Source organism: Vanacampus margaritifer, chromosome 3 (genome assembly GCF_051991255.1).
Source record: "Vanacampus margaritifer isolate UIUO_Vmar chromosome 3, RoL_Vmar_1.0, whole genome shotgun sequence".
In the NCBI taxonomy this organism is placed as follows: domain Eukaryota; kingdom Metazoa; phylum Chordata; class Actinopteri; order Syngnathiformes; family Syngnathidae; genus Vanacampus; species Vanacampus margaritifer.
The window spans coordinates 1,669,544-1,811,010 of record NC_135434.1 but is presented as its reverse complement, the minus strand read 5'-3'; the positions used below and the strand labels follow the sequence as shown (position 1 = coordinate 1,811,010).

The following is a 141,467-nucleotide window of genomic DNA, read 5'->3' as shown; positions in this document are numbered from 1 at the left end:
GCTGCTCGGGCTCAGGTTGCCCGAAGAGTCCAAGCGACTCAAGTGAGCCGGACTGTTGGAGAGTGGCGAGTATGTGTTTAATAACATAATCAATACAATGATCTCTATTATTACTATAAATATCAAAGAGGAGCAAATACAGGGAGGAAGGCTGGTAGGATTGGGAACTTCTAATAGAGGGTGGAACGGTTAGGAAGTGTGTTTTTTTCTTCTTAAAAATGGCTGCTTTAATTAAAAATGGCCGACGTCTTTGGTGTCGTCTTTTTGTGCTTCTTGAAACATTTTTTGCGTGCCAACCAAATTTCTGGTAAAATTGGCTAAAATCTCCAATCCCAAAAGGTAGCCTACCCATTTCCTGATAAACAATGCTAAATCAAATTGGATTAGGATTCCCCCCCGGAGCCAAACTTTTTATTTGAAGGACCACTGAAAATAGCCAAGTTTAAGCTAAAATATCCACTTCAAACCAAAAATGTCGGACTTCGGTGTGTCTTTTCAGACATGGCTTCTTAAAACATTTTTTGTGGGTCTACTCATGATAGCCATACCTCCCAAATTTCACGTTGCTATAAGAACATGGTTTCAGTGGCTGAATTCTCAAAACATCCTAAATGCAGACTACGGTATACTTGCTGACAATATTTGAATGTTGGGAGTCAAGCTTTAGAGGTGAAACGTAGCAGACGTCTGCGAGGCTGCTCCGTGACGCCGACGGCTAACGAGGAAAGTGGCGGTGATTTACTTTGTCTTGGCTGCGCTCCAAACAGCCTCTCCCGCCCCTCCTACTATTCCCGTCTGCACCGCCGCGCAGTCATGAATCCATCCCGCCCGCATTGATTCATATAAGAAATTGGCCGCGACTGAGAGCATCGTTCAGGAGGTGCACGTAGGACGAATTACACACACCTCACAAATAAAAAGATCCTCGGCCTCTTCGTCTCTGTCAAGAAAGCTGTAATGCTGTTACGTAGGCGCTAGCTGCTGTAGCTGGACACGGAATGCTGAGCAGTTCCCTGGCAGAGGTTCTCATCTCCACTTTTCATTTGCAAATTGCGTTGACCGCTAGCCCTTTAGCAAAACGTACATGCTAGCCACGAAATTGTCTTCATTGCTCTGTTTGGATGTGTTGCTGGGTTAAAGTAGCGGCTATTTGATAATTTCTCATTTCCATACTGGTATTTATTTATTTATGTATCTCATTATGTTAGCATTAAGCTAGCCGACTTTTCGTTGGAGCAAATTATACAGTTTGGTTGGTTTCTTTATATTGCAGATTTTTCGGGACATTAAAGTATCACCCGCAAAAAATGGAGGTTCACTGTACATTAGTTTATTTGAATGCCAATGTATCGTAACCAGACAACAATGTTTACGAAAACACGTACTATATGTTACGCCTTTAACCTGTCTTCAGTTACATGTTCAGATTTGTTGCAGACTGTAAATTGTCATTGTTTACGAAAAATTTACATTAGCTTCACTAATTACTTTCTTTTATGTTTCCATAAACAGGTATGTTATTTTAGTTTTTTTTTAAGTGACTGTTCTACAATTTTTATAAAAACACATGTACATTGCTTGAAGACTCTGAATTGTTGGTTCAGTACTTTAAAGTTTAACTGGTTCAAGACGTTTGCTACAATTTTCAGTTGAACTTTACAGAGGTCTGGTCTCTCAGCTACTAAGTGCCATGCTAGTTAGTTCATAGCTATAAGGCTAATGTAAAAAAAACAACAACAACAACACAAGGACATCTAACCAAAGGATGGAGTAAGTCAGGAAGAGTAGGAAATGAAACAAAAAAAGAAAGGGAAAGCTAGCATTAGCATGATGACAAGCACTAGCCTTGGAGCAGTTTCGTGTGTCAGGAGGTTCTTCAGAGACTCAGTGTTCATCGGTGTATCCACGCTGGCATCTTCCTCACATGGAATCACTCGTACCTGTGGTTCAGACGAACATTCTGCCAGAGACACTGACTCTGAAGCAAGCCCTGTCTGCGGTGACTCAACTAAGCTGTCGCAGCTTCCGGTTTTGGAAGTCCCACTAGGCCCTTCTGTGTCGCTCTCTGTATCTCCCGAGCCATGGGAGAGCTTGTCCACTTCATCAGCAGGTTTTGGACTTTGGGGCTGTGGTTGGGTAGTGACAACAGATTTGGGAGAATCCGAAGTTCCGAACATTGAACCAAGTTTCACACCAAAAACCGATGATGGTTCTTCCTTTCCTGGTTTCTTCTCATCCTGGAAAATGCCCACTGAGAGACTTTTAAAACCAGAGAAGAGACTACCCTCTGTCTGTGGGGGCTGAGATGGTTTTGCATCCACAGTTGGAGATGTAGAGGATGAGAAGAAGGATCCGATTGATGATGTTCCTTCAGCAGTGATGGATAAAAAGCCAAATTTAGGTGTAGAAGTATTTGGTATTTCAAAGGTGGTTTTAGTCTCGGGTGCAGGGTCTTGGGCTTCAGGAGGAGAAAGTGGCATTCCTTTGTCAGACACCTCAGAGTGTTTCTCATGCTCAAAATTTGTGGGGGGTATGTCAATGTCTTGTTCAGGGGTAGGACTTTCCATGTCATCTTTCTTATCTGTATGTTCCGCTTCCTCTACTGAACCCTTTTCAGGGGTGGTGTCTTCTGTGGCCTTCACAAGTTCTTCAGTTTTCTCAGATGAAGGCTGAGGTTCCTCAGATTTGGTAGCTTCGGGACCCTTGAACATACTGAGAATGTCTCCCGTTAAGGATTCCGGGGCAATGCTACTTGGAAGGCCAAAAAATGAGCTTTTTTGTGGTTGTTGTTGTGTTTTTTGCTGTTGACGAGGAGCAGACGACCCAAAGAGAGAACCAGGTGAGCTTGAGAAGAAGCCACCAACAGTTGCCTGTTTACTAGGTGTGCTAGGCGTATTGGAGAACATAGACATGAAGCCTGAAAACGGAGTGGGCTCAGAGGGCTTCTGAGGTCCCGGTGGTCTGGGCCCGGGCATTCTCGGTGCCCCCATCTGTGGGGGACCTCCTAGTCTTGGTGCTCCCATTCTTTGTCCTTGTGGGACAGGTGGTCGACCTGAGATAGGTCTAGGTATAGGCTGTTGTGGAGGTAAATCAGGACCCAGTGGTGGAGCTTTAATGTGCACTGTATCTGAAGGCATGATTTCTGGTGGGTTTATTTCACGACCTTTATCATCAACTGTTGATGAGACCACTGGAACAGAACTATCAGAGGGTTGGTCTGGTCCAAATTGTGGTTCTATTGAAGGGTCTGTCTTAATTGGTGGCTTTGTAGTCGCTGACGCTTCTAAGGGTGGGAGTGGAGTCATTGGTTCTGTAGTGTGTTTCTCTGCTTTGACTATAGTTGCTTCTTTCACCCCTGTGACTCCCTCATCACCAGGAACATCAGATGATTCACTGGTTGGTTTTTCAGCATCTGCAGCTTGTTCTGTCAGATTTGATTGCTCAATGTAGGGTTCTTTATTTTCAATGGTAATACTTGGGGTTCCTTCGGGTTCATGTGTTTTTCTTAGCTCCGAAATTGGTATGTAATCAATATCAGGTTGCAAATGCTGTACAGGCCTGGCATCTTCATCATCGCAAGTCACAGCTTTAGATTTGTGTGCACCATCTTTCATATCTAATACTAAACAGCTTTTAGCTTCTGTTTCCATCTCTAATTCACTAACTTCTCTGTTGCCTTCTCTACTTGATTGGTTGTCTGATTGTTTGTCCAAAAGCACAATTTCTTTCGTGTGGTATGTGTCACTTTCTGGTAGACTAATACATTTTTGTGCATCTGACCCTATAAAGTCATTTTCAGCACACAATGGAATTTTATCAGGTATGTCTTCTTCTGCTAGTGGAACAGCATTTTCAAAAGTTTGTTTGGTGTCATCTTGGGTTTCTTTACATTCCTTTTCAGTCGAAATGTCATCTGGGTGTGAGAGCGGATGCTTAGGGTCTACATTATCTGTGGTCACGGGAGGGTTTACATCTTCACTTGGGCTAGGCTCCATCTTGAGAGGCTCATTAATTTCTGCAGGTTTTAAGTCTTCACTTGGGCTAGGCTCCATCTTGAGAGGCTCATTAATTTCTGCAGGTTTTAAGTCTTCACTTGGGCTAGGCTCCATCTTGAGAGGCTCATTCATTTCTGCAGGTTTTAAGTCTTCACTTGGGCTAGGCTCCATCTTGAGAGGCTCATTCATATCTGGAGGTTTTGAGTCTTCACTTGGGCTAGGCTCCATCTTGAGAGGCTCATTCATTTCTGGAGGTTTTAGGTCCATACTTGGGCTAGGCTCCATCTTGAGAGACTCTTTCATTTCTGGAGATTTTAAGTCTTCACTTGGGCTGGGCTCCATATTGAGTGGTTCTTTCGTTTCTGGTGATTTTAAGTCCTCACTCGGGCTAGGCTCCATCTGAAAAGCCTCTTTCTTTTCATGGGGTTTTACATCTTCACTTGTACTAGCCTCCTTCCCAACAACAATTGACTGTGGCTCTTTTTTGGACTCCTCCGTGAAAGACATTCCAAACATCCCCAAACCAGTTTTGGTTTTGTTTCCATCAGAGCTCCCTCCAAGAGAAAACATAGAAGAAACTTTGAAACCGCTTTCTGATTCAGGTGTCTGATTCTGCTGGTTTTGTCCACCAAACAACGAGAACAGTCCTTTTCCAGGGGGCTCTGAACCTCTAAGTCCGGTTGGTGCTGTTTGTCCTGCTGCAGACATTCTTGGTCCACTTTGAACCGGGGTAGTGGGACCTCCAAGCTTGGACAACAAGCCTGTACCTGGGCTTTCTTTATTGGAAGAACCTTGGAGAATGCCGCCGAACAAAGCAGAGCCAGCATTAGCTGGAGGAGGACCTCTTGGACTTGGCACCTGCTGGGGTGCAGGTCCACCAAACATGGAAAACAAGGTTTTAGCTGGAGGTTCTTTAGGTGGAGCACCTCTTGATGATACACTTCCAGAAGTTTGGCCTCTTGGTCCGGCTGGTGGACAACTACTGGAGCCACCAAACATTGAGAACAAAGTTTTTCCTTGTGATTCTTGTGTGGTTGAAGAAGGAGATGGTGCTTTGGTTCCAGGGGACGCCGTGATTTTTGACCCACCAAACATGGAAAGCAAACTTTTTGTTTGTGATTCTTGTGGGGTTGAAGAAGGTGATGGTCCTTTGGTTCCAGGGGATGCTGGGGTGTTTGACCCACCAAACATTGAAAGTAAACCTTTTCCTTGTGGTTCTTGCGAAGTTGACGAAAGCAACGGTCCCTTGGTTTCAGGGGGCGCTGAGGTGTTTGACCCACCAAGCATTGAGAGTAGTCCTTTTCCTTGTGGTTCGTGTGGGGTTGACTGAGGTATTGGTCCTTTAGTTTCAGGGGGTGCCGGGGCACTTGACCCACCAAACATTGAAGATAAACCTTTTCCTTGTGGTTGTTGTGAAGTTGAAGAAGGTGACGGTCCTTTGCTTTCAGGAGAAGATGGGGCATTGGACCCACCAAACATTGAGAGTAGACCTTTTCCTTGTGGTTCTTGTAGAATCGACTCGGGTAATGGTCCATTGGTTTCGGGGGACACTGGCGCACTTGACCCACCAAACATTGAGAGTAAACCTGTGCCAGCCGTTTCTTTGGTAGTTGAACCAGGGAGAATACCTCCAAGTATTGATAGTCCAGGCTGGGAAGTAGTCTGCTCTGAGCTTGCAGTAGAGCTACCAAACATGGAAAATAAACTCTTTCCTTGCTCATTGGGCGGTTGATCAAGCTTGACTGCTGGACTATCTTCTTTGGAATCTTCTTTGACAGAACTGACTTGAGAAGCAGCAAGAGGTTGGACTTTTTCAGAGGGTTTTATATCCGATGATGATTCTGTAAATTCACTGAAAGACTCGTCAGGCAATACAATTTCTGAAGGTGTTCTTTTGTCCTCGTTTGGAGGTTCTGGACTTTTTTCTGGTTTGTGGGCTGATGCTGTCAGGTCACTAGATGGCTTATTTTCTTCCAGTTGTGCAATTGGTTTCTCAGTAGGTGGTTCACAAATGGTATTGCTTTCTGCTTTGAGATTAGTTTCTGAGATGAAGGCTTCCGAGAGGGAATGTTCCTCTCCTTGGCTGTGGTCATCTGCATTCAAATCATTTATTGAAGTCTCGGATAAGCATTGTGTCGTCTCTGTGCTGACACATATACCTCCATCATCCAAAGATATATCTTCAATAGCAGGTTCAGAATCCTTCTGACACTCAGAGGGGGTTACAGCAGTTGCAGTTGTATCTTCATCAGCGCTGACTTCTGTGGATTCTTTGAGCTCATCTTCATTCGACTCATCTTCTGGTGAACTTGCAGCTGAGACAAATATATGGGGTAGTCTGACATATTGTGTTGGTACACTGGGATCCATCAGTTTATCAACAGGCGACACGTCTGTAGAATTAATGCCAATGAAGATCGACCTGGGTAGGCTCATTTTATCATGCGATTGGTCTTTTTGAGTACTTAGATTAAGGGATTTTGTGTTGAGTTCTTCTGGCATAGCTTCAGATGAATCTTCAGACAATTTAAGTGAGGCTTCCACTGTAGTGTCTTTATTGAGGGTGACATTTAAAGGTGTGGTGTTGCCTGGTTCGTTTGATGAAGATTCTGAGCTTGGAAGTCTTGATTTGGGGATTTTTTGTGCTAGCTGAACCGTGACACTGGATGATGATGTCATAGATCCTTGATGGGTCAAGCCACCGGATGTGAAAATATCAACTTTGTGATGCGATTCAGAAATGAGTGATGGTAGAGTAGGCAAGTCTTCCTGCGGCGTTGCAGGTTTAGATGGTAAGGTACTAACAACCGATGGCAAGCTCACATCAGCAGAACGTGTAACATGGCCCACAATCTCCATGGTAACTTGAGATTTTTGGTCCACAGGTGTAGACCCAGTTATAGTGGGGTGGGGTGTTACTTCTGCTGGTTTCCCACTGACAAGCTGGGAACCTAGACCACTAAACAACGAAACCAAACCTTTGACAGAAGAGGATCCCGAGTTGGGTGAAGGCATCACTTCCTGTCGTAGTTCCGGTCTAACACCCTGTTCGCCTGTTTGGAGATCAAGTCTAAAACTTTGTTCCCTTGTTTGCTTTAACGGTTCTTGTTTTGAGGCCGTGGACTGTGAGACAAGTGCTGTAGATCCTGGTGCAAACTGAGTAGGACAGGTAGAGGTTGAAAGTACATTTGGTACATGACTTTGGTGCACAGTGAATGGGTATCGTCTTGAGTCGGGCTGTTTTGATAATTGAGGGGGTGTAATTGTCCCTAAAGGTTGAGTGTCCACGGAGTTCAATGAATTGTCTAGTTTTTGTTTTTCAGATACTTGACTAACAACTGACACAGGTGATGATTGACAATTCAAAGGCTGAGAAGTCTTGATAGTTTCTGGGACATGTTGTATCTGGGTCAAGGATGGCTTTTGAAGACTTCCTGTGACACTTTGCGTGGAGTTTTCCTCTAAGCTACCTACAGTCTGCTGCTGGTTGAGAATTTTGGGTTTCGCAGGAACACTTTGGTCTTGTCTTTGCAACATTGTCATCAATGGTAGTGAAGTAACTGAAGGGCTCCTGCAGCTTTCAAGATTGATTTGTGTTATGTTTGAACCTATTTGGTCATGTTTCTTGGCTTCAAAACGTCCTGTACTGGCCTGGTAATATAGGCTATTGGAGGATGTGCCGTCTAGCGTAGCTTGAATATCGGATTTTGGCACAAAGTGAAGTTGTGTTCCTGAAAGGTCAGTCATACCTGGTTGAGAAGTAGTGTGATCATAGAGTGAGTATTTAAAGATTTGTTGAGGGGTGGGAGCTGTTCTGTACTCCTGTTGCTGGTAAAGGCGGCTTTGATACAAAGCAGGTGAGGAAAGATCGTTCACGCTCTCACGTTGACTATCTGCAGTCTTACTTGGAGGATCCACAGTCAGGTCCACTAGACCTTGCAACAACTTCTTCTTTATTTGCCTACCCATTTGTTCTTTTTCTAAAGATTCTATCCTTGCATTGATATTAGCGAAATTTACGGGCAGTGCATCTTCTGTCTCGGTGTAAATACTGGAGATAAGTGTTGCGTTTAGGCTGTCTTTTGCAGAGAAGTCCACAGGTTTGTTTGCTTGCTGGACTTGCTTGTCCATGGAAGACACAAGCTTATTGTTGGATAGCTGACTGTGGAGGGTCTCTGTTGTGTCGTGTCCAGTAAGGGCAACCTTTCTTTGCTGAGATTCATTTAGAGGTGTCTTATGGTATGTAGATTCTATTTCGACTACGAGTGGGAGGCCAACAGAGTCTTTCCTGGCCATTGCTCGTGCACTTGGCTTATTAATGAGTGAAACGGCTTCATGAAGTCCGGATGAAGATTGTGTAGCTTTTATTGGTGTGCTCTCGGCTGGCTTGGGTGACATATCCAGTGGACCTCGCGCGATGGTAATTACTGAAGTGGTATCTCGAGGCATAGCTGGTGATACGGCATCTGAATAATTTAACTGAGGTGGGAGTGAAACTGTACTCTGCCGTTCTTGACACTGAATCCACTCAAAGGATTCTTGAGAAGGAATGTCTTTGACAAGCGCAATGCCGACAGAATTCATTCGAGCCATTTGGCGACTGGTCGGTTTTCCTTTGGTTAAGGAAATTCCTTTGGTCAGAGCGTCGTCCGTTTTTGTGTCGGGTACCGTTTTCAAGCCTGTTGGTTTCGAAGACATGTCAAGCACAGCCTTGATGGAATTGGCAGGTGCTGAGGCTTGCTCAGGGGATTGGTCAAAAGAACGTGACAGAACCCTCTGGTGGGATCTTTGAATATACTCTCTCCTAGCTGACTGTTTTTCATGGTTTTCACGAGAATCTACAGGGAGAGAATGTCCGGAGACTTCTGTCAATTCTCTATATGACAAGTCAAGAGACTCCTGATTACTCAGTCTTGGGTGTTTTCTCTCCTGACTAACTGGTTTTCTCTTTGTCAGTGCAAGTGCTTCAATGGTCAGCTCTGGGTCTTTTGACACAGGTGGAGGTTTTACCATCTTAGCAGACATGTCTTGTATTACTTTGACTGAGTTTGCCGGCAGAGTGGAATGGTTTTCAAGAGACTGATATGAAGTTGATGTAAATGACGCTCTTCTGCATTTGACCTGAATCTGATGTGCCAAACAATCTGCAACTAAGGGCCCACATAGCTGCCTATGAACGTTAAAACGGTAATTCGGTTGCTGTTCTCCAATGTGGACTTGCTCTGGAACAGGGCTCATTTGAGTAGAGGATGATGCAGATGGTACTGATCCAACCTGGGTGAAACATCCCACTTGATTTGTCTCTTTACTTTGCAACTTTGGCTGGGATGTGGTCTTTGCAGACATATCTAGTACAGCTTTGAACAGGTTTTCTGGTGTCGTAATCTCCTGGTTTTCACTAGATGGGTAGTTAGTGGATGTAAACGTTGCTCTTCTGTTGTCAACAAGAGTCTGCTGTGACGACCAGTCGGTAACTAAGGATACTTGCGGTTGCAACTGAACATTTAAAGCGCAATTTGGTTGCTGTTCTTCAATGTGGACTTGCTTCGAAACCGGACTCATTTGAGGAGAAGATGGTATGGACTGTATTGAGTGTGATTTTGCCACCTGGATGAAACAATCCACTTGATTTCTCTCTTTCCTGGCAGAAGATGTTGCATTATTGTGTGCATCTGCAGGTATAGCAGTATTTTTGCACGCTGATGGACTTCGGACATGCATCTGAGGACTGGATGACCGCCCTTCAGGTGTGCAGCGTTTATCAGCAGGAGAGCAGGTGCCCTGTGAGGGTCCCAAATTAGTTGCAGTATCTGGAAAATGCCACTCGACCTCTTTTAACTCCCTCCGTTTTGTAAGATTGACAGCCACATTGTCAGTCAAGACTACATTTTCCTCTGATTCCTCACATGTTTTCAACTTGTGTTTAGAAAAGTCAACAACCTCCAATGTTTGCTTCAAAGTTTCCGTTTGGAGATGTTTTTCAGTTGACAGCTTGTTCTCATTGCTTTTGGAAAAATCCAATACTTTTTCACCCGACCGAGGGCCAGACAATGAGCCAACATAACAGTTCCTGTTGTAAAGTGTGGCTTCATCATTTGCGCAAGGATTCAGGATATGTAACTGCGGTGGTTCTTTGCGGGAATCTTTCAGAATGGCCGCTGGAGGGTCTGCGAAGGGCATTTTGCTAGCATTGTCAACCCCAGAGACTGCAGTCTTAGTGGTTTGTGACGATTCCCTGGGCTTGTCTGCCTGAGATTGCTGCCTTGCCAGTCGAGGTCTCTGAGAACAAGACATTGTGGTCGAAGCAACTGATGCTATTGGTGATGAAGGAGTAGAAGGGACTGGAGTAATATTTGGTGCAGGGGGGAGTTTCCTTTGCATTGGTTGAGGTATCTTTGATACTGATGAAGTCTGGGGAAGGGTCGTGGTGACATTTGAGGACAGCTTGCTAGGTGAGGCAGTTGTTGACGATAGAAGTGGATGAGATTTATTCACATCAGGATCAGCTGACTTGGACAAGTTTGTTCTTGAAACTACAGATCTCGTTTTTTGTTGAGATTGGTCAACAGATGCATCATCCACATGTCCAATCCTAATTTCCGGGATTTGGTTATATTTCTTGGGAGATATTGGCTTGTAGGACTTTGGAGAAGGTGGGTTTGGGGATGTTGGCACGTCTTTCACCCCTTGATTCATCCAATATGGTCCTCCGTGAGCCAGTTTACATGAGTTTACTGTCAGATCGGCAGCTTTCAATGTTGGCTCGTTGTGGCTGTGAAGGTTGTCTGCTGCTCCCACCGTGATCTTTTTCAGTTTATACACTGTGAAATCCACAGGTGCTTCTAATTGTGAGGACAGAGACTCCTGAAACATCTGAGAGAAACTTTCCAAGTTCATGTTCATGATTTTCTCGCCTTTCCGTAGGGCTGAGGTGAGATCCTCCGGAGCGTCCGGGAGCCCTGATCTGGTGTGCAGTTGTTCTGTAAACCAAGGGGCCTTTTCTTCCGGGCAGAGGGGGATTTTAAATCCACACAAGGTTACTTTTTCCTTTTCTTTCTGAGTCAGAATGTTTGCGATGTTTTCTGTAATGTTACTGAGTGTCTGTAGTTCTTCTGGTGCGGCATAAGCATAAAGATGTCTACCAGCTCTGTCGGTTAAAAGAGAATAAATAAAGTCTCCATTGGTGTACACGTAATATCCGCAGTCCCCAGCTTCTGCTGGCCACCAGAGCCCTTGATCCAGCAGCGATAGCCACTGGTGGTACCATTCTGAGTCCTCTAAAAACATTTCATCATCACCGAGCACTGAGGCCACGGCTGATCTGCTTAAATCCACAGCGCCACGAGTTAAATCCACCGGACCTTTTTTGGTGGCAAGTTGTTTCAAAAACTCTGTAGCTGACTTCAAACTAAAGTCATTGATAGTCATATCTTTTAAAGCTGGTGCCTTCTCCGATACATAGTTGAACGTTGTAAGGGACTGACATCGATTTAGTCTGGTCTTTGACTTTTCGCTAGACAGATTTAAACCACTGCCCTGTGTGATCCAGGGTTGGCATTTCCTGCCAAGTTCATCCAAGTGGTCACAGCTGGTCCACGGCATCCTGTTCCTACAGGTCATGTCAAACAAAACTAGGTCTTCATCCGGTTCCAAGAAACGATTTCTGCTCTCAAAAAGTTGGGCGGCAGGATATTTCCACGGATGTGATGGAATGTTAAAATTACCAATATCCATTTCTTTAGGACTCAGCCATGCGTGACTCTGCCACTGGGGCACACTGCCTACAGCAGTCGAAGGTGCTTGGCATTCCTGGTAGACTTCATGAGCTTGAGTGGCAAGAGCCTCAGCAAGTGCGTAGTCATTGAGCTGCTGCCACAGAAGCGCCTCAATGAGACACTGGTGCTCATAAAGCTCTGGCAGAATCACGCCATGCTCCGTGAAGTTGTACAAAATGTCTTTGTAGCCGTACTCTCCTGCTGTTCCGTATAAAAGACGCTCAATTTCCTCAAGGTAACGCTGGGTGGGGGACACCGTGGGAACTTTCAAAACCTGCGGCGGAACTTCTTCTGAGGGTTTGAGACCCACTGAAACTGTAGCAGAAGATGGAACTGCTGCTGTACTTGACGGTGTAGCCTCCTTAGTCTTGGGCAACAAAAGATTACGAAGGCCCTTTTCTGGTTCCTGAGCAGATGCGCTCTTGTCACTGGGGGTGGTTTTAAAAATACTTGACAACAAACCAGGAGATGTGCTACTCGTGCTGGGTGGTTTTGTTTCGCCCTTTATGAGGATGGAGGTTTTTGAGGATGACTCCTCTGTGGAACTGAACAGACCTGAGAGGAAGCCCTTTTGATCTTTTGAATCTTTCTCTCCTACCACATCAGGTGCGGAATGCGTTTCCACTGGTTTTGTTCTCTGAATCTGCGGTCGTCCTTGTCCTGCACGCGATTGTTGCTGTTGCTGCATTGTTTGACGGTTTGCCTGGTCAGCTGATGTTTGCTCCACATTCACAGAAATTTTGTTGAGCAGGCCAGAAAATATCCCACCCGATTCAGATGGGGCTGGACTTTGGCCAGGTTTACCACCCTCAGTTTTGGGTACCTGATGTTCCTGAGGTGCACTCTCACCAGATGCAAGCTTGAGAAAGCCTGAGAGTAAACCTCCACCTTGACTGGATTGATCAGTTGCTGCAGTTTGAGGGCTTTTTCCCAAAGGTTGCTGCTGTGCAGACGGTGTTTGACTTAACAGCCCAGAAAGGAATCCTCCCTGGTTACGAGATGGTCCTACATTTTGCTGAGATCCAGCAGTGTTTGATTTACCGCCCTGTTGAAGGCCCCCATGCGGGGTCGTTTGTTGCGGTGTGTTATCGGTGGTTAATTTACTGAACAGCCCTGACAACAATCCGCCCTGTTGCGGCTCGGCCACAGGGGCAGCAGGTTGTTGGGGTATTTGGCTTTGCCTTCGCAGTGGCTGCCTGTTGGAAGGACTCACAGGTGGTTGCTGCTGCTGTTGCTGGATTTGGGTAGGATGACTTGATGAAAAAAGTCCAGACAAGAAAACACCTTGTTGATTAGGAGGTTGCTGGATTGTTTTAGGCCCTGTCATTTGTTGTTTTTGCTGATCTTGTTTACTACCGGGCGACGTATGAGTTGGCGGGGTTCCCACATCTGCAATTTTGCTAAAAAATCCAGTGAGCATCCCTGCTGGACTACTTGGGGTCTGTTGTGGGGGGATTTGGTTTTGCCTGTGTAAGTTTGGTTTGATGCCTGTCTGCTGAGATGATTGCCGTTCCGGTGTGCCACTTTGTTGCTGGTTCTGTGAATTTTCAGGGGCCGGGTCCTGGCTCCCGATTCCAAAGAGACCAGAGAGGAAGCCACCTTGCTGAGGGGTCGCTGACTGTGGCTGAGATGAGGCAGAGGTAGGTTCTACAATCTTGTTAAAAAGCCCAGACAACATATTTCCTGACTGTTGATTGGCTGACTGTGCAGCTTGGGTTGTTGAAGTCCCTTTCAGTGGCTGTGATGTTGTCACTGTGGTTGTTGGTGGTAGTTTTTGTTGATGATCTGAGGTAACCACTACTTGCTGGTGCAACTTATCAGGGGGAGAACTTTCCAATGAACCAGATCTGATTTCTCCTGACGGAACCCGTGAATGAGGTGTCCCTTGAGGTAAGTTTTGGTCATTTTCAGCCATTTTAGTCATTTCATTTGTTTTGACCTCCTGACTAGGCTGAGTAACAGTTTCTGTGGCTTTTTTTAAGAGCCCAGATAACAGTCCACCAATTGGGGGTTGTGCACCTGCAGCTTGCCCTTGACCAGGTACTTGGCCAGATTGTCTTTGTGGCCCTGTTGCTGGTGGCTGATTTGTAGGAGCCGACATGTTGTCAGAGGCAAATTTTAAGAATCCAGATAAGAGTCCTGCTGATGGTTGAGCCGTAGGGTTCTGTGTTTGAGGTGTAGGTGGAGACGGTGAGGAAAACATCCCTGAAAAGAGTCCTCCTTGTTGAGGCTGACTGCTCCCTCCTTGGCTTTGTTTGGACTCCTCTGTAGGACCAAGTTTCAACAACCCGGACAAAAACCCTTGAGGCTGTGGTTTTTCTGATAGTGATTCTGGTTGATTCTTAGTTTGGACATCATTCTGACTCTGTGGATTGTTGACTGACAATGTTTCTATCCCACCAGCAGATTCCTCTGATTGCTCAGTGTGTGGTTCATTTAGGCCACTAGGTTTAATGAGTGTCACACTAGGAGTCACTGGAGCCTTTGCAGGTTCCTTAGCCGTTTCACTTTGAGTGACTTTGAACAGGTTTGAAAACCAGCCTGTTTCAGTGTTTCCTTTTGGGGTGCTTTCAAGTAGTGCCGTGCGGCTCGGTAAAGGCGTTCTCGAGGGACTTGGCGATGGACTCCTTGGCTGCACACTGGTGTCCTCCCCAGTGGCAAATTTAAGAAACCCAGAGAGAACCCCTCCCTCGGGTTTTGCTTGGTTTGCGGTGGTAGGTTCTTCAGAGGAGAAGAACGGGATCTTGAGCTTGCCGCTTAAAAATGATTCATCTGCCGGTTTGGGGCTTGTTGTGGCGCTTTCAGGAGGATTTGTAGATATCAAACTGGAGAGAGATTTTCTAAAAGGACTGAATAAGCCTGTATCTTCTGGGGTGGTTTCAGGTTTTGGTTCAGGTAACAAGAGAGTTGTTTGCTGAATATCCACAAGTTCACCCGATGATTCTGTCTCTGGAAGAAGCTCTACTGATCCACTTCCTGTGTCTGGAAAGAGCTCAACGGATCCACTCCCAGAATTTGGTCTTGATTGTGCTTGTGAACTATTGTTAGGACTTGGGACTGGGATTTCAGGGTCATTGCTGGTGGCTGATGCACTTTGTTGTTCTGATGCTTGAGGAGAAGGCTCTCTTAATGGGGATGTTTCTCTTGATGGTGGTGTGCTGGAAAACAGCCTCATAGGACTAAGCCTACCCAACACAGATTCTAAACCAGAAGTTATCTGGTTATCACCTTGTGCCTCTGTACTAGTAGAGGTCTGTCTAACTTCAGCTTCCCGAGTAGATTCTGATGTTTGGAAAGGCATCAGAGACTGCAGGGAAAATTTCTTCTCAGTGGGAGGCTCCTGGGAGGCGGGGGGAACGATGGCCACAGGGGGGGACGTGCCACCGCTTTTGGGGATGAAAGAAAGCAGCTTGGAGATGCCAGACTCGGCCCGGGGGAACACTTTGGAGGGTGGCGGGTCAGTGGGCATCACCCCAGAAGTTTCCGTGGCTTCGGGACTATTTTTTGGGATCATGGACAGTAATTTGAAGATACCGGAGTCAGCAGCTGGAGTCTTGGGATGCTCTGAAGCCCCGGCTTCAGTTGTGGTTTTGGATCCTGTAATTGTACTGAACAATGACGTCATGACGTTTTTAACACCCGTTTTGTCCTCAGCTTGGATATCCTTGGCTTTGACATCCTCGGCTTTGACATCCTCGCTTTTACTGTCTTCAGGCGGCACAACTGGCAGCGACGGCAGTTTTCGCCTCACTGATTTCTGAGGCGACTCATAGCTGTTGAGCTCCTCCTCTTTCACAGCCAAGTATTGTGAAACAGAGTCAACCAAGCACTTGAGTTCATCCATCGGGTCAATATAGTCCTCACAGGACTCATCCTCGGGCAACAAGCTAGGGTCTGGACCCATTCCAGATCCTCCAAGGTGAGGTGCATACCTACTAGGGTATTGGTACGACTCATATTCATATGTGACATCCGCCTCGGTAAACATCAGGTCCTCAAGTTCCTCATCCGATCCGAAGGAGTACTGCATTTCATCTGAACCCACGGATCCAAATTCACTCCTGATCCTGGCCGCTTCCCTGGCCGCTTCCTCCTCACGGAACGCCGCGTAGCTGTCTTCCAACGCAGTCTTGGCCCACAACCTGGTCTTGAAGAGCAGACCTTCCCGGTCCACATGCTGCTGGAGGCGTTTGATGGATGGGATGATGTCAATCTCAGGAGGGGATGGCTCATCCTCAAAGCTGCCGGCTTCCCGGTAAACCAAGCGGACATCCCCAGTGCCGAAACCTAGTGGCCGGCGGTGCGCCTTATGGTCTTCGGGGGAGAGGGCATCGCACTCCACTGTCTGGTAGAACCTACTGCTTCTGGACTCATGCGGTGTTGGCGCATCTGTGAGGCGGTAGATGATGCTCTTGTCCTCGTCTTCCCAAATTTTCTGCTCCTGGTCCAAGTAGTCATCCAGGACTCCCGAGTCGGGCACTTTGTACTTGCCTTCCCAGTCCTCTACGCCCATGCCTGAGTCCACCGGGACTATTCTTACGCTGTGCCTGCTGCTTGACCGCCTGGGTGCGAATGCAAAGGAAAAGAAAAAGTGCGACAGCGATAAAGGATGGCGCAAAGAAGAGAAAAAGTGTTAACATGGAAGACAGAAAAGAAAGCACCGAATGAGGAACAAAAACAGTCATGTTAGTTCATCTTTACCTGGAACTCCGTAGGTTTGGGTGCTCCATCTCGAAGCTGTGCAACGAGTCCGAGTCCCGCAAGAGCTGCTGGTGCTGGACCCGGCCCCCGATGGGGTACTGGTGGGCCGATGAGTTGGTCTGTGAGGCATTGTGGTAGCGTGGAGGCGGCACTCGGACACCCGCTTCGCTGTCATGGTCATACATTGCACTGTCATGGTCGTCAAAAGCTGCGACAAAGACAACAACAAGGTACGTAGCACTTTTGTAAAAAAGTCACAATCGCCATCATGTTTTTTCTTTAGAATAATATATAAAAAAAAATTCAAACGTGCTTTTTGTTGTGTGTGTTTTTTTTTTGTCTGATAAAGTTTACATGCATTGCTAAATCAGCCCAACAATTTCTGAGTAAGGATGCAGACTACTGAGACATGGGAGTCAATTTAGAGCAATGCTTCTCTCTAGTGGTGAAAATGTGTATTGCAACTGAACCAATAATTTGAATTGCATGAAGCCAAAATCCAAGCTTGAATTGAACTGATTGAAATCCTAATCCTTGTTAAAACACAAACCCTGGTTTGAAGCCCTAATTTGAATTCTCTGTACGTACTTTGCTGGTCAGTCCATCCAAAATAAGTCCAGTTGCCTGGTGGCCAGCAAGCGGGAAAACCACAAGAACAAGAAAGGTCATTCAGGGAAATAAAGACCACCGATGATGGTGATGATGATGATGATGATGATGACCAAGAAGATATGATGATGATAGTGATGCTTTTTCTTTGGCTTTTTTAGAACGTTTTCTCCAAAAACGGAGCAAGGGAAGAAGAAGATCCACAGGAAGTTTATTCTGTACATTCATCTTATGGGAGACGGTGCTGAACTTCCTTTTCACATGAGCATAACCAAACCTTATTTAAAACCTTTACTCTACCTTTAAAACTCTAGCCCTTCTTTCAAATCCTAACCTTGTTTTGAAACCCTAACTTGAAGCCGTGACCCTTATTTAAAACCCCAATCTTAGTTTGAAACCCTCACCATAAAGCCCTAATTTGAAAGCCAAAGCATGCTTCAAACCCAAATCTTAAAATCAAAAATAATCATCAGACACCAACCAACATCAACATGTAAACAATACATGCATAACTGAGGATGTTTCTAATAAATTGACACTCATGCAAGCATGAATTGCACTGGATCACATGAGGTGGTGTACCTAATGAAGTGGCCGGTGAGCGTGCATGAATTCTGAATATGGATGTGGAAATTGGCTACTCACAGCACTGCGATGGCACGGACGCCAACCGTCCCCTGTGAATGGTGTCGTCATGCGGCGCAAACTGACACAAAAAGTCAGAACTCATATTCATGCTTCAACACGGTGATCATATTGATAACTGTAATGAGCAGTGTCTGCCTGCAGGTGTCAGCAGAATGCACGGAAGGAAAAGTCAACTCACGTCCTGCTCGTCAATGTTCATGTTGTTAATGCGATCCAGTTTGCGAGTCCAATATTGAGCTTCGTCCTCTGGAATGTCTGCAACACAAAACCAACAACAAATATGAACATTATCTTTCGACATTATAATATACAGCATCATGCAACAAGCCTATGTACTGTACAAATACTGTAATACTGTACAACTCACTCACTAAGCCCTAATTTGAAATTGTAAACCTTGCTTGAAATTGTAACTTGAAAACTTAACCCAGGTTTGGAACCCAAATTTCAAACCCTGACAAACTCTAATTTGTGACCTTACTTTAAAGCAGTAACCCTTGTTTAACTCTTTGACTGCCAAAAACGTTATATAACGTTTAGTAAAATCCTATGGAGGAGTGCCAAAGACGTTAAAAGACGTTTTTTTTTTTCAAAACAGAGGTGAAACTAACCATTTTCTATTGTTGATTACTGAAAAACGGAATAAGGTAGAAACAAACTTTTTTTTCTGATGAAAGATGAGAGTCCAATCTTTCATTTGGTAGTATGTGTGTTTCCATAGTCCAAACACATAATTTTCTGTGGACCTTGAAAGATCAGTCAAAATGCTTAAATCGGCTGGCACCCACGGCATCCCTTTTCTGAAAACGTCTGGCAGTCAAAGAGTTAAAAACCCCAACCTGGAAGGACACACAACCCTAATTTGAAACCCTACTTTGAAACCTTGTCTTGAAGCCCTGATTTGAAACCCTACACCTGGCCTGAAACACAAATCTTTGTTTAAAATCCAAATTTAAAATCCCAACTTTATTTTTTCACGCCAAACCTGCCTTGGAACCTTAATTTGAAACCCCAACCCAGGTTTTAAACCCTCAATCAAAACCCTAACATTGACTTGAAATCCCAATTTGAAACCCTAACCCAAGCGCAAAACCTACATTTAGAAGCCTGACTTTGGCTTGAAACCCTATAAAATTGGAACGTCAAATGTGTCTTGAAAGCTAAATGTAAGACTCTAACCAAGGCTTGAATTTGTTTTGTCTGTGTGTGTGTGTTAGATGACTGGAATGGTTCTTTGAACATGTCAGGTTGTCGCGCTTTGTGTCAGCAAAACTGACCAAAAGGCATCTCGAAGCGTGCGTCCAGCAACACTTGATGCGAAGTTGGCTTGGTGGTACCGAAGATCTCGTCTTCCCTCATCAGAACCTCCGAGTCCAGACAAGTCCATTCTCCGGGACCCTCCTGTAACACACGCAACACATTAGAGGAGCGCGCGTGTGTACGCGAGTGCGCCTGTTTGTCTTACCTCGTTGGACTGTCGAATGGCGTCAAGCGGTAGGAGCGCCGTGCCTATCAAAGTGTCCCAAATTAAGCCCTTGTTCCATAATTCTGCCACCAGGCCGGAATCCTGATGACTGATCTCACTGCACAACAAACACAAAAATGAATACGGCGGTACCTCCACTTATAAAACAAAAGCGTTCATGATAACATTCAAATGAAAGACTTTTATGAACATATTTAAGAGGATTTAATTCCTGAAAAAGTAGGCTGATTAAGCAAAACAATATTTTTTTGTGTGTGAAAAATTAACCCTTTCACAGATAGTGGCTACTACAGTGGACAGCTATTAGGACGTTGTTTTCTCCTACTTAGATGAATCTTTGCTATTAGCCACTCCAGTGGACACTAGTGTAGTTTTGACATACACTGCCATCCAGTGGTCAACGTTTGTAAGTGCAAAAAAAAAAAAGAAAGACCCAACAACAAGATGGCCGACAGAATTTCAGATGTGACATACAAGGAAGGAATCAGGGTCATTGCAAGTAAAAAATATATTGGGACATCAAGCAACAAATAAGGAGTAATATAATTGTTAAAATATCCAAATATTGATTTTGTCATTTGAAGAAATTGCGATTGATCATGAGCCCACTAAATTGGACATCATTAGCTGTATTGTGACTACAACTTAGTGTTGCTGTAGCTTTGTTGCTTTTGAAAATACTTGAAATACTAAATCATCATTGTCATTTTTATTATAGCAATATTTTATGGGTCTCAGTCCTCACATGAGAATAAGGATTCTGGTCCTTATGTTTTGTAGCGGTCAGGAGCAGAACATGCTAGCAAAACCTACAGGATAGTCGACCATTTACCATCGGACTCAAGTGGGGATGACGACAGCGGCAGTGCCGGTGATGATGAATGGTTGCCAGAAAAAAAGAAAATTACTGTCTACTTCATAAAAAGTTCATTTTTTGGGGGGTAAATGTTTCTGCAATGCATGTTTGAAATATGTTAATAGTATGTGAACACAATGTTAAAAATCAAACTATTCTTTTCTTACAAAAATATATTCATCAATCGCTCAAATGCACGTTATCCACCCTAGTGGACATGTCACCAACTCCTTGAAACATGTATGTTTCTATTTTTTTTTTTTAAATGAAGGTGATCCGTGTTAGAAACATAATTTTTGTCATCAAATGTTTTGTTTTGAGAAAAAGAAGCATAATATTTATGCCAAAATATAACTTTTTATTCATTGGCGTTCAATTTGGTTGCCCAAAATACAATTTGAGGTTTGAAGACAGAAGCAGCATCCAGGCAGTCTCCTCCTTATTTGCATATTCATGATGTTCATGCCGTCTAACTTTGGTTGTCAGTCATCACAGCTGGTGTGTGTGCGCGTGTGCGTGTACACACAAAACGCGTGCACATTTCCCTGCCTTTTTTTTGGTGTTTGATTGACACATGTCATTTGGAGGGGGCCACTCACAAAAACAGCCCCCGCCAACCGCCGCCCACCCGCCGCTAATGAGACAAGGGCCGCTAATTAGCATGTTAGCACCACTCAGCCACGGGGGGTCCTCGGAGCACAACCACTGGCGTCGCGCCTCGTCAACTTCAATAGGAAGTTGTTTCGACAAAAATCTAAGTTAGCTGCTTCTGTTAGCATTTAGCATCTGTTTTCTACTCACAACATGAAGTCTTGCTCCCAGCACGGCTGGTTGCCGCGCACCGCGATGGTCGTACTCTTCACATTCTGAACCTTTAGTGTCACGTAGGCGTTGAACTTATCTGTAAAGACAAAAGAAGTCACAGAAACACGTTTTAAAAATGAATGATCGGATTTCCTGAGAGCAGGTGTCGTAAACATGGCCCAGGCTGGGCTGGAATTTTACTGCTCGAGTGCCGACTAGAACGAGGAGAAGAGATCATGTCCGGTTCAGTCAACCCAGAACGTTTAATAAACAACAGACATGGAAGGAAGAGTGGACGGAGATGTGCACAGATTAAAATCTCCTACCCGTTCTGAGCACACTCCGCCGAGTCCTTAATACGATTTTCCCTAGTTGACACCAATATTGCTGCTCTAAAGGGGAGGGGGCACACACAGCAGCAACTTTGAAGGATAGGAGTCATTATGCAGATAATAATACAGACGTGTCTTTCTTTGACACTGAAGGTTTCAACAGTCAAAGTTCAACAGTTCATCCGCAAAGTGTTTCAGCCGTTATCTTGGCACACTTCCTGTCCTGCAGCTGCAAGAGCATAAGTCATGTTTTGCAACACTATAAGAGTAAATATGGGATAACTTATGTACGTTTATTCTAACAGATCATATTTGTCTTGTTCTTTTTAAGCAGATGTTTACTACATCATGTGTTGTTTTGTGTCCAAAGACCATAATTCTACTGCTTGAGGACCGACTAGAATGAGAAGACATCATTGTTGTCTTTTGTCTTTTAAGCAAGTTCCCTACTTTATACTTTATTTGGGGTAAATAAAAGCAGGCTTTTTGCCAAACACACAAAAGAGCATGAGCGACTTTTCTGGGAAATTTGGTTAAGGCTTGCCGTTATAGCGAATTGGACGCTAATGCTAAACATAGCTATTCCTGAATGAATTCTGAATGTTGACAAAGCAAAATTTGTGCTAACAATGGATGAGCGGCTCCTTGCTGAACCACAAATCTTCTGCTCCAGTGTTGACTAAACCTATGAGATTAATTTTAGATGATTTAGTTGCACTGCATTAATTGTGTGTCTCCGAGGACCAGAATTCTACTACTCGAGCGCCGACTAGAGCTATGAGAAGAGACAATTTCCCTGTTGTGTGTTCACTGCGCGGAATTCTTGTGACATGCAGAATTAAATGTTAAAGGTTAGTGACAGGCGTGTGAAAGAGTTGATGGCGAATCATCCATCATTCACTTCGCCATTTACACAATCGTGACACATGCTGTTTATTTTTTCCCCTGTTTATATATTTTCTTAATATTCACTTTCCTTCAATGAGCAGCAGGACGTATCCCAGCATGCAGTAGGCCTCTCTAGGGGGTGGGGGGCGGGGGGGGGGGAGCAGCGTGCGTCATTTATGATTAAGAGTGGACCACTTATGAAAATAAATAAGTTATATTTTGGTCACACATGGTTGTGTGCAGCGCGGCCCGCCGAGATGACATTTAGTCGGCGCTCGGTGGGTAGCGAATGCTCTATTACCAGTGATGGGAGCATTGGGAATGGGGGAGAGAATCTTCACATGGTTTCATATTGACTGCATGTAAACGAGTTCTTTAGTGCAAAACCAAATGGCCAACATGACCCGAAAACGGCTGCTTAAAACCAAAATGGCGTTCTTCCCTTTTGTTTTGGGCTTCTTGAGACTTTCTGGTTGGTGCACTCATGATAGGTGCCTACCAAATGTCATGTTAGAACATTTAACTGGCTTCGGGGGCTGAATTTTCAAAACATTCAAAGGATCCCTCAAAATCGGACCCAAAAATGGCTGCTTAAAGTGGAAGTCTTTTCTTGACAATAATATGTTATACGTGACCTCACTAATCAAAACATGACATTCTGATTAATATTACATTTGTGGAAGAAGAGTTAGGAAGCAAAATCCAGCCGTTTTTATCCATCTCAACGGGCGGCCATTTTCCCACTTGCTGTCGACTGAAGATGACATCACAGTTGCGCAGAGCTCTGTCATCGACCAATCACAGCTCACCTGTTTTCTGCAGCTGCGCTGTGATTGGTTGCCACAATTTTTGTAGTTTTTTTTTTTTGTAGCGCTTATGAAATTCTGCCAAATTTCATTTCATTGTGTGGAACTGGCTTCCGGAACTGTATTTTCAAAGTCTCGGAAAACAATAATGGACCTCAAGTTAAGAGCTCAAGTGTCATTGTAAAACTCAGCTGAGATGGCAAGGAAAATCAAAATCAAAATGATTGCCAGACTCATTTAGGGAGTGACACATTTTCCAGGCCAATCATCTCCAGGGACATCCCATCCCGCCTCTGGGATTTGAGCGTCCGCTCCCCCCCGGGTGACCAAACATATCGCTTATTAGCAAAAATCAGATCAAGTTTGCTAAAGTGGAACAGCAGACTGGAAGGCCTCTTTTTCTTCTGTCATGTCTGACCCAACTGCAAAAGCATTTTGAGCGAGGGGACAGAACCAATACCCAAGTCCCTAAAGGACAATTCACAATTCTACTGATCGAGCGCCAACGACAACCGGCTAGAAGACATTCTACAAAAATGACTCTTAATTACTACTTATCCTGCCAATACCCATGAGCAAACGCAGTCTACCAGAAACGAACCACCTTGAGTCACATGCCAAATTCAAACCCTTGGTTAAGGCCAGCGTATTATGGTTAGACAAAGCTAATCAGAATTTGACAGTGGATCAGCGTCAGCTATGTCCAAATGAGGTTGAATGTTCTATTGCTGTCTTAAAGACTCATTCTGCCGGGCCACGATGATACCGCCCGAGTACCGACTACTAGAACTATAAAAGATCACGGTTCTCTTCCTGCAAAGAAAGATGAAAGAGGAAACGAAAACAAAGAGCTCTCACCTGGAAGCCCGTGAAGTTTGGCTTTCTTCACTGTGGAGAAAGAAAAAAAAAAAAGGGGGGGGGGGCAAACGTTAACATCAAGTTGCTGTTAAAATGTTGTCAAACAAACATGATCATTGTGAGACCAAACTTAACTTGTGGCTTCCTAACCAACGGCATCTTTGTGCAGTGCAAATGTGAAATGACATTTAACGTGGAAAAAGTTCATTGGCAATTAAAGCTAAAGTGGTTATCGCACTCAGGCTTCCATGCAAATCCACTTGGACATTTATTCAATCATGGTCGAAAAGTGAAGGACGTGCCGAGAAAACCAAGCAAGAGCAGAGGCGGCAAATCTAGATCCAGAAAGTAAAAAACCCTGCCACGGTTTGGCTTTAGCCCTTATCGCTAATTGTTTTAGTTGTTGTGCTAGCTAGCTCTTTGACTGCCAGACGTTTTCAGAAAAGGGATGCCGTGGGTGCCAGCCGATTTTAAGCATTTTGACTGATCTTTCAAGGTCCATAGAAAATTATGTGTTTGGACTATGGAAACGCACATACTGCCAAAAAAAGATTGGACTCTCATCTTCCATCAGAAAAAAAAGTTTGTTTCTACCTTATTCCTTTCTTCAGTAGTCAACAATAGAAAATGGTTAGTTTCACCTGTTATGAGAAAAAAACGTCTTTTAACGTCTTTGGCACTCCTCCATAGGATTTTACTAAACGTTATTTAACGTTTTTGGCAGTCAAAGAGTTAACTAGCTAGGGAGCTTGTTTACCTGCTAGGGAGCTAGCTAGATAGCACCAGGGGCTAAGACAAACTGTGGCAGGCTTTTGACTTTCTGGACCTGGATTACACTTGTACCTCTAGTTGGCATGCAACCATTAGCCGCAGCTAATCTAATATAATATACAAATTGTAATCGAATCCATAGTATTTCTTTATATAGTGCACATTGTTATTATCATTTGGGGGCCTTGAGTGGCCTGGTGATGGAGTAGTGAGAAATGGGTTTTGCAGCTGGGTAGGAAGGATGGACACATTGGTAGGCTACCGCGCAACAGTAGCTACTAGTAGCTAAAGTAGCGAGGTAGGCAAGATCAGTATGTAGACAGGAAAGTTGGTAGTTGGTAACTAGGTATGGTCAGTTCATCAGTAGGAAATTGTTCAAATGAAATTAAGGTCAGTTGGTAGATGTTAGTAGGTCGGTAAGTGGCCAGGTAAGTAAGCAAATAAATCGTTTGTAGGTGGAGTCGGTGGCAATGCCTACTGGCTGCAGTCGTCAAAGTTGAGTCAGACATCTTCGTGGGCATCAAAGGTCAGCGTGGCTTTGGGCCACGGTGAGATTAGACGGCGGTAGAAGCGGGTCACAAGTGTGCATGTGCTTGCGATTGTGTGACAGCGGGCCAGCGTTTGCAAACAGATAATCCTGACAGGATAATGCCTTAAGCGCCACACTGAGGCTAACGGCAAGCTAACCTAGCATGCTAACAGGCGGACCGCATTAAACCGCAGGACCCGTTTAGCGAAAGTCAACACGGACCCTCTAGACTTTGAAAAAAGGGCTCCAGGTGACGGAGTGGTGCCGTCGCTTGCCTACGATGCAGGTTGGCGTGGGTTCGCTTCCCCGCCTGGGAGACCATGTGTCTATGTAAAAAAAAAAAAAGCTTTGAAAACAAAAAAAAGAGAGGGAATAACCGTAATCTGATCATGAGATGAGTCATGCATGGGATTAAATGGCCAGAGAATTATGATGTCATATTCTTTAATGCGCGCACGCTATGCTAAGCAAGTCATGCAAAGATCGGGCTTTAGCAAAGATAGAAAGACAACATTTGATGGTTGCTGGGTACGTTTTTGACGTCTGCTTACTGGTTGGTCACCACTAAAATATCCACTTTTTTTTTTTTATTATTATCAAGGGTCCTGACAGAGGGTCATACTGGCAGGAATGTATTTTTAGCATCATCATCTTTTGGAAACCAGCTGTCATGAACGCCCTCAAGACCCCTTCATGGTCGTCTGACATCACTGATGACTTTGATGGTCAGGAAGTGGCATTATCATGAGAGGACCGGCCCATGTGAGCTGGACATTCCAACACACACACACACACACACACACACACGCACACACACACACACACACACACAACAGCAGATGGCCAAGGGATTACCCGCTCACCCTGTCCCACCACGCATGAAGCTTACTTCCTTGTTTATTTTATGCTGCTGTGACCTCACTTCCTGTTCTCACCTGCCTCTTCATGGTGGTCACTTCCTATTCTCACCTGCCACTTCCTATTTTAATATATATATATATATATATATAAATTCTTCTGTAGCTGTAAGCAAAAAATTGCATGCATACTTCATTTTTAGTTTACTGTAAACATCATTTTTTGAAGGGTCCCCCAGACGGCGGCCGCTGAGTCTAGTCTGACTCAATGCTACTGGACAAAAGTGATCAACAAGAGAACAAATCAACGTTTTGATCAACAAAGACCATTGGGAAGACAAACTTTATCATCAATCAATAACTTGATAATCCACACAACTAGATATGTGACAAATGACCAATTTGATTATCTGCGTCCTATTGCATTCTGGGAACGGGAATTAATAAGCTTCGGCGTCATCCGGCAGCCCTTTTTCTTTTCGTGTACGTGAAAAGTGAATGTTGTAAATTGTCTCGAAAAGAAAAATGAACAGATAAAAGCAAAAAAACAGACCTGAGAAGCCGAAGGAGGGAAGATCAAGTGTTAAGATGCCGTTCTTCTGGTTTGTCAACATTGGCTATTTTTGTCTCCACGGGGAAACATTTGACACGTTTAAAGCAAGCTATCAATGTCTTTCAGACATTCACTCTGAAAGACGTACAATACACGTTTTATTGATCCAAAACCGGACCCAGCTGCAGTCTCGGCCCCGAACAGACGACAAGTCTTGCAGCGAACCGGCCTCAGGCATCAATCACAGCCAACTGACAAACGAGTTTCCACAGATGAGATGACAAAGCGACAACAACAAAAAAACCGCCGCCGGCTCACTCTGATCTTGCAGACCATTTGAAAAACTTTAGAACCTCAAAAGGGGGCAAATTGGGTCCGATTTCATTAGATTTCAGAGCGTTTTTTCGCATAGGAAATTATTCTCACATGAATTCCCTACATGCTAATTATGTTAGCAAGCGTTTAAAATATGTCTGGTGTTTACGCGTCAATGAAAGTACACGTTTCTTAGTGTGTGTGTGTCTGGGTATTTTCTCAACATTTTTGGTCTTCCTGATATCTGTCATATAACCAGTTTTACTTGTATTTTTAAAACGTAAATGTGTCAATAAGCATGTAGACAAATATTCAACAAAAAAATATTTCCATTTGCATTCACCTGAACAATAAATGATGGTAAACGCCTGAGGACTCTACCGAGGTAATACTTTTAATAGTAAATATAATAGTTATAGCCTATAGTAACACAGAAACGCGTGTCCTCTTTTATGACAACGAAAATCACTACCTCTAAATTGGACAGTTGGACCACCTCAAGCACAATCAGAGTTTTAAACTTGACGTTTACAACTAGCAAATACTAGCACTGCATTGTAACGATTCATTGAAGCAGATGGACGCTCTCACCTCTGACACACAGCAGCGACATCGCAGCGGGAGGTTTTGCGGAGTTCCGCACTTGCTCCTTCACTCACTTGTTGCACGTTCACGCGTTCGAGTCCCGCCACTCAGCCTGGAGTGCACATTGGACTGAGGGGGAAAAAAAGACATTATTCCCGTCTTCTTTGCTGCCGTGTGTCTCGGCTGTTCCAGGTACGGCAGGCTGTCAGTGTGTGTGACGGGCGCGCGCCCACACACGCGCAAACGATTAAAAAGGAGGATCAAATCCGAAGAGCTGGGGCGGCTCTTGTGTTGCGTTTAAGGACGGTGTGCAGAGCTCGAGATTTGGAAAGTCAACTTGTTTCGGCATTTGCATTGTTTTTTATTGTTTTGCTTTACGTTCGTACATAGTCATTAAGATATACTGTATACTTTTTAAATTGTATCAAATGTTGTGTTTGTATTGTTATAAATCCGCACACCCGTGATATAAGACGTGTGGGGTTTATTATTGTTATTATTACAGTATTTACTTGTGGCCATGTAGACTTGCCTCATATGATAATAATAATACGTTGGATAATAATAATAATTATACCAGTGGTCACCAATGTAGATGCCAGCAGGCAACAGGTAGTCCCCAAACGGAAGGGTTACATGAGTAGCACAAGGGGCTGTTCTAAAATTAGCTCGGGCAGAGATTTATATAAAAAAAAAAAACACACACAAAAAAAAACTCATAAGTGTTGCATAGTGATATTTACCTGAGAAACAACCTGATCAGTGTCGTCACATAAATAAATGTCATTAATTATAAATGTATAATAAAGTATGTTTACATTCCTTTTTTTCATTAAAAACAAAAGACTCAAGCAATTATGCCATTGACTGCAAGTATATGATCATCATATAACGCTCCCTCATCAGTGAGCCAGCGCGTGTTTAACACTCCTGTTGTTTACATTGTATTTTACATTTACTGTCATATATCGCCATCTAGTGGCAAAAATCTGAGAATGGCGTCATATCATTGACAACATGGGCGGACACATCACAATGGAACATTCTAGCCGTAATTTTTTTAAAAAATTGAATCTTGTATATTTTAAGTAACGTCTTTTACTTGAAGTTATTATTAATAACGATAATAAAAGGCCATATGGCAATTTGTTAGGGCAACAAGTGGACGTCATGGTGCGGATTAGATCAACCGGTCCAGTCCCCGCGCATGCGCAGTGTGTTTTGTCCGCCAAATCTACAAGAAGCATCTTCGTCGTCTTCTTCCCGCGGGCACACGCACACGCACGCGCGTGAAAACCCAGGACACGGACAGCGACCCTTCCGTTTCACGGACGAGCACCGGGGACAAGGTGAGTGGGGTTTTTTTTTTTTTCATTTATCCTTGCTGTTGTCGTTGTCGGGGTGGAAAGGTAGAAGCAAAGCGGGCGTTCGGGGTGGTTCGGCCCAGAAGGCTTGTCGGCTTCGTACCGAACCGACGACGCCTCTCTCAGCCTCCTCCGTAAACGTCCTTTTGTCCACATTCTTCCATGCTTTCCTCTCGTTTTATCGGACATTTGTCGTGGAAGACGTCGCGTTCGGTTTCTGTTTCTCTGCAGAATTCGGTTCTGTGCTGGCGTACATTTTGTTGTTCCGTTTTTATCGCATTGACACAAAAGAACGTTTGTGCCAGTATCGCCAGTAACGTGATTTGTTACATGTTTTTACGCCTTGTCAATAGATGATTCGACATAAACACACTGTTATCGGTTTATATTTGATTACAGGTTTCGATTAATGACGCACTAGAGGCCCAAAACTCTATTCGATCACATATTGATCCCGGGATGACAGAAACAAACAGCCGTCAAGTTACACGGAAGCAATAAATACCATTTCCTCTATCATCCTTGAAAATAAAAGTCTAATTCAGTTTCTGACGCATTTCCAATATTTTAATAACTATTAGTGACATTAACTATACTATGTGTATTTTACTTTTTTTTATATACATGTAATTAACTACAATTGACTCAGCTTTAAAAACTTTGATTGTTGGGGGTTATTTCGTTTTCTTTTATTTTGAAGTCAGGCCGGACGCGTAGTTACCCACATGTGTGTAAGTGAATCTTGCGGGCGTTTCTTGTGGGACATAAATAGAGGTGTGTGATGTGATGTAGATGTAGGTTAATACCTGCTGATGTGTGTACCTGGACACTTGAGCTGCAGCATTATGTCACTTCCTCGTTATGCAAACTCACCAATGACTACTACAACTAGTTGAACAATGCGACTAGTGAATCTGGGAAATGAGTTGCTTATTTGACCACTGCAACTATTTGAAGTGTGACACTGACCAACGTCACTAGTTGACAATAGTGACCTTGCCCAATCCTAAGAGTGTGAGTAGTTGATGAGAGAGGCTGATCAGTGCAATTAGTTGATGAGCATGACTAGCTGAGTAGAGTGATTGGTTCACCTAGTTGATGAGAGAGTGACCAGTGTGTGCGGTGTGATGAGTGATCATTGTAACTAGTTGATGAGTGTCCAGTCCAACTAATAACTGAGCATGACATGAGAGTGACTAGTCTGACTAAGTGTTATAAGTCAAAAAAAGGGGGGGGGGGGGGGGTGAGACCAGTTCCATTAATTTGTGGCTTGTGGTAGAGCAACCCGAGTGGCTATTCAACGCGTGTCTAGTTGATGTGAAGGTGGCCAGTACGACTTGATGTGTGTGATTAGTTGATGGAGACAGACCAGTGTGAATAGTTTACAAAAGTGACTAGTTAATGAGAGTGACCAGTCCAACTAATTGACTAGTGTGACTAGTTGACAAGAATGACTACCGTGACTAATTGATGAGAATATGATCAGCGTGACTAATCGATAACTGCTGATGGTTGACGGAGTTGCCAGGGCAACTAGTGTAAATAGTTGACAACAGTCCGATGCATGTATTGCAAATAGTTGTGACGTGTATTACTAGTTGTTGTTGGCATGTGTGACTAGTCCCTTTAGGGTGACTAGTTGACTTGCCTGTTAAGCTTGTATTTGTGACTAGTTGTCAACAAGTGTGACCAGTGGAGTAGTGCGACTAGTTCTCGCCGGGTAAAATCAGTTGACATGTGCAGTTCCTAACTGATCACTAGATGATGACAGTTATATGTGTGACTAGTTGACGTGTCATCTGTGCATCATTTCGAGTGACTATCTTTTAAAGATGCTTTTAGTGCCTGCTTGCCTTTTGAAAAATTTCTCCTCACGTTACGTAACTGTCAGTCTGCACTGACCGGATGCGCATACTTTTTTACTTTGTGTGCGTGTCACTATCAGGGTGTGTGTTGATGTCACACACCAAGGCCTGTTGTATGTCTATGAATAGCTTCCTTCAGCTGCAGCATGTTGCCCTGACAACCCCGTTGTCCACTAGTCATAGTCATGTTAACCCAAGATGCTAGCCCATGGCAGCTAGTAACGACGGCGGTCAACCCTTATGTAACCCTTGCTAAGCTAATCTACTTTAGACGCACAATCAGGTTTTGGAACCAAGCCCAAGTCATTTGGGAAATATCCATCCCGGTCATGCGCAAATCGCTGGTTGCGTGTTGTGTGTTGCTAGTTGATGCTAAATACGGCTAGTTGATGAGTGTGATCCTGTGGTGGGTTGGCAAGAGAGATTGGTTGATAAATAGAGTTGACAACAAAATTTGAAATAAATAAGAAAGACAAATTGGTGTGGTCGACTGGTTGTCAAGAGAGACGAGTTAACAAGAAAGAAATGTTGGTATGTGCAACTGGTTGATTAGAAAGATTAGTTGACGAGAGATACTAGTTGACGAGACTAATGAACAAGAACACAATGATTGACAATTTGACATGATAAGAAAGATTTGTTGATGAGTGTGACTGGTTGATGAGAGACTAGTTGACGGAGCAAACTGGTTGACAAGACAGAATAGTTGACAATAGGGACGAGTCGATTTGTGCAACTGGTAGTCAGGAGAGACTAGTTTGGATGACTGGGTGGCAAAAAAGATTTGTTGACAAGTGCAAGCGGTTGATGGGAGGGACTAATTGACAAGGACAACTAGCTGACAAGAGAGACTAGTTGATGAATACAACTAGTTGACGAGATAGACTAGCTAACGTGACAGAAGTTGACATACTGAATAAAACTCGCTGACAGTTGTGCGTGTGTAATTGACATGGGATTAGCTCATGAGTCTGACGAGTTGACACGTATGACTAGTTGTCATGTACAACTACTTAATATTTTCAGCTTGTTGGGGCATCTACTAGTTGGCGTGTATGACTAATTCATGTGTGCGATTTGTTGAGTGTCACTAGCTGTCCCTTGACTTATTTGTGTCTAGTTTACGGGTGGCAGTTAATTGCTTGTTGAGTGTTGCTAGTCAATACGTCGACACAGGGATTGCCAACATTAGCTCAGTATGTATTTTGACATTTAGCATCTGCCTTCTAGCATCTGTTAGCTCTGCATTGGTGCACACCAACTGGGAGTGCTATTCATGGAATCCCTGTGTGGGGCGGGTGGGGTTGACTTGGCCCCCGTCCCACTCTGCTCCTTTTCCTGGAAGTACATCCGCAGTGATGTAAGAGGGACTGTCCTCTAGCAAAGACGAGCCACGTTCTAATCAGACAGACCTAATTGTCAGTAAAGAAGGATCTTATCTGCTTTTTGCTGAGGTTTAATTTATGCATTCGGCTGTTTTGACATTTGCGGCTGCCTGGTTGACTCGCATGAATAATTTAGTCGTGAACTAATAGACATGTTTACCCGTCCAATGATGAGTAATAGTTGAGAAGTTTGACTAGTTGACCTGTACAACTAGTTGATGTGTGTGAGTAGTTGACACTTTTGACTAGTTGTCAAGTGCAACAATTTGACCCATGTGACCTGCGCGATTGTGCTGCGTGAGTAGCTAGTTTACACGGTGAATAGGTAACAAGCGAATTGAGAACTAGAACTAACAAAGAAAACTGGTTGACCTCACCCAATTCATGTGTGGCGACTACTAAATGAATGACTAGATGGCATACAGTATGTGACTAGTTGATGACTACTAGTAGTTGATCTGTGCAACTAGTTGATTTGTGAGACTAGTTATGCCTAACTAGTTAACATTTGAGCCTTGTTGGTAAGGGTTGGGACTAGTTGTCGTGTAAACCAGTTATTGTATGACAAATTTCTGTGTTGCTAGTTGACGTGTCTAAATTGTTGAGTTTGATTCGTTGACCAGTGACACTAGTTCACACATCCAAATGTATGAGAACCTCCGACTTGCTGACGCTTACGACTAGGTGATACAATCCTTCCACTAACTTGTAGTTCCACTAGACGTGCGATTAGTTGATGCCAATGACGCCGTATGTTATTTAGTTCAACTGGTAAGACCAGTATAATAAAAAAAAAACCTACAGACAATTTTTCAATCCTCAAGACTGACCTAATTCGATTCCGTCTTAATCCACTGAAGGTTATTGGCAAAGTTTAAGACTTTTAATCTTTATTTAAAGCATGAATTTGAATCCCTCCATATGGGATTGTCCCTCCACTCAGCACTAAGCAGATACCACAGAAGGATTATTCTTATTATCACAGAGGATTATTAAACGTGTGAGTGCTAATCTGGATTGTTCAGATCGTTTATTATTTGACACGTTTGACTAATTGACTGTCACGACTCGTTGACACGTGAAACTTGTTGAATCTTCGACTAGTGGTGACGAAAATACATTTGAATCTAAAAATAGTAACACATCGTCTTTGTGTCTGCAGATGTCTCATTCTGACTGTGACGTTGTGTACCACTCTGGCCCCGCCCTCGACTGTCCCGGCGCCACCCCTGTGTTGAATCCAGCCTGCCGCCGTTGAACCTGAGCGTCAACGCACCGCACGCTCACCTTAGTCCCAACCGGGCTCCTTCTCAGCCATGGACGGCCCCCCGAAGCTGTCTGGCGAGACCCTCATCGTGCACCACATCCCCCTGGTGCACTGCCAGGTGTCGGGGCGGGGGCAGGGGGTCTGCGGTGTCGAGGCCGGCGCTCTGAAGAGTAATCCGTTTAGTCCCCCGGAGAACTTGGGCTTGAGTCGCACCACCTCCCTTCCCGAGCGGGACGTCCTCCAGAGGGAGGCGCTGCTCTATAGCAGCCTGATCCGGACCGCCGCCCACGCCGGGGGACCAGAGAGGAAGGGCGGCGGCAGCACGGCAAGTGACGACTCCTCGTTCACCTCCAGCATCTCCGACGAGCAACTGGTCGTGGCTCATACGTTACCCCGAGTCAAGTCCAGGAGCCGCCACCCGCTACGTCGGAACCCCTTCCTGATCAAGGCTGACGATGAGGAGTATGAGGACGACGAGGACGAGGACAACCTGAGCGGCTACCACGAGGACTCCTCCTTCCACCTCCACAGCCACGCCGACCCCGTCACACCGGCTTTCCACCTGCACGATCTGGGCATGACCCGAGACTTGGACCCACCAAAGCTGGGGCGGCGGCACGGCAGCAGCGGCTCCAACATGTCGGTGGACTGCGGTGAGCACGAGTGGGAGGACGACGAAGACGGGGATCATCCAATGCCGTGCGGCCGCAGCAGCAAGACGGGATTCTACTCCTCCGGGTCGTCGACCCAACACTGCTCCTGCTGCACCCTGGCCCAGAACGTCTCCCGGGACTTCCCGCAGGACTTCCCGGACACCTTCCCCGACGGCAGCGACTCGTCGTGCAACAGCTCGGATGGCGTGCTGGTCAACTTCAGCACCATCTACAACAAGATGAACAACGGCGTCCCTGAGAAGCCAGGCAACCTGAACAGCCCCGCCAAGTGCCCCCCTTCGGTTGACCAGCGTCACCCAACGGGGGGTGCGTTCTATTTGGACCTGCTCACATCGCCGGTGGAGCCTCCGCTGGCCTTCCCGTTCGGCCGAGAGCCTGCGCTCTCCGGATTCTCCACCTGCTCCTGCTCGGCGGAGCACCAGGCCGCCTTGGAGCTGGACGCCAACTGCAACTCCTACTGTCCGCCGCCCTGTGGGCCCCCAGGTGGGCCCCCAGGTGGGCCGGTGTCCTGCCTGCAGAGTCAGGCGCGCCTGGTGGTGGCCACCCAGAACTACTACAAGCTGGTCACCTGCGATCTGTCGTCCCAGTCTTCGCCCAGCCCCGCCGGATCGTCGGTCCACAGCGGTTCCGAGGAGCACAGCAGGGGTAGCCCCGCCAGCCCCACGCAGCCCAGCGAGTACTTCCTGTTCCGGCAGAGGGCCAACCAGGAAGTGGAAGATGAGGGGCAGGATGAGGAGTCAATGAGGGTGAGTGATTTGACAGTTTAACAAGTTCTTGTTGGATTTTGCATTTCATTAATTTATTTAAATTTTAACTTTGATTCAGACTTTTCAATTTTGATTTCAATTTTTAAAATGAATTTTTTAGACTAAAGCAATTTTTAATTAAAGTTTTAATTCAGGTTTAAATTTTTTGTCTTTATTTTTTATTAAGATTTTAAAACGATTTTTGTGGAGTCTTTGGTTAGATTTTTTTTTTTAAGAGTATTTTATGAAACAAATTTTTATTAGGTCGTTTATATCTTTAATTTAATGACCAAGTTTGATGCTGATTTGATTGTATTTTGTTTGACAGTTTTAATTGAGATTTTGTATTATATTTTTTTAAACGGGAATTTGGATATTGACTCAATTTGTCCATATTTTTTTAATGAATAGTTTTTGTACTTTTTTTTTTTTTAAAGGTATTTTTTAATTTTATAGCTCAATAGATTACCAAACAATGAAAATAACGTCATGGTGTCTGGTTTGTCCGAACCTGCAGTTTCGTAGTTTTAGTATGTTAAGCTAATATTAGCTCACCAGGCTATTTTCTTTTTGTGTTTTTTTAATTTGTTGTTTTACATCTATTTGACGAGCAATAAAACACTATACTACTTTATTACCCCGTCTGTTTTTAAAAGTCTGCTCGTTGTACAAAATGGGCACATAAAATGAGTGGTAGCAAGCCAAGAAAAAGGAATTAACTTCTTCTTTTTCTTCGTGTGCTGTCACATGATGTTTGCCTGTGGATTGTTTTCGACTGATGCATGTGTTTATTTTTACACAATTGGGCAACATCTGCTAAATGTTGGAGTGTGACTCAAAATCGTGCCAAATGAATCATGAAATGAGTCCCGTTTGCCTTCGACGTTCACAATGTGCACGTTTCGACTCTCGTTGCCGCGGCGAAGGCGGACCGTGTGAAGCATCCTGATTGGTGGGCACAAAATGGTCCTGAATGCCGTTGACGTTCTTCTTCCAGCGACACGTGGTGACTAAAGATGGTGATGAAGATGATGAAGACGAGGAGCCGGTGGGCGAGCCCGACGCCGCTCCCGACGCCACTCCCGACGCCGCTCCCGACGCCGCTCCCGACGCCGCTCCCGACGCCGCTCCCGTCCTCCTCCAAGGTCAAGTGTACGTCAACGTGTCGCCCCCGCTGGCCGCCCCGGGGCCCGCCTGCGGCCGGCCGCGGTCCCGCAGCTACGACCGCCACCTGGACAAGTCGCCGGGGCCCCGCTTGGGTTCCCTGGAGCGCATGTTGAGCTGCCCCGTGCGCCTGAGCGAGGGGGGCGGGGCCCTGGCCGTGCAGCCGGCGCCAGCCCCGCCCCGGGTCACGTCCTTCGCCGAGATCGCCCGCAGCAAGCGGCGGCACGGCGGCTCGCCGTCCCTCAAGGCGGATCCCTTCTCCTCCACGGAGTTCTCGCCCGGCCGAGAGGGCGATGCCGCGGCGACGGCGCCCCCCGCAGGTTGTTGCGGCCAAGACGTCACAAGGGAAACCGACGCTGAAGGTTTGTCTTCTGTGCTGCCTTCCTTTCTTCCCTTTTTCTTATCTCCCTTCCAACCTTTATTCTTCCCTTACTTCGCGACTTTGTTCTTTGCTTTCTTTCTTTCCATCTGCTTTTTTTCTTCCTTCCTTCATGTCTTCCTTCCAGGGTCAGGGTTCCTTCCTTCATTCATTCATTCGTTATTCCTTCCCACCCTCTTTTTTCCTTCCCTGCTCCCTGCCATCCTACCTTCCCTTTTAATCCTTCCTTTCTTCTTCCCACATGTCTTCCTTCCTGCTTTTTCCTCCTCCATGGTTTCATACTCTGACTTTTTTCTTCCTTCATTCCTTCCCCATCTTCTTCCCTCTCATTCTTCTGTCCTTCCTTCTTGACTTTTTCCTTTCTTCCTTCTCTTCTTCCCTTTTCTTTCTTCATGTGTTCCTTCTTTCACCTCTTTTGCCTTCCTTTTTTATTCCCTCGGGAGTATCTACATTTCTTTTTTTGTCCTTCTTTCCCTTACTTCCTGACTCTAGAAATCCATCAGGTTGCGAGTAAAAAAAATAATAATAAAGGACTAACTTTTCCTTCTTACTCCCGTCTTGCCTGCCTTCATTTGTTGCGTCTTGTATTTCTGACCTTCTTCCCTATTTGCTTCCTTTGTCCCTCCTGCCTTCCCTCCATCATCACGTCCTTTCTTTCCTTCCTTCTTTCATTCAGACTGTTCTTTCTTCATCCTTCATTCCTTCCCTTTCTTTCTTTGTTCATTGCTTCTCTCCTTCCTTCTTGACTCTTTTCCTTCACGCATTCCTTTCGTCCTCTTTCACACAAAGCTCCTGCAAAGTGTGTAGTGTTTCTTTAAAAGTTGACATCGCCCTCTGGTGGCCAGGCATGCATCTGACTTGTTGCTGTTTTGTGTTGTTGACTTTTTATTCCACGAAACAGAGCTGCAAGAGTAGACAACGTTTTGCACTTTCATACGGCAACCCTGCGTCCCACAATCACGTAATCAGTCAAGGTCTGCATGAATACGCGGGAGATTGAAGGAATTAGGTCAGCGTGTGGAAGCGGCTCTACTTCTTCTTCTTCTTCTTCTTTGCTTCCATCAATGGCGTGGAATGTTAATGAGAGCTCCTCACATGTTTTATTCATCAGGTTTCCCTTCAGTCAGCTGGGCTTTGCTTTTAAAAGCCTGCGGTGGTGCTAATTATGCTAATGGTGCTAGCGTGAAGCCACAAAAAGAAAAAGATGCCTGACAAAAGGAAGTGATGAGTACAAGATGAAGCTGGAGATGGAGAGGGAATGTTTGTAAATGTTTGCACACTGACTGTAACGCTGCGTTTCCGCCACGGCACAATAGCGCCTCCTGTGGCCGACACGCATCATTGAACGCGCGGGTTCTTCACTGTCCTTCTTTCCGACTTTTTTTTTCATTTTTTTAAAATCTTAACACCCTTCCTCTCTGCTGTCTTCCATACATCCTTTCTACCTTACCTCATTTCTGTCTTCCTTCCTTCCTGGCTCTTTTCCTTTTCTTACTCCCTTCTTTTTTTCTTTATTTCCTCGAGCCTTCCTTCTTTTCTTCCTGACTTGCTGCCTTCTTCCATTTCTAATTTTTCACCATGTTCTCAGCATCCTTCCCTTCCGATCTTTACTCCTTTCTCCCTCTTTCTTGTGTTCTTCCTCACGTCCTTCTCTTTCCCTGCCTTCTTTCTTTCTTCTTTTCTGCCTTTCCAATCTTTGTTCCTTCTTTCCATACATCCTTGCTCCCACCACTTTCTCTCCTTCCTACCTTTCTTCTCTCCCTCCTTTTTTTTTTTACCCTTCCTACCTTCTTAACTTTTGTGCCTTCTTTCTTTCCTTCATTTCATCTTCTTTGCCTGTTGAGGTTAGTCCTTCTTTCCTTCATATCTCAATTTTTTCCTTCTTTCCTACTTAGTATTCTTTCTTCTTCCATACCTCCTTTTTTGTTCCTCAATTGCTGCCTTCTTTCCTTTCCTACCATCTTTTGTTCTTACCTCCCTCCGGCCTTCATTTCTTCCTTCCTTTGTCCCTTACCTCCTTCCTTCTATTCATCCCCTCCCGTCTCCCTCTTTTTACCCTTCCTTTTTTCCTAACTTCTTTCCTTCTTTCCTCCTTTCTGTCCACATTCCTGCCTTCGGTTTGCACCTCCTGTTTTTTCCCCTGACTTTCTTCCTTCCATCTTTTACTGACTTCCTTCCTTTCCTCCTCCCTCTGCTCTTACCGTCTCTCTTTCCCCCCCTCCTTTCCTCCTCTCCCTCTTCCGCCCTTCCCACTGCAACTCAATGCCGCCCCCCGGAGGCTGCCGACATCATTGCAGCCATCTCAAGCGATAGCAGCCGGTCGTCCTTTAGACTGACAAACAGCTTGCGCAATGCTGTGAGGCGTCTCACAAACACACACGCACACACGTCGGTGTGTGTGTGTGTGTGTGTGTGTGTGTGTTTGTGTGTGTGTAAGCCTGGCTGTGTATTGAGAGCAGAAGAAATTCTTCTGATGTTGGACGCCAGGTTTGTGTGCCTTTGCGTGTGTGTTTTGAAGTGTGAGCAGTCATGTGGCTAAACGAAGCTAAAATGAGAGCGCGCTTGTGTCAACATTGCTTTAATGCTACTGATTTCAAATGACAACCGTTTGAGTTTGTATTGACAAATGCCCGCCTTCTTCGCTCCACGCGAAAACTGATTTGCTGAGTCGACACGTTTTTCTTTTTTTTAAGACAAGAAAACATTTGTTTACACTCCGATCGCTTCTTCTGTGCTTGCCTTCTTCGCACAGCCGCTTGCTCCACTTGCAAATGTAAATTGGCTAGCTGGGATTTTATTTCCTTTGTGTTTCTTGTTTAAAAAAAATATATGGATTACCTCGAAACTTTCTTTTTTGCCGCTTGCCTGCCTCACACACACCCACTTGCCCAACTCGCAAAAGTAGATTGGCTTAGTAGATTTAATTTAATTTAATTTAATCGACCTTCTTGGTCGAATCTTTCTTCTTCAGCGCTGCCCTCGAGAGGGGGATTGTTTTCTAAACACAACACGGTTGAACGTTCTTGCTTGGACTCGTCACCGCTTGCCTGCCTCATGCACACCTACTTGCTCCACTCGTGAAGCTCATAGTTTTCCTTTTGATGATCTTGCAATCTTATGGCTTTACACCAAACTGTCATCCTTGGACTTCACACCGCTTGGCTGCCTCGCACACACCCACTTGCTTCACTTGAAAACACCCGTTGATGTTATTTGGTTTAAATCAAGTCTGCAGTCCAACCACTCATTTCTGCTCTCCTTAATCCAGGCGGCCCGTCCAGCTGCTCTGACGTCCGTCCAGCCGTGGTCCGCTACAGCAAAGACCAGCGTCCCACCACCCTCCCCATCCAGCCCTTCACCTTCCACCACCAGCTGGCCTCCAAGCCCCCCCAGCCCAAACCTCTGCCCCCCCTGCTGACTGGCTACGTGTCTGGCATGCAGGCCCGCTCCAGCTCCGGCTCCGTCGGAACCGACGAGGACGAGAGCGAGGCCGCCGCAAACGAGCACCACCGGGGCGTCCTAAGCGGAGCCGGCGCTCCCCCCGGGTCGGTCCGGCCGTCGCCGCTCGGGAGTTACTCCCCAGTGCACCTTCAGGGGGGGGCCGCCAGCTCCGGGACCTGCTCCACGTGCACCCCGAGCCCCCTGCCGCCGCCTCACAACAACTCCCGCTGCCCGCTAAGCACAGCGCACGCGGGGGCGCTGCTGCCCCGCACCCCTCCCCCCGCCAAGCTGGGTGTGAAGAGGGGGGTGGTCCCCCCCACCCTGCCACCCGTGCACAGGGACACTCTCAGTCCGCTGGGGTGCGTCAAAACCGGGAGCCTCGTGGAGGGAAGCAAAGCTGTCAGGATGCAGAATGGTAACTTCTTAAAGCTTTCACATCACTTGACTTCATTTTATTACCTCCACCAAGGAGAGTTTTTGTCACGTCTTCTTGCCAAGACTGTGACATAAACATCTTTGCATCAACCCATTGCGAAAAGTCCAATTCAACATATTTATTAGGGGTCTCAAAATGAATCGCGCTAAAGTTGCTTTAACGCCACAAATTTTTTGAACGCGCGATTAATGACCGGCCCTTACTTGGAAAGTCTGTACTTTGGGAATTCACGTCACAACGCCGCAGACACGTCCACGTCAAATTTGAGCAGTAATAATAATGCACAAATTTGTGGCGACGGGGGTCGACTTGAATTTTACAATTTGAAAAATGTGCACAATTTCACAAGTGACTCCATGTTAAAGATGAGATTATTATGAAAAGAAAAATGCACTGAGCTGTCAACAACGTTTTACAAACGCAGTTATGCCATCTAGTGGCGGAAAAATGACCAACACAAATCAATATTACACATTTTAACTCAATGTTGTGAATTATTATCAATGACTAAAAGATGCAGCAATATTTCTATTAATTTTGTTTAATTAATAATGCCGTGACCGTTTTACTGCTTGACTGCACGGCTCCGCCTCCACGCAGCACACGCCGCAGCTTCTTTGGGGAAGGGCGGAGTTTTTCTGACCTCATTTGAAGTCACGTCTTGGTTTGTCAACTGTGGCTTTAAGATGGCGCACCATGAATGAGCCTGACACGGATGCTGCAGTTCCGCTTTGGGCCAGAGGTGGCAGTCGCGAGTAAAAAAGTGACAAACTGCGCAAAGATCCTTTAAAAATAAAAAAAAAAAAACACTTTTATGTTAACAAGACTATGAAAACTTAAAATGTATATTTTATTGTACATTTGGAGCAGATATAAAATTTGAGATTAATCGTGAGTTAACTATTGAAGTCATGCGATTAATTACGAGGAAAAAAATTATAATAATTGAAGCCGACATCCAAACCTCGAAAATGGAACTTTTCCTCTTAACTTCCTTTGGACTTGAAACTTTCCCCTTGTTTTGGTCTTCTTCTGGCGTTCGTCTCTCCTTGTGAAGATCTGATCCTAATTCTTACTTTTCTTTTTCTTCTTCTTGCCCCTGTCACCTTTTCCTCCTCGAACCCCCCCCCCACAGCGCACCACCTTTCCCCGCAGGCCTTGAAGTGGCGGGAATACCGACGGCAGAACCCTCTAGGCGGGGAGAGACTGTCTGTGGCGAGCCCCTCCTCTTCTTCGGATTCTTGGCGTCCTCCCCGACGCAACGTCTTTGATTTCCCTTCGGCTCCCCACAACCGGCCCACGGGACGCCATCATGGTGCGGGGAGGGTCATGTGACCATCTACTTCCTGTTTAGGGCGTGCAATTGTGTGTCTGTTGCGGGGTTATTGTAGTTTTGCAATTTCCGTTACACAGTTCGTTTTTATTTCGTTTTGTTGTTAAATTTAGTTTTGTTATTTAAAAAATGCTTAATTTTAGTTGAGTTTTTTAGCATGTATTACTTTAATAAACACCCTGGTAAAATGAAAAAAGTAACATTTCTTACCTGGCCTTGCATTTTGGTTGAGTTAAATGGAAAAGCAGGCAAAATTGGCGTCTGGGAGGCGGAGCGACGTCATCTGAAGGTGCTTTTCTATTGGCTGGTGGCAGATGACATCACTTCTGTGTGACACACTTTCAAATGTATGGAGGACCAAAATTGCCCAAATTAAAAATAAATGAATACAAATTAAAAATAAAAACAGTATAAAAAATATAGTTAAAAAATTAAATACAAAATTGTAATTTTTTTGTATTTAAATCTTGATTAAAAAAATGATATCCGTTTTTATTTTCACTTTTATTAATTAATTGATTTAGTCATTTCGAATTTTGTCTGTTGAGGTCCTCCATACAAACGTCCTTATTCGGGTTAAATGAATATACTTCAAATCACATTTAAAATCATCCCCAAAGGCTCGTGTATTAAATGAAATTACCAAAGACTAAAACGAAGGACATTTTCGCTTTAATTATAGTTTGAAACTGCATTTTTCGTTTTTATTTCGTTAACGAAATGTTTTTTGGGGATTTGAGTTTGTTGGTTGTTTTCGTGTAACTAAAATAACCTTGGTCTGTTGTTGTTGTCGTTTTGCGTGCGTTCAGCCAATCAAACGCAGCAGAGCTACGGCGACTTCCTGCCGGATTACTTCTCTCTGACCGAGAGGCCGCCGGAGGAGTTTTGTCTTTCCCCGGACGCCTCCACGGCGCCGGCGTCGTCCTTCTCCTCTTCCTCCGCCGCCTCGCAGTCGCACGTCTGCGTTGACATGACGCACAAGAGAGGTGAGATCGAACGCCGCAGGATTCTCCGCGTTGCGCTTTCTCTTCCGTTTGATCCGATCGAGTTGCCGCGTTCTCCTTTGGGCAGGTTTGGTGAAGGCCGTCAACACGGCCGTCGATCTGATCGTGGCTCACTTTGGCACAAGTCGGGACCCCGACGTCAAAGTAAGTCCAACGCTGACGCTTGGGCTGCTCCGTTATCAAGAAAATACGATTATATCGGTAATAATTGAAATCACGATTAGGATGATCATTCATTTTTGTGTACAAAACAAGAAAATGTTAAAAAGTAAAAAATGTCAAGACAAATAAAATTCTTGGAAACACTTTAATTATGCAAGTTCCTTTTGGATGAAACTAAATACATAAAATGTGTTATTTTAAAATAAAATACAATAAAAACTCAACTCAAAACTAGTATTAACTCATTTGCTCGCAAAAACATATAAATATGTTTTAAGTGTCCCAAAGACGTATTTATATGTTTTATGTTTTTTTTTATGCTAGAGCATACAGAAGGCTTTGATGCAGCCTCTCAACTGTAAAGAACGGTTGAAAAAATGGTTGTTATTACAAAAACGGCCAGCAGGTGGCAGCAGAGCAAAATGTTGAAAAAAAACTAAATCACAATTCTAAATAGATTTGTGAATAATGATGAAACTTAGCTATATTCTAATGCTAATTGCTGCAAAACGGAAACAGATACAAATATAGATTTTTTTTCCTGATGAAAGAAGAGACTCTAATATTTGTTTTCCATGTTTTTATAGCAATAGAACAGAATATTCTGTGGACCTTGCAAAATCAGTCAGCCTGGAGCGAAGGTGATTGCTTCAGTAAAAATGGCTGCCAGTCAATAGTTTTTTTGTTTGTTTTTTTTTACAATTATGCTGATAGTGTAATATTTTTAGAATCAATTATCGATTATTCACTCAAATCGACTAATCAGATTCATTTAAATTTTGCATTAAAGTGTATTACAAAAGCATTTTTTTCCACGATTACTCTTTATTAACCAGTGATCGGTCGTTGTTTTCCAAAGTAAAAACAGAAATCAGTCAACAATTACTGTTGATATGCTGAAATCAGAGGATTCGGACCATTTTCAATGAAAAAATGGCTCCAAACAATTACTCGATTATTAAAATAGTTGTCGATTAATTTGACAATCGATTACTTTCCGATTAATCAATTTACTTTGACAGCTCTAATTGTAATTGTGGAGTGTAGTCATTGAAATTGACTTTTTTTTCCCCTCTTCTTTTTTTTTTTCTCCAGGCGAAACTCGGCAACAGCTGGGTGAGTCCCAACGTGGGTCACCTGATCCTCAAGTACTTATGCCCGGCGCTGCGCGAGGTTCTGCAGGACGGCCTGAAGGCCTACGTGCTGGACCTGATCATCGGCCAGCGCCGCTGCCAGCCCTGGAGCCTGGCGGAGGCCTCCACGCAGCTGGGTAAGGACGAGCGGCCGCCGGGCAGTCGTTGAGGGAGAACCCGCAAGCATGTTGGCCTTTTTGTTGCCAGGTCCGTCCACGCGCGTCCTGCACAACCTGCTGACGAAGGTCAGCCAGTTCTCGGAGCTGACGAGCCACAGCATGAGACTCAACGCCTTCATTTTGGGCCTCCTCAAGTAAGTTGTCACTCTCCTCTTGTTTACCGACCGACGCGCATTTTCAGCTTCTTGCGCAACTTTTTATTTTTTTTTTTCAGCCTCAAGTCTTTGGAGTTCTGGTTCAGTCACCTCCTGACACACGAAGGTGAGCTTGCATGTTTGTATACTTGAGAAGAGACCAAAGGCAGAAAGTGGAAGTACCGGATATTTCCGACCATGAAGCACGCCGGGTCATAAAGCGCACGACTGAACCTTGACATTCACTGCCAGCCATTTTACAACATTTTCACATTTTCGATACCCACACAATATCGTGTTCAATAATCATCAAAATCGACCAACTCTCTCACTCTTATAATCAAGAGTGGAAAAAAGTAGTGACTCTAATTTCCTCAATCGATTCCATTTTGATTCACAAGAGTTCAGTTTGAGTCGATTGCGGGGTTTTCAGATTCAATTCACTTCAATCCGATATCTATCGATTAACTCTTTGACTGCCAAAAACGTTAAATAACGTTTAGTAAAATCCTAGGGAGGAGTGCCAAAGACGTTAAAAGACGTTTGTTTCAAAACAGAGGTGAAACTAACCGTTTTCTATTGTTGATTACTCAAAAACGGAATAAGGTAGAAACAAACATTTTTTTCTGATGAAAGATGAGAGTCCAATCTTTCATTTGGTAGTATGTGTGTTTCCATAGTCCAAACACATAATTTTCTGTGGACCTTGAAAGATCATTCAAAATGCTTAAATCGGCTGGCACTGGCGACATCCCGTTTCTGAAAACGTCTGGCAGTCAAAGAGTTAATTTCGGCACATCGATTCTTATTAAATGTCAAGGACATGATAAAAACTCCATAAATACTAAGTAACTTTAGTAATACTAAAGCAAATTTTGCAGAGGCGGTAAATGGTCAAATGTTGTTAACTCATTGACTGGCAGCCATTTTCAATGAAGCAACCCCCTTCGCTCCCGACTATTTTACTGGATTTTGACTGGTTTTGCAAACCACAGAATATCGTGTTCTATTGCTATAAAAACATGGAAGCTACCAAAAGAAAGATTAAGAGTCTTCTTTCATTAGGAAAAAATATATATTTCTGTCTGTTTCCGGTTTGCAGCAATTAGCATTAGAATATAGCTAAGTTTCATCATTATTCACATGGCTTTTTTCAACATGGCTCTGGCTGATCTCTTATACTCTGCTGTCACCTGCTGGCCGTTTTTGTAATAACTACCATTGCTTCAACCATTTTGTGCAGTTCAGAGGCTGCATCAAAGCCTTCTGTATGCTCTAGCATAAAAACACAAAAAATGTATAAATACGTCTTTGGGACACTTAATACATTTAAAATAGAACGGGAAAAAAAATTAGATTCATGGTTTTATGAATCAATGCTTGAAAAAGAAAATTGATTCAATATCGATTATTAAAATTTTTTAAACCCAGCCCTAGAAAAAAGGTAGGTTGCACAAATTGCACATATCGTATTTTATCCTAAATGAGACTGAGGACAGAAAAAGAAAAAAAAAAGACCATTGAAGCAAAGTGGAGAATGAGGAGTACAACTGAGAAATCCGTATCCATCTGAACATAACACACAAACAAACAGCAACAGTGAATGATGGTCTCCTGTTTTGACATATTTTGTCCAAGAGGAGATTTAGGGCTGTAAGAAAAGGGGCTGCTGCAACCAAATGGAGACTGCTGATTAGTAACTGAGCAAACGTGTCGACATGCCTCAGCTGCAGTGTGGCGGCACCGCATGAACAGTGATCCGCAGTCTCCTCTTAGCTGCAGTGGCCCCACATTGCTGTATGGCTGTCATTCCAGACATCATCGCCGCCCACTACAACGCGTGGGGCCTGGTCCCGCTGGCCCAGGGTGCGTGTCAGCAGCTGTTCAGCGAGCTCCTTCTACTGCTGCAGCCCCTCTCGCTCCTCCCCTTCCACCTGGACCTCCTGTTCGAACCCCGGCTCCTGGCGACGGGGCGCGAGCAGCAGAGGCGGCGCAAGGAGCTGCTGTGCTCGGTGGGACAATCCACCACCCGCTCCACCCTGCAGCTGATGAGGGGCTGGGGGGCCGCCGTCGGGGACATGGTAACTGGGAAGGAGAGGTCGGGGCCGAGGCGGGACGGGACCTGCTCCAAGACCGAGGTCCCCAAGACCAGAAGGGCGAGTGTGCCAGTGGGGGGCGGTAATGGGTCCGAGGACGGAGGGACAGCTGACCAGAGGATGAAGGGAGTGGGGCGAGAAAGTGAAGAAAAGGATGCAGGTAAGGAGCCCGTAACGACGGACGACGGGCGCAACCGTCAAGACCGCCAGGCCGGGTGGTGGTACCAGCTCATGCAGTCCTCCCAAGTCTACATCGACCAGTCCGCCGAGGGTTCCAAGTTCGTCAAGACGGACAAGCGCAAGACGTCGGTCGAGCGCCGCCCCCGCCGGCCGTTGCCCGCCAGGGAGGGCGTGGTGGAGGGCGCCGAGTCCGGATCTCGGGGGCGGCCCTCGTGGATGGGAAGCCCGCCAGAGTCGGTCCTCAACCAAGAGGCCACGCCGGCCACGCCGGCCGGCAGTCCGACAACAGAAACCCGGCGGGAGAGCGCCGCCCAGGGGCTGCGTTGGGGACGGCTCTTCGGATCCGCTGTTGGCTCTCCGACCAAGACGGACGGGACGGAACCGAGGGCCAAAGCCCACAAGAGCAGGTACCTTCAAAATAAATCCAAATATGGCGGCTAAGCTAATGGCTAGTTAAGCCTTGGCAGAGGTTTCATATGAACAAAAGTTTGTTGTACTTTTCAGGCCGCCGTCAGGCTGGCTCGGCCTGGACTCGTCCGTTTTGGGCCTGATGGCTCAGACCATCGGCGCCGGGGGCGGGAAGACGGCGGAGCCTGTGGCCGCCAACCCCCCGACTGGGGCACTTTCACCCGACGAGACCCGACCCAGCGAGACGAAACTCTCGACATGGTATGAAGATCATCCCGGCCCATACAGAAATCGCTCTATCCCTTCCCGTCCCGTCGTTTTCGAATCCTCCTCCACTTTGTCGCCATGCAGCCCGAAAACCCCCGGCCAACGGTCGGTACATTTTACACAGTGACCCGGGACAAAGTGCCGTTGTTCTTTTCCCCCCTCAGCGAAGTGCGAGCGCTGTGCCATCACATCGCCACGGAGGCGGGACAGCTCAGCTTCAGCAAGGGCGACGTCCTGCGGGTGCTGAGCAAGGCCCATCCCGATTGGCTGCTCTGTTCCATGGGCGCCGCCCGGGGCCTGGTGCCCATCGTCTACGTCTCGCTCTGCGGCGTGGAGGAGAGCCAGGACGGCGGCGGGCAAGGCCGAGGTGCTGGCGGCTCAAATGCAAGTTCCGGTGACGGTTGCGACGGTTGCGGCGCTTCCGGCCAGTCTTGATCTCAAAAGGCCCTCCGCAGGAAACAGGAAGTGATCGCCGCCATTGACACGTGAGCATGCAAACATCCAAATAACCAAAAACCCAAAGACACTCGCACACCAACTGGACCTGTCGTCATGCCGCCAATATTATTATTATTATTATTGTGAATATTAATACACTGTCAGTCACTTCCATGTGTATGTCTGTGATGTCACAGACTAAGGCTGCTGTACTCTATTTCTCCACTAGAGGACACAGCAGGGATGGGCGTCCAATCGATTGTGCGCTTGTCGATTAATCGTGTCTTAAATCACCGCAGTCAAACGGATATGAATTGTTCAAGGAATCGGAGTAGAAAGCGCATTCCATACTTCCTGTAACGTCACCGGAGTTAGCCCACGTAGCTTAGCATGCTTCGCTAAAACCATCGCTGTGCCAGCTACCTGCGGCGGGGTGGGGCGCTAGTTGCTAGCATCCGGAGGTGGCAGATCCAGGAAGTAAAAACCCTAACACAGTTTGGCTGTAGCCGCAGGTGCTAGCCAGCTAGCTCCATAGCTAGCTCCCATGGTGCTCATTTACCCGCTAGCTAGCATCAATGGCTAAAGCCAAACTGTGGCAGGGTTTTTACTTTCTGGACCTGAATTTGCCACCTCTGCTAGCCTCAGATATTTACCTGGCGATTCCACAGTTTGTTTGTTTTTTTAACTCAATTTAGTATCCAAGCTAATTAAGGTTAGCTACGGCGGAATCACTCAAGTTAAAATGCCACCAAGTCGTGCATTTTTTTTTTTTTTTAGAAAGTTCATATTTTGTTAGCAACATTAGCTAACCTGTTTGTTTGTTTTTACCATTAATATGACGGAGTTAGCTTCTTTTCACACGTTTGACCATTAAGAGCATAAGAGAAATGACATTAACAACTTTTACTTCTGTAAAATACTAGCACGCTACCACGGGGCATTGTGCAGTCGACGGTTATTATTTTATTATTTCTATTGTATCGACGGTGGTGTTTCTGCCGTATTTTCCCGTCTCTGGTCGCCCGGTTGTCAAAGAAACGGCTCAAACGAATTTTTAGCAGGAAAAAAAAAAGAAGGGAATTTTGCACTGTTTGGACACTTTATTGACAAAGTTAGCCTGTTTGCTTGCTTTTCTTGTACAGTTAAAACTATTTAATAATGCCAACGGTATTCAAGTGTAAATATGTCGTTATTATCCAGGAAGCATTAGAAGGCGACATTCGTCGGTGATTGGTCGCTCTTTCTTGGCCCCGCCGCCCCCACCTGTAAAAACCTTCACCATCTTCTTCTTGTGTGTACGTATGATGCTAACCGGCTAATGTGGCTAACTAAAGTGCTCTTGTGACTACACGACCATGTGACTCCTGTGTGGGTTTTTGTCGGGGGAGGGGTTCTTGGATTTGTGGTGGAGAAATGCACATTTTTGAAAGCACAAAGATTGTAAAAAAAAGATTTAATATATAAATATATTTTAATCTCATGGCAATGCCGTAAAAAAAAATTCTGTTCTTTCAATTCTTGTTTAAAAATCTGATATTTCAGTAACAATAGTGTTAATATATAACAAAAAAATAAATAAATCTAATAAATCCTGAATGGCGCCATCTGCTGTGATTTTCTGGCAATGCCGTGCGTGACCTCATTTTGTTTTTTTTAATCACCATTTAACCTTTGATCTTTAGATAAAGAAAAGAAATCCAATATTTCGCATCGGATTCGGCTGAAACGCCAGAACGTAAATTTTGGTCAACAGGAAAATAAAAAAGAGGTCATAGCAAATCATCCAATCAGATTACAAGTTCTGGCAGCGCCGTCACATGACTTTCTGAAACTTTCCGAGACTTTGTCGAGCTGACATCTCACCTTCGATTTTCCAGCACAAGAAGTGTGACATGTCAAAAAAAAAAAAGATATTTATAACGATTTATAAAACACCGTAAAAAAAAAGTAGCCATTTTCTCAACCTGAAAGAAATTGACGCCATCTTGTGGTGAGAGAACGGAACAACCAGAACTTCTTGTCACATTTAACAGTAGTTAACATTCAGAGGTGGCAAATCCTGGTCCAGAAAGTAAAAACCCCGCAACAGTTTGGCTTTAGCCCCTGATGCTAGCTAGCTAGCTCCCTAGCTAGCTCCAGTTTGGCTTTAGCCCCTGATGCTAGCTAGCTAGCTCCCTAGCTAGCTCCCATGGTGCTTGTTTACCTTCTAGGGAGCTAGCTAGCTAGCATCAGGGGCTAAAGTCAAACTGTGGCCGGGTTTTTACTTTCTGGACCGGGATTTGCCACCTCTGTTAACATCTTTGTGTTCTTGAAATAACCTAATCAAAACGTCGCAATCAAAGAGTTGGACTGGACAAAACTTTATTGGTAAATTAATGAACATTGGTAAGACATTTCATCATTTTCTCCGTTGTTGGCTTCTCCGACGCCACTCGCGCCCGACGCCCAAACAGCGTTTATCCTGCGCAAGCACACGCAAAATTGTTTATTTCAAGTCACAAACGACAGCGAACAAAATCTGCTAATTATTCTCACTCATTAACTTAGCATTAGCTTTAGCCAGCCCACCTTGTAGTCCTTTTTCTGGCAGAATTTCTTGAGTCGGTCCACGCGTCGCATGGCCTGTCGCACCCTGGGAGCGTCGGTAGCCATGCAAAGATTGACTCCGCCCCTGCACACAAAACTGAACAGCAGCGCCGCCGCCATCGATGCCGCCGCCTTTGCGTCAGGATGCCGTTGCCATGGTAACGTCGAGTCCTAAAATTCAAAACTCACACGATGGCGTCAATGCGGCAGCCGCAGCCGGCGACCTGACGATGATAGTCCACCAGGGGCGCTCTTCTCGGCATTTCCTTGCCGGAGGCCGACAGGCAGCAAGTGGGGAGCGTCTCCCCGTGTGAAACTGACAACAAAAATGAAAGGAAAAGACCTTTCTTGTCATCAATTAAAATTATATTGGCATTTTTTATTACAATTTCAATTCAAACAAATCTAAACCAGCTAATAAGTTCAATGACTACAATTATAACTTAACTCTTTGACTGCCAAAAACGTTAAATAACGTTTAGTAAAATCCTATGGAGGAGTGCCAAAGACGTTAAAATACGTTTTTTTTTTCAAAACAGAGGTGAAACTAACCATTTCCTATTGTTGATTACTGAAAAACGGAATAAGGTAGAAACAAATTTTTTGTTCTGATGAAAGATGAGAGTCCAATCTTTCATTTGGTAGTATGTGTGTTTCCATAGTCCAAACACATAATTTTCTATGGACCTTGAAAGATCAGTCAAAAATGCTTAAATCGGCTGGCACCCACGGCATCCCTTTTCTGAAAACGTCTGGCAGTCAAAGAGTTAATTCACAAAAATACTCAACACATTTTTTTTTCATTCAGTAAATAAGGCCAATATTAACATCTGAATTAAATAATGGCATTAAATGAATAATGTTGTTAAACAAATGCAAAATACATTTTAAAATGCATTTAGATGACATTTTTATTTGAATATAAATACAACCATGAAACTGTTCTATCAATTATCAATTAAAATATTTTCATTAAATAAAGGAAAAGTTCTTCAAACAGTTAAAATTAAATAAATAAAAATGTCATTATATAATAATACAGTTGCTTTTTTTTAAAGTGTGTTAAATCAATACAAAATCATGGAAATGTTTTTTTTAAGCCATTAAGGATACATTCCATTAAATACAAAGTTTATGAAATAAAACCAGTTACATATTAAATCATTTCTAAGTTTGAACATACTGTACGATTTTTTATCTATGATTGTAAAAGATCTTTAAACGAAGAAAAAGGTCCTTGAGGAACAGACCAGAAGCGTCCCTAATCAACTGACCTGTGCAGCAGCCGACGAGGATGACGACCAAGCCGAGGAAGACGTGTGGCGTCATGACTGCAACTTCTGAGCCAAAAATGGAGACGGCCGACCGACCGGCCGGCCCTTAAATCCTCGCTGACGCCAGCTTTCACTTTCACTTTGCCATCTTCCCACTCAACCGGCCCTCGGGGGAAACTGTCGTGTTCCCACTCCTGCTCCTGAAGGCCTCCTTCCACGTTCGTGCGTCTTGGGGAATTCCCGTTCCGCCTTGCCCTTCCTTATGCGCAGGTTGTCCAGCTAACATGGCAAACAACTCGTCGTGGAAACACAGAGAGGGATCACAATCCGCATTGCCAGTCACATTTTTGGGTGGGTGAAGATTGAGCCACTGGGAACTAAAGTGGGCTAACTCCATTTTTGTAATTGTAGACTAAATCAAGGTTTAATTGAAATTTGAGTCTCTCCATGGTGCGCTGCAAAACATGCTGGAAAGTCAGGATCAGAAATTGATAGGAGTCGGATTTAGACCAACATTGCAACGCTAAGCGGTTTGTCTTCTAATCGCACGTCGCGTGCGAGTGTTTTTCTTTCAGGCGGCCAAGATTGTATTAAATACGGGCGGGAATCTTTGTCTCGATTCGATTTCCGATTTTTGTGTCTGCGATTCGATTCAAAGTGATTTGATTGACAATGGTTTCTGCTTTAATTTATAGATGTGCAAAGAATGGTCGCTAATGCTAATGAGCGCGCTACTCGCGGCACTTTTATCACGATAAAGAACAGCTATTCATACAAAACGCGTGAGGAATGTATAAAGATAAGCATCTTAATATTAATCACCGGCATATGAGCTTCCTACGCTGCAAAAAATAAAAAATAAAACTTTTATTATCATAACTTGAACGGGACTTTTCAAATGCTGCTTATCACCGTTTATGAAATATTGATAGATTGGATTTTCCTGGACCTTTATGTGGAACAGTCCTCTTTTAAAGTTGCGTCACTTTTATTGATTTCCTGTTAAGAGCGACTGAATTCTTTTGAGTAATAGTTTTATCGTGACTCTTATCTGATTATCAAACTCCTATTTTTTTTTTTAAGGGCTTAATGGCCAATAAAAGTGTCGAGCCAACACATAATAAAAATAAATGATAAAATCATAAAAATTCTTAAGATGACTTTTGTGCTCAAAGGTCAATTGTAGATTCGGTAACAACAAAAAATATCATATGGTTGTAAAATTGTTTATTTATCATCAAGGGAAACAAATGAAAACATTAAAATCCACTCACGACAGGATTTTTTTTTTGTAATAATCATGTCATAAAACTTAAAAATCTCAACAGCATAAACAATAAAAGACAAATACAGTCAGAATGTTATACAAATCATAAAAATAATCATGGCAGTCATTTCAAAAGAAGACAAACTTTCTTTAAAAATATTACATTATTTAAAAAAATAACATTTAATCAAAACTCACAACAGGAATTAAAATGTTCCAAACTTTATTTAAACATATTCTCAACAACAAAGAAATAAATGAAAAACAGTCACAAGACATTAAAAAAAGAAAAAAAAAGATTCAACTTTATTTACACAGCAAAAACATAATTTAACGGCCATGGAAGATAACGGACATTAAAAGTCAAAAAGACAAAAACATCATTTTTCTTTTTTTCTTCTCCTTTCCTGTGAGAAAACAGGGAGACAATCAGAACATTCCAGAATAAAACCAACCAAAGACCAAATGCTGAAGTGTTTCTCGTCCTTGTCATTGCTTATTGCGCTTGTTCCTTTTGTCCAGGTGAGCAACCAGAGCTCTCACGCACTCACTCTCGTCCGGCGCCGGAGCACAAAGTCTTTTGCCGGCCTTGGACACAAAACTACACGGAGAAAAAAAACAACATTATATTTAAACAATACAATTTACATTCCACTCACTCAATAACAGCAACAATGATAATAATCATAATTGTGAATATTTAAAAAAAATGAAAAATAAAAACAAGTATTTTTCAAAATACTGTATATATATTTTTTTCTTTTTCATGACAACACATATCACAACAAATCTTTAAAAAAAAAAGAAAAAAAAAGTCAATTTTCTGGCGTGAGCGCTCACACGGTGGCGCTGTGTTTGCATCCCTTGCCGGCTTCTTGCTGGTAGGAGCTGACCAGGATTTGGCGAGGGAAGCACTTGTCGCTGGTGGCCAGACAGCAGTCCGCCAGCTTCTCACCTGTGCCTACAAGAAAAAGACGGCGGCGGGTCAGCGGCGGGAAGACGCGTGGTGGGCGTGGCGTGGCGTGGCGTGGCGGGCGGACGCTCTCACCTGCAGCCGGCCGACTGCAGAACAGCATCGCGAGGAGCAGAGCGGCGAGTCGAGGGTCCATGCTTGGATGTTGTGCGGAGGTGCGATGCCGTCTGCTGCTCCACGCCTTCATTTATACAGCAGAAAAAGCGAAAGTCACATTCCTCATCACAGATGGCGGAATGGAAAACACGTGGGCCCGATTTTCACATGCTTGCCCACATTTTTTTTTCCTTCCAGAACATTTCCCCTGGAGGCGTCACTGGATACACCTTTCTTGTCTACATGGGAGATGAATTGAACGCCGGTTTCACTTTGCTACACGCACACAAAAAAAAGCCTCAAGGAGCCAAGCCTGAAAAGGGACAGGAAGTCGGCCATTTTGCTTCCAAGCAGCCATTTTGAGGGCGATTCGCTCATTGCCAGCGGTCCATTGAATATTTTGAAATTCCAGCCTCCGTTGCCTTTTTAACTTTACAGCATGATTTGGTAGACGCCCACAAAAAGATTTCAGAAGCCATGCTTTTAAGGAGACAAGAAGTCTGCCATTTTGGTTCAAAGCAGCCATTTTAGGTTCAACTTGGTCAATTCCAAGAGTCCTTTAGAAGACTAACTCCGACAATTTTTGAAAATTCTGCCCCTGAAGCCTGTTAAGACTTCTCAACCTGAAATGTGTGGGACATGTCCATCATGAGTAGACCCACAAAAAAGTCTCAGAGCCATGCCTGAAAAGAGACAGGGAGTCTGCCTTTTTGGTTCAAGGGTCAGCTTTGGCCATCGCCAAAGCTGACCCTTGACCCTTGACAGGTTTAGAGAATTCAGCCCCTCAAGCCTCTTTCACTTAAATGTGTTAAATGTGGAAAAAGTCGCAAGATGTTTTTCTTGAAAAGACACCGGAATTCGGCCATTTTGATTTGATGCAGCCCCAGTTACATGCGTGTGAATCCATTTTTTGCTTTCGTTTTTTTTTTTTAATCTTGGTCTCCCTCTCTCTCTTTTTTGTTTTAATCAAAAACACTTTGTTTTTGGAATCGGGTGCTCAGACTTTTAGCCTCTGCATGTGAATGAGCTGATATGTGCGAGTGGTTATTTGCATTTTGTGCACGCTTGCCGTTGCCAAGTGTGATGAAACGTCAACAAGAATCAAAATGATGATGATGATGATGAAGGTATGGTTTTTATGGTCTTCTTTCGAAATCATGTGATTTTCCAGCACATCAGTTGTGTTTACTTTCACTTAAGAACAAACCAAAGCAAATACATAAAAAGTATGAAAAGTTATTGGGGAAAAAATGTAATATGATGAGAATAGAAACAACATTTTCAAAATTCCATCACATGGACAACGATCTGAAAAACAAAACAATCTTCTGCTGTTAAGTTAGAACGTCACTTTTCCTTTGAAAAAAGTGTCATCTTGTAATAACTTTTTTTTTTTTTTAAGGTAGAAATATTTTTCCGAAATAACATTTTCTACTTGAACAATTTTTTTTTCTAGTATGGCACAACTTTTTATGGAAAATATCTCTCATTTTATGTGTTCTCCACATTTTTCCTCAACAAAAACTCAAAAAAATAAACATTTCTTTGACTAAAAACATAAATAAATTCTTATTACTTTCCTTTGCGCAAACAAATCTGACTAAAAAATCTTTAAAATATTTGACTTTTTCTCCAAACATTTTTCTCAAACAAAACGTCTTTCCTGTGTTTTTTTGAAGTGGCAGAAACGATACCAAATTTTTCCTAAACAAATACATATTTTTCTTTTGAAAATCTTGTTTTACCTCCCAAAATAAAAAATTTGACAAAAACATCTTTAAAAGAAAATTCATATTTTTCTCTAAAAACGTTGGATGTACCGTAATAGAACTTTTTGCTCCACCAAGTGCACTTTTCAACAACAACAACAAAACAGGCTCGGAGAGGAAATGCTTTGTGTTCAATGGAAAAATCCACCTGAAGTGAAAAATGCCTTGAGGAGATCCATCCATTTTTTTAAGCGCTTGTTCCTCACAAGGGTCGCGCGGGGTTGCTGGAGCCTATCCCAGCTGCCTTCGGGCAGACCTGCTTGCCAGCCTTCATCAACATGAAGAGTCATGCGCTGTTTATGGTCGCAATTTCTCTTTTATTTCAGGTGAAAGTTGATTTCTTCACTGAAAGTCAGCATCTCTTCTTCCTGTCGTGCTCGTCGGCAAACTTCCCACACAAACACTTGTAAGAAACTTGTGTCGCTGCCAGATGGATCATTCCTGGAAGCGGCCTGATTTAAGGGAAGGCCCGCAGCATCTCCTGATATCATTTCATAGATCTACATCAAATTTGGTGGATATAACAGAAGGCACAAAAAAAAAAAATCTATGTTCAAATTTGAAAAGAAATTTGGAACAAATTGCATGGCTCATCATTTGTTGGAAAGTTAAAAAAAAAAAAAAAAAAGTCAGCCTTGGATACTTTCACTGATCGGCAGGAAATTTAGTAGACACTTCGTTCATAACTGGATCCAGAAAAAAGTCTCAAAGACGTGAAATAGGCCATTTGGGTTGGAAACGTTCATTTGCAACTCTTTCTTGGGAATTTGCCTAAATGAATGAACCCCGAATGGAAACAGGTTTCCCAGTCAGAATTGTGACGCTAAATTAAGAAGAAGCAATTTCATCTGCGCCACCAACAATGCGGGTGGCGCGTGTCATGACAAGCCTCTGCCTCCTCCTCCGAACCCCCCCCCCCCCCTCCTCATCCTCCTCCTCCTCCTCCTCCTCCTCCTCCTCTTGTCGCTCTTCAGGTAAGAGTGTTTCTGCATTCCCTAACATTGTTTGCTGCAAAAATGATTCGTAACATTTCAAATGAACGCACAAGTTACAGCTGGCAGGCAGACAGACAGAATTGAAAGAGTTTTGCAAATAAGACACGCCACACTAGTCTTCATTTTAGTCATGTTGATGTGAAAGCTCGAAGGGGGGAAACAACGCGTGGCCACAAACATTTTGCATTAGAATGTAAATATTTTATTATTACAGCATCCTGTCCAAAAATCTGATCTGTGTGTGTTAGCTAAACATTGAGTAGCTAGCTAGTAAAAGTGATTAGGTTCTAGTTAGCTGGTGATAGGATTTATAGGAATTTTGTCCTCTTTGCGTGTTCCAAAAATGAAGATAGATTTAATGTAAGAAAAATACACCTTTTGCAAAAATGATTTAATAAAAACAGAGAGTCTCTGGACATACAACAGCTTCTGATTTCATCACTTAAAGAACGTGGGATTTCAGAGCGTCAAATGTGCTCTTCTACGTGTACAATAGCTTCTTATAGTTAAAAAGACCTCCTCCTTTTCATTTGTAGACTAAACATACTCTCTGGTACTTTTCCGTGAGCAGATGGCGTAAACAAGGTCAGGTGGATGTTTTTGAGACAGAATGTGTTATATAGTTGAAGGATTTTCCCATAGCAAAATCTCACAAACAAGTTGAATCAAATTTACGGTGGCCGTGACTGATGAAGATTAAAACAATGTGTGTGTGTGTTTTTGAGACAAATTCTGGTTCAAGGGATAAATGTGTTTTCGCACAAAGTGCTGAGAAGGAACTTTTTAGACTAAATAGTATGTCCCAGCTTAAGGCCAGGCCATACGAGGTCAACATCATGTGCTCTGCTCAGGACACAAAACATTTTGACAAGGTTAATATGAAAAATTAAAATATTCATGATGTGTAACAATAGTTGATATATGAAATTAGGTATTAAAAATGTTATAATATCTTTCACTGGCTAGTTAGTTAGCAATCTGGTTAACTAGATTTTAGGGAAGTTAGCTAGCTAGTAAGACATTTAATTGGATTGTGAGTAAAAGGCATTGGGTTAGTTATCTGGTTAATTTGCAAGTTAGCTTTCTAGTTAGTTAGGTGTCTCGCTAGCTAGCTAATTATATATTTAGTTGACTAGCCGGCAAGTTACTATGTTAATTAGTTAGATATCAAATTAGTTAATTAGCTAGCTAGGTAGTTGGCTACCTAGTGAAAGTCATTATGCTAGTTAGGTAGATAAGTAGTTAGCTAACTACCTAGCTAGTTAGACATTTAGGTGGCTAGCTAGTAAAATTGTCAGCTAGTCAGTTAACTAATAGAAATAGAAATTGAAATTCAGAAAGCTCTATTACTAGTTAGTTAGTTAGTTGAATATCCTGAATAAAAAAAAAAGTCCAGTTGTCCTTACTGTCAAACACAAATAGGGCAACAAGGTAATTATTTTTTTCACTGCCGTTTGTGTTTTGATGGAAAGCAAATTATACACCCTTTATAATGCATCTTTATAGATAACTTCCAAAATCTTTATTAAAAAACAAACAAAACAGGAATAAACTCCCCAAAATAAATTTTGATGCAAAATAGAGGTTGGTCTCCCCCCCCAAATAAATAAATACATAACCCCCCTCCAGGATACACTTTTTGTGATCTGGTGGATGTGGCCAAATGAATCTGTGGTCCAAAGGCGCCCTCTTGTGTTCGCTCACGGATGTCCTCCGCTTGTCTTGTCTTTTTCCTTCCCTCCGGCAGATGTCAGCTTCGCTCCTCGGCATGCCGTCCCCGGCTGGCTGCTCGCTCAGTCAGTGCTCGGCTCTACTGGAGGGATGCTCGCCGACCGGCTGGGACGACGAGGAGGTCCGCGCTAAGACTTTGTTTTATGTGTGCGTGTGAGACTGTGTCTGTGTGGATGTTAAGCGAGGAAAAAATGGCCACCGGCTGGCGGTGAAGCAGCGGGAGCGGCGGACCGAGGCGTCCCGTGTAACCCTATGGATGTACGTGGAGGCCGCCCGCCTGGAGCTAATCGACGCGCCGCCGCACTCCTCCCCTCTCATTCCGGGCCAAGTGTTTTGCTGTGACCGCTACTTGGCTGGTGAGTCTTGCGTGCTAAACGGAGGCTTAGCGGAGAAGCTAACTGGCTAGCGGGCGAGTTAGCATAAACAAGCGCTGTGCATCTCGGCTAGTTCCCCACACCCATTTTCGGCCTAAATGTTGCTCGTTTTTAGATGTAATCATCAACCATTCATGTTGTGATGCGTACTATCGAATGTTTCATGTCGGAGGGCACGTAAATGTGACACTCTCAAAGGTGTCGCTGGGGATGCTAGCGGCATCAGCTGGTGGCTAGCAAACGGACCTCCGTCCCACTGCACTGCAACGCCGCCTCCCGCGCTGCCTCGACCGGGTAGGCGTTTTGTGGCTTGACGGTACTTGAACCGTCACCACTACGGAGGCGAGGGAGCAGCCGGCACGCAGTGACTCCTCTTTGATTGATTAGACAAACATGACGGAGGGCGGGTGGGGGTGGGGGAGGGGGTGTTACGGTCACGGTACCGGATGGCTGGCTCGGTTCGAGTGTGTGACGTTACAGAGGGGAAATGACTGGCATTTTAGTCCGCTTACGTCGGGCCTCGGTGCGGTTTTACGACCCGCGACGAGTCCCAGTCTGGTGGAAAATGTGTGTGGAGCGCATTGATTGATGTCTTTCATGTATAACAGACACTTTGAGGTGTTGACGTGTGCGCAGTAATGGAAACACACGCGTTACTTACATGTGTGGTTGTGATTGTTTACATTTGGTAACACACGAGCATGTGCGATATTAACGACACATCAAGTCATATCAGGCGTTATGTGCGATGGAATCACATGTTCATTGTACACCAACCAAATAGTTCAAATGAACATACAATGTTACATGTGTAACAAAAGTGTGCGGTTGTTTTCTCAGAACGAATTTGATTGGTTACATGTGTCTCATGGGCAGATGTGTACAGTATTACCAACATATGAGGTGTTACATTTGGAACGGAAGCATATGATTGTTTACATGTATGTTAGACACTCATGATTATCTTTAACGCGTGGTAGGAACATACATGTGTATTAACAACATACAAGGTATTACTAATGTGTAACACAAGCATGTGATTACTTGCATGCACATGCATCAAAGTTACATGTGGTAGTTGAAGTTGTTTAAATGTGCGTTACAAACATGGGCCATCGCATGTATGTGTAACAGAAATTTTACATGTTGTTTACATGCATACAAGCATTCAAAAAATGCCTACAGTACCGTTCCATGTAGAGAGTACTTTACAGCAACATGTATTACAAATGCACGACATGTTACCCGTGTAACAACGACATATCGGGTTAAGATTGTTCACGTTTACTAGAAACACAAGACATGCAACTAAGTGTCGCTCATGTTCCATACATGTAACAAAGCTATGATGCGTGACGAGTGTCATACTCTTATGCATTACACATACAAGGCGTTACCCGTTGCATGTAACAGAAACAAAATAACAGGCTGCAAGTAATGAGAGGTTGCGTCGTGCGTGAGACAAAACCAGCTCAGTGGACTAGTGGTAGAGTGTCTGCCCTGAGACTGGGAGGTTGGGGGTTCAATCCCTGGCCGGGTCATACCAAAGACTATAAAAATGGGACCCATTGCCACCCTGGTTGACACTCAACATTAAGGGTTGGAATTGGAGGGTTCGATCACCAAATGATTCCCGAGCGCGGCCCCTGCTGCTGCTCACCTCTCTCTCAAATGCGGAGAACGAATTTCTGCCCACTTAGGTGGGTGTGGCAATCAGTGGTACTTTTAACGTAAAATGCAAATGACAGATTACGCGTGTGCGCGGGACGAGTCGACTTGAGTCATGCGCAGCGCCGATGACACGTCGCGCCCGATGCAAACTTCCCTCGCGTGTGAATGTGCAGTCACACACTTGAGCCGTGAGTGAACTGCTGCTTGTTGTGCTTCTAGAGAAGAGGCAACCATCAAAGTGTAAGAGGAAAAAAAATAATTAGTGCCCGGGGGAGCTCGTTGTTCTGCCCGTCAACCGGAGCAAAAAAAAAATAAAAAATGTTGGGGCTGCAATGTGATGCTACTGTGAATTGTGTTTTTGTATTCCTGTTTTGCTTGAGGTTGGAATCAGTGCAGATTACAACTCAAAATCTTATCGTTAGATTTGACTGAGATAGAGAATTACTGAGAAGATGACACCCTGAGGCACTTTGGAACTTGTTTTTTGAAACAAACTGTTACAATTTAAATATGCAAGTAATTAACACCCCTACTAAAAACATTTTTAATTGCTGATGTTAATATTTTTAACTGTAAAAATATTTGATCCCGAAACACTGGAATATAATTTCAAAATCATTTTACAATCTTGTCTGTGTGGACCGGTACTGATAAATAATATAACCTCTGCGGAGATGTATCTTCTGTAATAATACTGCCCCCCCTAGTGGCCAGGTTGTGCACACCAGAAGGAGGAACAATGAATTAAACATGATGTGCAAACTTTTTAAGTCTTTCCATTGTGTTGATTATGTTATTAACTAGGGGTGGGAATCTTTGAATGTCTCACGATTCGATTCAGAATCGAATTTCGATTAGGAACGATTTTTGATTCAAAATCATTTAAGGGACAATGATTTTTGCTTCAATTTATAGATGTTTAAGGAATCGTAATGGTGTACTACAGTCTGACTCACTAATGCTAATTAGCGCGCTACTCGCGGCACTTTTATCACTCAAAAGAACGGCTCCACGCTGCAAAAAAACGACGTTTGTTGGAATAACTTGATGGTGACTTTTTCCTTCTACTCTCTAATGTGGCTACAACTTAACAGTGTATCAAACCGTGTGGAACCACACTGCCCCTAAGTGGCCAAATCGGGTACAACATGAACAGCGCTCTCAATAAAGGCACACACAAACAAAGGGAAGACAGTATAAAATAATTTAAATAAAATCAATTTTGGGATATTTAAAATCAATTCTAAATCGTACTAAATGAGAATTGATTTTTTTTGGGGCACACCCCTATTATTAACCAAACCCTTCTGCCATCAAATAGCATTTAGTAGTTTTCTGCCTGTCACTGTATGTCGCTGGCAAAGATAGATGAACAAATATACATCATTTGTAGAAATAAATATTATTTTTTGCGCCAATTCAGTGAAATTAGAAACTGGCTGAGAATCACTGCACAATACTTTGTGTTTGTCATTGGAGATTTAACCTCCAATCACAAGAAGACACCCTCGGGTGCTTTCTAACTGGTTTCTCCAGAGTTTCATGCTGTTTTTTTTTTTTTTTTAAATCGTCATTACCGAGTTGAGTTGATTATTCAACAAGCCACCGCTAGCGATATAGTGCAGCAGGCGAGTGCGAAGGTTCATCTGACCTCATTTCCTCCCCAGGTTGTCAAAGGGGTTGGGATATTACTGCACGGGGACTTTGAGAGTGTGGGTGTGGCCCAGTCTTAAAAAACATGACAAATGACAGAGAGGCAAAACAAAGGGCAGAGCTGCCACACAACAGCGGCGACGTTATCTTCTTACTTGCTCGAGGGCTTCTCGGGGCGGAGAACGAACGAATGCATCCAAGTCAAAGTCTGGAATTACAATGCCGCTCTTCATTACCGTTTATTTATTTATTTTTTTACTGTCGAATCTGCTTTCACTGCATTGCATTCACTGGATGCATGAAATAACACAAAAAATAAACAAAACACATGCTAGTCAAGGAAAATGACCCCGTTGGTGACCCCCGTAATACGTACATTTATTCACGTCCACAACTAATGCATTTGCTCAACACGCTGATTGAACGGTTTAGAACCAGTTAACAGCCAACCAACTCTACATTCTCATTGGCTGATGCCCGAGTCACTCACCAGGCTGGGCCCCACCTTTTAAAGCCACACACGCACACTCTAAAACAGAGGTGTTCAAACTTTGGCCTGGGGGCCATTTGTGGCCCGCCATCCAGTTTTAAGCGGCCTGAGGCAAAAATGACATCTGCTTTTAATAAATTAATTTTATATAGTGTACAGCTTTTCTAAATACGCAATGATGCAAATGAACTATTCAACAGGTAACAACATTTCGCTTCTCTTGACTGATTTTTTTTTATGCTTGATATATTAAAGTAAAAAAGTGTCAAAGTGGCCCTTGAATCCTTCAATTGTTCTGTATGTGGCCTTTGGAGGAAAAAGTTTGGACACCCTGCTCTAAAGTCAGAGATTATACAGTAGAATGAGAAGATGAAAACCCAGAATGGACAGAAATAATCCCTTCATTTAACATTCATGTTCTTCTTTTTTGTTATTGTGCTTAATAATACAACATCAATCGTTAATCTCAATACTTGATTAATCTGTTGGATAACTGGCAGACCACCCGATTCTAGGGCCCCACCGATATGGATTTTTTTTTTGTGTCAGATATTTGGCAGAATTAAATTCCGATAACGGATTATTCATACAATGAATTCAAAATATAAATGACTTCTATGTGGTCACTCAACTTAACACTCCTCCAGCCCCCAATTTGTGCACCTAAATGGCCCCATTCCTCATTGGCACATTGGCCACTTGCCTCCACCCGGCCAAAGCCGCGTGCACCCCACCGGTGTCAGGGGGGGATCAGCTGCACCAGTCCCTGCAGGACACACACACACAAACACACACACACACATGCGCGTACACACACAACAGGCCGGCTGGCAAACAAAGCCACTGGCACTGCCATGCTTCTCCGCTTCTCACGCCGCGGCGAGGGGAAGGCATGACACCGCCGTCGCCGCCACCTCTCCTCGTCTAAAAGACATCGGCAAAGAAAGGGAAGTGAACATCCTTAATGAAGAAACAATAACATTATTTACCGGTAATTTATCCCTTTGTGAAGATGTTGGCTGGGCACCTTGAGAACAGCAGGTAAGGGGGGGAAAACAACAGCCTGTCTCCGCGGCGACCGCGGTGTTTACCGTGGTTGCGCTACGCGTCTGCCATGTTTTTTTTGTTTTTATCTGCTCGCTTCTCCCGTTCGTCTCCGCCACACCCTTTAACATTGGCCCGGCATTAACATGGACGTCGCGATGCCCGGGAGATGGTCTGCATCAGCACCGTGGCAGGCGGGAAGCAGTCACACACCATGACGACCATGATGATGATGATGATGATGATGATGATGATGCGCATCAGCTTAAAGATGGGAGTCTCTCTTGCGAAGCGTAACCAGGTCACGCTGTTTCCTAGACAGCCGTGTGTTGTGTTTGTAGAGGAGATGACAGTCAAGGTTGTAAAATGGTGGCCGTGTGCAAACAAGTGGCCCTCGTGTCAACTCATTCTCTTCAGTCGTCAGGTTTCCATCCAATTGTTTAGATTTTTTTTAAAAGCGAATTAACTGAAAATGCGCAAAACGGACCTGCGACTTGTGCCCGTTTCCATCTGTTCTTCTTTTGCGAATATTGAGAGGGGACTCCGCTGCTGTAGGTGGCGCTATACATTATAGAGACGTGATCCACCAGTATGAGTTTGCTTTTGTAATTCTTGATAAACCGTCGCCTTTCTTTGCTGTTTTCCATCTAAAATAGCATTAATATTCGCTTCTTTCCCAAAAGATTTCTGTTTCGTCGTCCCCCCCCAACATACCTTAACGTCATCGTCCGACATTGCTGTGGGACGGACTACAAACGTTCGTGTGACATACGAGCAGAGCAGCGTTAATGTTGGAGTCGGTGGAAAAACCTAAGACACGCACACTCGCACGCACGCACGCACATACACATACTCACCCACATACAAAAAATAAAAATAAAGGAGAGCAATGATGATGACATGTCAAATCGGTAAAATTAACTAATGAACAATACTGAGCTCTCCATAAAAAAAAAATAAAAAAAATAACCTAAGAGGATGAAACGGGACCCGCAGCTCGCTTTCTTCTTGCTAAAAAGGTTCGACCTCGTCACGAAAATGCGATAGGGTCTGTTTATGATGAGCAATGCACAATAAAACTGCCACTTAACTAACGTCTCGGCATTCTGGCTTCTATTCCGCTTTTCGCCAGAGGGGTCGCAAATCTGCAAAAACTCTGTAACTTGCGTTTAGCGGCTTTAAGATTAAGAAATGCTACGAACAGATCTAAATTCCTAAGAAATGTTTGATCGCATTGTATTGCCATTAAGTGAGAGTACAGTGCCATGATGTGTTTGTCCATTGGCGTGTTAATGAGTTTCAGCTCAGTCTTTTGTCCAATCAGGGCTGTCAATTCAGAGGTCCCCAGCGTCCACATTCTCCCTGCAAAGCGGGGACGTTCCCGCGGGTTACGTCACGCTTTCTCTCACTCTGGCACCCCTTTGAAGCGTCGGGCTTTTCCAGGACGTTGCGCTGCTGCCTTTTTCATCTCGCTCACAAGTTGCCGCTGACTCCGCGGGAGACATTCATCGCACTTGGCGTCTACTTTGAACGTCGTCGGGAGGTTCGCTGAGGAGTTCACATTCCACAGACGCATCCAGCTGACTTGTTTTGATTGTTGGGGAACTTTCAGTGGGAACAAATCCAAAGTACAAAATAAACAAAACAAAGTAATTTTTTTTCTCACAGAAATGGCTGAGAGTCCTATTGGAAGCGGCTAGCTTGACGTGCTAACCTAGCCCTCTACATTGTCACTCTGCTTTCCTTCTTGGCAAGAAAATTGGAGTCAAATACACCACACAGGTCACGTAAGAGCCGCAAAGTCATTTGATGACAAAAAGCTGCCCCAAACTGGCTTAGTGCCCTTTTGAAAGGGAAAACGCGAGAAGCTAACAAAAGGCTCTGCCTTCAACCGGCGCTCCTTAAACTAAGAAACATCAGAAATGAGATTTAGTTGTCGATAGTTGTGTTTTGGGGCTCAGATCGAAAGATATATGAGACAAGCCTTCACAATTCCAGCTTTTATTTCATGGTACAGAGCAAAACATTTCTCATCTTTTGATCTGAAAGCCAAAACGTCTTCAGTATACAACAAAAACAAAGTATGAACGGAAATGACGTATAGCTTTATCTGCCTGCCTTTCACCTGTAGATGTAACTTTTTGTTCATAGATTTATGCGCGCAGCTTTCGCCGTGTAGGTTTATCTGTATTGACAATTCCGAACATCCGGGAATGTCTGCCTCCACACAGTGTAAACAAACGGAATATTAGTCAAACAACATTTCATGGCATTTTGAAATCAAAATAATACTCACAGATCAAATGACAACCATCCAACGTCCAATGCTTTTCAATGGATGGAGAAAGTTATTTGACAGAGTTTGTGACGTACGCTCGGAGTTGTCAAGAGCTTTACTCGCATATCTTTAGTCGCACCCGCACATATTTATCAATATAGCTTTATTTTTTATAGCTTTAAAAGTTTTGTCCGCATAGTTTTACCCAAGGATGGCTTAATTTCGGAAGCAGAACCCCCCCCAAAAGCATTCTCTCTCTCCTTTTCTTGCTCGTCCATGTGTACATTATGCCGCCGCCTTGTGTATCATTTGTTCATGCCCGGTGTTGACGCTTGTTCAATTTTTCACATGCAATTTCTGTGTCTGGCCAAAACTTGTTGTTTCATGTCTTGAGTGAACATAAAGGTGGTCATTTAAAATGACTTGCAAGGTGTGAGTGATTCTGGAGGGCTTTTATTTAGTCTGAATCAGGGTCTATTTATAAAATGTCTGCGGGTGTCGTGACGCCAGTCGTCCCTCTCGCGACGTTCTTCCCGCCGTGACTCAGGAAGCATCATGCTGATTTTTTTCTGGGGATTATCAGCATTTTTTTCAGACATTTTGTGTTGCACTGGCAGCTTTTCCAACTTTCTATTTTAGCCACAGTCTGGCTTTTCTCATGCTAACTGCTTAGCGACTTAGCTTCTTTGTGTTTTAACATTGAAGGATGTGAATGTGAAATACAAGTCAAAAGCGAAAGGAGACATCATGAGTTCTGGAGGTCTATGACGGGTCATCATCCCCGTCCTAAAATTCACTTCCTGTCGTGTTTATTGTTTTGAGGAAGTGTGAACCACAATAGCAGCTGATTTTGTGTTTTTTCGCATCCTGCTTCAAGCGTTTCCTGTTCCTGAGTGACTGCGGACACGAGCATTAAGACGACACGCTTGGTCACTTCTGTTGATTTAATGGGTTGAGCTCCACGTGGGCTTTCTCGAAGGTTTACATACACAAAATGGTCTCTTTACCAAATTGCAAAGTCACTTTTGATGCGTTTTTGGGATATTTATACCATATCGCTTCTAATGGTTTTCATTCAGCACATTTAGCATGACAAATGTTGTCCGCCTGACGATTGATTTTAGCACAACACGTTTCATTTTTAAATTTTTAACCAAGATATAGATGAAGAAAGAGTTACACAACAATGCAAATTTAATGGCAGTTACGATGAACTCATTCACTGACTGGCAGCCATTTTCACTGAAACAACCCCCTTCGCTACCGGCTGTTTTACTGGATTTTGCCAGATTTTGCAAGGCCCGTGTTCTATTCCTATGAAAACTTGGAATTTACCAAAAGAAAGATTAGAGTATCTTCTTACTCCTTCTTAAAAAATATATCGCTTTATCTGTTTCTGTGTTGCAGATATTAGCATTAGAATATAGCTAAGTTTCATCATTTTTCACAAATCTGTTTAAAACAGTGGGAAAATAGCTTTTTATTTATTTTATTTATACGTTTTTTGGGAGCAAATGAGTTAATAATGTCAGCATCTTGTGTTGATCTGTAAGAAGGAATGGAGATTTGTATTTATTTTTAAAATCCAGAGATGGTACAGATGAGCTTTTGTCATTGGATTCTCAAGACTGCCAACCCCCCCCCCCCCCCCTCCTTTAGTTTCCTGCGGTACTGCAAAATATATATATATATATAAATATATCCAATGCTCACTGGAAGTTTTGCTTATTTGCACGTGAATTTTTTTTCTTATCCGCAGAGATGATATGCATCCATTCTTTGCTCTGAATTTGAGCTTTGGCATCTCCTAGCAACAGTCTTTAAGTCGTGAACAGTTGTCGGAATGGCAGCCCGAAGATACTCTGACAAACTATACTGCAGACATTATTAAATCATCAAAGAGGCTGGCAGCATATTCGGGAACATCAGCTTTCTACTGTGGAATCGCGCATTGATCTGATGATTGAATTTATTCATAATTTAACGTGTGAAACATCACAACTAAGCTTTGAGATCAAAAGAACAGTAATCCTTCAAGTGATTCTCTTCATTCTTATTCCTGGGAACGGAATGTTTGTTTTTATTCCATGATACGGATCATAAGGCTTACCTTAGCGCTGTGAGAAGCTCCAATCATTGCAAGCTGAAGCTACACAGACAATAGTAAACAGTTAAGAATACAGTGTTTCCGTGCCTATTCACAATGTGCCTGCAAATTACATTTTTTTCCTTCTTTTTTTTTACCTATGCTACACCACAAGATGGTGCCAAAGTCCTCTTTGTCTGACATAAAAATTGTTATTCTTGTGCAACCAAGGAACTATGTTGAAGTGGATAGAGGAGTTCTCCAAAGCCCTGGCTTAGAAAGTATATAAGTAGTGCTTGTGTGTCATGTGGCATTTTGTTTTTCAATGAACTAAGTTGAAGTGAGGGGAGGCGCTTCTCCAAGACCTGGCTAATATAAAAGTGGCGATTTGGCGCCATCATGTAGCAAATTACTTCCAAAGAACTATGTTGAAATGCAGGGAGGAGTTTCTCTGAAGGACTTCGCTAGTACAAAGTAGTGCTTTGGTATCATCATTTTTTTTTTTTTTTTATCATGATAGTTTTTTTCCCCATGGCACAGATGTTTATAGTGTGATTTCTATATTGGATCACAGTAGCTGGTGTACCTAAAAAAAAAAAATAGAAGTGTCCAGCGTGAGTCTCACGGCCATCATTCGGTCTCGTTCAGGGCGAGCTTCGTCCTCAGCAAGCCTCTGAAGATGAACATGGTGAAGAGGATCATGGGGCGGCCACGTCAGGAGGAGTGCAGCCCCCAGGACAACGCCCTGGGTCTGATGCACCTGCGCCGTCTCTTCTCCGAACTCTGCCACCCCCCCAGACACATGACGCAGAAGGAGCAGGAGGAGAAGCTCTACATGATGTTGCCCGTCTTCAACCGGGTACGTCGGGAAGCCGTTAATCCAATATATCGATTCATACACGATGCCCACAACCGATGCCCGGACTGGCTAACGGTTAGCCAGTTAACAACCATGCATGCGTCCACTCTCAGGTGTTCGGGAACGCCACGCCCAGCAGCATGACGGAGAAGTTCTCGGACCTGCTGCAGTTCACCACGCAGGTGTCCCGCCTGATGGTGACCGAGATCAGGCGCAGGGCCTCCAACAAATCCACCGGTCAGTGAGGGCTACATCCGGATTTTGAGTATTAAGTGATGCAAAAAGTGACGTATTATATAATTGAACAATTCATCAAAAAGGAGGTTTTAATCTGTTTAGTGCTGCATTGTTGAAGATTAATAAACCAACCTAATTAAAAGAAACCCCGACTGTAACACAAGTTTACTTATATTATTTATTTGGTTGTTACTAATGTAACTATAAGATTCATTCATCAAAAATCATTTCCAGTTGAATACATTTTGTAGATATTTCATTTGGACGTACGCCGCCATTGTTCGGTGCGTAATGATGTAAAATGGCGGCAGGTTCTCCGCCGAGCAATGCGAAACGCCTGTCAAGAAAGCAAGCTAAGCCTAGTAGCGTTGCGAAAAAAACGTCTGGTGAATGACGAGAGCACGGCATCTCCCGATCGCATGTTGTGTCCTTAGGAACGCTACGAGGCTAAACTTGCTTTCTTGATATGCGTTTCACATTGTTCGTCAGAGAGCCGGCCGCCATTCTATATTCAATAACAATGGCGGCGTCCGTCCAAATAAAGTTAATACAGAATGTATTCAACTGGTAATGATTTTTGAAAAATGAATCTCATAGTTATGTTAGTAACAACCAAATAAATAATATCGAGCAAACTTCTCATGACAGTTGGGGTTCCTTTTAAAACAAATACATATACACGTGTATTTAAAACAAACCAAAGTAGTTTGCCTTAACAATGCCCCGCTAGCTTAATGCTAAAGCAGAATGGAAAACGCCACTGATGGGCTAACAGTTACATAGATAGTCGCAGTGTTACAGCAGACAATATCACAGTACTCTTTATCTTCTAAAAAAACCACGTAATATTATTACAGTTTATTGAGTCACTGGGAATACTGGTGACTCTTCTTTGTTTGTCTGTATGACTGTATTATACTGCCTCCGGTGGCCAAGGTAGGCACACCCGAAGGACTGCACTTATTTTCTGAGATATCTCAGAAAAGCCAAAAACATGAGGAGTCACGCAATTTTTTTCCCCTGAGAAATCAAATGTGCTTTCTTACTTTCTTGTGGCTTTCTCTTCTTCGTTGGTTTTAAAAACAACCTCCAACTATTTCCAAAACAGCGCCACCCTTTCAGCATGGCCAAACACCATAACTGCAGTTACAAATGATGGCCACTGCCTGCATGTCGATTTGTCATTTCATCCTAATTGCTTAATCCAGGCGCCGAAACGTTCTGTGTCTTACTTGTCACATTTCTGAAGATGATTTAACATCTCGTTTACCTCCTCCATTTATTAAAATGTGTGTTTTTGCGTGCACAGAGGCGGCCAGCCGGGCCATCGTTCAGTTCCTGGAGGTGAACCAGAGCGAGGAGGCCAGTCGTGGCTGGATGCTCCTCACCACCATCAACCTGTTGGCCTCCTCGGGGCAGGTCAGTGCAACACGACCTTCCGCAATGCTCAAATGAGCAGATATCGGAGAGACAGAGGTGGCAAATCCAGGTCCAGAAAGTAAAAACCTTGCCACAGTTTGGCTTTCGCCTCAGGTGCTAGTTAGCTAGCTCCTTAGCTAGCTCCCATGGTGCTCGTTTACATGCTAGGGAGCTAGCTGGCTAGCAACAGGGGCTAAAGCCAAACTGATGCATTTTTAGGCTGATGTCATTGCCTCCTTCCTTTCTCTTAGTCTTCCTTAATCATGACTAAACAATATTTTCAAGCATTCATCCATCCTTTTGTAACACACACACACACACACACACACACACACACACACAAACACACACACACACACACACACACACACACACACACACACACACACTCACTCGTGTAAATGCTTTCTTTCAGAAAACTGTGGACTGCATGACGACCATGTCTGTGCCGTCCACGCTGGTCAAATGTCTCTACCTGTTCTTCGACCTCCCGCACATGGCGGAGGCCCCGGTGGGCCCCGCCCCGCCCCCTCCCACCTCACCGCCGCCCTCCCAGGACAAGACGCCGGGCCCAGGCCATCCCCCCACAGAGCTGCCCCTGGCCGACCGCAGGGCGGTGCTACAGAAAGTCTTTGTTCAGGTAAAAGAGCAGAAATCACTTCAGTGGGCAACTCCAAATAAGGGTTTCAAGGCAGGGGTAGGGTTTCAAATTAGTGTTAGAATCTAGCGTTATTCAAATCAGGGTTTCAAACCTGGGTTTAGGGTTCAAGCCAAAGTTAGCCTTCATATTCGGATGTCAAAAAGCATTAGGGTCTCAAATTAGTTTTACAAACTTGGGTTAGGGTTGCAAGTCAATCGGGTTTCAAATTAGGGTTCCAAGCCATGGTTAGGGTTTAATTCAAAGGTTACAGTTTCAAACGCAGATTTCCATTTTAAATGTTCCATATGTGTTCAAGACTAAATTTGAGTTTCATATTAGGTTGTCTTGGCTGGATTAGAGTTTTAAATCTGGAGTAGGGGTTCAAACCTAGGTTGGGGTCAAAATTTGTTTTTTTAAGCCAGGTTGTGTTTAAAGGCAATGTTAGAGTTTAAACCTAAGGTTAGGGTTTAAAGTCTGAGTCAAAGATTGAAATCAGTGCTGGATTTGTGAATTTTTGTTTGAGTGTTTTGATGTTGTGCCCTTTCAGATCCTGGTGAAGTTGTGCACGTTTGTGTCTCCGGCTGAGGAGCTGGCCCAGAAGGACGACCTGCACCTCCTGTTCAGCGCCATCACGTCCTGGTGCCCGCCTCACAACCTTCCCTGGAGGACCAGCGCCGGCGACGTGCTCACCACCATCTCGCGACACGGACTCAGCGTCAATGTGGTCAAGTACATACACGGTAGGGCTGGACAGGGGGGAGTCGACAGGATTTTGATACATGTTGAATTCATTAATTATTAATAAATGTGATTATTTATTGTTTCAAAACTCAACTTTGTCTCCCCTGCGATGTAACTTGAAAGCAGAAATTTGATAACAAGGTAAAATAATAATATATTAAAATTAGAGGTTTAATGATAAATACATAAGTTTAGAACTAATCGGATGCTAAATTGTTTGATAATTATTTTGATAACTGATTTTTTAGAGACCTTGTTTAATTTAAAATGGATCCAAATTCACAGATTTTAAGCCTTTCAACAGTAAATATTGTCTGATTTCTGTCCTATCAACTCAAAATAATGCCCTTTTAAACATGTTTAAAAAAAAAAAGAAAATCCAATTCATCACAAAATAATCAATTATTAGAATACTAGTTGCAGATCTATTGAAAATAATAGCAATAAAGAAACAATAAATAACATTAAACACCTGCTGCTCCTGCTGTGTGCATCTTGGCCGTAATTGTGATTACATTTCGATGAATTGTTTAGATCAAGTACACCGTATCTTCGTTTAAGCAGCCAACTAGTCGGCTCTGAATGAATTGCTCCTCTGTAGGTTGCTGCCAGCTTGCAAACTCCTTTTTCAGCTTTAGCACTCCTATTTCATTCCCTTCCCAGCCTGCTTGGATAGCAGATATGTCGGGTTCAGTCAAGATTTAATAAACAACAGACAAGGAAGGAAGACGTGAGACTTAGATTATTTTTGCTCGCGAGGAGAACGGTCATCGATGTGCACAGATTACAATCTCCTACCCGCTCTGAGGCACACTCTTCCAAGCTCTCTCTTGTTATTTTTTTTGAGTTATTGCGCAGATAATACAGATGTCTTTTTTTACTGCGCTGCTGAATAAATGCTTTGCAATACTATAAGAGTAATGGGATAATTTATGTACATTTATTCTAACAAAATATTAGAAGAAAAAAAAAAGAAATGTGGTATAACAATAAACATTCTGAATGTCTAGCAGACTTCTATCTTGATTCAGCATTAGCGCATGAGCACTGCTTCCCGTTTCTTCCGCAACCCGTTTAGTCAGCCCACCTGAATGAATTGCTCCCTCTTGTGTCCGCAGAGAAGAAATGCCTGTCCACGTGCGTGCAAAACATGCAGCAGTCTGACGACCTTTCCCCGCTGGAGATCGTGGAGATGTTCGCCGGCCTGTCCTGCTTCCTGAAGGACTCCAGCGACGTTTCGCAGACGCTGCTGGACGACTTCCGCATGTGCCAGGGATACAACTTCCTGTGCAACCTCATGCTCAGGTACGACATGGAATGGTCTAACATCTTTTAAAGCCAGTGTCTTTTACGTTCATCGGTGTTTACTGAGTGACAAAATGGTGGTCCCAATGTTCTGTTGTCTGGTGGTCACGGAAAGCAGACGCCATCTTCAATCTAACGTGGCTGCTGTTCGATTTTTGATTGGATGAGTGACACAAGGAAGTTTGCTGGGGTTTTTCTTTTTTGGCATGTTGAGGACCGATTGTAAACGCTTGTTGTCTCAATTAATGTGATAATACAATATAATTAATGAAATACATACTGGAGGCGAAAATGTAAAATGAGTGGTGGAGTTTTTTAACGCTTGTAAGACACATTCAAGATGCGTTTTTGTTTTTTGTGGGTTTTCAGGCTAGAGCAGGCCAAGGAGGACGAATCAAGGGACGCCCTGAAGGATCTGGTCAACCTGGTGACATGTCTGACCACTTACGGCGTGACAGAGCTCAAACCCGCCGGCCTGACCACCGGAGCGCCCTTCTTGCTGCCAGGATTTGTCCTTCCGCAGCCTTCCGGAAAAGGTAGGGTTCTCCAACACGTACTTGTACTTAGCCCAAAATGCACAAAAATCAAGCCGGAGAATTGCGGGCTTGAAACCTAGCTAGGGCTTCAAACCCGAGTTAAAATTTCAAATTTGGGTTTTAAAGAAGGATTTGGGTTTCATTCTTTGGGATTGAAGCCTGGATTAGGCTTTCAAAAAAGTATTGTGATTTCAATGAGGATTTAGAGCCGAGATTAGGGTTTCAAACACAGATTTGGGTTTCAAATCGGGCTTTCAAATGACGTATTTACGCATGTGTTATGGATTGGGATTATTTCAAACAAGGGTTAGGGTTGATGTTTTCATGCACACGTGACGTGCTGTCGCCGGCAGGCCAGACGCTGCGCAACATCCAGGCCTTCTCGGTGCTGCAGAACGCCTTCCTGCAAGCCAAGAGCGGGCGTCTGGCGTGCACGCTGCTGGACGCGGTGGGCAGCATCTACGCCGCCGACCCGGCCAACTACTTCATCCTGGAGTCGCAGCACACGCTGTCGCAGTTCGCCGAGCGCGTGGCCCGCCTGCCCGAGGAGGCGCAAGTCAAATACTTCCAGCTGCTGGAGTTTGCGGTCTTCAGCCTCAACTACGTGCCCTGCAAGGAGCTGTTCAGCGTCAGCGTGCTGCTCAAGGCCAGCGCCTCGCACACCTGCAGCGTGACGGCCGTGCGCGCCCTCCTGAGGATGGCCCGCCACGACCCCATCTTCGGTGACGTGCTGAGGGAGGTGGGCCTGCTGGAGGTGCTGGTCAACCTGCTGCACAAGTACGCCGCCCTCCTCAAGGACCCCGCCGTGCAGCAGCAGCAGCACAACAACGAGCAGGGTGAGAACACATTAGTGGTGCGACCATTTATCCGCAACTCGTCCATTATCAAATTCATCCATCATTATTTTGGATACTCGAAATAGCGTTACCTTAGGACAACATTGATCAACATTTTGATTTTGATTTTCTGACTTGTTACGACCTAAACCAGTAACCACATCATACAAAAATAAATATATTGGTGCATTTTTGTTGCTGTCAATTTTTAAAAATGTCCTGTCCTGTAACAAAGTGAAGAGACCAGAGCAATTATGATTTTTTTTTTTTTGTGTGTGTGCGTTCAGCCGAGTGCAAGAACAACACGGTGGCCGAGGAGCAGAAGCAGCTGGCCTGGCTGGTCATGGAGACGCTCACCGTGCTCCTGCAGGGCTCACACACCATGAACACCAATGCAGGTAATCTTGTTGTTTTCTTAACCTTTAACCTTTTTTTTAAACTTAAAAAAAAAAAACTATCTACAAATGATCTGGCTCAGGTGTCGCTTTTCTAAATCTAACGAGAGCCTTGCGCACAAACGTTAGCACACTTCTGCTTTAAAGGTGGTTGAAAGCAAAGAAAAAACATGTTTTGGTTACTATGTCATCGTACTTAAGTTAATTTACCAAAATAGTAGGTCATCTGTAAATTCCTCATCAGGACCTTTAATTTGATATCTGAGTCGACGTGGTTTGCCATAATTACTTTTTTTGATATCTCACAGTCAACTTTGAACTTGATGGCCAAAGGTCAAAGTTGATCTGCACCAAAAACTCAGCAGCCATGCAGCAGTGACGCGTGTGCTATTTTGCCATCAAGTTTTTGTGCCAATCAGAACGAAAAATCTGTAAATTTGATTAATTTTGTAAATAGCACTTTTGACCTTGATGTGACCTTGATGTTTTGACCTTGAAACGTTCACATGTGAGAAGCTGTGATGCCAAATAACGTTTGCAGGGAATATTGCAAAGTTGCTTGATTGATTTTGCACATCTCCCCCTGCTGTGTAGCGTTGTTCAGGGAGTTTGGGGGCGCACGGTGCGTGCACAACATCGTGAAGTACCGCCAGTGTCGTGAGCACGCGCTGCTCATCATCCAGCAGCTGGTGCTGTCGCCCAGCGGCGACGATGACATGGGAACGCTGCTGGGACTCATGCACTCGGCGCCGCACGCCGAACTGCAGCTCAAGACCGACATACTCAGGGTGAGCACACGCAACTTCAAACCCTGAAATTAATTGCCTTGGAACGCTACTTTGAAACCCTAACCCAGGCTTGAAACCCAACTTTTGAACCCCATTCCAAGCTTGAAAGCCAATTTGAAAACGCTAAACCTGGATTGATACCCACCTTTTAAATCCCCGACCATGGCTATAAACACTAGCCTTCAAACCCTGAAATTGCCTTGGAACCCTACATTGAAACCCCAACCCTTCTTTAAAACCGTTTTTTTTCGGACGCAGGCGCTGCTGTTGGTGCTGCGCGAGAGCCACCGTACACGGACGGTCTTCCGCAAGGTGGGCGGCTTCGTGTACGTGACGTCGCTGTTGGTGGCCATGGAGCGCTCCCTGTGGCCGGGACAGGCGCCGCGCCCCGCCTGGCACGGCGCGAACCACCACCAGAACAACCAGAACCAAGTGTTCGAGTTGCTGCACACCGTCTTCTGCACGCTCACTGCCGCCATGCGATACGAGCCCGCCAACTCACACTTCTTCCGCACCGAGATCCAGTACGAGAAACTGGCCGACGCCGTCAGGTACTTGTGGCTGGCATACTTTTGTGGCCCAGCATGATGATTTTGTGGGGAAATATTATGAGTAGGGCCCGACCGATTATTTCCCTTCAAACATCTGCCTAAACAATCGGCCATTTGGCCCAATTTGGCCTCAAAAAATGAATATGGGTCGGGCCCTAATTACAAATGTGGGCCCTCCACCAGGCTTCTGGGCTGTTTCTCCGAGACCAAGAAGCTGGGCCCCACCACCGTCTTCCCGTCCAACTCTGAGCCCTTCCAGAGGCTTCTGGAGGAGGAGGCTGCCCCCGGTGGCGACAGCGTGTGTCCCACCCTCAGACATTGCGCCAAGCTCTTCATCTACATGTACAAAATGGCCACCGACTCCTTCGACAGGTAAGCAGCCGCAAGGCCGTCTTTGTCGTCGTCTTCTCTTCCACACTACTAACTTTTCCTCCTCTTCTTCTTCCTCTTCTAACCCGTCTGTCCATCTTCCCCGTCACGCTGCGCGTTTGTGTGTTCAGTCGCGCCGAGCAGGTCCCCCCGTGCCTGAGTCACGAGACCACGCTGCCCTCGCCCTGGGGCACGCCCGTCCTCACCCGCAAGAGGTAGCCGCTTCGCTCTCCTGCTTTTTTTCATGTTCTTTCTTTTTCACCCCTTTCACACACCACTCAGCTGCGAGGTTTGCACCTTCTTGCCTTGTACAGACAATTCAGACCCGACTAGTTCACCGCCTCAACCGAAAGTGCTTGAAACCAAGAAGAAGAGTGATGTGTGATGACTGATAAAAAAACAAGTGTTTATATGAGTTGCTGGTAATTCACTCGCAGCCATTTTTACTGAAGCAATCACCTTCGCTCCAGGCTGTTTTACTGGATTTTGACTGATTTTGCAAGGTCCACAGAATATTCTGTTCCATTGCTATAAAAACATGGAAATACTAAAACAATTATTAGAGTCTTTTCTTTCATCGGGAAAAAAAGTATATTTGTATCTGTTTCCGTTTTGCAGCAATTATCATTAGAATATAGTTAAGTTTCATCATTATTCACAAATTGTTTGAAAACACTGGCAAAAAGATTGTCCTGCGTTTTTTTTGTAAGACAAAAAAAGGTTGTGCTTTAGACTCGTTTCGTCGAGCACAACCTTTTTTTGTCTTAAAAAAAAAAAAAAACAGGACGATATAGATTTGTAGACAAGATGAATTTTCTAGCCACTGGCAAAAAGAGCTTGTTGCAACATGGACACCTGCTGGCCGTTTGTGTAATAACTACCATTGCTTTAAGCGACCTCTTCATGTCAGAAACTGTATCAAAGTCTTCTATTTGCTCACCATTAAAAAAAAACGTTAAAATAAATTTTTAGGAGTGATGGACAAAAAAAAACTTATTTATACGTTTTTGTGTTTGAATGAGTTAATTTCAAACCTGACCACTTTTCTGCCTAGATGAGTTGTTCAAAGACGTTGAAGCCAATAAGGGTGATATTTAATAACCACTCTCAAGTAAAAACAATACATTGTGTCGCCAAGGTAAATAGTTGCCTAGATGGGCTGTTAAGGGTTTGAAGCCAATGTAGATCAGAGTCATTCATATTTGATTACTCTTTTCTAGTGAAACAATTAGTTTCTTAAAGGTGTTGGTGAATAATTCAGACCCGACTAGTTTGCTGTCTGAATGTCAAATAGCTTGAAATCAACGTCATCAGGAAGAAAATGGTTTTATGACCATTTCAGTAAAAATAACAATATCTATTGGAAATAATGGTAATTAGTTTGCCGCCTAAACAGCCTGGTTAATCATTATGTAAAACAAAAAAAATATTTCATACCCGACTTGCCTTCACCGACTTTGTTGCTTGTTGGCAGGCACGGCTACCACGGTTCGTCGGGCGCCCCGGCGCCGGTCAAGCTTCTGACAGAGCTGAAACTGCACACCTCCAACCCCGTCCATTCGGCCCCACCCTCCTCGTCCTCGGGGGGCGACATGGTGGTCATCCACCCGGGTGCCGTGCTGGCCATGGTGGACCTGCTGCCCTCTGTCTCCTCCGAAAGCCAGCCTGAGGTGAGGGCGCTGCAGTTTGGGCGTGAATATTGCCAATTAATTCTGCCCTTCTAGTTAGGTGCCTAAACAGCCTGTCAAATAGCTTGAAAACAAAACCAACAGGAAGAGAGTGAGTGATATGGGATGACTCTTTTCAAATAAGGTTTGTTGGAAATGTTTATCATCAATTCCTGACAAGTTTGCCACCCAAATGGGCTGTGAATAGTTTATCACCTAAACGGGCTGTCAAATAGTTTGAAACCAAAGTCAACCGGATTGCAGTAATACTTGATGACTATTTTCATGTCAACTTTGTTGGAGTGCTCGTAATTCATTCATACTCGACTCGTTTGCCATCTTGATGGGCTGTCAGATGGCTGGACACTAAAGTGTGCATTTGATTTTCAAGTAGTTAGTTGTAAATGTTGCTAATAAATTCATATTCGAGTAGTTTTCCACCTCGATGGGCTGTCAAATAGCTTGAAATTTAATTGTGCTGGAAAAAGAGTGAGATTTGATTTTCAAATAAGTTCAGGTACATTTTGGTAATTAATTCATATCAACTAGTTTTCCGCCTAGATGGGCTGTCTAAGGCTGAAGCATTCCCACATACTGTATGTTATTGTGATTTTTATTTTCCATACTTTTTTGCCATACAACCACTCCCACATAATACTTCCGATTTACACTGTTTAAATTTCAACTTGCTCCAAAATGTCACACCTTCCGGGGTATTTATTGTCTGATTCCACATTACTTTACAGTATTGGCACAATTTAACATTAAATATAAACTTTTCCCCATTCATTTTCAATGGGACTGACGTTGAACTTTTTCTAAGTATCACCTTCCACGCTCACTTTCATACATATAACTTATCATCATCACCAGGTGTCTGATACTGCTCGGTGGCACAGTTGGTAAAGTGTATTGTCCAGTAGCCAGGAGGTCATGATTTCATAATTTAATTCTCAATTTACTTCATAAGCATTCCACATGCATTCAAATCTTAGCATTCAGCTCTCAGCATTTGCACACAATCGCTCCAGAAATTGCATTTACTCTCGTTGCTCTCGAGCAAATACCAACAACTCTTACGAAAAGTCGGAAATGTGTTTGCCCGGAGTGGTGAAGTTGCCGCGTCACTGAATTTGCAACCTTGTGACCATATTGAGTAGTGGTGCGACAGATCACAAAAGTCACGGTTCGGATCACGGATTTGAGTCACGGATCGGATCGTTTTTCGGATCAGCCCCTAAAAAAAAAAAAAAAAAAAAAAGTTCTTTGTCTTTATTTTGTAAAGCGCTTTTTCCATTAAATATTTTTTTTTTAGATCCATTCAAAATGTCGTGTAGGATTTAGTGTCTTTGTTTATTTTGCGAAACGCCTTTTCCCATTAAATAAAAAAAACAAAACAAATCAATATAAAATGTCTATCAGTCGTGATCCAAACCGTGGGGGCCTGATCCGAACCGACCACGGATCAATGATGATTTGTTGCACCACTAATGTTAAGTCTCTACCCGACAAGTGACACTGGTCCCACTGTCATTGCAGCACGCTTTGGACCTCCAGTTGGCGGTGGCCAACATCCTTCAGATGCTGGTGAACAGCGAGCGGAACCAGCAGGTCCTGTGCGAGTCGTCTCTGCACCAGCGTCTGCTGCATCGATGCAGCCAGGCACTGGGCGACGAGGACCATCCGCTGCACCCGCCGCTGCAACGCATGTTCGAGAGGCTTGCCTCGCAGGCGCTGCAGCCTATGGCACTCAGGTATGCACCTGCATTGTTATAACTTGGTTATTACACCTACTTTATTATTACACATACATAGGGTATGCACACGTTATTTCATGTGTTTTTATGTATCCTATCACACCTGTGTTCTTACAACTGGTATTAAATGTGTTTTATTACATGTATGTGATACACATTTGTTATTACCTATTCTTTAAACCAGGGGTGCCCAAGTCTGTCAGGCTGGGAAGGGGCTCTCGAGGAACGGACTTGGGCACCCCTGTTTCCACATGAGCATTACATGTACAGTACCCCATGTATGCTACTACATGTATGGTGATATATCATTTATTACACATAAATTAGTAGGTTTAATACACAAAATTATTTATATGGACAGTGTATTATTTTACACACAAAAATTAAAACTACCTTTTTGTTTTTTTTCTTCATGTATATTACATGAAAATTACGCAAGCTATAAATGTGTAAAATAGCAATTTGTTATTACATCGTTATTACATGTGCGTTACTTGAAGTAACATTTGCCATTACACGTGCACTGTTCCACTTATGTTACTACTTCAAGTATTTAAAGTATTCAGGGATGTGATTTTTCCGCTAATTCGCGGAATTCCGCTTTTTTTTATCTCCCCCCCCCCAAAAAAAATCCGATTTATTCATTTATTTTTGGAGTTCATTGTGTATGCACATGACTCCGACAGATAACATCTTCTGCTATAACAAAGACATTTGTGGTATGCTCTAATATGAGTTACTTTTCATTTGGTCATGATACAATTATTTGTTCATGAAATTTGAACTCTTCAACATTATTTATGTGTTAACTTAGTAATCACATTAGTTAGATATGATGATATTCTCAGTGATAGTTTTTAAAAGCAAAGGCAGTCAGTAATCACATTAGTTAGATATGATGATATTCTCAGTGATAGTTTTTAAAAGCAAAGGCAGTCCAATGTTTTTGAATGTGACTGATTTTGAGTTGACTAAAACTGCCATTTTATATGGGATAGTTCAATATACATTGAAAATTTATGCTGTTGTTTTGTCTTTTTCTTTGTCATGTGAGTGCATTGAAAGTACTTAAAAACACGGAAAACCCATGAGCTCCGGGGCTCCTAGCTGGGTGCCAGCGGCCCCCACACCCCCGGCTAAATTTTCAGATAATTTCACTTTGGTCAAATCACATCCCTGAGTATTTTATTACACATGTGTTATTACACTTATGATAATACATATACTGTATGAGACAACATTTTTGAGGCACATTCCAATTTTAAATTGTCCTTCTTTCTGCTCACGCTCATGTTGACCGTAGCCACAAGTCAAAATGATCTATTAACAAGCACCGCAGCCGTATAGACTTAACGGCCACAAAACCCACATACAAATCTGGACTTGATGGCCGTCTATGCTTGTATTTATAGAAACGACAAGATAATTAATAGCCTTTATGAATGCTGCGAGAGAAATGAGCGAATGACCTGAATGCGTAATGTGCTGTGAGCTCTCCGCTCTCATTTCCTGCTTGACTGGCAAAGCGAGACGGGAGTCACAGCGGGAAAAGTTCATTGACATGCACGCGCCGCTTTGCCTTTCACATGGAAATGACGGCGTGAGAGGGGCTGTCAATCTGCTTCCCGTCGCCTCAAAGCCCACACTCTTCCTGTTCTTCATCCTCGCCACCCTCCTCTTCCTCTTCCTGGTTGGCATGCAGTTCCCACACTTGCTGTTTCAGTGTCTATGACGTCATTTGAAAAGGATTGACATTTAGGCCGGCCGATGACTGTATGAACGGTGACTAACAAGCTGGCTAACGACTGCAGAGTCAGATCATTTGGGAAGGCGGGGCTTCATGTCAATACTGAGGTAATTGTCAGGTTCAGTCAACCTAGAACATTTAATTAATAAACAACAGACAAGGAAGGAAGACAAGAGACTTGGACTCTTTTTGCTCGCGAGGAGAACGGACAGAAATGTGCACAGATTACAATCTCCTACCGCTCTGAAGCACACTCTGCTGAGCCCTCTCTGCTTATTTTTTTAGGCTGGTCCTTAGTTACACAACCGTTGCTGCTCTAAAGGGGAGGGGTACACAGCAGCAACCATCACAGATATGAGTCATTGCGCAGATAATAATGCACACGTGTTTTTCTTCGTTTCAACAGTCAAAGTTCAACAGTTCAATTAATGCTTGGCAATACTATAAGAGTAAATATGGGATAACTTATGTACATTTATTCTAACAGTGATGATGCAGGAAGGCGAGACTTAAAAAGAAACACAAATACTGATATATTAAAATGTTGGTACTTTTTTTGGGGGGGGAATTAGCATGTGTAGGACGGCGAATGACTGAGTGATGACTAGGTGGCTGGTCAATGACACAGAAAAAAAAAAGAGTCAAACCAGAAATGTTGATATTGAAGTATAAATATTGTCTATACCATCCTAGTACAAATATTAGCTAATTCTTTTTTAATCATTTGTAGACGTGTATAGAATCACAGAATGCACACGACACAAAGGCGGGAATTTTCAACCGAAAAGACCAATCTTAAGGGGTGGAAATGCACTTGCATTTTCACAGATTGGCACGTAGAGTGGCCAATGATGGCACGAACGCTGACTGCTTTTTTGTGTTGGGCAGGGAGTTCCTGCGTCTGGGCAACCCGCTCAATTGCGGCGCGTGGGACAAGAAGCTGCTGAAGCAGTACCGCGTTCACAAGCCCAGCTCGCTCAGCTACGACGGCGATGCGCGAGGTAAGACCCCCGCCGGCAGACGCTAGCGCTAACAGCTGATTACTTAGGCAGCATGTCTGAAAGTGACTTCATGTCCAAAAATTCCTCTCCAATAATATATATTGTTATGTTTATGGCATTCTGATTAATATTCCCATTGTGGAATATGTTATAATCCACTTGTTTTTATTCATTTGAGGGGCGGCCATTTTGCCACTTACTGGCGACTGAAAATGACATCATAGTAGCTCAGGTAACGACTAATCACGACTCACCTGTTTTCTGGGTTTGGTCATGTGATGTCGGCGCTGTGATGTCATATTCAGTCAACAGCAAGTTTCAAAATGGCCGTCCCCTGAGTTGGATCAAAATAGGTGGATTTTTCCATAAATTCTAAATATGTATTTTTTGTTTTTTTATGTCTGTGAAATGTGAAAACTTTTAGTTTATTATTAATTCCCGTCTTGTCCTTTCAATTTTTTTAACTTTACAAAACAGAAAAAAATCGGCAGGTTTTTGTATTTTCATTTTTTTTTATTATGAGCGTAATATTATTTACTTACTTTTTATTGACTTTATTTATTATTAGTATAGGGCTGTCACTATCAAATCTTTTAAAATTAGATTATCCTATCATTATTCCATCGAATAATCGAGTAATTGCCAACTCCCTCGTTTATTTATTTTAGTGCTGTCAAAGCTTTAAAGCTGTGTTAACTCCAGAGTTAAAGCTTTAACTCAAGAATTTGACAGCACTAACTTGTTGCGTGTGTCTTCAAGGAAGCCATTTTTAGCCGACCTACTTATCCGACTTGGTCGACTTTTATTCCCCACCCTATATTAGTAATCTTATTAATGATTATTTATTTGTTATTATCAGGCAGCATGACGACGTCGATGGAAGGCTTCGGCGCTGACAGCGTGTTCGCCACTCCGGCCGAGGACAGCGGCCAGTACAACGGCCAGTACCGCATCAGCCGCAGCTTGGTGCGCTCGGCCGAGGGCAGCGCCGTGCCGCTCACCCGCGTCAAGTGTCTCGTCTCCATGACTACGCCGCACGACATCCGCCTGCACGGCTCCGCCGACACGCCGGCCTACGTAGAGTTCGACGCCTCGTTGGAGGGATTCGGGTACGTCCCGCGCGGGCACACGCGACAACTAGTTAGCAGCAGATGCTAACAGTCAAATGTCGCATACTGCACAATGTGTTTGTTTGTTTGGATGTGTTAGTGTGTGTGTGTGTGTGTGTGTGTGTGTGTGTGTGTGTGTGTGTGTGTGTGTGTGTGTGTGTGTGTTACTATAACTCGTTTTTCACACATTAGGAGGAATTTGTGCCTTGCGTAGTGTTATCTCATCTGAATATTCGTTATTTGAAGGAAAAACACTCCCGATGTCAATGCTAACTTCCTATTAGCATTTGAATGGGATCATCCCTTTGTTTTTAGCATTAACGCTAGGCTAGCAATGTTTTAAAAACGAAGAATGTTTTGTATTTAAATATACAGTGGATGTTATTCTTAATGTCGCATGTGTAGTTTTAATCATTAAACAGCTTAAAGGACGCTTGGGTGACAACAGAATAACCAGAATAACACACGCTAAACATTTGCTAGTTGCTAATGTTACGGAAACAAAAGGTTGCATTCGGGGTACTTCCACAGCGTCGGAAATTTCGGTTTTCTTCAATAACGTTTTAAGGGGAAAATAATCGGCTATTTGGCCCAATGTGTATTTGTGTTTATTTTGTTTGTGTGTTTGTTCCTAATGTTTTTGTCGTTTTGTTCTTAATGTTTGTGTGTGTGTTATTAGCATTCTTTTCTTCATGTTTGTGTGCCTGCATGTGTTTGTTCCTAGTATTTTGTGTTTGTTTGTTTGTCTGTGTGTGTATCTAGAAGTGTGTGTTTCTGTTTGCACATTTGTGTTGCTACTGTGCCTGCGTGTGTCGGTGTTTTAGTCGCAACAGAATAGAAGAAAAAGTTTCAAGCAGCACTGGGGAGATGACGGCCCTGGCCCACTTTCTGCACAGCAGCGCACACGCACGCACGCGCAAACACGTGCACGCACACAAAGGCCTCCCTGCCCTCCCATCTGTCAACATGAAATATTGATGCTCTCCTCTGCTATTAGCAAAAGCACTCCTTTTCTCCCACTCACGCACACGTGTTGGTAGATATGATCGATTGACGCGTGTGTGTGTGCGCGTGCCTGTGCCTGTGCAGGTGTTTGTTCCTGCCCAGTCTGGCTCCTCACAACGCTCCCAGCAACAACACCAACTTGTCAGGAGTCAGCGACGGCGACGTCATCAGCGGCATGGGGACAGGTACGGCGCGCCCTTGATGACATCATCAACCAGCGACCGCAAACGCATTCAACATTCTTATGGATGTCGTCTGGCACCTTTCAGCACCGCCGTCATCCCTTGAACCTTCTTCACATCGCCTCCTATGTATTCTCGCCTTCCATTTATCGTCTCTCCTTCATCCTTCTATCTTCTCTTTAATTTTCTGCCGTTGACTTCCCTCCTTCATCTCTCTTCTCTGCTCTTTCATCTTGCCCTCTATTTTCTCTCCTTCATCCCTTTCTTCTCTCTTTAATTTTCTGCCGTTGGTGTCTCTTCTATTTTCTCTGTATCTTCTCTACTCCTCAATCTTGTCCCCCATCTTGTCTTGTCTTGTCTCGATCTTTCCCTCGATCATCTCGTCACAATCTCTCTTCTTTTCTGTTGCGTTATCGTTTCTATTTTGTCGGCCATCTTCTCTCATTGAGCTTCCTCTGTATCTTCTCTCTGCGTTAATTGTGTCCTCTGTCTTCTCTCCATCGTCTTTTACAGCTTCTCTCCTTCAAAATCTCCTCTATCCTCTATGCTCCATCCTTGATTTTGCATCATCTCCTTCATAATTGCCTCAATCTTCTCTCCTTGTTATTCTCGTCCTCATTATCGCTGTCAGATTTCCTATCTTCTCTCTATCTCCCGCTCTGTCCGCTCTCCTTCATTATACTTCTATTTTGTCTTCTGTCCTCATCTTCTCATGTTTCCCTCGATTTTCTCTCCTTTATCTTCTCCAAGTTGTTCTCACCTTCATAATTTCTATCTTCTCTCCTTTTTTCATCTTTAGCTTCGTCTAATGGAGGACCAAAATGGCCAAAATTCAAAATAAATAAATGACTGAATAAATAAATAAATGACTAAAAGTGAAAATAAAAACGTATATAAAAAAAATATAATTCGGAAATTAAATCCCCAAAAATATAAATGAAAATGAAAACAACAAAATATATAAATATACATAAATACATTTGTATTTAATTTTTGAATTATGTATTTTTATATCTGCCAAATTCAAAATGACTAAAAGTGAAAATAAAAACAGTTTTGGTCTATACTGCCAGGATGAAATGTTATTCAAATGAGGGGGCGGTCCTAAGCGTGTCTTGGGTTGGACTCCACCGTTGCAAACTGCCCTTCAATGGTCGAGTGAGCGGTCAGCGAACAAGGAAGTCGAGCAACTCAAGTGGCAAATTGTGGGGACAGTGGACCAGATAGTCGTCCATTGCTGGAAATCTCCAATGCAAGCCGCCGAGACTTCCTTCTTCGCCGACCCGCTCACTCAACCAATGAAAGGCAGTTTGCAACGGCGGAGTCCAACCCAAGACACGCTTAGGACCGCCCCCTCATTTGAATAACATTTTTAACCTGGCAGTATGGACCAAAACTGCCAAAATTAGAAATAAATAAATGACTAAATCAATTAATAAAATAAATATGAAAAATATAATTAAAAAATTAAATACAAATGTTTTTATTTATGTATATATATATATATATATTTTTTTTTTTTAATTTATTTTTTATTTTTTTATTTCCATGTATATTTATTTTTGGGGATTTAATTTTTTTATTATATATTTTTATTTTTGTTTTTGACTTTTAGTCATTTATTTCTTTTTAATTTTTGTTAGGGTTATTAATTAATTAATTTTGGTCCTCCATAACTTCTTGCCTCGGTCTTTTCCTCAATCTTCTTTCCATCATCATCATCATCCTCGTTCAGTAGATGTCATCGTTCCTCCTTGGGTTCGTCTTCCTCCCTGAGCTGTCGTGTCGCCTGTTGTTATTTTTAGCTTCTTGTCTCCTTTTTCCTCCCACTTGCTGTCACTCACGTTTGCTTTCGCACCCGTACTCGTTGCTCCACTATCCTCACGTCACCGTCTCGCTAGTGACAATCCTCTTCTTATCTCTCCATCCTTCACGCGTCTGACGGCATCATCAACTTTGTTCAGTTCATTTTCGTCTGTCAATTTCATGCATGCACTTTCGGCTGGGTAACTAAAATAAATACAAATTCAACTAAATTGAAGCAATTTTGAAAAAAAAAAAAAGAACAAACTCACTCAAAAACTAATTAAAACGAACTGAATTTCAAAAGTCAAAATGAAATAAAGCTAACTGGAATGAAGAATCTAGGTGTATAACCGCAACACAGATGCTATTTGTTAGCCTGACAATGGCATTTTACATTATGTGTTAGCATTAAGCTAACGGAGCTAAGGCCCTCCTGTTGCGATTCTCTCAAGATGATTCTGGTTTCCATGTTGAATAGTGTGCAGCGTATTGGAACGCTCACAACTACCTTGTGCTTTTGTGTGTCCTCTTCAGGGGAGCGCCTGTTTCCCCCGCCGTCGGGCCTGAGCTACTCCAGCTGGTTCTGCGTGGAGCGCTTCAGCGCGCCGCCGCAGAACCACCCGGTGCGCCTGCTGACGGTGGTGCGCCGCGCCACCTCGTCGGAGCAGCACTACGTGTGCCTGGCCGTGGTGTTGTCGGCCAAAGACCGCTCGCTCACTGTCTCCACTAAGGAGGAGCTGCTGCAGACCTACTGTGAGGCCTTCACTTATTTTCATCTGTTATCGTTTCATGACATTTTTTGTTGATTTTATTTAAAGCTGTCAAAGTTAAAGCGTTAACTAATTACTTAATCACCAAAAAATTAGCGCATTAATCATCTATTAACGCATATTAATCACACTATTAATTTTGACCCAGATGGTCCTTAAGCTGACAGCGGATGGTTACGTTAAAGGTAGCGCAGGTTGTGTTTCAGCAATAAACATAATTACATGCATTAAAATAAAGCATTTAATACATGTTTGTGTAACATTCCGACTATTTGTTCATGTCAAACTATTGGGGTCATTTTTTCCCCCATTTTAAATTTTGCAAGTATTTAACTGATTAGAAAAAGTGGAGGATGAGTGTGTGCAGTGGATCAAAATGTTTTGAACACGTCCTCTTAACATTAAATTTCGAAAGAATTAACACATAACAGGTGCTGTTTAAATTTGGCGGGCAAAAAACGTTGATTTAAAAAAAAAAGAAGCCTTTTTAGTTAAACGATTAATGGTGATTAATCAAAATTTTAAGATGTGATTAATCTAATTTTTAAAAAAATTATCATTTGACAGCTCTAATTTTATTACATGTGATTGTGAATGATTTAATGGTATATTCATTTTTAATGCATTTTCAACAATTCTATCGGTTATTAATGAATTCTTGGTTTGTTTTCTCAAAATTTATATTGTGCGTTGGTAGTAAACTCTCATTGACTGTCTAGAAATATTTTCAGTGAGGATATTTCAAACACAAAAGAAAAAATCTCTCAAAAAATGAAACACAAATAGAAACATATTTAAGATTTACATTTTTTGTAAGTATTAAAACATTTTAATGATTTTCCTTTTTAGTGTCTTCATGGTATTTTTTTATTTATCAAATTTTTTAGTATTGATCCCAAAAAATATTTATTGTTATGGTTGGTCATTTGATTTATTTTATTTTTTTAAATAGCATCATATAGATTTCATATAAATTGTGTTTATATGGTATCTATTTCACCCTGGTAATTATTTAATGATAATTAAACACAGATTATTTTTTTTACAATTTAATTGCATTTATTTAATGACTATTTAAAGTCAGGTATTTAATTGCCTTCATGTTTGTTTCAATTTGTCATCAGCAGAAATGTTTCATACGGTCAAATATCAACCATATTGAATAATGATTTGATAATAATAATAAGTGAAGTGACCATGTCCATGTCTTCCTCTTTCTTCCTTCCTTCCCCAGCGGACGAGTCTAGTGAGGAGACGTCTTTCTATGAGATCCTTCCCTGCTGCGCCCGTTTCCGCTGCGGTGAGCTGATAGCCGAGGGCCAGTGGCACCACCTGGTGTTGGTCATGAGCAAGGGCATGCTGAAGAACAGCATGGCCTCGCTCTACCTGGACGGACAGCTCGTCAACACCGTCAAGGTGCGTAAGCCAAAGACCCTTTGTGAAAGGATGACCTTCCCTAAGGCGTTGGACAGGATGTGTTTTTTTTGTGTCTTTCTGGCAAATGGCGAGCGTCAGCTTCCTGTCTGATAAGAGCAACTTTTGCTGAGCGCGACGTTACTGACAATCCGTGTTTCATGCCCTCGCTGCGGGTAATTTCATCCTGTTTGTTGTAGCATTGTTAAACTTAGCATGTTGTGAGAGTAAAGACACGGAAAACATGACTCAAGAAAAAACAACAGAAAAAGAAAAACAAAGAAAGCACACAAAAACAAAGACAACGAAGCAAGCTACAACGACAAAATTAAAAACAGAAAAGACACACAAAACTAAAACAGAAAAGCAACAAACAAAAGCAAAGACAAAAGCTGAAAGATGAAAACAAAGAAAACAATTTGGCAAAAGCAAAAAAGCACAGAGAAAAGAAGAAAACCCCAAAAAAGAAAGCAAACAAGACAAAAAAGACAACAAAAAAAACAGCAAAACAAATGACCAAAAAGAAATGTGATTAAAAAGACAAAATAAAACGGAAGGGAAAAAAACTGAAAAAAAGATGAAAGATTTCAAATGTAAAGAAACCAAAAGTAGGAAAAGGCAAAATCATAAATGGAAAAAAGAAAAAAAAAGGCAGAAAATTAAAAGGAAAAACAGCATGCAATAGGAAAAGACAAGAAAATGATAAAACGGCACAAAAATCAGGATGAAGGCAAAAATAAATCAAACTAAAGTCACAAAGCAAAGAGCAAACAAACAGACAAAAAAATCAGAGAAAACAAAAATTGAAGAAAAAACATACAACGAAAATATATAGTACAGTCAAGCGATTGTAGGGTTTGCCGTACTACTATTTGGCACTTTTTTGTGTGTGTGCAGTTTATAAATATTCTCCTGCTTATAGAGGCAACACAGAACAGTGAAAATGGGAAGTTCCAAGCTCAGCCTCTTACAGTTTTTACTGACAACGATTGATTTTCTAATCCTCTTGAATCCTGCTTTTTACGCCTACAGAAACAGACTGCTGGGGATTGATTATGGAATGTAAATTTTTGGCCGTGATTATTGACGTATACTGGCAGATGATGAATTAGCATAACGCGTGTTTGATAGTTATTGTGATTTTGTTGCAGCTCCACTACGTGCACAGCGTACCGGGTGGCTCGGGCTCGGCCAACCCCCCTGTGGCCAGCACGGTGTACGGCTACGTGGGCACGCCGCCCGCCCAGCGCCAGCTATCAAGCCTGGTGTGGCGTCTGGGGCCGTGCCACTTCCTGGAGGAGGCGTTGCCCGCCGCCAGCGTGGCCGCCATCTTTGAGCTGGGCCCCACCAACGTGGGCAGCCTGCAGGCCGTCTACCTGCCCTGTGAGCGCCGCTACCGCGCGCTGTCTTTGGATTAAGCCCCGCCCTCTTTGCGCTAAAAGTCTCCCATGTCCTTGTGTAGGTAAGGAGTCCAAGGCGGAGGTGGCGCCGCCCACTCCGGTGGCGCTGGTCCCCGAGGAGAAGGTGTCCTTCAGCCTCTACGCTGTCTCCGTGTCCACGCTGACCGTGGCCAAGATCAGGAAGGTCTACAACAAGCTGGACAGCAAAGCCATTGCCAAACAGGTGGTGTACGCTACTCATCAACTCAAAGGAAAGACTTTGAATTTAGGTGGATTTCTGCTTGCCTGCATTTAGAGTCCACTCTCCAGAATTATCTGCACTTTTATTTTGGTAGATTTTTACTTGCTGTTGACTAATACAAGAATCAACACAAGCTTCGTCTAATCAAAGGATTTTCATTTGCATCTTTTGCAACTAGTTTGGGCCACTAGAGTCCGGTTTAGTCATGGTTGCTTTTATTTTGGTAGGTTTCTACTTCCTGTTGGTCTGATTGTCCTATGGAGAAGCTTTTTGTGAGCAAAGCGATGTGACTTGTGGCTTTTGTGACCAATTTCCTGCATTTGACTCAGCTCGACAAGGCTTTTTTTTTTTTTTTTAAATAAACACAAGACTTGAATTGATATCTGAACTGGTTTTGTACTTTTGAGTCTACTGTTCTGTTTAGAGGTGATATCGCATTTATTTTGTTAGGTTTCTTCTTCCTATTGGCTCCATGAGACTCAAGAATTTTTGTGAACAAAAGACTTAAATTTGGATCTTCCGTGACTGGTTTTGTGCATTTTTATCTGCTTTTTAGCAATGCTTGACAATGTAGTTGCTTTTATTTTGGTAAGTTCCAACTTCATTTTGACTTGATAGGACTTAACATTAACTTTTTGTGAACAACTTAGTTGTATTCAGATCTTCTGCATCCAGTTTTGTGTGCTTGCATCCGTCTTATCTGGGATGTTTGACGAGATACGACTACATTAGCTTCTCCTGCTAACCATTTGTCACCTGTAAACAAAAGGTTCTTCTTCTTATTCTCATCTTTTCTGTAGCTGGCTGTGTCCTCTCACGAAAACGCCACGCCGGTCAAGCTGATCCACAACGCGGCTGGCCACCTCAACGGACCCGCCCGCACTATCGGTGCTGCTGTCATCGGCTATTTGGGTAGGCCGACTCAGCAAATGAGGCTAACAATGCTAACAAAGCTAAGCACGCTATCAGTGCTAATGAAGGTAACAGGCTTTTTAAGCAAGAACATCTAAAAAAAAGCTCTGACGCTATTTATGCTAGCAAAGCTTGTGAAGGTGACAACAATGGACAAGCAAAACTAATAAAGTGAACATTCCTAGGGATGCTAACAAGCTTTTTTCTCGTGACAACTTTTTTGTTTTCTTTTGGGTTTTTTTCCCAGGGGTGCGCGCCTTCTCGCCCAAGCCGGTCGCCACCAACCTACAGTACGTGGGCGGGGCGGCGGCCATCTTAGGTCTGGTTGCCATGGCATCAGACGTGGAGGGTCTGTACGCCGCCGTCAAGGCTCTGGTCTGCGTGGTCAAGAGCAACCCGCTGGCCAGCAAGGAGATGGAGCGCATCAAGGGTTATCAGGTGGGCCCGCAGCTCCATGGACATCGCTTTTGAAATTCTTTGCATTGTGGTGACTGATTTGCTCGTTTAACTTTTGAATACCTTTCCACTGTAGTGACTGATTCACAGATTGACAAGCAGTCAATTAAAGTGGTTGATGGCTTTAACACCAAGGCACACAATGCTGTATATGTCCAAGAACACTGCTTTTAGATAACAGCCCACTGTAGTAGTGACGGATGTTTTTTTTGTGCAGCTGCTGGCCATGCTGCTGAAGAAGAAGCGCTCTCTGCTCAACAGCCACATCCTGCACCTCACCTTCTCCCTGGTGGGCACGGTGGACAGCGGACACGAAACCTCCATCATTCCCAACTCCACCGCCTTCCAGGACCTCCTCTGCGACTTTGAGGTCGGTCGGCCCAAAACGGCCATTCAACAACTGTTCAAAAATGTTCATTTTCATAGGAAATTCAGTTAAAAAAATTTGGGGAAAATGCAAATATTTAAATGAACTAAAATTATTTTAAAAGCATTTTTTCTGTTTTTAATTGTATTTTTGATCAATTTGAAAAAATCCAAATGTAATGCCATTAAATTTAGAAAGATAAACACAAAAAAAGAATTATTCGTAATCATTTTTCATTTTATTGTTTTATTATGTAAAAGCAAAAGATCTAAAAAAAAAAAAAAAAACGATATTTAAAAAAACTTTTTAAAAACAAACAAGTACCGGTATTGCATCTTTTTTTTTTAAACATTATTTTATTTTTATTCATTTTCTTAAAACAAAAAAAAATCTAATAAATGTAACATATTTAAAAAGCTAGGTTTTTAATGAAAACAAGATCAACTTTATCTAAAAAAAATTAAATTAAATTAAAATGTAATTAATTTTTTTTTTTCTTAAGGTATTTTCATATTAGGTAGTATAAATGAATATTATAAAAGTATATTATACAGTTAGATTAGCAAGATCAATTTTTCTCATAATCAAAAAATCAAATTTTGAATTATTTTTAATAAAAAACAATAATGATAAACGGTTGTCGTATTATACAAAAAGTTCTTCCATTTGAAGAATAAAAAAAAACATAAAAACAACAATATTTTGTAATGACTAACTAAGAAGTACAATTTGTGAATGTTTTGTTTTCAGGTTTGGCTGCATGCCCCTTACGAGCTTCACCTTTCTCTCTTTGAGCATTTCATTGAGCTTCTGACCGAGTCCAGGTGCGTCTCCCTTCCCCGATCACTTAGCGTCTGCGTTTCTGTTATTGATATGACCACTCTCACCTCCCGCCCGCAGCGAGGCGGCCAAGAATGCCAGGCTTCTTCGCGAGTTCCAGCTGGTGCCCAGACTGCTGCTAACGCTGCGCGACACGTCGCTGTCGCAGCCCACTGTTGCCGTCATCAGCAATGTGCTCAGTCTTCTGCTGCAGGGCTTCCCCAACCCCTACGACCTGCTCAGGTCAGATAGATGCAAATGATATACTAGTTGACCATCCTGTCAAGCAAAAAAAACAAAGTGTAAGCCAATGAAAATGCCAAAGACGAGGTGTTTTGCGTGACAGGTTTGGTCAGTTCCTGTCGTCCACGCTGCCCACGTTCGCCGTGTGCGAGAAGTTCGTGGTGATGGAGATCAGCAACGAGGAGAAGACGGACGCGGGCAACGAGGACGACTTTGGCGGCCTCCTGTCCGCCAACCTCATCCTGCTCCGCAACAGGCTGCTGGACAACCTGCTCAGGCTGCTCTTCACCACTAAAGACAAGACGGCCGTCAACGCGCAGTAAGAACACTCGCGCCGTGCATACGATGACTTTAATTCAGATGACATAACATTTGATTCACTCCATTAGTAATACGATTCAGCTTAATACTATATGATGCAATACGGTTCAGTTACCAGGCTTTTTCCTGTGTCCAAAAATTTAGAGACGGCACCTCCACCTAATTTGCACGCCACCGCCAGCCTGAGCCATTGATATCTCTCAACACAGAGAGCTCCAGCTGTGTTGGTTGAGCAAGGCAGCAATGCATCTTAATTGCAGTTGCAGTGTTGCGCCATTATGGAGGCGCTATATCAACAGCAGTTCACAGGAAAGACCTGAAGCAACAACCGAAGAAGAAACAGCTTTCTTTTTTTTAAAACTTTAATGTACCGAAGAAGTGCTAGTCAATGAATTTTTAATGATTGTAGTTAAAATGGCAAAAATTAATTGGCAACTTTGTATTCATATCATTTTTCATTTCTAGTCCCTGATTGGAAAATGGCCGTTAATGGTATAGGTCACCGCCGCGAGTTACCGATACCTTAAAATAAGACTGGTATTGGCACCACCTCTGCCTCATTTCGAGCCAGGAAAAACCCAGAATCCACTCCAATTTCTTCAATTATGATTCCATACAATTCATTTTATTATTATTTTATTCACCGTAATTGCAAATGTGATTGATTCCAATGACATAAATGGATCTTTCCGTCTCACCTTTTAGGGCGTGCGAGGACCTGGTGCGCACTCTGGGCCTGGACTGGCTGTTGATGTTCATGGAGGAGCACCTTCATTCCAGCACGGTGGCGGCGGCTCTGTGGATCCTCACCGTGCTTCTGTCCAACCCGGCCGTCCTGCACCGCTTCAAGGAGGGCGCGTGCGGCGGGGGCTGGCTAGACCACACCGACTCGGTGCTCACCAACAAGATCGGCACCGTGCTGGGTGAGTGCCACCAGGCGCCCTTCAAAGTCTCGGGGGTCCATTTCCGTCGGAGTTGGCCTTCCTTGGGTTCCCGGTTTGTACGCCGCACGGCCAAGGGTTGCTTTGTCACTTTTGTTTTTTTTTTCGTACCCTGCCGTAGAGCCCTGGTGTCACAGTAGAAAAGTGCCGTAAAGTATATTTGTATCTGTTTCCGTTTTGCAGCAATTAGTATTAGAATATAGCTAAGTTTTGTCATAATTCACATTCCTGGTGAAAACACTGACAAAAAGATCTTGTTGCAACATCTCTTATCCTCTGCTGCCACCTGCTGGCCTTTTTAGAAACATGGAACATAACAACTACCATTGCTTTAAGCTACCTTTTCATGTAAGAAGCTGCATCAAAGCCTTCTGTATGCTCTTGCATAAAAACACACACCAAAAAAACAGGTGTAAACGTTTTTGGGAGGGAAGGACCAAGTATTTAAAATGTTTTTATACGTTTTTGGGATTGAACGAGTTAAGTAGTCTTGATGTTGCGTGTGTTTTCCTAGCTTGCGGCAAAATCATTAGCATCATACTCAGACTTACCACTAGGGGCCAGTAGCTAATCCCTCAATTGTGTTTCCAGGTTTCAACGTGGGTCGCAGCGCGGGCGGCCGCTCCACGGTGCGGGAGATCAACCGCGACGCCTGCCACTTTCCGGGCTTCCCGGTGCTGCAGACGCTGCTGCCCAAGCACACCAACGTACCCGAGCTCTACTTCCTGTTGATGGCGCTTTTCCTGCAGCAGCCTGTCATTGAGCTGCCGGACAGCCTGCAGGTACATGTCAGTACCACAAACCTTTTTTACTACTTTATTATTATGCGGGACGTCCAGAGTTGAACACAAACTGAAACTAATGAGAAGTTCAAAAACAGACATCACATTTTTTTAGTAAATAAAGCAAGACATTTTTTTGTTTTTGTTTCGGGTTCCAAGTTCAAGCTTACGACGGCATATCAGGGCCACGGATAAATATATATATTTTTAGAGGGTGGGGGCAATATCCAGAGAAAAAAAAACGGGTAAATTTGCGAGTTTATAAAGTGGCAGATTTGCAAGAAAAAAACTCTTCCTTAAATTATTGTAAAAAAAAAAGTTTAGCACTGTTGATAAGGAACAGTTGCAAAAAAATTAAATAAAATGCAGTCAGTTTTACCGGGCTGTTCAGCTTTGGAGGTTCCACTACATAATCATCAATATTAATTATCCCCATGAATATTCATATTTAATCTTTCTCTTTGTGCTTCAGTTGGACCTCGACTCCATGTGGACGTTCATCTTTGGCGTGCCGGCGTCCAGCGCCACCGTGGTGGGTTCCATCCATTGCGTCTGCACCGAGGCCGCCTTCTTGCTGCTCGCCATGCTGCGGAGCATGCTCAACCTGGTGGGGCAAAAGATTACACATTTTAAAGAGATAATGACAGTAAATTGTGCCAAATTCAAAGCTTGAAGTGCAAAATGTGCCATTTGCGGCAGCCGTGGCAGTCGGAGGAGGAGGGCTCGTGGCTCAGAGAGTACCCGGTGACACTGATGCAGTTCTTCCGCTACCTGTACCACAACGTTCCCGACCTGGCACCCATGTGGCACAGTCCCGACTTCCTGTGCGCCCTGGCCGCCGCCGTCTTCCCTTTCAACATGAGGCCCTACTCTGAGATGGTAATGGTGACTTTTCACTATATGCAAGTGTCTTTGTGCCTGTTCCTAGTAAATGCTGCTAGTAAATGCTAGCACAACAAAGGTACACAAAAGCAAGTGCAATGACGGCCAACTTGCGCTAATGTGCGTACGGTTTCCAGGTGAGCGACCTAGACGACGAGGCGGGCTCACCCATCGAGGAGCTCAAGGCGTTCGGCTCGGATTCGGGCATGAATCGCAGCCAGTCCGAGTACTGCAACGTGGGCTCCAAGACGTCGCTCACCAACCACCCGGCCAAGAAGTACGTCTTGGACTTCATGAGGGCGCTCATCATGGACAACATGTGCGTCACGCCCGCCACCAAGCAGACGCCCGTCATTGACCTGCTGCTGGAGGTGAGCAACTTGCGTAAAATGGGAAATTGACCGATTATCGGCGCCGATATTCTGCATTTTGACGAATATCGGCATCGCCCATTTTGAAGAATAATAGATAGGCCGATAATAGATTTTTTTTTATTTTTTTATTTTTTTTAAGTGTTCAGGGGAAAACAAATGAATCAGGAAACTAATTATTATTATTTTTTTATTGATGCTTCTGATCCTGGGAAATCTCTGCACCTTCCATCTTTTTAATTAAAAATTTTATTACTTCAGATATTTTCGAAATTTTAAAAAGCTTTATTTACTGTAGCAAACAATAGGGAGCTATTTACTTACGTTTTTATTTTACTTTTGAAGACATGCTACTGTCCCTGGAAGATTCTTGAACTTTTTGTTAGATTTTTAAAACAAAAATGTCTATTGACTAAGATTTTTTTTTAAATACCAATATTTTACAAACCCTTAACGTTCAATAAACATATGCTTAAAATAATAAAAAAATATATATAAGAGTTGGAGTTTGTTGTCAGATTCAATCAACCTAGAACATTTAATAAACAACAGACAAGGAAGGATAGATTATTTTTGCTCGCGAGGAGAACGGACAGAGATGTGCACAGATAACAATCTCCTACCCACTCTGAAGCACACTCCGCCAAGCCCTCTCTTTTTATTTTGCAGACAATAATGCAGAAGTTTTTCTTTAGCGCTGAGCGTTTTAGTCAACTGTTTAACCGCCAAAAGTTCCAGCCGCTGTCTTGTTAGGTCACAGTTCCTGTTTCGCAACTGCAGCTTCTCGCACATGGTTCAAACATAGGTCACACTGTTGAATAAGTGCTTTGCAATACTATAAGAGTAAATATGGGATAATTTATGTATATTTATTCTCACATTTGTAATTTGTAATGTTTTATGCCAATATTATCCCTTTTTTTTTATCTGCTCCAAATATCGGTTGTCGGCGTCCTTGACTACTAATAAACGGTGTCGTATCGGGCATGAAAAAAACATCGATCTGTCTCAATTTCAAATGTTCAGCTCATTCAAGGACATATATGGAACGATTTCTCACATTCCCCAAATTCCCACACTTTTATCATAGAATTCCTAGTTTGAGATTTGGCATACCTTCTTCCGCATTTTTTGACCATTGCGATTTCAAAATGTTCTGGTCATGTATTCCAATTCCAACTTCAATTCATTCTCTGGGCATCTATGGAACTAGTTATCACATATTTGATATATTGACCTTCTTCTTCCACATTTTCCCCATTGATTCAAACTCTGTTTCAAGACACTCTACTATTTACTGTATCACACTACCTGAAATTCCAACATTTTGAATTCATGGAAACATTTTAGAATGACATCTATCATATAAATTCATCTTTTTTTCCTTGTCGCGTTCAATTTTGGTTCCATTTTAATGTATTCCCCAGCATGTCAGTCCAGTGTCAGCTCTTCCGTATTTAATTGCACTTTCTGGTCATTGATTGATGTTGTCATTGGCTAAGGAAATGATTTTGTCATCCAAAGGCATCTCCGGAACGTTCCACCAGAACTCAGCAGAAGGAGTTTCAGTCCAACATCCTGGATGGCGTCATGGAGCACCTGCTGGCCGCTGACGTTTTACTGGGTGAGAGATGCTATTCAACATGCAAATAAAAGGTCTTCCCTGACCACAAATCTGCTCTTTTGGCACAAATATCCCTCACTTTGCACAAAAGGATTGTTAGAAAAATGCAATTTCTCGCAGGCGAGGATTCGTCCCTGCCGCTCAGCAGCGGCGGCAGCTATCAGATCTTGGTGCACAACGTCTTCTACTTCTGCCAGCGCGTGGTTGACAAGCTGTGGCAGGGCATGTTCAACAAGGACTCCAAGTTGGTGGTGGACTTCATCGTGCAGCTCATCGGACAGGTGCGCACACCCGTTTCATAACGCTCGACACAGACAGTGGTGAGAAAAAGGTTGATTGCATTCAAATATGATTTGGTCACGCAGGTCCTCGTTTAGTGATTTAACGGGTGAAGCCTGGATGTGGCTCCAGAAATGAAATCAGTTTTAACAGGGATGGCAATCGCTTTTGAATTATTTTTCCCCCCATAATAATAACAACCATTTAAAAACTGTATTTTTTCATTGCTTGTTATCTTAGACTAATATTTAAATTTGTTTGATTGGAAACATTTAAGTGTGATAAACATGCAGAAAAAAGGAAATCTTTTTTGGATACAAAAGTTGCTTTTTGGGCCAAAACTTCTACACTTTGTCCTCAAATTATTGTCAGAAAATGTGGTTTATTTGGACATCAGAATACGATATTTGTGCACATAAATGCAGCACTTTTGAGTAAAATATATTGTTACAAAAAAAAAACCTCTATATTTTACAGAAGAGGATTAGAGCGAGTGAAGAGAGAAGAAAAAGTTTGGCAGGATTCTCACTTAATACTCAGAATTCTGACTTTAAAGTGAGAATTGGCCCTAAATCCTCTTTGGTAATATTTGACCACATAAGTTCAATATTTTTGCACAAAAATGGAAATATGAATCACAAAAAGTTGTTTTTGCTCAAAAATGCTATACTGTGTCCTCATAACTTTTACATTGTAAGAAAAAGTATATTTTTGTCCCAATGGTGCACAGGGTTGGACAGTGAGTCCTATTTTGGACAAAATCTTCCAAAGATTCTTCTTGTAAAATTCCACAAATGTTGTTTTTGTTGCTTAGTCCAAGAGGCGGTCTCAGGGTCTGTCCCTGGACGTGGTGTACCACTGCCTGAACCGCACGGTGCTCTACCAGCTGTGCCGGCCGCACAAGACGGTGGCGCAGCAGGTGGCGCTGTTGGACGCGCTGCGTGTTCTCACCGTCAACCGCAACCTGGTGCTCGGCCCCGGCAACCACGACCAGGACTTTGTGGCCTGCCTGGCGCATTGCTTCATCTGCCTGCATGCCGGCAGGTAAGGCTGTTTACAGAAGCACACGGCAGATTGTTGGCGTGTGTGGGACACAGCGTGTGCTTGGCTAGAAATTCCTGCAGTTGCTGCCATGTAAGCTCTAGGCTGATCATAGCCTCTTTTCTTTCTGGTCTTAAAACATAAATACCGCAATAATCTGCCTAGCAACCTTTTGACATCCATTTTTGTGATGGGTCTTTGGGAGACAAATGATGACTCTCAACAAATTAGTGAACAAGTTACTAGTATGTTTTTTTGTTTAGTTTTTTAATTGTTGGTATTTGGTGCGAATTATGGTTGTCAACAAATTCTGCCTGGCAACGAGTGACCGAGTGGGCAAGACGAGCAAGTTCTCATTGGTCACTGTGGCTTGAAGACCTCTGCCTTATAAACTGGTACATTACAATTCTTGTATTGGTTTTTGGATTCGGAATTCTACCTAGCAACAAATGACCTAGTGGTTGTGACCATGAAATGCAACTTTTTATTGGTCTTTTTTTTATGGTTCAACAAATTTTGCCTGGCAACAAACTACCTAATGTGCATGAATGATACATTCTAATATATTGTTGATCTTCGGGGCACAAATGATGGCGCTTGACAAATTCTGCCTGGCAACAGCTGATCCTAGTATAAGTTTTTATTGCTCTTTGGAATTTAAAGAATTCTGCTTAGCAACAACCTATCTGGTAGGTAATAATAAAAATAATGCAGGGGATTTATATAGCGCTTTTCTAGACACTCGAAGACGCTTTACAATGGAACGGATACATTATTCATGCACTCACACATCCACACTGCGGTGGCGGTAAGCTACTTTAAGTAGCCACAGCTGCCCTGGGGCAGGCTGACGGAAGCGTAGCTGCCAGTGTGCGCCTACGTCCCCGCCGACCACCGCCAAACATTCGCGCCTTCTATACGCCAATGTGAGTCGCACTGGAGTGTGTCAAGTGCCTTGCCCAAGGACACATGACTTGGGGAGAGCGGGGATCGAACAGCCGACCTTCTGGTTACTGAACGATCGTCTCTCCACCCTGAGCCACGGCCACCACAAGGTGTCACTTTTTATTGGTCATTTGGAGCTTGAGAAATTCTGCCTGGCAACAAGCTACATAGTGGGTACGACTTATAAGTAACAATATTTTATTGGGCAATGATGGTGCTCAGCTAACTCTGCCTAGCAACAGGTGACATTTATTTGCTCTTTTTATACCAATTTGTTGGTATTGGGAGATGAATGAATTTGTGAGTGTGACTGGTACGTGTCCGTTAATTTTATTTTTTGGGGGGTGGGTGATAAAAATAGCACAAGTGATATGTTTAAAAAAACAAGAATGTTTGTAATTTAGAGCAGCCTTTTTTAAGTATCACTATTAAATAATTGATCATTCATCCCTGTATTGTGTCATTAATAATATCGTAGATTCCCACCGCTGGTCCAGTTGTAAAGTGTTGTTGTGTGTGTGTGTGCGTGCGCAGCAGCGTGGAAGGCTTTGGCCTGGAGGCAGAAGCCCGTATGACCACGTGGCACGTCATGATGTCACCGGAAAATGAGAGCGATGCGGCGCACAACCACGACGTCAGCGAAGGTGAGACTCGGGAATTCTCAAAGCAGCGTTTGCCTTGGCGGAGGTCTGGTTTGGACCAACAGACTTTTGCAGGTCGGCAGCTTCTGCTGAAGGCGGTGAACCGCGTGTGGACGGAGCTGATGCACAGCAAGCGTCAGATGCTGGAGGACATCTTCAAGGTGTCGCTGCCCTGCAACGACCGCGGCCACGTGGACATCGCCACCGCCCGCCCCGCCCTGGAGGAGCCCGCGCTCAAGAGCTGGCAGAACCACCTGGGTGAGGAACGAGTTCGGGTTCTGGGAGACAAGTCTTGTTCAAGTCAACATCGCAATGTAGTGGAATGACATTTCTCTAACCGCAAAGGCTGCAATTTAGAAAAAGAAACAAAAAAACATCTGCTTCATTTTGGTCAATCGGTCGGCTTGATCTTTCACGTATATGCATATATTATTTCATTCTCTGTTTACGTATGATAATGTTAACGCCACAGTTTAGCTTGCATTTTTTTTGTAATCTGATTCATGACTTAATCCTGATTTGTACTTTTTCCACTTTTGTATGTTAGGATTTTCTGTAGTTGTCGTAGTGAACGCTTCAAAGAGTTTAGGACATGAACAACTCTAATTGAAGTACTTAAAAAAACGGCCTTTCATATTGATTTATGGGTTGTCGTTATTTTCAAAAGCTTTGAATTTTTTGGGTGTATTTAATGTTTATATTGAGGGAGAAAACACAATTAGATTATCAAAATTTTTGGGCCCTTTTTTTGTTTTTGTGGTCTCAAAGTTGTGTCACGTTAATCGGTTCAGTAACGCCAATATTAATTAATTAATTAAAGGCTGCTACATCAATTGGCATTTTTGTTTTTGCACTATTGTAAATGCAAAATATGAAAGAGGAAGCATATCTGAGTGAAACGTTTTGGAAAACTACATCAACAAAATTAGGAGGTAAAATAAAAAATTCCCCTTTTAAAAATCTGCGATATAGTGAAGGAGTGAACAATGAACCCTGATTTAGCCAAGGTTGTTCTAGTTAACAAAAACTAACAATATAACTAAAATTGAACAAAATTCTCGTTAATAAAATAAAAATTAAAATACCCTAACCGAAACATCTAACGATTAAACAAACTCATTTTTGTGAAAATGTCAATTTTAACATTCATGAGCTTTCGGGCTTCACGTTAAATGTATTTATTTTGCTATTGCTGTAAATCCACAAAGAAGAAGGAATTGATTTAATTGATTGCCAAAACTGAATGAGATATTTTTTTTTATCTTTCACTTGAAACAAGCATTTTCGGAAAAATATAAAGTGGCAAATCTGCTCTAATAACTGACTATGTGTTTTTAATTTCAGTCCACGAAAAGAAGTGCATCAGCCGCGGCGAGGCGGCGGCGCCAGCTGTGGCGAGCCAGTCCAAACTGTCGCGGGTCAGCAGCGGTTTCGGCTTGTCCAAGCTGACGGGCGTGCGGCGCCACAAGAAGGAGAACAGCCTGAACAAGAACAGCCTCTCGGCACAGGCCAGTGCCAGTCCAAATCCGCATCCGCACTCTTCAGCCACAAATGTCATATTATGTCAACATTGTTTTGTCTTGACGCCATAGGAAGCTTTCCAGTGGATGTTCACGCACATCGCCGTGGTGAGAGACCTGGTGGCCTTGCAGTACAAAGAACACCAAGAGGTATCTACTCCTGCATCAACAACCTTTATTAGCACAAGTGTGCAAAAGAATATCACTATAATTACTAGGGTGCAACCGATATATCGGCCGCCAATTATAATCGGCCGATTATTGCTCTTCAAACATCGGCCAAAACGATTATTTTCCCCTTAAAATGTTATTGGTAAAAACAGAAGTACGATGAATGCACCATTTTGCTTGCGTAGCATTAGCAACTACACGACAATAAGATTACATTCACTGAATACAGTATTTAATTACAAAACACGCTTGGTTTTTAAAACATCGATAGCCTAGCGCTAATGATAAAAGCGAAGGGATGATCCCATTCATATGCTAACAGGAAGTTAGCATCGACTACGGGAGTGTTCCTTCAAATAACGAATGTTTACACACAAGTGCCGTAGGAACACCTACCCACAGGTGAAAGAACACTACACAAAGGCACAAATTCTTCCCAGTGTGAAAATTAGATATTTTGATAGAATTCAAGCACAACTTTCTTCTGTACTCACTTTAAGTGTGTACAGCATGGATGCATGGCACCACACTGCCCCCAAGAGGCCAAAACACACAGGAACAGTCAGTATTTGTTTTTTTCAGTTGCTATTATTTTACTTTCTTCTATTCTTATTTTACTTTCTTATTGTTTTAATTTGTCATTGTCCTTTCAAGTTATATTTAAATAATAATTATATACATGAAATATATTTTTATTAAATAATCGACAGATTAATCGTTAATCGATATTTTTTTCTGCCAAAAATCGGTATCGGCCTCAAAAATTGCATATCGGTCGGGCCTTAATAATTGCCCCAAAATTGCTTCAAATCTGCCTTTTCCTCTCTCGTCATCTCCCAGCGGCAGCAGAACGCACTCAAGTATGTGACGGAGGAGTGGGCGTCCATCGAGTACGAGCTTCTTCGCGAGCGAGGCCTGTGGGGGCCGCCCATCGGCTCCCACCTGGACAAGTTCATGCTGGAGATGACGGAGGGCCCGTGCCGCATGCGCAAGAAGATGGTGCGCAACGACATGTTTTACATCCACTACCCTTACATCTCCGAGACGGAAAACAACACCAACTCAGCACAGGTACGCCTTTTAAGGCCACTTTCTCGTCGGGAGGTAACTTGTCGCTAGGCAGACTTCGTCAAGCATCATCATACGACCTATTAAATTATTGTCAGGTATCATTTGTCGCTAGGAAATGTTTTTGAGACCTAAAATCACTTAAAAAGAATTTACATCCGTATTTAACTCTTTTACTGCCAAAGACGTTAAATGACGTTCTGCAAAAACCTACGGAGGAGCGCCAAAGACGTTAAAAGACGTCCTCCCATTTTTTTTTTTTTTTTTTTTTGAATCGGGTGCTGGGAAGGCTTGCGGAGCTGTCCTGAAAGTTTTAAGCAGATCTCGTGAGCCTAATGACTATTTTTGGCCCCTAGAGGGCAGCGATGACTCTCTTTTGACAAGATCGGGTGGGCGTCAGTAGAGGCGGAGCTAGAGCGTCGAGCAGGAGATCAGAATGGAAAACAAAGGAAAAAGATAAAAAATCATATGCGAGCCACATTAGCAGATTTTTTAGGGGGTGTATAGGTATTGAAACTCAAACTCAAATGAACTTTAATCTAATTTTTTTAATTATTATTTCCCAATCACAGTTTTTTTTTTCTCCTTCCTGAGCAGAAGCCGGTGCGCTACCGTCGCGCCATCAGCGCCGACAGCAAAGAATACTACATGCGCCTTCTGTCAGGCAACCCAGGGATGTACCAACACTCGGTGGAGCACAGCAGCGAGGGCGAGACCACCCGCCACGAACCCGAGCACGGAGAGGACACCATCGCAAGGGTCAAAGGTGAGGCACGTGGAACAGGAAATCATCAACGGAGCTACTAACCAATCACAACTTGTGACCTCTATTACTTTCTTTACTCCTGTAATACTTTTTGGGGTGAAAAAATGACTATTTTGATGAATGCTGCCTTTTTGTCTTGTCTTTGTCTTTTCTTTTCTCAGGCCTGGTAAAGGCGCCGCTGAAGCGCTCTCGGTCAACGGCGGACGGCGGCGACGAGGACGCTCAGGATCAGATCCAGGATCAGCTGCTGGAGTCGGGCGGACCCGAAGAGGAGCAGCAGCAGCGCACCGACAACACCGCTTTGCTGCGGCTGCTGGAGGAGGGGGAGAAGGTCGGCAGGACATTTTTAACATTCTAAAAAAACATTTTCTTCATTCATGTAATGGCATGTTTGGATTTTAGGAAAAAATGCACATTCTTCATAAACATTGCCTTTTTTCTAGAAAAAAAACCCTCTTCATTTTCAAACTTTGTTCTTGTAATATTAGGTCTTTTTCCCCCTCAAAAAATACGACTTTGTCTTTGATATTTAAATATTTATCAATTATTTTGGCTATATTGTGCCTTTTCTGGAAAACTCATTTTATTCTTACTATATTATATTACGCATAACCCCCAGTCCCAAAATTCCTTCTAGCTATATTGTGCCGTTTTCTGGATTATATGCCTTATTTCTTGCTATATTGTGCCGTTTTTCCCAAAAAATTAAAATAAATTTTGCTTCATTCTCAAACGATTATTTTTTCTTACCATTTTTGTAATATTATTTTTTTTCATGAAAAACTACCGACTAAATCTTTATATATTTTGCCTTTTCTAAAAATAAATCCAACTAAATTCTCACAATAATGTGCTTTTTTTCAACCTTAATTTTCATCGAATTTAACTTATTTTAGAAGCACAGACACTTAATTTTACTTAAAAAATAAAACGCTATTATAATTTTTCTCAAAAAGACAGACTTTTCAAAAATACGGTTTTATTCATTGAAAATATACTACACCTTTTTTTCTTGGAAAATCCCATATTATTATTATTATTTATTTATTTTTATTTTTTTATGAATACAAGTTCATTACTGATTTATGACACCGTTTGTTTGTTTGTGTTTATGTGTTTAGATCCAGCACATGTACCGCTGCGCCCGCGTTCAGGGTCTGGACACCAGCGAGGGTTTGCTGCTCTTTGGAAAAGAACACTTCTATGTCATTGACGGCTACACAATGACCGTGTCCAGAGAGATCAGGGACATCGACACGCTGCCGCCCAAGTATGCATCCGCACTTCGATATTGTCTTCCAAGCACACAAACTCTGCAACAAAGTGGATCCAATTCTGTTGTTGTGTGCTAGCTTGCACGAGGCCATCATCCCCAGGGGTGCGCGCCAGGGTCAGAGTCAGCTGAAGCGGACGTGCAGCATCTTTGCCTACGAGGACATCAAGGAGGTGCACAAGCGACGCTACCTGCTGCAGGTACGACTTGTTCCTTGCCATTACGGGGTGTCTCATGTCAGCTCTGTCAGGGTGTTGAAAGTGTGTTGTGTTGTTGTGTGGCAGCCAATGGCAGTGGAGGTGTTCTCCGCCGATGGAAGGAACTACCTATTGGCTTTCCAGAAGGGGGTGCGCAACAAAGTCTATCAAAGGTACTGAATACTCCCTTTTCCCCCCTTAATTTGAGTGGACTCTGTATTCATTATAAAACCGATCTTCGTAGGTTCCTGGCAGTGGTGCCGTCGCTGGCCGACAGCTCCGAGTCAGTATCGGGACAGAGGCCAAACACCAGCGTGGAACAAGGGTGAGTTTCGTTTATATTTATGAAATGAAAGGGGAGAAATTGTGCGGAGCAATTATGCAAGGAATGCAGTATATGGCAAGCTGCAAACCGCAGTCAATGCTAACAATCAAAATGATGTCGTAATAAAGCTAATGAGGGTGTCACAAATTCAATGCAGTGCCTATGGCTAACATTACAAATCATTACTATTGGCTAATGCTAACATTAGTAAAACTGCTACGTTCACTAAAACGAGAAATGCGGCCAACTCAATTGCTAACAATAGAAAAACTGCTTCCGTCGATAATGCTGGTATCAGAAAAACTAAAACCTTCACTGATGCTAGCAACAAGAAAATACGATACAGCCACTAATGCTAACATCGGAAGAACATGTTATTATCGCTAACACAAAGAAATAAAGAAAATGCTACCGTTGCTAACTGTTGCTAACATATTAAAAACGGCTATTTAGGCTTATGCTAACATCAAAACAACTGCCACTACCACTAATACAAAGTACTGACACAGATGCTAATGCTAAAAACAGAAAAAATAGTACCGTTACAAATGCTAACCTCAGGCTAACTGCCTAAGTGTCATCTTGTCATCAGGTCTGGTCTCCTTAGCACTTTGGTGGGTGAGAAGTCTGTGACTCAGCGTTGGGAGGTAAGAAGCGGCCATCTTGTGCGTCAAGTTGGACTCTCATCCTGGTCCAGGTCCTTTCCTGACTTCCTTTTTTTTTTTTTCCCCAAGCGAGGAGAGATCAGTAACTTCCAGTACCTGATGCACCTCAACACGTTGGCGGGACGATCCTACAACGACCTGATGCAGTACCCCGTCTTCCCCTGGATCCTGGCTGACTTTGACTCCGAGGTCAGTTCTGCGGCGGGGCAGATGCCCGGCTGCCCCATCTGTCTCAAAGCATGTTGCGCTGATTCTGGTTTTGTTTGTTTTGCGTTGAAGGAGCTGGACCTCAACAACCCCAAAACCTTCCGAAATCTGGCCAAGCCGATGGGGGCGCAGACGGATGACAGGCTGACGCAGTACAAGAAACGCTACAAGGATTGGGAGGACCCCAATGGTAATGAGGGACAATTAGCACAAACAATGACTGGATAAACACTGAGTGACATGACACATTGACCGATCACTGATTATTATTATTTTGTATTAATATTTTTTTTCCCCATGCAGGCGAAACCCCCGCCTACCACTACGGCACACACTACTCGTCCGCCATGATTGTGGCCTCCTACCTGGTGCGCATGGAGCCTTTCACGCAGATTTTCCTCAGACTACAGGTGAGGAAATCCTCATACGAATAAAGATAAGCTAACAATGCCAAGCTAACGTAACTGGTCCCTCCACCAGGGCGGCCATTTTGACCTGGCCGACAGGATGTTCCACAGCGTACGCGAGGCCTGGCTGTCCGCCGCTAAGCACAACATGGCCGATGTCAAGGAGCTCATCCCCGAGTTCTTCTACTTGCCAGAGTTCCTGCTCAACTCCAACAACTTTGATCTGGGTCAGTAGCGGCTAACTTGCCCACATAGCAACAAACAACATCACTGATGCTAACGGCTATCTCTTTGAGGCTAACAGGCGCCAAACAGAACGGCACCAAGCTGGGCGACGTCATCCTGCCTCCGTGGGCCAAGGGTGACCCCCGGGAGTTCATCCGGGTACACAGAGAGGTGCGCCGTTAGCATTCGCTTTCCATATAATTATAACCTACACACCTCTTATGGACATCCTGAGTGGTACCGTAAAAGAAAAAAAAATCAAGTGCTGTCTTGACCAAACTTGTGCACCTCCTCTCCCTTGCATAGCCTACAGTCTTTGCAAAACTTTTGGAGCTGCGCACCCCCAGAAGTGATTGCGCACCCCTTCTACTCCGCACACATGCTCAAAAGCGTCTTTCACAAACGTTTGATGTTGCAACCCCTTTCAACATCCCAGAGTTGTTGATGCACCCTCTCTTTTCTGCACACCACCTCCAAAAAAAAAAGTTTTTTGCAGTCTTTCCCATATTTTGGGATCTGCGCACCCACCCCCAGCAACACCACAAAAGTGTTAGGGCACCCCGTCTTCCTTTCACACCACATCAATATACACATTTTGTAAAGTTGTGCACCACCTTGAACATCTTTCTTGAGTTGGTGCACCCCTGCACACTCCAAAAAAAACAAAGAAAAGTTTTTATTATAACGTCTCCTTTAAGTTTACTCGGCTCAGAGTGTCCCACCACCAGAATTAGATATTTTCCATCTCGCGCACCCCGCAGATGGCCCTGTCGCACCCCCACAGTTCAGGCATACTAATACTATATTAAACATTTGCGTTTCATCCGTGGCCATGCCTTCATTCTTGCGTGTTTTTGTCCAGGCGCTGGAGTGCGATTACGTGTCGGCGCACCTCCACGAGTGGATTGACCTGATCTTCGGCTACAAGCAGCAAGGTCCTCCTGCTGTGGAGGCCGTCAACGTTTTCCACCATCTCTTCTACGAGGGCCAGGTGGACATCTACAACATCAACGACCCTCTCAAGGAGACCGCCACCATCGGATTCATCAACAACTTTGGGCAGATCCCCAAGCAGGTGCTAATGCTAATGCTAATGCTAATGCTAATGCTAATGCTACAGTTCTAACACGGTTGCTGATGTTAACACCACAGTACTGCTAATACTAATAATAGTAATAAAAAGTATGGCTAACGTGGCTAATATTGTCACCACCGCTAATGCAGCTCATGCTATTTTCTAAAAACTGATGTGTCAAAAAAAATTGCTATTGCCACTAAAACTAGATTGTAGTTAATGAGAATGTTATGTTGCTAATTTTGGCTATTGCTATTGCTGTTGACGCTAACGCCGCAAAATGTCACTGCAGCTAATGCCACTAAATTAAAAAAAATCGATTTTTGTTAATAGTATATTGCCTGTAGTGTGGCTAATGCTAACCTCCCAAAACTGCCACTGTGGCTAATGTTAATGCCACAAACATAGTCTTGTTTTTGCTTGATGGAGGGGCCAATATATCAGGATTTCACAGAGTAGTGGGGCCCACCCGTCCTTGTGCGGCCATTTTGCTGGGCATCAACCTCTTTTAGAGGATCAAGACTTGGTTTTAGAGTTAAAGTTTGAATTGGGTTATGGTTGAGGTTAGGGTAAGGAATGGGGGTAGGCAATCATTTTTGATGGTTGGAGTTAGGGGAAGGGTCTAGGAAAGGCATTATGTCAATGAGATGGCCTCACAAAGATAGCACCGTGAGGATGTGTGTGTGTGTGTTGCAGCTGTTTAAGAAGCCACACCCGCCAAAACGGGTGCGCAGCAAAGTTAACGGCGACGTCGCCAACGTTCCGCCGAGCTCCACCGGCGAGAAGATCTTCTTTTACCACCTGGACAACCTCAGACCCTCACTGGCCCCCGTCAAAGGTACACACACACACACACACACACACATAAGATGTAATGAGACAAATATTGTAAATGTTGTTGTTTTTTTTGTTTTGTTTCAGAGTTGAAGGAGCCGGTGGGTCAGATCGTCTGCACCGACAAAGGCATCTTGGCTGTGGAGCAGAATAAAGTGCTGACTCCGCCCACGTGGAACAAGACTTTCGCGTGGGGCTACGCCGACCTCAGCTGCCGCCTGGCCAACTACGAGTCCGATAAGGTCAGTGGCTGTCCTTCAAAGAACCGGACTTGGGTCAGATTTGGGTCAATGTCAGTTAGATTTATAGAAAAAAATGGAAGATGAGAAAAACGATGATCCCGACTTTGCAGGAGCCGGGCTTAGCCAAAAGTGTCCCAGCTGAGACACCTCTTGGTCGGGCAACATTCGGAGTAGGCCTGGGCACTTTGCTTTGGAGCTCCAAAAAATAAAAGCATTATGCTCATGTTTTTTTGTTTTTTCAGGCGTTGGTGGTGTACGAGTGTTTGTCCGAGTGGGGTCAGATCTTGTGCGCCATCTGCCCCAACCCTAAGCTGGTGATCACGGGCGGCACCAGCACGGCCATCTGTGTTTGGGAGACGGGCACGTCCAAAGAGCGAACCAAGACGCTCACGCTCAAGCAGGTAAAAACTTTCCCGTTTCAATGCCGCCATTCCACCATGCTGCCCGCTCTCGCGTGTGCTCGCAGGCGCTGCTGGGCCACACGGACGCCGTCACGTGTCTGACGGCGTCGTCCGCGTACCACATCGTGGTCAGCGGCTCTCGGGACAGAACCTGCATCGTGTGGGACCTCAACAAGCTTTCCTTCGTCACGCAGCTGCGAGGACACCGCGCCCCCGTCTCGGCACTCTGCATCAACGAGCTCACGGTTCGTGCAAAGACAAAAGCGGGGGAACATTCATTCCAAGACTCTTGAGCTACTGTACAAGATCTCGCTGACGGCAGATTCATTGCATTTCCAGTTAATTCAATGGGAAACTTTGCCTGGCGAACCAAGTCACAGGCAATGTCTTGAGTGACGTTCCTAAATTATAAAAAGAAGTTAACCACAAAATAAGTTTTAAATAAACTAACGCTGCTCATCCGTCGGAGAAGAGTAACAGAGAGGGAAGTTCTGTTCTATTGTCATGAAAATGCAACAGCTACAAATGCTAACATAAACATTAAGGTCTGACTAATAATGACTTTTTTTGAGTCAATGCTGATTCCAATATTTAGCAGAGTAAAATTCCGATAACATTTAATTAGCCAACTAATTTAAAGACATAACTCCTTTAATATTTTGTCTTTTAGTATTTGTGTAAAAAAACAAAAAAACATTAAATTAATAAATTGGCAGAAATCGGCCGGGTTTTTATTTTTGTTCTTTTGCCGATTCCAATTATTGTCAAGTTAAAAAAATATATAACTCATAATCTTTGTCTTATGTTATAATGTGTAAAAATGGCAAAAATCGGCTCATTTTTGCTGATTTTAAAATGGCTGATACCGGCCTCTTAATCAGCCAGCTGGTTGGGTCCTCGTAAAAATGTGTGAATGCTACTGTAGCCAATACTAACATCCCAAAACCACTACTGTGGCTAATGCTAGCATCCCCAAATTGCCATTATGACAAAAACAGATGACCCGTTAACGGCTCCAAACCCTTATATGAAAAAAAACTACTAGTATTGCTAACATACTAATGTTATCTCATGTGCGCATGTGCAGGGTGACATTGTATCGTGCGCGGGCACGTACATCCACGTGTGGAGCATCAACGGCAGCCCCATCGCCAGCGCCAACACCTTCACCGGACGCAGCCAGAACATCGCGTGCTGCTGCGTATCCGAAATGAACGAGTGGGACACTCACAACGCCATCGTCACAGGACACTCGGACGGTGTCGTCAGGGTAAACGCACACAAAAACAAAAACCAAACAGCTAGCACCACACCACAAGCTCATGTGGAATTCCTCTTTCCTTAACGTATTTTACACCTACGTTTGGTGCGTGCCGGGTTCCTCCGTAAACTTGAGCGCTTTGTTATTTTTGTAGTTCTGGAGGATGGAGTTCCTCCAAGTCCCCGAGACCCCCGCTCCCGAACCCGTCGAGCCCGATGTGCCCGACTGCTGCGGAGACGACAAACTCGGTGAGGCAGAAAAAATAACTAATTAAAAAATAACATTAACTCTTTGACTGCCAGATGTTTTCAGAAACGGGTTGTCCCCACTGCCAGCCGATTTAAGCATTTTGAGTGATCTTTCAAGGTTCACAGAAAATGTTGTGTTTGAACTATGGAAACACAAGTTTCAAACAAACATACTACCAAATGAAAGATTGGACTTTCATCTTTCATCAGAAAAAAAAAGTTTGTTTCTACCTTATTCCGTTCTTCAGTAATCAACAATAGGAAATGGTTACTTTCACCGAAATTCTCTCTTTTGAAACAAAAAACGGAGAAAAAGAGCTTTTTGTGAAACGATGTTATTTCATGCACTCTAGTGAATTGTACACTTCTTTTTGTCCATGAATGATGCCACAAACACCTAAATAGTGCTTTACTTCTGTAAAACGCTTTCACCAACAATGAAAAAGTGTTTTTTGATTGCAAAATACGTTTATTTCCATTCAACAGTGTAACAATTTGACAAAACAATTTCGCAAACTATTTACAAATGTGTGCAACTGTGGTACTACTTACAATTATGTGGATGTTTCAAATACAGTTTTTCCTTTTGTAACGCTCTCCTGCGTGCAAGGAGACGCCGCTGGACTCGCACAACAGTTTACTTTCACTTTGTCCGTTTCGCGTGCAAACGTTACACTTTCTTGACGGCCTTTTTTTCCGGGGAATAAAAAGCAAGTAGCAGACTGTACACACTTCCTCCGATGAATATGCATTGGACTCGGGGCACTCTCCGTCGTCCGATCGAACGTCCGCCTGTGCGTGCTCGGTTGCGCTCCGCGTTACGACACCGTCATAGCCGCCGCGTCAGCGGTTCCAATTTCGCCGTCAAGCTCGGATTCACCTTCATCATCATCGTCATCAATGTACTCTTTTAGCGTTGGTCGATGCCTTTCGTCTTGTAAGTGTAGAGCTGCTTGCAAACGCTCGCCATTGCCCGTTCCCTGCTCCATCTAGCTCCATCTAACGTCTTCTACTGCCGCGTCAATGCTTCTCAACCACGGAGTCACCACCCTCATCTTCATCATCGATGATGATCATCGTCGTCAACAATGTGCTTTTTCAGCGATGCTTTTGGTCTTTGAAAAAAACGTCTCGGGCGTGAGCTCCTCGCGACCGGACGCCATTTTTCCTTTGTCTTCCATTCTCATCTCCTGCTCGACGCTCTAGCTCCGCCTCTACTGACGCCCACTCGATCTTGTCAAAAGAGAGTCATCGCTGCCCTCTAGGGGCCAAAAATAGTCCTTAGGCACAACAGACAGACTTGAAACTTTCACCAGACATGCGGAAGGGTTTCCTCTACCCGTTTCAAAAAAAAAAATAAAAAATCATTGGATGACGTTTTTTGACGTCATTGACAGTGAAGCGTAGGTTTTTACTTGACGTCTTTAAACGTCAGTGGCAGTGAAAGAGTTAAGTGTTTAAATGTTGTCAGGGAGTGTTATGCGATTTTTCTCTGATTCTGCAGAGGGCGGCGATGAGGACAGCAGCGAATCAGACGGAGAAGAAGGAGGAGCAGGAAGGAGTCAGGAACACAAAGGAGCGCGCAACCCGTCTAGTCAGCCGGGGAGCCAGCCGGGCAGCGCCGTGCACAGGCCAAGAGGTAACACCAAGCAAAAAAGGATTTTTTGCATTTAACTACATTTAATTTGTTTTTTGGGGGGGTGCGGTGCACCCCCACCCTCTTAATCCACTAAATTAGTCAAAACAAACCATGTCAGCAAACTTACATAGCTTAGATTTATTTTCCCCAAAAAAAATTTTGCGCACCATCACTCCCTCAACCCACAAACATTTTTAAACAAATTCCATGTAGAGTAATATAGACTTAATATTGTGGAATAAACTATACTAAGATCATTAAGCTGCACACCTCTTTCAACACCTGAAATTGGCGTACCCCCCCAAATAAAATAAAAATAAAAATCTGAGGGCACTCAGATTTCATGTTGTAGAACAAACTCTTTCAAAATGATTAAGCTGCGCACCCCCTTTAGAGTTGGCGCACCACAATCTCCTCCTTGACCTACCCAAATAAAAACAAACCTTGATATGTTATTTTGATTTACCCACAAAAATCCAAACAAACCCTGTTTACTATATCACCTTCAACATTCATGCACCTATGACGCACCTACAGGGTGAAACTAAAGCTTAAAGTTCTTGGTTTTTTTCCCCCCCGTCCAGGACCATCTGCACGAGGTGGTGCGTCATGGTCGATGGACAGCGGCTCGGACGACTCCCACCGCTGGTCCGACAGCCTGAGCATCGACGAGAAGGACGGCTTCGTGTTCGTCAATTACTCGGAAGGCCAACACAAGGCCGCGCACCCTCACCACGCGCACCCCCACCACGCGCACCCCCACGGCCTCAGCAGCGCCAACACTCAACTGTTGCAACCGCCTACCGTGGAGGCGCGCAACTTCAACCAGCTCAGGACAGGTAGGTGTCATTATTGACTCCATGGGTGTACGTGCTAATCGCTAACAGAATTTCAGCACCACCTTTTTCCCACACCCACAAATGAAAAACAAATCGCAACCAAACTTATTCCGCGTATAATTATAAAGATTTTGAGTTCTACAAAACTAATTTTAGGCTGCACACCCTCTTCAACACTACAACAGATTTAGGGGGGTGCGCCAGCTAACTGCTAGCTTGCTAACGTGTCAACAGGCTACAGGTGGGAGCGACAGCTGGTCTTCCGCAGCAAACTCACCATGCACACGGCGTTCGACCGCAAGGACAACGCGCACCCCGCCGAGATCAGCGCGCTCGCCATCTCCAAGTGAGACGCCATTTTGTCTTGCCGCCACGGCTAGTCCTTTGAGCGTTTGTTCCACCTTCCTCGTATCAGCTTAAGGTTCAAATGCTTACCTTCTTTCGTTACCTGCCAGGGACCACAGCAAGATCTTGGTGGGCGACGGGCGCGGTCGCGTCTTCAGCTGGTCGGTGAGCGACCAGCCGGGACGCTCGGCCGCCGACCACTGGGTGAAGGACGAGGTGGTGGACAGCTGCTCGGGGTGCGCCGTGCGCTTCTCCCTCACCGAGAGACGTCACCACTGCCGCAATTGTGGACAGCTGTTTTGCCAGAAGTAAGTTTAACATGGACAATATGATTTGTTTTTTTTTTTTTCAAGCCTTATTTCAGCCTTTTTCAAGAAAGTTTACCAATTTTCAAGACTATATTTTTTATGTAAGTTATTTTCAAAGGAAAAAAAGACTAACTTATTAAACTTTTTTTTTTTTCAAGAAAACCTCCCCAAAAAAATTCAAGAAAGTAAAAAATTTTTTTTTGTTTAGTCTTAGGGGAAAAACAACACTTGAAATTTTCAGGGAAAGGGGCATTTTCAAGAAAAAGTAAAATTTTTATTTTCAAAAATCCGTGTCATTTTTTTTTTCAAGAAAAAAAGACCAAAGTTAAATTTTTCAAGGAAAATATATTTTTAATAAAAAAAATCACACAAAAAATCAAGGAAAAGGTCATTTTTCAAGAAAAAAAAGGCAAGTCACATTTTTTTGATGTCACTTGTATTTTGAAGTGGAAAGAACACTTTTTTTCTTTACAAAGAAAAGTCATGCTTTTCTGGAAAAGTCCAATTTTTCAGGCTAAATACTCAAATTTTGGTATGTGGTGGTAGTTGGGGTTGATTTTAAGTCTGGTAAAGCACTTTAAATTGCATTTTTTTTCTAGTTAAAATGCTATATAAATGTTGATTGATATATGTTCGAGAGAGTAAAAATTTAGTTTTTCAACAAAAACAATTTTTGTTTTTTTAAGAGTTACATTTTTAAGTACGTTTTATTTTAAAAAATAACGTTTCTAACGCATTTTTCGGGTGATAGCGCTTATATTTTCTTGTTTTTCAAGAATGAGTCATGTTTTTGGGAGAAAAAGTTAAGTGGGGTTTTCCAAGAAATTTTCCATTCACACTTTTCCAGAAAATATCAAAATGTGACAAAACAACCAAAGAGATGCAAAACAGAACCAAAAAATAAGATTTTTTTTTTTCCCCACAAGTTGTTTTAAATGCAAATTATTTTCCCGAATGTTGCACACCCTTACACATCCTCAAAACATGATTTTAAAAATGAGTCAAATGGGATCAAACCATACTTCAACTCATGAAAAAAGTGCAACCATTCTCTTATTTCTGACCTCCCGTTTTCAGGTGCAGTCGCTTCCAGTCGGAGATCAAGCGGCTGAAGATCTCGTCGCCGGTGCGCGTGTGCCAGAACTGCTACTGCAACCTGCAGCACGAGCGCACGGCCGCCAACGACGAGCACAAGAACTGAGCGCGGCCCCACCATCATCCTCATCCTCTTCCTCTTCTTCAAGGTGTTTATAGTGTACATACATGTAACCACGGCCTTTTGAACACCCACAAAAAAAATAAAAAAAGGCAAATGTAACATAGCGACTAGCAGGTGGACATCAAAGAGAAATGAATGTCACTCATGTATACTAATGTCACTCGTTATGCAAAAATTGTCCACTTTTTTTTTTGCCAAATGGTTGAGTTGCTGCTTCCTGAAGAGACTGGATGGACATGTTGAAATATCATATCTTATATCTTGAAATAACTTTAATATTAATAATGTCTGGTCAGTCATGAGTTAGTGTACAGGATTTTCTACCAAAAGGGATTTTCTTCTATGTGTGTGCTGTTGTTGTTTTTAAATATATAATTTGTTGACCATGCCCACAGGCATGATTATCATCGTCATCGTCATCGTCATCATCATCATCATGTCATGATAATTGATCAGGACAAAGCAAACATGTTCCAGATGTTGTTTCATTTGCAAACAGCAGGAATGTACACAAATTGAAACACATCATTAATTAGGTTCTTTCGCAAAAAAAAAAAAGTGCATATTTTGAACCTGGTTGCAGCCAACTGCGAGTGCCAAAAGTGTATGAAATCAAATCAAAGTAATAACAATACTGTACATCAAAAATGTACAAGAATAAAGTCAAAAATTAGTAGCGAAAACTAAATATATTTTTGTGTATTTTTTATTTTTGTTTTCAAAAAAAGGTCTTGGTTTTAGCAGAACAACTTCAAATTATTCCTAATCTTTGTTCATTTTAGAATTTTTCAGGGGGAAAAAATGGGACTTGTAACTGTAATAAAAGAAAAAAAGGGGGAAAATAATATTCAATATTCAATTTCCCCCATTTTTCTTCTTTTTCTGACAAATCAAGCTACTTATTTAGTTGAAAATTTTTAATTTATATTAATGCTATAATGTCATGTCTATATCAGGGGAAAAACTAATCTTTTAATTTTATGATTTCTCTGAAAATGTGTATTTTAATTTTGTAATAAGTTTTTCTAAAAACACACACGATCTCAATATTTATTTCTTGAAAATGAAGTCGGACTTTTTTTCTTGTAATTTTACACTTGTTTCCCCACCAAATATATATATCTTTTTTTTTTTTAATTGACTTTATTCTTGTAATGCAGTATTACAAAAATGACCCCCTTTATAAAAAGTGGCTCATTTTGTCTTCTTCAAGTGACCACTAGAGGTCGCCAAATGCCAAGCTTTACTTGAGCCTCTGTTTAAATCTTGTTCATTGCCAGAGCAAGAAGAATATTACGTTTTTGAATCTGATCAAACTAAAGTTTTGGAGGTCAGCGCTTGTTTTTGATTGGCCGCCATGAAAAAAAAAGGAAATGGCTGCAGCCAGGTTCACAAATGCAACACGGTGGTGGCGGCCATTGTTGATGATGTCATAGCGCTGGGTGTCCTTGTCAATCAGCAGTGAACAAAAGAGCATTTTTTATTTTGGTTGACTTTTTAGTTTTTATATGAAATGTTTCCTGATGACATTTCACATGTACAAAGTATTTATGCAATGACGGCTGCTTTTACATTGTTTTAGTTTTGTTTTTCTTTAATTAAAAAAAAAAGAAGATTGTTGCATGAACATGGCGGACTGATTTGGTCAGTACCACAAAAACAAGACTTTCTTCTTGTCCCATCGTCGTCTTTTGTGTGCGTGTGTTTTGCAAGGAAAATACACTTTTTTGTGGGCTGGGCCCGACACTCGACACTCACAAGGACACGACACGCCCAACCCACTGGAAAAAGAAAAAAAGACAGTGGCTTGCGCTGGGTTCTGCTAATTGAAGACTTTTTGCGAGTATCTGCTGTGCAATCTGTTACATGAATGTTTCTTCTTGTGTGTTTGTGTTCACACACACACACCACAAACCATGTTGTAAAAACAAAACAAAAAAACAAATCTTACACCCTCGTTATCGTCATGGAAACAAGATGTTACAATAATGCAATAGAGCTGATACTTATTCTTTAGCCTTTCAATAAATAATTGCTGTTTACCACCAAATGTCTCTCTCATTCATGTACATTTTTTAAGAAAAAGTCACCCAGAAAAGTCATATTTTCCAACAATAACTTTTTTAAGTAACTTAATTTCACAGAAAAAAATATTTAATGACAGTTTTCAAGAACATTGGCAAGTACACTTTTAAAGAAAAAATTTTGTATTTTCAAGTCACTTTTTTTTTTAAGAGAAAAGTCATTTTTTAGGTAAATTGTATTTATTTATTTTTATGGAATAAGGTTTTTAAAAAAAATTAAGGTTGCATTTTTAAGACATATTTCAACAGTCTGATTTTTCAAGGAAAATTATTTATTGAAAGTAAACTTCAAAAGAAATCACAAATAAGGAATATTTTTTACACACAAAAATCCTCAAACGAGTCACATGATGAAAGAAAAAGTTTCAAAAAAGTGTCTTTGTTTTCTGAAAATAAAACTGTCCATAAATATTACATTAGTCCTTATGAATAAGCAGTTTTCATCAAATGATTAAATGTCAAACATTTCTATTCAAGAAGCGGTTTGAGTTGGTTGCTAGGTGACGTCAGAAAGCGTCTCGCGCATGCGCACTGATCATATGCAGTGAGTCTTCTGGATTAACTGCAGCAAAACGCGCGTCAAGTCACCGCTAGAAACGACATACCAGAAGCGAAAACCGTTTCACCCATCAAAATAAATGCACACTTAAGGCATTATCATGACCGTTTTTTTACTTTGAAAGTACCGGTTTGGGAAATGGTTTCCTCGCAGTGACGCTACCTTGACGGTAGACTGCGGTGATAAACACAAACACGCAGTCCAAGCCCAGTCAGCGGGGACGTCAGCGAAGGTTTTTGGACATCTTTGGTGGCTCGCTTCTCGTTCCCCGGCTTCGCTCGCTCGGCCTTTCTTTGACGTTTCATAACCGGGGACTCTTTGACCAGCCGCCCAAGAAGAACCGACGCAAGAGTGAGCAACCGTCCTTGCGAGCCTCCTTTCCCGGGCTGCCCTCATCTATCCTCGGGGGGCGGCTTACTCGAAGGTCCCGGCGACGGGCGACGGGCGGCGGAGGCGACATGACGGAGCTCCGACGACGAGGGGGCGGCGGGGAGGACGTGGACAGCGCCGACAACTTGAGCGATAAGGTACAAAATAAAGAAAGCCAATAAAACGAACTGGCTTCTCGTCGTCTGGACGAGTTGGTCGAGGTTGTCAAGCCGCGGCGAGGCGGGACGGAGGCTAATTACTAGCCTGTTAGCTTGTTAGCGAGCTAAGTGGCTAATCCCTCTGCTGGTCTAAAAATAGCTTTCCTTGCTTTGATTTAATGTTGACAACACATCCTGCTCGCTAGGAAGGGAAAAGCTTCCTTAAACAGTCACCAAACTTTACAACATTACCTGCTGCTAGGTTGTAGTTGTTTTAAATAAGAACATATAAGAAATATTTTAAGTTGTCTCAGTGCAGCTAGCAACAAGGAAAAACTCTAAAGCTCAACTTTATTTAAAAACAAACAAAGCAACAAAATCACAGCAGTTGTACCGTGGACCCCTGGTTTTCGCGGGGGAAAGGGACCAGCCGGCCGCGAATAGAGAAAATTCGCGTGTAATTGGCATAATTATACATTGAATTTATTATTGGGGTTTTTAGCCCCCCAAAAATATTGAAAAACCTATGATAAACATATTCTATGAAAAATGGGTATTGGCTCCCCGAAGAAAAAACAAAACTTAAAAAAAACCTGTTAAAATATATATGTTAACAAAGACTCTACTTATTTTCTTAGCCCAAACTCTCAGAATGCTTATGTCGGCTGCCCCTTGATGTTGTTGTTTGAAGAGGAAAGCCACAACTTCATAAGGGTAAAATATTTTTTCCTTTAGAATTGCTTTTCTTAAAACAATGTCACTATTACAATAATTCATTTCACCTTTTTTTCCTGATAAAAGTCAAACTATTTGTTGAAAGAAATTGTAACCTAAAAAAAAATTTTTCGGAAAAAGTAAGATATTTTTTGTTGTACAATTTTAAGAAAATAAAATCACATTTTTTATAAAATGTTAGAAGAATAACGTCAAGCATTATTTCATAACAAATACATTTTAATTCAACTTAAATTATAGCATTAAGAATAGTATTTTTTTTTTAAATAAAGTAATTAATTGTATGTAGAAATAAAGTTTTTTTGTGAGCGTTTCTTAAGAGAATAGTTGTATTTATTTTGCGACAACAGTGTGATCTTAAGAAAATAGTCACATGTTGAGAAAAAAGGTGCAATGTTAGCATAGTCCAGTTTTTACAGAAACATCAGATTTTGTGAAATAAATTAACTCTTTGACTGCCAGACGTTTTCAGAAACGGGATGTCGCCAGTGCCAGCCGATTTAAGCATTTTGACTGATCTTTCAAGGTCCACAGAAAATGTTGTGTTTGGACTATGGAAACACACATACTACCAAATGAAAGATTGAACTCTCATCTTTCATCAGAAAAAAAAAGTTTGTTTCTACCTTATTCCGTTCTTCAGTAATCAACAATAGAAAATGGTTACTTTCACCGAAATTCTCTGTTTTGAAACAAAAAGCGGAGAAAAAGAGCTTTTTGTGAAACGATGTTATTTCATGCACTCTAGTGAATTGTACACTTCTTTTTGTCCATGAATGATGCCGCAAACACCTAAATAGTGCTTTACTTCTGTAAAACGCTTTCACCAACAATGAAAAAGTGTTTTTAGTTTGCAAAATACGTTTATTTCCATTCAACAGTGTAACAATTTCGCAAAACAATTTCGCAAACTATTTACAAATGTGTGCAACTGTGGTACTACTTACAATTACGTGGATGTTTCAAATACCGTTTTTCTTTTTGTAACGCTCTCCTGCGTGCAAGGAGATGCCGCTGGACTCGTTTACAGTTTACTTTCACTTTCGCATTTGTCCGTTTCGCGTGCAAACGTTACACTTTCTTGACGGTCTTTTTTTCCGGGGAATAAATAGCAAGTAGCAGACTGTACACACTCCTCCGATGAATATGCATTGGACTCGGGGCACTCTTCGTCGTCCGATTGAACGTCCGCCTGAGCGTTGTGCTCCGTGTTTTCCGGTGTCAGCATCGCTCGCCCGTGAACCTTTATAACGTCGTCATAGTCGCCGCGTCGGCGCTTCCAACTTCGGAGTCACCATCATCATCATCGATGATGATGATCATCGTCGTCATCAATGTGCTCTTTATCGTTGGTCGATGTCTTTGAAAAAAACGGCTCGACCGTGAGCTGCTTGCAAGCGGCCGCCATTATGGCTTCTTCAGCCAATGTCCCCTCAACACTCTAGCCCCGCCTCACGTCTTCTACTGACGCCCACCTCAATCTTGTCAAAAGAGAGTCATCGCTGCCCTCTAGGGGCCAAAAATAGTCATTAGGCACAACAGACCTAATTGAAACTTTCACCACAGCTCCGCAAGGCTTGCCTGGACCCGTTTAAAAAAAAAATAAAAAATTGGATGACGTCATTTAACGTCATTGGCAGCCCTCCGTAGGTTTTTACTTGACGTCTTTTAACGTCAGTGGCAGTGAAAGAGTTATTAAACTTACAAGAATTAAATTAGATGTTTAATAGAAAATAAGTCATATACTTCCGAGAGTCATATGTTTTTGTGTTGTTTTCGACAATACATTTTGTAATGTCACGGCAATAAAATGTGTATTTTCTCAAAAGGCCAAACAAACAAACAAACAAACAAACAAACACAAACAAAATAGAATGAATGAACTGGCAGGAATACAGTTTCTTCATGAAAAAAGTCATCTTAATAGAATAAAGAGTTGTTGTTGTTTTAAACTGCAATAATTTTGATTTACATCGGTTATAGTTTACGGGGATTACTTGTAACCTTATTACTTAAAAAAATAGATTGTTTTTTTGTGAAACTAGTTACTTTCAAGAAAGAAGTGTTATTTTGGGAGAAATAAGTTAGACTCATATGAGAATAAAGTTGTTGTTTTTTCTTTTTAAAGTGAATTTCATATTACAGTTCTTCCAAAAAAAACGAGTTTAATCTTTTACTGAATGGAGCGGCTAATAAAGCCTTATTCTACTCTATTTGACTTTATCCTGTTCCATTCTATTCAATTTTATTCAATTCTGTTCTGTTCTATTCTGTCCCATTCCTTTCCGTTGTTAACCTTACCGCCTTTGTCATGATAAATAAGACCAGCAATCATAAATATCAGGTGTAATGAGTTCAAGAGTTGGCAGGATGCTGAAGGTTGACCTTTTACCCCGCTCGAGAGGGTGTGGCGGTGCCGGATAGGCTCATTGACCTTTTACCCCGCTCGAGAGGGTGTGGTGGTGCCGGATAGGCTCATTGACCTTTGAACCAGTTGGATGAGTGAGGAAGACTCTTGAGGAAGATTCTCTTCTTTGGAAGTGGCCAAAATCCCTTAAAAAAGGAGGCCTTCACGTTCAAAGCAAAATGGCCGACTACCAGTGCATTTGACGGCGTGGGTTCTATGCAGACTTTCATGCGCCTTGTCATGAGGAACACGCGTGCCAGATTCCGTGGCAATGGGACGCACTGGTGCCGGATGCGATTATTTTCAAATAGCAAGCATTTCTGCATGAATACAAAATGGAAGATTGATGAAGGTTTGGCCCTGATCCGATTGCAAGCTCTGTGGTGCTTCTAGTCATCTGATGAAGCATGGAGACGCGTCATGTGATGACGGCAACGACATCGATTATTTGCACTCTTGATTTTGGGGTTAAAAGACACCAATGTATGAATGAAGGAATGAATAAACAAGAGCGGTGGCGAGATCCAGGAAGAGGGAACATAGTGGCAAGAAAACACATATTGGAAACAACAACACTTCTTTTCTGCTGGAATTCTTTCTGATTGACATCATGTAAGCAGATCATTGTGTCAGTGATTTTTTTTTTCTGAGGGTGAAAAGTTGCAATTTGAGATAAAGTAAAAAAATTACAAGTACAATTTTTAGAAGGAAAAAATCATACTTTTTCAAGAATTGAAAAGAATAATAAGGCCGCATTTTGTTTTGCAAAAACAGTGCAATTTTAAAATAATAGAATATTCATGTTTTAAGTCATATTTTTCAAGAAAAAGTTGGAAAAAAATCCATAGAAAGTTTTTTAAGAGATGCAAATTTTTTAAACATTCATCATTTTATTAGAATAACTTTAAATTACAACTTAAAAAAATAGACATCTTTTTCTTCAATAAGTGACAACCATTTATATACATACATATGCACGCACACACACGTGCGCATATAAATGAAAGTAAACATGAGCTAGAGTCACTCACTCCATCAATCAAAACCTTTATTTAATCATAAAATAAAACCCATAGCGTTTTAAATCTGTATTTGTATATTTAGTTAAGGGTGATGTCGCCCATCTGTCGTTCTCTCTGTCTTTTGCTTCACTTGCCTTCTTTGCTTGGCTCTTGCTGCCTGACGGGATTCCGGCGGCGTTCAAGCGTTAGCGTTAGCTCCAGTGAGCAAGCTAACTTGTCAAATGTGACAAGCAACTGGACCCGTTCCTCCAGTTGGCCTTTTTTGGACGTGCTTAACACAAAAAAAAAAAAGGTCTGAAGGGGGGTGAAAAGCAAAGGCTTGTTTTTGCTTTGTAATGCACACTACCGCCACCTGCGTGAGTGGAGTGGAATGGCATGGGGTGCAACGTTCCACTGTTCAAACCGGTTTTTATGTTGAAGCAACACTTAATAAGATTTGAACCTTCAATTCATATTTTCATAATTCTGCTGATGAAACATTGACTGACAGCAAGATGAATGAAACTTTTGTCATGGCCTGAGGTGGCCCGTATCATTTTTTACTAGCACTAAACGACTTTGAGGTGGATGGTGTGAACTCGGCCTAGGAACTAGGAAGGAAGGGGGGGGGGGGGGGAGCGCAGCCTTTGAAAGAAGAAAAAAGAAAGTAAGATCACAACCACCAGTGCTGTATAGAGAGAAAAATAGAAAATGTCATTCAGTCCTGATGTGCGCTTGGCCTCATGGGAAATGTGGTTCTTTTAAGGGAAATTCAAGGGAAAACAATACCGCTTTTGTCCAAAGGTGCCGCCATAATCAACGAAAGCCAAATGCTTTAAACCAGTTTCTAAAATATCATTATTGCTTTTGTCTCGGGGCAACACTCTGCTTTTACTTGTTTTTTTTTTTTATGCTTTAGCATGGATTAGCATCTATATGGCTTTAACATAGACGACTAGACTATGGCTTCATGGAAGTTTTGACATGTTTATCATCAAGCATTCTATTACATGAAGCAGAACCGCCTCAAACCGGATCTCGAATCAACACGGCAATCCCATCACTGCTTGTTTATGTTCCTCTCCATCACGTTGGTTCGCATAAACGTCAATCGCTCAACTTCTTGTTTGGTCTGTGTCCGAAGGAGGGCGAAGGCGAGGACGACAGGGTGGTGGGCCTGCACGGCGACATGGAGGGCGAGTGCGACGTGGACACCAAGGCGGACGCCGCCGACGCACCGGCGTCCACGGCAGACACCGACAACACGCCGCAGTGTCTCAACAACGCTCTGAAGGGCCTGCCGCCCAGGTACGCCGCGGCGGGGGCTGTGCAATTCATCAGATTTCAATTACAATTTCAATTATTACGTTCCACAATTACAAAATCAGCATAATCGGGGAAAAAAGATGATTCATACTCATTTTTGAGTTGTTTAAATTCATACATTTGCATCCAAAAGGAAGTTGCATTATTAGTGTTTCATTGGTTTTTTTTTCTTAATAATTTTTATGAGTTTTTTTTACATTTAAACATTTTGTTGCATTGTACCAAAAAATAAATAATCGTTTGAAAAATCGTGATTTGAATTGTTGCCAAAATAATCATGATTATTACCCACCCCCCGTCCACCCCCCCCCCCCCCCCCCCAAAAAAAAAAATAATCGAGCAGCCCTAGCCTTGGCATCTCACTTTGCAAATGACCCAACATTTTGGGGTGACAATTTTGCCCTGGTCGAGGTCTGTGCTGGAGATGCCGCTAACACCAGAGCCTTTTCAATCGAAAATGTGTCGTGTTGGGCGTTTTCTTCACCTGAAAATGCAAACGCATGAAAACTAAACTGGAAGTTTCTTTACATCGCCAACTAGTGGCCTGGCATGCACATTACACACTTTTTACATCTTTTTGTGTCGCTTTCACTACAATCTTTTAGGTTGTTTTGGTTTTCTTTGCTAGCTTTTAGTGTTATACTAATTAGTCCATACTAAGGTACTAGACTCACGTTTTTTTGCTGTTGGTTTTGTTTTACACGCTAACAAATCCAAAAACATTCCAGGAGTTATTTTTATTATAGTATGGAAATATCAGCTGATGTTAACTTGTTCTTAAATATTTTAAATGTCATGTAGGTCAGTAAATGAATGAATATGACTGTTGTTGTTTTTGTGGTGTCCACAGATGGAAGAACTACTGGATCCGAGGAGTTTTGTCTCTTGCCATGATTTCGGGCTTCTCCCTCATCATCTACTTGGGACCGATCGCTCTCATTCTGATTGTACGCACCATTTACTCTTGTTATACATTCTGGAGTTGCTTTATTTTTTAATATGGGCTGCAAGCATCTACCAGTGAATCAGATTTATTTGTGTGTGTGTGGGGGGGGGGGGGGTGCTTTAAAACATCTGCTTAGGGATCTTGAACTCTTGTTATTCTGACACACCTAAATAATCTCTTCTTTAACTATTATTATTTAATAATCTCTTTATTTAATTATTATTATTTAGCCCTAATTACTTTTTGGGGGTACTGGGTGTGCTTTAATTCTTGTACCTTTAAGTAAATTGGCTTCAAGTGTTTTTTTTTTATTTTTTTGTTTTTTTTATTAACTCTTTGACTGCCAAAAACGTTAAATAACGTTTAGTAAAATCCTATGGAGGAGTGCCAAAGACGTTAAAAGACGGTTGTTTCAAAACAGAGGTGAAACTAACCATTTTCTATTGTTGATTACTGAAAAACGGAATAAGGCATTTTTTGATGAAAGATGAGAGTCCAATCTTTCATTTGGCAGTATGTGTGTTTCCATAGTCCAAACACATAATTTTCTGTGGACCTTGAAAGATCAGTCAAAATGCTTAAATCGGCTGGCACCCACGGCATCCCTTTTCTGAAAACGTCTGGCAGTCAAAGAGTTAATCATACTATTTAATTGCATTTTGAGGAGTCATGGCCACTTTTTTTCCTTTTCATTCTTATTACTGTCACAACCAAATCACTTTGAGTGGTCTTAACTCCATGTTTGTGTGCGGTCGTAGGTGATGACGGTGCAAATCAAGTGTTTCCAGGAAATCATTACAATCGGCTACAAGGTCTATCGCTCGTACGACTTGCCCTGGTTCAGAACGCTCAGCTGGTGAGGAGAGGACGACACACAAACGCACACATACCGAGTGTGTAGTACTGGGTTCAAAGTTCACTGCTGTGTTGGAAGATATATGTCCACGTTGAACAGCCGTATCATGTGCATGCGCGCGTGTGTTTTTCTGTTTTGTGAGCTGATTAAATGACAGTAGAAAAGTTGACGGTATGTGTTTGTTGAGCAACGATTGTACGTGTGTGTTGTGGGAGGATGATGAATGTTGATGTATATGATTGTAAAGTTGTATGTGTTGTGTTGAGGTACTTCCTGGTGTGCGTCAACTATTTCTTCTACGGCGAAACGCTGGCCGATTACTTTGGCGCGCTGGTGCAGAGAGAGGAGCCGCTGCAGTTCCTGTCTCGCTACCACAGGTTTATCTCCTTCACCGTGTACCTGGCAGGTGAGACAACTGCGCACGTGCGTTGAACCCTCACGCCCATGCCTGAATTCCTCTTAAAGATTTTGACGTAACTTATTTTTGTTCTAACCTGATCAATTTAAAGGTACGAGTCCAAAGTTTTCATTCAGAAATAAGCACTAAATAAACACTGGATGTATGCACATGAAATCCTTCTCAATCCACACCTCTGGGCTTCTGTTAATGCGTGGTGGTGATTTTGTCCTCCACCGCCACCACCACCCCAGCCTGAATTTTGCCATTTGGTTGTGTTTTGGCATAAGAGGGATGTTTCTGGGCGGAAAGGCAATGCGTACCCCTCCAGCCAATCACAGAGCGGGGGGCGTGTCATTTTAGGCAGACCCGATGTTGACGTGCAGAGTGACTTCAGGGCTGAGTGCGATCACTGGCGGGGCGTGTACAGCGAGCTAGTATGGCTTGAGCCATGGGAGGAGTCTGTTTTGAATTGTTTGTTTACAAACTGAAGCGGTCAAAACTTTGGACTCTAATTTTAATTCACAGTGTTCACTTTTCGTACTTCAAACCCTCATCTACACTCTGCAAATGGGATTATTGTAGCTAGCTAAAGCTAACGCAAATAGTGTTTTTCTATTAAGGTATGCTGGGGCTTGCGTTAGTTGGCCAAAGCTAACTGAGTGTAAAATAGCTAGCTGTTAACGTAAATGATTGCAGCTGTCTCAAACTAACGGTGTATGTCAATTAAATATGTGCTGTGGCATCTGGCTAATGCTAATGTAAATGCTGTGCTGCTCTGTGGTCATGCTAGCTGGCAGAATGTTATGTTATGTTATGTTATGTGAAAGTAGGGGGAGTTTACAGTAGTTAACTGACAAATGCTAATGCTAATAGTCTTGTGTTCTGTGCTCTTGCTAGCTGGCTAAAGCTAACGCTAGTGGTGTCACGTAAAGTAGAGGTGTGATGTGGTTATTTGAGCTGACGGACGCTAACTGTATGTAAAAATAAAGATGCAATTTAGCTAACTGGCTAAGGCTAATGCTAATGGTGTGATTATGTTGTGGTAATGCTAGCCGGCTAAAGCTAAAGCCCTGTGTGGGGGGGTAAAAAGTATGTTTCATCTTCTCCGATTACAAACATGGCCGCATGGAGAACAGGCTCCACGAGAAAGAAACATATCCCGTGTATTATGTCATATTAATCATTTCAAGTATGTCGTTTGGACGTGTTTGATGTTATCTTTGATGTCTGATGCTGATGGCACGTTTTTTTTTTTCTTTTTAGGTTTCTGCATGTTTGTGCTGAGTTTAGTGAAGAAACATTACCGCCTGCAGTTTTACATGGTGTGTATACAAACAGCAATGCTAACCGCTAACACTGCTGTGTCATACTTATTCTTGATCCAGCGGCGAATTGATTGATGAAGAACACGCTCCAGGATGTAATGAATGATTAGCCTGCATATCGTTGTGCTTGTGATGCGCTTTCACTCGTCTGTCAATCAAATATTGAGCCGAAACGCGTGTTGCCACATTCCAGTGCTGTGACACTTTACCTGTGTGTCGTTATTTGGGTGTGTGTTTGCCATTCCAGTTTGCGTGGACCCATGTGACGCTGTTGATTGTGGTGACTCAGTCGCACCTTGTCATTCAGAACCTGTTTGAAGGAATGATCTGGTAAGCCATAGAGAACCTTTGACAAGCAGCAGAAATTCATGAATAATTTGTAGTTGCCAATCAATGCCGCAAAATGGCAGAAAAGCACTTAAAATGGAGAGGACGCCACCATGAAGTCCTTGTTGCATAAACCGCTGCATTCAGTAGTTCCGGTATTCAACACGGACAATTAAACGAGCTTGACGTGAGGCTCATCAATAGTAATGATCAGAACAGCCTAAATGACTTTTCCAAAATGGTGTTTTTAGGTTCATCGTGCCCATCTCCATCGTGATCTGCAACGACATCGGCGCATACCTGTTCGGCTTCTTCTTTGGACGCACGCCACTCATCAAGGTGAGCTCAAAATGCAACCCAACTCGTTTTTCGTAAGTAAATGCCTGCGTTGAATATTACAACATTGATATTCTTGCCAATATTTAAACATGTACCGGATGAAATGACGTTTTTTTATTATCTAATAAAAGAAATACCTTCTTTCATGCAGCAGAAGAAGCAACCAATGAATGTACTGTTAGCTAATTAATTGTAATAACATACAATTTTCTTGACATACTTGCAAGCCTGGTGAGGATAAGCGCTTCAGATCATGGATGGATGGTTGTTGTTTTTTTTTCATTTAATTAGCGTGAGTAATGCCCTTAGATGCTGTTTTCCTCGTGGACGGCAATTCTGGTTGGTCGGATGAAAGTGGACAATTCTATGCCATTCTTATGTTTCATTTTCGCCATGACGATATATTGTGCAGCCTTATTAGACGTGAAAAAAATTCTATAGGGTCGCTTTGTGGGGGGGAAAAAAATCAATATCTTCTTCTTCTTTCCTTGGGAAGACACAAATTAAAATACAGGAATTAAAAAGAACTTGTTGTGCTCCCGAATTCCGTTGATGAAATCAATCAATCAAAGGGACACGTTTGTGTAAAAAGAAGCTTGAGGGCAAGAAGAAGATAACGATTTGTCTGCAAGAGGGAAACTTCAGCAGGAAATGAAAAGTACTGTCAATAAATGTGTGTGTGTGTGTGTGTGTGTGTGTGTGTGTGTGCGTGTGTGTGTGTGTGTGTGTGTGTGTGTGTGTGTGTGTGTGTGTGTTCCCAGCTCTCCCCCAAGAAGACGTGGGAGGGATTCATCGGCGGTTACTTCTCCACCGTCGTTTTTGGATTCATTGTGAGGGCGGATACAAACCAAACGTCCACATCATTTAAACAACACAATCGCTACATCACAACATAATGTGTACACACGCACGCACACACACACACACAAGCAACGTGCGCGCAGCATCAACACGTCACCAAATGTACACGTGCAACTTTCAAGCAGACACGCACAACAACATGCGCCATCAATACGCGCGTCAATGTACACACTCTTGTGTTTGTGTTTGTGTTGCGCAGTTGTCGTCGCTGCTGTCCCAGTTCCAGTACTTTGTGTGTCCGGTGGGCCTGAGTAGCGAGAGCGGCAGCTTGTTCACGGAGGAATGCGAGCCGTCCGACTTGTTTGTGCTGCAGCAGTACAAGCTGCCCGCGCTCGTACGCAACGCGCTGCCGTGGGTGAGATCCTCGCACGACACCTCGCACGACGTTTGCAAATATTGCAGCATAACATCTTGGCTGGGCCGGACTTAATTAATATAAATATCAAATATATATATCAAATTTTCAAAAAAATCAATAAAAAAATATTATTAAAAATAAATAAAGTAATAAAAATATTGGAAGCTGCTTTTTTCAATTGAATAAAAACAAATATAATGCAAACTGTTTAAAAAAAACAATAAAAGTAAGCAACATGTTGCATAGGCCTCTAGTTTTTTTTTTTTTTTACCTAATAAAAAGTATTGAAAATAAGTTAACTAAATAGTGATCAGACAAAAAGTACTTAAAATGTATTAAGAAGGTAACAAGTATAATTTTTAACTAAACTTAACCAAACAATACAAATAATTAACTTAAACTTAACCAAAGTAGACGCAAAAGATTATTTAATTTAAAAAAGTTTAGCAAAATATTGGAAACTGATTTTTTTTTTTTATATGAAAAATATGAAGTATTAATTAAGTATAATACAGCAGTGTATATTTACGTAAATAATAAAGAAAATAAAATTTTGAATGATTTTTTTTATTTTTATTAATCAGGTAACCAAAATATTGCAAATGACATTTGTTACGATCCAGCAGAGTTATGAGATGCTATGAATGACAATTCTGAAGAACTTTTTGTTTTCCCTGCATTTTGCCTTCCAGGAAACAGTGACATTGTACCCGTTCCAGATCCACAGCGTTTTCCTGTCCTCGTTCGCGTCACTCATCGGCCCTTTTGGCGGCTTCTTCGCCAGCGGCTTCAAGCGAGCCTTCAAGATCAAAGTCAGTCACCCGCTCGCTCCACTCGCATGCTGTCTGTTGAGTGTTTGCACGCTGTCAGGTGTTCTGGCGCTTCACGTAACGCTCACGATTGTCTCTCCTAGGACTTTGCCAGCACCATCCCGGGGCACGGAGGCATCATGGACCGTTTCGACTGTCAGTACCTGATGGCAACCTTCACCCACGTCTACATCGCCAGCTTCATCAGGTGGGAAGAGAAAATTATGCTCTCAAAGCCATCTTCAGTTAGCAATAGGGCTGGCTTAAAAAATAAATAAATAACAAAAAGCGAATAATCAATATCAAATCCATGAATCGCTTGTTGCTCCCAAAAACGTATGAATACGTTCTGTTTTAAATGTTTTACGTGTTGTCCCAAAGACGTATTTAATCGAATCGAACTGAATGGACTCTTGTACAGGTCTATCATGAGAAGATTCTCAAGAAGTCATGTCTTAAAAAGACTCACAGAAAATCTGCCATTTTGGTATGAAGTGGCCATTTTAGGTGCATTTTTCCCTCCTAGAGACTTTATTTTTTTATTTTTTTATTTTTTTAGCCCCAAAAGCTAACTTCATTTGGATGAAAAAAAGTCTCAAAAAAGCCATGGCCTAAAAGAGACAGGAAGTCTGACAATTTGGTTTCAAATTCCATTTTACGTTCATTTTGGTCATTCTCAGTCCTCCAGCAAACGTTTTGAAAATGCAGCCACCAAAGCCAGTTTGATTTAACAGCATGACATTTGGTAGACTTGTCTACCACGAGTAGACCATAAAAAAAAAAAAAAAGTCTCAATTTGCCGTACTCGAAAAGAATCAGGAAGTCGGCCATTTTGGCTGGAATCCAATTTTATTTGCCGTTGTTTTTGTTGCAGGGGTCCCAATCCCAGCAAAGTCCTGCAGCAGCTGCTGTTGCTGCAGCCGGAGCAGCAACTTAGCATCTTCAACACGCTCACCTCGCACCTGAAGGACCGAGGGTTACTGCCCCCCGCGGCATGAAGGGGGGGGGGGGGGGTTCGACGGGCAAGTGTGTGTGATGGTACAACTATGTACACAACATACACACAACTACACATCAAGTTTGTTCATCCGGACAACTCTTCATCCTGACTTGAAACATGAACTTTAAAAAAAAAAAAAAAAATGCACAAAAAAGGAAGTCTTCCGCCGGTTTTGGAGCGTTGCATCCGACCGCCATCTTTGACCAGAAGTGGTCAAAGCCCACGTTGCACTGACTCGCCGATGAATCAAGATGTCGGTTAGCGGCCTAGCACGGTTAGCGGCCTAGCACACGCGCTAACCGGCGACCGCCCACTTTAGCCCGCACGTCCGTAAAGTCACCAAAGTAGAACACACACATGCTACATGCTAATGTACATAAAGAAATGCTGAGCCTAATATATAGCGACCGATGATATTTTCCAAAAAAAACAAAACACACACGAATAAAATGTATCTATGTAGCTAGCTAGCATGGACACATTTATTAGATTTGAACGTTTAAAAGATGAGAAAATTTTTTATATTATCCGAGTAGTTAGACGAGGGCATCATATTACATAAGTTAATGTCGTTAACTTGTAACTTTAGATGCAGTAATAACCAGCATGTTGTGCACAGGGTGGGAAAACGCTAGTAACTAGCGGAGATGCTAAGAGGCTAAATATAGCTTCATAGCAAAATGTTTGTTTTATTTACTGTAGATATGAGTAGTTGGCTGAGGGCGTACAATAGCCCAATCAGTCAACTTAAGACACAATCATCTCGAGTTTCTCATGCTAAGGAAGTTAGCATTTTATTGGCCAATACTAGTTTATGTAGTGCTAGCGTGTTCCGCTAACGATATTTGAGCATGTGTGTGTGGCGTAAGGCTAGTCTAGCTGCTAACCACTAAACTCCGCCGTTAGCATTCTACTACTGAAGTTGATGAAGCAATAAAATGTTCCTACTGCTAACCACGCTAGCTGCACTGAGCGCCAAAAAGGTCATTCCTAGTAGCGATGCTAAAAGAATATATATCAACTCAAATTTGTTTAAATTGAAAACTGTTGCTTCTGTTAGCATTTTAACTTTGTTAACTGCTCATTTGTTAGCCACTGAACGAGGCAGCGCTGTGACTTGTAGTACTGCTTTTGCTCCACAGGTGTTGATAGCAAGTCACAGACGTGCTCAGCTAAAAGGCGCTTTTTTTTCTGTTTGTGATGTTAAGCAAGGTAGCATTTTCTTGGCCACTACTTTGTCACGTACAAACCACAAAGCGCTAATTTGTTCCGTTGACGACATTTGAGCATGTGTGTGTGGCATAAGCCTAGTCTGGTTGCTAACCGCTATACTGCTAACCCGTTAGCATTGTACTACTGAAGAAGCACTAAAATGTCTCTACCTGCTAACGAGGCTAGCCGCACTGAGCACCACTTTTTTTAGAGGCTTTTATTGCGTGAAATTAGATATTTGAAGGATGTTTTTGAATGTAGACGATATTTAACGCAGAAAGTTATGCAAATATTTTATGAAATTTTTCTCCGAGTGTTGGCGTGATTTCTTGGACGGTGAAAAGGTTTACCAAAGCTTTTTTCTCTTTTTTTGAACTACCTGCTCCTTTCTTCCGGATGGACTTTTTTGGACTTTGTTTTTTATTTAATTTTTTCTCCAGGACCTTTTATTCTGAAAAGTGCTACTGGGACCAGATGAGGGGCTTTTATTGTGAAAGAACGCTACTTCCTGTTACAGTTACCTATTGAGTTGATTTTGAATATGTGAATGTTCATGTCAAGCATACAGAGCAATTAGTATTTGAAATGCAAAGCCAAAAACATTACAAGATGTGACAATAAAGAAACAAGAATCATGACTTCAAGCCAATTGGCTGATACATCTCCCCAATTATGTTCAGGGGTGGCCAATCCAGATCCAGAAAGTTAAAACCCCTGCCACAGTTTGGCTTCAGTGCGTCTACTCAGCCGACAGCTTTTAGCTTGTTGACCTGCAAGGTTAGAAGCAGCAGTGACGGTAAACGAGCTCCGACCTATCAGTTGAGTAGAAGAACCCGCGGCTAAAGCCAAACTGTGGCAGGGTTTTTAATTTGTGGACCTGGATTTGCCACCTCTGCTTATCTTGCTCTGCGCGGTTTGTTTTCAACAAAACTGCCATCGACGGGCTAACAAATCAAATCTGTGTTGCAGTGGTTTTTTAATCCTTTAAGCAATGAATACTTGAACACAAAACGGTAAAAATACTCATGTATATATATTTTGTCCTCGAGTAATTACTGCATCTTACTAAGGGGTTGTGACCATCTCCGCCATCTCTTGTGTATCCGTAGATGTGTATTAGTCTGCCCTCTGGTGGACAACGCACACATACCAGAAGCGGTAGGACAAAAAACAATCTCTTCATTGTATTTAATTGACATTCTGTATGCTTTATAAAGTGCAATCTGCTGAGGTACCGTGATGCAGGCAGTCAGCCAGTAGGCATCGAGTTCATCTTGTTTTATTGTCACAACTCACACATGAACTTGAAATTGACAATCGGCTCCATGCATTTTTTTGAAAATGTTTTGGAAGCCTTTTTATTGAGAATCTTTGAATCCAAAATGGGCAAAAGGAAAAAAAAAATGGTGAGTGACCCAAAATGTGCTTTGTGATTGTCCTCTTGACAGACTCACACATTACAAATCAATTGCAATTGGGCGTGACATTAAGTATGCAAATTGCCTTTTAATTATTCTGTCTACATTTTGGTTTGATTTTGGGGTTGTTTAATTTTTCTCCCAGACAGAATCATTTTAGAAAACATTTAGCGATGGTGTTTTTTTTATTTATCATTGTGAATATTTAATTTGACTGATTATTATGGTGATGATGAATAAGGGTTTGAGATGCTTATTTTAAAAAAAGAAAAGTCAATTGTATTTTATTTATTGTGACATTTTTATTTCACACAAAGAAAAAATATAGGTTTCAGACAATTACAAAGTGTATTTTTGACTTGTAACAATGCCACAAGATCTTCAAATTCACTTTGAAAAACATTCCAGATGCCTCAAAAGTATAATAAAAAAAAATACACATTGCTAAACAAGCAAACATAAAAATGACCTTGACAATCAGAACAATAACGCAGACTTGAACCATGTCTGAGGTTTAAAGTGCTTTCTTTAAGTCGCTTGCGGTCTATTTAAGTGAAACAACAGTGACTCCTACTGGTGGACGATTGTAAATCAGCAATATAACGTCAAAAATAAAAACGGAAACATGTCGGCATATTTCACTGAAAAAGTACAATTTGATATTATGGCTTAGTGACATTTTTATGGCATTAGTCATCAGTGTGTCAATTCTTCAGTTTCACCCATCAACACGAAGCTGAGTGGACATGTTATTTAAAAATAAATATATTTTAAAAAACTGAAATGTGAGCCGTCGAGTGCCGCATATGCATTTGCATATTTAAATTTTATTTGTCCATTCACTATGACTTTTCCTGAAGCAACTTTCTTTGAGCTCCTGATGACCTAAATTTAGATGTTTTGAACATGGATACGGCTCAACAGCGGTTAGCAGCGCCACGAAGCGTGTTTAACGTATGCGTCACGCGTCACTAGATCAGCAGCGGGCTAAACGGAACGCTCGACTGCATGTTTTCCTCGCCATTTTCTGACTCTCCCCTTCGGGGGCAAAACAGGCGTCTGAGCAGGGCCAGGGCGATTGTCACCATCAAGCGCAGCAGCAGGAAGGCGAGCGGCGTGGCGACCTCCATCAGGTGGAAGATGGTGACGCTGAAGCGGCTCAGCACGCACGTGAGCAGGAAGGCGGCGAGGGCGACGGCCGGGTACAGCGCCAGCTTGGCCAGCATGAAGACGTGCTCGGGGCCGCCGTAGCGCACGGCCGGCCGCAGCGTCCGCCGCCCGCCGCCCTGCAGCGCCGCCACCCAGGTGGCCAGCTGGAACACGCCGGCGCCGAAGACCAGGACGCAGCTGGCCTGCACGGCCCGCCGCTCGTCGCGGAGCGCGGCGCGCGGCAGCTCGTGAGTGAGGCGGAAGGCCAGCGGCAGGCCGCCCACGAAGGCCAGCGACAGCGTGTTGAGCAGGCCCATCACGCGCGTGGTTCGAGAGACCTGCAGGAAGAGCGAGTGGTGCGCGAACCACAGCAGGCCCACGGTGGCGAAGGAGCCCAGGTAGGCCAGGTACTCGGACCCGTACGAGCGCAGCGCCGCCACCAGGCTGCCGTTGAAGCGCTGCTGCACCCACGCCGGCTCGGGGACGTTGTCCTCGCTGCAAAACAAAACATTCTTATGGCAGCAGTTTTTTTTAGGATGAATCAGAAAAATGTTCTTTTAATTTCCATTGCTTTACTCAAAAATAGGAAAATATCTTGACAGTGCAGAAAATACACCATTTGATTATGATTCAGGTGCGAGTTTGGTCATAAGGGCAGGAAATCAGCAAAAATGTTGATCGTTGTCAAAGTAAAAGCAGATGTTTTGCAAACGTCATTTTTGGATTCTACACAAAAATAAGTCGCTTTCATGATGGACTGCAGAAATACGAGAATATTTACTGTTGAGAGGCTGAAATTCAAAATATGTGGACAGGTTTGTGTTAAACCAGATCATGAAATAGGTGCCGATTAATTTGATAATTCCTTAACTCATTCACTCGCAGCCGTTTTCACTGAAGCAATCCCCTTCACCCCCAGCTGTTTTCCTGGATTTTGACTGATTTTGCAAGGTCCACAGAATATTGTGTTCTATTGCTATAAAAACATGGAAGCGTTCCAAAAGAAAGTATATTTCTGTCTGTTTCCGTTTTGCAGCAATTAGCATGAGAATATAGCTAAGTTTCATCATTATTCACAAATCAGAATGTTTTCAACATGGTCCAGGTTGATCTCTGCTGCCACCTGCTGGCCGTTTTTGTAATAAATATCGTAATCAATATCATCAAAACATTCAAAACAGAACGTAATTATACGTTTTTGGGAGCAAATGAGTTAATTGGTGCGCCACTTATCGTTGCTGTGAGTTGGAAACCTTATTTCTAAATAAGATTTCTTTTTTTTTTTTTACTTTCCAGAATGACTACGCCGAGTACCAACCAAATGTCCAGGATGAGCAGCGTGGCCACGATGGCGTAGACGCCGTCACTGAAGGCCTCCACACGCTCTTTACTCAGCGGCTCGCTGGGCAGGAAAGTGTAGAACATGTCCTGCTCCGGATCCTCCTCCGCGGGACCTCCAAAAAAGGCGCCATTTTTATTATCATGAAAATGATTTGGCAAAAGTCCTAATTGGAAGAAGAAAGGCGAACGTTAACACGTACCGAGGAGTTTGTCTCGACACCACAGGACGCCCTGGGAGATGTACGGGAGGAAGATGACCAGAGCCAGCAACGCGTACGACTGACAAAGAAAACAAAACTTTCATCACATCAGGAACAACTACATGACAGCAGGAACAACATCAGACCATCAACAGCAAGATTACATCAGGAACAAGAAAATATTCACATCGTGTCAGGCGCAACTTCACACCAGGACAAAAAACTCATATCAAAAACCTCGTGTCAGGAACAGGAACATCGCGTCAGAACCAACGATAACCTCACGCCTGGAACATAACAACGACCTCAAGTCAGGAACAAGAACCATCGCAAGCAGAAACAGCATCAGTGTTGGAATAAATGTACGTAAGTTATCCCATATTGACTCAGTACAAAGCATGACACATCAGGATCAACTGTTATGAACTTTGAATGTTGAAACCTTCAGAGCCGAAAAAAAAACACGTCTGTATTATTATCTCCACAATGACTCATATCAGCTGCGATGTGAGCCCCCTCCCCTTTAGAACAGCAACCGCTATATAACTAACGAATACCCAACAAAAAGAGGAGGCCCTGCCAAGTGTGCCCAGAACGAGCAGGAGATTTTAATCGGGGCGTATTCTCTGTCTGAAAAGAATCTAAGTCTGTTGTCTTCCTTCCTGCTCCGTTGTTTATTAAATGTTCCCGGTTGCCAGAACCTGACAATCGAAACAAAAAAGAACAACATCAGGTCAGGGAGGCGGGACCAACCAGCTGGTAGCAGAAGAAGGAGCAAAGTGCAGCAAGGAGGCACATGAGTGGAACCCTCAGGAGGACTTTAAGGATGTGATGTCTGTACACAGAACGATCTTCGCACACTTGGATCTGATCCTGGAGCAGGAACGGACGACTGAAGGCGTACAACACGATCAGCGACTGAGTAACAACAACAAGGACGTCAATGACGAACGAGTCCCGCTCGGAGGCGCTCATGCTCACGCCGGACCTGGATCAGACCGATGACCATCACGCAGCCGCAGAACAGAAGAATTCCCAGGATGTGCGAGGGAAAGGTCGCCATCAGCGAAAACTGCAAGGACAACAAAACCCCACTGTGATGTCATCGATGATGTTGATTTGTCAGCCAATACCGGGACTGACACCGACCGTGTACGGCAGCAGGGTGATCAGCATCATGCACGCCTGAAATGACAAACAGGAACAGCAATATGTCAGGAACAACATTGTCAGGCCTGGAACAAGAACTTTAGGTCAGGAACAAGAAAGTCTACGTTGGTCGACTTACAAGGTTAAGCAAGGCCAGAGTGTCATCGATCCGTACGATCACCTGGAATAACCTGCCACAGGAACAAGAACGAGTCAAACGGCAACAACAAAAAGTTACTTGGACAGGAACAATGACAACCGAGTGTTAAGTAGAAACAACAAACAGTTCATCAGGAACAGCTGGTGAGGACATGAAGGAACAGCAACGAGACTTCAAGGGACAAAAAGGAAACTCGGATGGTGTGAAGTTGAAGTTGTGGTTACCATGGCGACAGGATTTGCCCCCCACCTGATATGCGCCGCCCAGGCCACAGTGACGATGAGAAAGGTCATCAGGTAGACGGCCATCTTGGTGCCCAGAAGAAGCTGGAGGTTTTCATCGAGCTCCTGAAATGGAGACGGCGGATGTTACTGCGCTGACGTTTGACAATGTTGATGATGTCATGCGTTACCTCGTCGGCCTCCATCTTGGTGTGCGCCACAGGAAGAATCTGTGCACACGCGCACACACACACACACACACACATTTTGTTAGTGTTGCTCATGTTGTCATGTCAACAGTGGAAGGCAGAAAGAGTTATAATACGTTTTTTTTAATCAGGCGTGTTGAGCTACAACTAGGGATGCACGATTATGCTATTTTCAACCGATAAACCAATCATTTAGAAAGTGCCGATGTCGATAACCGATAAGTAAGCCGATAATTGTTTGCAAAACTAACTTGTATACAAATATACTTTCGTGTCCGACATGTAAACATTGTATAAAGCACCACCAAGCTGAATTGTATCGATCTCGCTGCTTCAAAGACAACCAGTAACTCATTGCGAGTTGGCCAAAACAAAACGGTCATGTTTTAAAAATGCAACAAAACACTGCAAGGGTAACATTTTGGGGAGCCAAAGTAAACAAAGCCCCCACTGGCGACTGCCATGTCGCCATGATGCCATCGTCTGTGAACACGAGGTCGCGTGCATTATGACGTCACAAATAGGCAACACTGAAATAGGCAAGCTTGAGGAGTTGGGCACAACTTGAGCCACAAACACAACAGATGGACCAATGTGGCATGTCGATTATTATCGGCGAACTTCTTTATTATCTGTTTGACGTCCGATATTATCGTGCATCTCCAGCTACAACCAATTAATAGTATGATAATCAGCTCACAATTGTTTACAAACGTTATAGTCAACATTATCAGCTCATGTTAACTATAACGTTTGTAAACAAGTGTGGGCCAGAGAAGATGACTAGTAGCGGAATAGACAAAAAACCAAACCCCATCATCCGATTGTGGACGATTTGTTTCCATTATTATGATTCCCCCCAACTCACTTCCGGGTCTTACCATGACGGTGGCGATGATGGAGAGCAGCGCGTCGCTGTAGGCCAGCAGCCGGTGCGACGATTGCGTACCGCCGGGAGTCTCCTCCTCTTCGACGTCGTCCGAGACGGCCAGGAGGCTTTCTGTGGAGACGTTGGAGGCGTTCCGTTCATGCTCCGCCACCGCCTCTTCCTCCTCTGCATCCTCGCTCACGTGCTGCTCATGTTCCGCCGCATGGTCGTCGCCTTCGTGTCGCCCCATCGCGGAGCTCGTCAGGCAGCGGCTTGTTTGCAAACAAACCCTTGACTGTCAGGTGACTTCAGGGGGCGGGGAAACCAGATTCGGAAGTGACGGACGTCATAGCGGCTTCCGGACTCAGGTTGACGTCTCATTTTATTAAAATATATTTATAATTTCTCTATTGTTAAATAAAAGTGTTTTGATCTACAAAGAAGCACAAATAAGAGCCTTTGTGAATTATATATATTTTTAACGGTAACCATCAATGGGGAAAAAGTCGTTGTAGTGTCGTCTGTTTGCCTCTAGAGGGAGACAGCGATCCAGCCGAATTATGTTTTACATTTTTTTTCCTCTTAAAAAAAAGAGATTAAAATATACAGTGAACTATTCCGTTTTAAAAAAAATCTACACATACATTCATTTAAAAAAAGTATTTTGTAGCTTAAAGAAATGTAAACAAGGAACATTTGATTCATTTAAGTATCATTATTATTATAATTTAGCGTCATACTAAAATGATAATAACGTGACAAGTTGCACCTTTACAACCCCATGATCGTAGAGGTTGCTGTGGCATGTCAGCTCACAAGAATAGCGCCCCCTGTTCGACGATGTCATCTCGACAGCTGTGGCAAGTTCATGCTGCTCTGCAAATTGCTGTTAATCTAACTCCAGGAAGCAGCAACAGACACACACAAAAACACTTTCAATGGAGGCTAAAACCAGATGATCTGGATGACGAGGGCCAAACGGTGAAATCTTAAAGACCCCCTCAGACGAGATGGTTTTAAGGAAGCCGAGCTCACGTCTGGTTTGAAGAGAACTCTATTGATATTTGTTGAATTCAGGTCAAGCCACTTTTTTTTTTGGGCTGGGGGTGTTCAGAAACATTCAACCTTTTCCAGGGATCTGATTCCATTTTTTTTCTTGCCTTTTGAGGGCTTTAGTTATTATTACTACTCTTTGAGCAACTACATCTCTTTGGTAGTTCTCATTCTTATTTTCTTCTGCAACGGCTTGGCCTTTTTGGGTTGCTCGTTATTATTAATGCAGAAAACAATCATTTTCTGGTTTGAATTCCTTTTTTTATTTTGGCCTTTTGGAGCTT

The 141,467-nt window shown here is 43.0% G+C and overlaps 7 protein-coding genes across 24 annotated transcripts in view; 3 read left to right on the top strand and 4 right to left on the bottom strand.

The window, feature by feature from the left end:
• Nucleotides 1-27,639, bottom strand: part of LOC144049512 (uncharacterized) — a 69,578-nt gene extending 41,939 nt beyond the window's left edge. For 11 of the 13 annotated variants that reach the window (XR_013293585.1, XM_077562497.1, XM_077562503.1 and 8 more), the window contains exons 1-11: nt 27,375-27,639; nt 23,759-23,788; nt 20,872-20,971; nt 19,194-19,311; nt 19,006-19,129; nt 17,907-17,983; nt 17,726-17,786; nt 17,060-17,095; nt 16,472-16,679; nt 1,846-16,332; nt 1-52 (exon numbers count right to left, since the gene is read on the bottom strand). The exon at nt 1-52 is cut by the window's left edge and continues 206 nt beyond it. Coding sequence is in view for 12 of the 13 variants with exons in the window: in XM_077562497.1 (XP_077418623.1) it covers nt 1-52; nt 1,846-16,332; nt 16,472-16,679; nt 17,060-17,095; nt 17,726-17,786; nt 17,907-17,983; nt 19,006-19,129; nt 19,194-19,311; nt 20,872-20,971; nt 23,759-23,788; nt 27,375-27,396 (15,315 nt within the window). In the remaining variant the exon portion in view is untranslated. Of the gene's footprint in view, nt 53-1,845; nt 16,333-16,471; nt 16,680-17,059; nt 17,096-17,725; nt 17,787-17,906; nt 17,984-19,005; nt 19,130-19,193; nt 19,312-20,871; nt 20,972-23,758; nt 23,789-27,374 lie in introns of those variants that run through there. The other 2 variants (XM_077562500.1, XM_077562509.1) reach the window with 2 other exon arrangements.
• Nucleotides 27,640-28,577: 938 nt separating this feature from the next.
• On the top strand, nt 28,578-48,776 carry rusc2 (RUN and SH3 domain containing 2). 3 transcript variants are annotated; one of them, XR_013293426.1, is made up of 14 exons: nt 28,578-28,717; nt 33,145-34,669; nt 35,667-36,195; nt 39,481-40,068; nt 41,225-41,404; nt 42,232-42,408; nt 42,494-42,570; nt 43,684-43,858; nt 43,929-44,034; nt 44,115-44,161; nt 45,850-46,717; nt 46,815-46,979; nt 47,150-47,470; nt 48,624-48,776. XR_013293426.1 is itself a non-coding variant. In XM_077561117.1 (13 exons), the coding sequence occupies exons 2-13, from the start codon at nt 33,299-33,301 to the stop codon at nt 47,418-47,420; spliced, it is 4,554 nt and encodes a 1,517-aa protein (XP_077417243.1). In that variant the 5' UTR covers nt 28,578-28,717; nt 33,145-33,298; the 3' UTR covers nt 47,421-48,776. The 3 variants fall into 3 exon arrangements, 2 of the variants coding, with proteins under 2 accessions (XP_077417243.1, XP_077417244.1); XM_077561117.1 differs by having other exon boundaries at nt 47,150-48,776; XM_077561118.1 differs by lacking the exon at nt 41,225-41,404 and having other exon boundaries at nt 47,150-48,776.
• Nucleotides 48,777-49,767: 991 nt separating this feature from the next.
• On the bottom strand, nt 49,768-51,363 carry LOC144048784 (uncharacterized). The gene is made up of 4 exons (XM_077561120.1): nt 51,284-51,363; nt 50,199-50,325; nt 49,992-50,106; nt 49,768-49,884 (listed from the first exon to the last, which is right to left on the bottom strand). The coding sequence occupies exons 1-4, from the start codon at nt 51,336-51,338 to the stop codon at nt 49,822-49,824; spliced, it is 360 nt and encodes a 119-aa protein (XP_077417246.1). The 5' UTR covers nt 51,339-51,363; the 3' UTR covers nt 49,768-49,821.
• A 1,132-nt stretch (nt 51,364-52,495) lies between these two features.
• Nucleotides 52,496-53,742, bottom strand: LOC144048785 (C-C motif chemokine 19-like). Its single transcript, XM_077561121.1, has 3 exons — nt 53,599-53,742; nt 53,391-53,511; nt 52,496-53,151 (listed from the first exon to the last, which is right to left on the bottom strand). Exons 1-3 carry the CDS (start codon nt 53,708-53,710, stop codon nt 53,040-53,042), a joined length of 345 nt encoding a protein of 114 aa, XP_077417247.1. The 5' UTR covers nt 53,711-53,742; the 3' UTR covers nt 52,496-53,039.
• A 4,381-nt stretch (nt 53,743-58,123) lies between these two features.
• Nucleotides 58,124-118,393, top strand: wdfy3 (WD repeat and FYVE domain containing 3). Of its 4 annotated transcripts, none has more exons than XM_077560809.1 (66): nt 58,124-58,470; nt 68,359-68,569; nt 68,683-68,806; nt 70,116-70,225; nt 70,641-70,865; nt 71,413-71,605; nt 72,725-72,911; nt 73,281-73,447; nt 73,801-74,283; nt 74,571-74,681; nt 75,273-75,466; nt 75,725-76,017; nt 76,201-76,389; nt 76,518-76,601; nt 77,861-78,056; nt 79,593-79,807; nt 82,446-82,558; nt 83,418-83,667; nt 84,757-84,857; nt 87,195-87,413; nt 88,665-88,846; nt 89,995-90,226; nt 90,306-90,466; nt 91,285-91,396; nt 91,644-91,834; nt 92,070-92,222; nt 92,970-93,043; nt 93,120-93,281; nt 93,385-93,600; nt 94,308-94,525; nt 95,135-95,331; nt 95,798-95,932; nt 96,025-96,204; nt 96,345-96,578; nt 98,103-98,202; nt 98,323-98,483; nt 99,296-99,525; nt 101,002-101,111; nt 101,184-101,366; nt 102,453-102,616; nt 102,701-102,778; nt 103,640-103,870; nt 104,465-104,633; nt 104,795-104,964; nt 105,755-105,903; nt 105,986-106,106; nt 106,191-106,276; nt 106,348-106,428; nt 107,021-107,075; nt 107,163-107,282; nt 107,373-107,490; nt 107,604-107,710; nt 107,781-107,934; nt 108,012-108,103; nt 108,795-109,007; nt 109,704-109,845; nt 109,929-110,083; nt 110,326-110,484; nt 110,550-110,729; nt 111,572-111,754; nt 111,900-111,993; nt 113,498-113,632; nt 114,217-114,471; nt 114,706-114,817; nt 114,927-115,124; nt 116,202-118,393. In XM_077560809.1, exons 2-66 carry the CDS (start codon nt 68,390-68,392, stop codon nt 116,323-116,325), a joined length of 10,710 nt encoding a protein of 3,569 aa, XP_077416935.1. In that variant the 5' UTR covers nt 58,124-58,470; nt 68,359-68,389; the 3' UTR covers nt 116,326-118,393. The 4 variants fall into 4 exon arrangements, with proteins under 4 accessions (XP_077416935.1, XP_077416934.1, XP_077416933.1 ...); XM_077560808.1 differs by lacking the exon at nt 58,124-58,470 and adding an exon at nt 63,147-63,343 and having other exon boundaries at nt 95,135-95,325; XM_077560807.1 differs by lacking the exon at nt 58,124-58,470 and adding an exon at nt 63,147-63,343.
• A 630-nt stretch (nt 118,394-119,023) lies between these two features.
• Nucleotides 119,024-134,053, top strand: cds1 (CDP-diacylglycerol synthase (phosphatidate cytidylyltransferase) 1). The gene is made up of 13 exons (XM_077561047.1): nt 119,024-119,513; nt 124,801-124,964; nt 125,833-125,929; nt 126,687-126,784; nt 127,051-127,190; nt 128,448-128,506; nt 128,757-128,839; nt 129,088-129,175; nt 129,937-130,005; nt 130,236-130,391; nt 131,087-131,206; nt 131,308-131,411; nt 132,078-134,053. The coding sequence occupies exons 1-13, from the start codon at nt 119,445-119,447 to the stop codon at nt 132,199-132,201; spliced, it is 1,371 nt and encodes a 456-aa protein (XP_077417173.1). The 5' UTR covers nt 119,024-119,444; the 3' UTR covers nt 132,202-134,053.
• Nucleotides 134,054-135,116: 1,063 nt separating this feature from the next.
• Nucleotides 135,117-140,448, bottom strand: tmem175 (transmembrane protein 175). The gene is made up of 10 exons (XM_077561045.1): nt 140,144-140,448; nt 139,245-139,283; nt 139,082-139,179; nt 138,812-138,863; nt 138,673-138,708; nt 138,512-138,595; nt 138,277-138,441; nt 137,524-137,602; nt 137,301-137,436; nt 135,117-136,477 (listed from the first exon to the last, which is right to left on the bottom strand). Exons 1-10 carry the CDS (start codon nt 140,378-140,380, stop codon nt 135,805-135,807), a joined length of 1,599 nt encoding a protein of 532 aa, XP_077417171.1. The 5' UTR covers nt 140,381-140,448; the 3' UTR covers nt 135,117-135,804.
• Between the last annotated feature and the right edge of the window lie 1,019 nt (nt 140,449-141,467).

Bases quoted from the DNA above. Each gene is read 5' to 3' on its own strand.
- LOC144048785 (XM_077561121.1), bottom strand. From the start codon at position 53,710: ATGAAGGCGTGGAGCAGCAGACGGCATCGCACCTCCGCACAACATCCA. The intron at 53,512-53,598 runs GTGAGAGCGTCC...TTTTTCTTGTAG, and splicing joins CTGCAGTCGGCCGGCTGCAG to GCACAGGTGAGAAGCTGGCG. The intron at 53,152-53,390 runs GTGAGCGCTCAC...TTCTCCGTGTAG, and splicing joins TGCAAACACAGCGCCACCGT to TTTTGTGTCCAAGGCCGGCA.
- tmem175 (XM_077561045.1), bottom strand. From the start codon at position 140,380: ATGGGGCGACACGAAGGCGACGACCATGCGGCGGAACATGAGCAGCAC. The intron at 139,180-139,244 runs GTAACGCATGAC...TCTCCATTTCAG, and splicing joins CCAAGATGGAGGCCGACGAG to GAGCTCGATGAAAACCTCCA. The intron at 138,864-139,081 runs GTGGGGGGCAAA...TTCCTGTGGCAG, and splicing joins GCCTGGGCGGCGCATATCAG to GTTATTCCAGGTGATCGTAC.
- wdfy3 (XM_077560807.1), top strand. From the start codon at position 63,315: ATGTTGGCTGGGCACCTTGAGAACAGCAG. The intron at 84,858-87,194 runs GTACGGCGCGCC...TGTCCTCTTCAG, and splicing joins CATCAGCGGCATGGGGACAG to GGGAGCGCCTGTTTCCCCCG. The intron at 96,579-98,102 runs GTGAGCAACTTG...TGTCATCCAAAG, and splicing joins TCATTGACCTGCTGCTGGAG to GCATCTCCGGAACGTTCCAC.
- cds1 (XM_077561047.1), top strand. From the start codon at position 119,445: ATGACGGAGCTCCGACGACGAGGGGGCGGCGGGGAGGACGTGGACAGC. The intron at 130,006-130,235 runs GTGAGGGCGGAT...TGTGTTGCGCAG, and splicing joins CCGTCGTTTTTGGATTCATT to TTGTCGTCGCTGCTGTCCCA. The intron at 131,207-131,307 runs GTCAGTCACCCG...TGTCTCTCCTAG, and splicing joins AGCGAGCCTTCAAGATCAAA to GACTTTGCCAGCACCATCCC.
- rusc2 (XM_077561117.1), top strand. From the start codon at position 33,299: ATGGACGGCCCCCCGAAGCTGTCTGGCGAGACCCTCATCGTGCACCAC. The intron at 43,859-43,928 runs GTAAGGACGAGC...TTTTGTTGCCAG, and splicing joins GGAGGCCTCCACGCAGCTGG to GTCCGTCCACGCGCGTCCTG. The intron at 46,718-46,814 runs GTACCTTCAAAA...TGTACTTTTCAG, and splicing joins GCCAAAGCCCACAAGAGCAG to GCCGCCGTCAGGCTGGCTCG.
- LOC144048784 (XM_077561120.1), bottom strand. From the start codon at position 51,338: ATGACGCCACACGTCTTCCTCGGCTTGGTCGTCATCCTCGTCGGCTGC. The intron at 50,326-51,283 runs GTCAGTTGATTA...TTTTGTTGTCAG, and splicing joins CCTCGTCGGCTGCTGCACAG to TTTCACACGGGGAGACGCTC. The intron at 50,107-50,198 runs GTGAGTTTTGAA...GCTGCTGTTCAG, and splicing joins TGCCGCATTGACGCCATCGT to TTTTGTGTGCAGGGGCGGAG.